The sequence below is a fragment of the Phalacrocorax aristotelis genome, chromosome W (assembly GCF_949628215.1).
Source record: "Phalacrocorax aristotelis chromosome W, bGulAri2.1, whole genome shotgun sequence".
Taxonomy (NCBI): domain Eukaryota; kingdom Metazoa; phylum Chordata; class Aves; order Suliformes; family Phalacrocoracidae; genus Phalacrocorax; species Phalacrocorax aristotelis.
The window spans coordinates 11,535,385-11,679,563 of record NC_134310.1 but is presented as its reverse complement, the minus strand read 5'-3'; the positions used below and the strand labels follow the sequence as shown (position 1 = coordinate 11,679,563).

General features: G+C 45.2%; 1 protein-coding gene across 4 annotated transcripts; it reads right to left on the bottom strand.

Annotated features, from left to right (window-relative positions):
- Positions 1-84,522: 84,522 nt before the first annotated feature.
- LOC142049498 (E3 ubiquitin-protein ligase KCMF1-like) lies at positions 84,523-140,170 on the bottom strand. 4 transcript variants are annotated; one of them, XM_075077265.1, is made up of 8 exons: positions 139,594-139,850; positions 128,796-128,905; positions 121,282-121,449; positions 108,927-109,066; positions 97,446-97,547; positions 93,998-94,172; positions 87,664-87,943; positions 84,523-86,305 (listed from the first exon to the last, which is right to left on the bottom strand). In XM_075077265.1, exons 3-8 carry the CDS (start codon positions 121,310-121,312, stop codon positions 86,059-86,061), a joined length of 975 nt encoding a protein of 324 aa, XP_074933366.1. In that variant the 5' UTR covers positions 121,313-121,449; positions 128,796-128,905; positions 139,594-139,850; the 3' UTR covers positions 84,523-86,058. The 4 variants fall into 4 exon arrangements, with proteins under 4 accessions (XP_074933366.1, XP_074933367.1, XP_074933364.1 ...); XM_075077266.1 differs by having other exon boundaries at positions 108,930-109,066; XM_075077263.1 differs by lacking the exon at positions 128,796-128,905 and having other exon boundaries at positions 139,594-140,170.
- Between the last annotated feature and the right edge of the window lie 4,009 nt (positions 140,171-144,179).

Below are 144,179 nucleotides of genomic sequence, written 5' to 3'. Positions count from 1 at the left end.
GCATTGCCCCGTCTGCAGGTACCACTCCAAATGCATATTTGGCATCAGTATATATATTAACTCCTTTCTCATGACTCAGTTCTAAGGCTTGAGCCAGTGCCATAAATTCTGTATTTTGAGGAGATGTATTACCAGGCAGTGCTCTGGTTTCCAATGTTTGGGTATTTGTTACCACCACGTATCCAGTTCTGCATTTTCCTTCCAACAGGTAGCTGTTGTCATTGGTAAAAAGCTCCACTTCCACATCGGGCAGAGGCTTGTCCCGTAAATCTGGTCTGCTGGAATACACTTGTTCAAAGGCTGTTAGACAATCATGCTGTAATTCATCAGACTCAGAAATTGGGAGTAAAGTGGTAGGATTTAAGGTGGAGGTTAGGGAAAGCGTGACATCAGCTTGTTCTCGTAGTACAGCTTGATATCTCGCTAATGTATTCAGGGAAGTCCAGTGGTGCCCCTTGTTTTCAATGAGATACGATACAGCATGAGGTACAAGCACAGTGATCGGTTGACCCAGTGCCAGTTTTCGAGATTCCTCAATTAAGGCTACAGTCACCGCTACTGCCCTCAAGCAGGCAGGCCAGCCTTTACTAACCTCATCTAATCGGTTGGAGAAGTTCCAGCTCCCCAGCTTTTGTGTCAGCACTCCCCATGCCACTTGTTGTCTTTCATGTACACATAATTGAAAGGGTTTTCTCAAATGCAGGAGTCCCAAGGCAGGGGCTTACATTAATTTTGTCTTATATTCTGACCGACATTCCCTTAATTGTCCATGATCTAAAAAGAAATTTATCACCAGTTCTAATCCCTTCTGGGCTTCCAGTTTAATAGGATATTGTTTCTTTCTTACCGGCTGGGGTCCCAGTTTTAGTTCCGTCTTTATCAGAGTCACGTTCTTGGCTCATCCCAGCGTTCCCGACGACCACACCATGGGTATGGTTGCATCTGATACCTTGTCTGGAATATTTCCTTCTGTAGGACCCTTCTCGGGTAGCAGGCATATCTGGGCTCTCCATGCATTCTCTGGGGGAATATGTAACTGGACAGAATCTTTGGAAAAGGTTAATTGTGCATTTAATTTACAGTGTAAATCCCGTCCAAGTAATGGTAAAGGGCGTTCTGGCATATAGAGGAGTTCAGGTGTTAATTTAGCATCCCCAATTGTAAGCTCCATAGGCTGTAAAAACGGCCTAAAGGGTTTTTTTTCCTGTAGCACCAACAATGCTTACTTTAGTCTTACTTAAAGGTCCCTTGCAACTAGTTATCACAGAATAGGTGGCCCCACTATCAGTCAAAAACTCAATTGTTTCATTCCCCAGCTTAACTGGAACCCGAGGATCGGCTGGGGAAGCTTTAATAGATTCCTCCGGTCCCCTTCGGTCTAAGGCAATTTCTGCCATTACCCCAAACCTTCCTCTGCTTCTCTCTCCTGGTCATTAAAAAGACGTGGGCATTTTTCCTTGCAGTGACCCTGCTGCTTGCAATTTAATAAGTCAGAAGTAGTAACTGGTTTATGTACGCACACCAGTCCTCCTTCGGGTCCCATAGCCTGCCTAAGAGGAGCCTGGATCACGGGTCTCTGTTCCCTAGTCCTACTGGCTATAGGACTAGTAATCTCCTCACTGAAGGAGTTTGATCCTGATTGTTTGGGGGGGGCTACCAATAGCTGAGCATCTTCCTCTGTATCCTCCGACTTGCTTGTTTTCTTACAGTTAGTACAGCGCAAACTCTCTTTTTCCTTTTTTCCCTTTTCTTGGTTAAAGAATATATTCCATTCTGGTATTTCAAATCCACCAAACCACATTTCTTTCTATTATCCCAGTTACCTCTTAACATAAAAAACAAATCAACATATAGCATTTCATCCCATTTCTCATTTTTCTGACAAAACAACATTAATTGCAGTATAGCATTATATTTCAAAGACCCATTTTCAGGCCATTTCTCAGCCTCTTCTAATTGATATTGTGGCCACAATTGAATGCAATACCATTTTAATTTATCCTTAGTCAGGGGGTCCCCACCAAATTTACTCCAATTCGTTAGGATGCATCCTAAGGGAGAGCAAGGAGGAGTGTTCCTGGAAGCAGTGGAACCCATTTCAGTAGTGAAAACCAAACCAATGTTTAATATGCAACAAATTCCAAAATTCCCCGTGCAAAGCGAGGAATCTTCTCCCTACATTAGGAATTCCAAATGCAAGTACAATGTGTAGAAACAAAACAACACTGCAATGCATTTTACGCAGAGCAAATACCAAAACAATTCCAGCTGCTTCCTTAAGGTCTTGTTCTTCCCCCCTTTTCCCCTTAAAATACTTCTTTTGAATAGCATTGCACCGTTATGTCGCTCACTGCCTGACTGCAGGAGAGAGGAGCCAATGGAGTCCCTGATCAACAGGACAGTGCACGCTGGAGTCCAGTCGGTCCGCTTCTCCTTGTTGGGTACGGTGAGGCGATCCGGGCAAGACTGTCAGCGCAGTCCCATCTGGGTCACCAAAACTGTTATCCCAAAAAGTGGGTTTGTTCGCCCGGTGTGCAAAATGCCAAACTACACACAGAGTGGAGATATTTTATTCAAGTCATTTTTGTGCAAAGATTGGTGCTAGGTGGTAACCCACAAAGCTAGCACAGCGCACCGAGAAACTACAAGGCATTTATACAGTTAAATGTGTCGGTAACAGCTAATATTTACGTGCCTCAGCTAATCATTGGTTAATTTCTTTCTCGCTTGGATGTAACGGTACAACTCACTTGTAATTTATCACGCATGCTCATAGATTAAGGGACTTACCAAAGGGGGGGTGGTTCCTGGCCTATGGGCCTGATTTTTAGTATTATAATGAGGATAGTTCCCCTACTGGGCACTTTGCTTTAGTTCTTATCTACATCCCAATTAGTTGTTCTCCTTGACTATACACTTTATCACCCCGTTCTCAGCGGCTTCTGAGATGGGATGTTGGCTTTGATCAGTTTCTCAGCTCTCCTCAAGGATATAGTCATAAAACAAGTGCTTCCCTATCTCTCAGTTTCCGTCTCTGGCCCTCAACTTCTGTTTTGCCAAGCTCGCATAGTTCATTGTTATGTCTTTAGCGGACAGTTACAAAAATTCCATTTTCTTAAGGATATCAAAGATGAAGGCAGTTTTATAAAAGCAAAAGCAAAGGCCACATGTGGAAGCAAAAGGAAAACAAAAATTTTATTCGCTACTTCCCATCAGCAGGCAATGTCCAGCCAGTTCCCGGGAAGCAGGGCTTCAGTATGCGTAGCAGTTGTCCCAGAAGACAAATGTCATAAATAATGAATGCCCCGCCTTCCTCCTCCTTTCTCTTAGCTTTTATTGCTGACCGGACATCATATGGTATAGAATATCCCTTTGGCCAGTTTGGATCAGCTGTCTTGGCTGTGCCCCCTCCCCTCCCAGCTTCTTGTGCACCTGGCAGAGCATGGGAAGCTAGAAAAGTCCTTGACTAGTGCAAGCACTACTTAGCAACAACTAAAACATCAGTGTGTAATCAACATTATTCTCATACTAAATCCAAAACATAGCACTATACCAGCTACTAGAAAGAAAATTAACTCTATCCCAGGAAAACCAGGACAGTCAGTTTGGGTCAGCTGTCCTGGCTATGTCCCCTCCCAGGATCTTGCCCATCCCCAGCCTACTGGTGAGGGGGGAGAAGTGTTGGAGAGACAGCCTTGATGCTGTGGAGCACTGCTCAGCAGTAGCCAAAACACTGGTGTGTTACCCACACCTTTCTAGATACCAATACAAAGCACAGCACTATGAGGGCTGCTATGGGGGCAGCCCTCTGACTCCATCTCAGTCAGATCCAATACAGTATCTTTACCTGAACTTTACATATTCTATTAGTCTAAACATTAAAAACATATGAGATACAGGCATCTAAACAGTCTCATTATATGTAGTTTGATTATATGCTGTCGTGCCTCTTCTAAATTACTTTTAGGTGGCTGATTCTGAACATCTTCCTCTGATACAAATCATAACAATGATATGCATTGCATTTGGGAAAAAAAAAAGGTCATGATACCTGGCTGGAATGCATATGATATTGGACAAGTCACAAACTCTGACTCAGTCTAAACATCTGAATTTGACATTCTAACCACTCAGTCCTCTTACAGCATGCTTCCTATACAGGTCACATCAATATATAGAAAAGGAAGAGAAAATGTGGAGAGGATTTATTCTATTCTTAGTTCTGTCCTTTCTCAAGACCTCATATGGAAATTCTGTGAAATGAGGGTGCTGTAGAAAGGCAGGACAAGGAGTAAAAGTCATGGAAAAAGACAACCCATCCTTGCATCCTGTTCTTATGTTACCTGAATAATTGAGGAACAATGGGAGAAAAGCACTTGGATAGTAGACAGTTCATTTGGGGAAATAAAAATTGGCCATAATAGGCAAAATAACCCCAAACATTGCAGTGTCCCAGTGAGTCTTGATTTACGTCTGAATAGACCTTTTTTTCTGTAATGTGTTCATGATTTTGCTGTCCTGAAACTTGAAAGATAATTAAAAATTTCTGTCTCATCTGTAGCACCTTGTCAGCTTGTAGGAAAGATACTACTACTAATCTCATGTTCTGTGTGATTTTCTTGAGTTTAAATAATAAGACACCTGAATGCTCTTATTTTCAGAGTACATACAGACCATAATGATGATGGAAGAATCAGTTCAACATGTTGCCATGACAGCCATTCAAGAGGTATGTTAGTGTGTCCATAGTGTGTAGAAATTAAGCCTTTCAATATTGCAAAAAACCCATACTTTTTGCCACTGTGATTAAAAAGGGGCACAGAGTTTGCAAAGTCAGAAGAAACATTTTCCTGTTTTGAGTTAGAAAAACAAATCAAGCAAGCCTTCATCATGTCAAAGAACTTTGGTTGCATGCCCCACTTCTCTAGAAGTGTAAATCTTCTCACCTGTGGTGGGTTGACTTGGCTAGCCTCCAGGTGCCCACCAAGCTGCTCTATCACTCCCTCTCCTCAACAGGACAGGGAGAGAAAATACAATGGAAAAACTCGTGGGTCACGATAAGGACAGGAATATCACTTACCAATTACTGTCACGGGCAAAACAGACTTTACTTGGGGACGACTGATTTAATTTATTGCCAGTTAAAAAGAGAGTAGAGTAATAAGAAATAAGGACAAATCTAAAAACACCCTCCCCCCACCCCTCCCTTCTTCCTAGGCTCAACTTCACTCCTGATTTTCTATACCTCCTCCCCCTGAGCAGCGCAGGGAGATAGGAAATAGATGGTTGCAGTCAGGTCATAACACTTCATCTCTGCTGCTACTTCCTCCTCGTGCTCTTCCCCTGCTCCAGCATGGGGTCCCTCCCATGGGATACAGTCCTACATAAACTTCTGCAACGTGGGTCCTTCCCACAGGATGCAGTTCTTCAAGAGCTCCTCTAGCATGGGTCTGTTCCACAGGGTGCAGTCCTTCAGGAATGGATTGCTCCAGCATGGGTCCCCTGTGGGGTCACAGGTCCTGCCAAAATGTTTTGATAATGGGCTCCCCTTCCTTTACCTTTCCTACTATGTAGCTCCTGAATTGTATTATACTGCTTTTATATAAGCGACCAAATACTGCATAATTTTTTCATAGAATCATAGAATATCTTGAGTTGGAAGGGATCCATAAGGATCACTGAGTCCAACTCCCTGCTCCTCGCAGGACTACCTAAAACTAAACCATATGACTAAGAGCATCATCCAGATGCTCCTTGAATTCTGACAGGCTTGGTGCTGTGACAACTTCCCTGGGGACCCTGTTCCAGTGACCGACCACACTCTCAGTGAAGAACCTTTTCCTAATGTCCAATCTTAACTTCCCCTGATGCAGCTTCATTCCATCTCCTCGTGTCCTATCACTGGTCACCAGAGAGAGGAGCTCAGCACCTCCCCCTCCACTGCCACTCTTGAGGAAGTTGTAGACTGTGATGAGGTCACTCTTCAGCCTTTTCTTCTCCAAGCTGAACAAACCAAGTGACCTCAGCTACTCCTCATAAGTCTTGCCCTCGAGGCCTTTCACCATCTTGGTCGCCCTCCTCTGGACACACTCTAATAGTTTGATGTCCTTCTTATATTGAGGTGCCCAAAACTGCACACAGTACTCGAGGTGAGGTCACACCAGTGCAGAGTAGAGTGGGACAATCACCTCCCTTGACTGGCTAGCTATGATGTGCTTGATGCACCCCAGGACACGGTTGGTCCTTTTGACTGCCAGGTCACACTGTTGACTCACATTCAACTTGCCATCAACCCACACCCCCAGATCTCTTTCTGTGGGGCTGCTCTCCAGCCTCTTGTCCCCCAATTTGTATGTATAAGCAGGATTACCCCATCCCAGGTGGAGAATACGGCACTTGCTCTTGTTAAATTTCATATGGTGGGTGATTGCCCAGCTCTCTAGTCTATCCAGAGCTCTCTGTAAGGCCTCGAGGGAGTCCACAGCTCCTCCTAATTTAGTATCATTGGCAAACTTACTTAATGTACATTCGACTCCTGCATCGAGATCATTGATAAAAACATTAAAGAGCACTGGCCCTAAGATTGAGCCCTGGGGAACTGCACTGGTGACTGGCCACCAGCCTGATGTAACCCCATTTGCTAGAACTCTTTGAGCCCAACCCATCAGCCAATTGCTCACCTGATGTATTATGGCCTTGTCTAGCTGTATGCTGGACATTTTGTCCAGAAGGATGCTGTGAGAGACAGTATCAAAAGCTTTCAAAAATTTCTATCTAATAATTGGAAAAAAAAAATCTGAACAGCTAAATGTTGTAACTGGACAAATGAAAAGAAATAGAGAAACATGTAGCAAAATATTATTTTGGCAATTATTTGCAAGTTTAATGGACTAATTAAGGCTTTCCTGATAATACTTTGTAGCATGTTAATAAATGCACTGCAATGTATTTTGTAAAAATGTTGTTTTAAGGATAGCAATAGGAAACCTGATTTATTTTTAAGACTAGGCTGATGAGAAAGATCATTCTTCTGCCATACTTAGCAGTCATTAGCCTGGAGAGTTGCTGTATGCAGTAAAGGTTTTCTTGATCTTCTTTAACTGATAAATTACACTAACAATGCAGATGGAAGCATAAAAGAAGAAAACTACAGAATAATGTTAGTGACCACTCTGTTGCAATGAGTAACTTCTCATGTGCTCAGTCAAGCTTCATGATGGAGGTTTACTTCAGGGGAATAGTTAAAAAGAATAGCTTACTTTCTGACAAGAAAGTGTGTCAAGCATTCAGAAGAAAATAACAGTTCTTAAATCTTTGTCAATATGCCTTTCCTTCCTAGGCATTCACTGGTAATCAAATTGCTTCTGAATGTGAACAAGAAATTATGAATTCCATGTTGTACACTAAAGCAATTTCACTATTTCTGTTACAGCTCTAAAAAGATGTTGCTAAAGAGATGTCACTTGAGCCTGAGGGCTCTCCTACTTGTTATTTCTTTGACTCGTGTTACATTCTAACACTCTTGGACCCTATTGGATGACTATGCAATCATTTCAAGGACTAAAATTGCAGATCAGGAGTTCTTAAAATTAGGATTAAAAAAAAATCCCCAAGCTTCCTACTAGATCAGTTTCTTTTTTCTGTCTCTTTACGTTAGTGCTATCAGGAACAGGCAAGTGCCAGATTTCCTGCCTAAGTTTTGGAATATTTTACTTTTGTTTTGTGGGATATTTTTTTTTTCAGGGAGTGAAAACATTTATTTTTGAGTTATTTGCAACATATCAGCAATATATATATATATATTTAAAATTTCTTAGGGTACTGCTTTCAACCTGAACTTCACCTTAACTGGTATCAGGGTTACTTGGCTATCCATTTCAAGGAGATGATGTTTTATAAATATTGTGTCTACAACTGCCCTTGGTGTGTTATCAGGGGAGTTAATAAAACTGGCTAGCAGTTAGAGCTCACCCTCTTTGAGCTATTGCTTGCTAGAACCTTCAAATTTTATGTCTTTGTCTTTTGTTTTGAGCCTGCCCTGACAATTTGTTTGCTGGGGGTAGGGGGTTCTTTGGTCTTAAAATATTTGTAATATTTAAATTTATTTCTAGCCATTTATCTGTTGTCGTTGATCAGTGGGTGAGGTTCCTGAAAGAAAACTATTTTCCCCCAATAAGTGTGTCAGTCAATCTGAGGCTTTCTAAGAAAGTAATGACCTGACAATTATTTTTCCTCACTAAAACCATTACAAACCATTCTTCTAGTCAGATAGATTAGTCAGATTACAAAGAATTGTAATGCTTTTTTCAAAAATACTCATTCTAGAGTATAAATTTTTAATCTGCAAATTCCAGACAAATCGGGAGCAGTAAGCTTCGTCCTCTTTCATTTCTTTATAATTAGTTGAGATACAGATGTTTCAAAACCAAAAATAAGAATGTGGGCTCTCAAAATAGGAAAAGAGGAAAGCAACTGCCAGAGAACAATTTGAGACCTATCTTGCTTGCCACATAATAGCTGCCACCAGTCTAATGCTGCTTTAGTACAGTGCTCTGCAAAGGATAGTGTAGCTTTCATGAAAGATAGTGAATGTGCTTTTTCAGAAGAGAGAATGATTATGTAAGGTAATGTTTTTCATACTTTAGATATTAGAAGTCCTGAATATGTCTTTCTGTAATTCTTTTTTAATATACCTCATATAAAAAATGAAGTAAAAAATGTTATAGTTGTCAGAAAAAAGAGCTTTCCTAAAGGTTAAGATGAACCTAATTTTTCATTGAAACTTACCTTTAATATGCAAATAAATCTTATGTTTTTTCTAATCCAATGTAATCTATTTGCAGTTGATGAGTAAAGAGTCTCCAGTCTCTTTTGGAAATGATGCTTACATTGACCTTGAATGTCAGGTATCTAAGATGAAATGTTTCTTTTCCTTTAATCACAATAAATCAGTGCCTAATTGTTATGGTTCATTGTTAAGCAGTCTACCTTTTCTAATGCAGGATAGTTTTGTGGAAAATTTGAATAATGGATACAAAAATAAAACTGTTTTTTACAGTTTTCTGTGTAGAAATACATAAATTCTGGTAGATGGTATTAATTTTTATGTCAGCTTTCCCTTGCAAACTAAAAAAATGAAACATTATGATTCCATCTGTGAAAAGTAGAAGGCCCATATAAAATTTATACATATGCATTAACTATGTGTATATTTTATCAGACCAATTTTCTTGTAGCTATTTCTTTGTTTCCCTGACTACATTCATACAGAAACATGGATGATATGTTTTAATTATTATATAGTCCCTTAAAGACATTTAACGGCATGTTTCCACACTGCTTATAATATTCAGTGTCTTTCTTCAGATGGGTAGGTTTCTCCATCACAATGTTGATTGTTTCCCCTGTTGTACAGTAAGAGTAGTTCCCAGTGACTAGACAGGTTTTACCTTAACTGTTTACTCCTTGTATTCTACCTCCCAATTTTTTGTGTATTTGAAAAGTAGATTAAAAACTGAAATCATGTATTCTTTGCATCCATAAAGAAAAGTGGTATTGATGCTTTTTTTCCAGTGTACAGAGGCAATAGATTCTTCAGAGCTAAGCTGTTTGGTTTGGGGGGGGCCTCAGTTTACAGAATAAATGTGATAACTTCAATGTTTTGTTTCAAGACCAAATATCACCTTCAGCTATATTTAACTTTGGTACACAAATTAAACAATGATTACAGTTGCCACTTTGTTTCATTGTAGAAGCAGAATTACTTGTCTTTTTTCCCCAAACTTCAATATTACATAAATGTAAAAAAATACTTCACAATCATAAAATTCATAACTTTTCTATATTATTTTTTATATAATTATGAAACTAAAAATGCTTGTTGTTTATGATAGCTGAAGAAAACTACAGAAGAGTTAAATTAAGCCCTAGCAACAAAAGAAGAAATTGCCCAGAGATGTCATGAGTTAGATATGCAGGTAGGACATCTTCAAATCGAGAAGAAAGTATGTTAATTCTTGGACAGCTGAAGAAAGGGATTATTGTAGAAATTTACCTTTTATATTAAAAAAAAATTCCTCAATTGCTGCATTTCTTTAACCATGTTAGCAGAGCAAAAAGTGCATGCTCACTTGTACTGATTCAATAATGACAGCATTAAGGTGACCGGTACTGACAAAGCTTTTTTGCATTCAAGCAGGAAATGAGCTTCATTGCTCAACTTGTGAGTTACAGAAACCCTAGTGTCACCAAAATCGGCAATGAACCTCATAACACCAATGTAGTGTTAAAAGGCAGGCATTATTTATTTGCGGCGCCAGATGCACGGGGGATTGGTCCTCCTAACATGCATACCATCAGATCTCATTGTGCCAGTTAAGTACATGCTTCATATACATATTCATTAACTTTCTGATAAAAGATATACATATTCATTATATGCAGACTTCATTTTGCGCATGGCTATTGGTGTCTCTGGGTGGTCGTCAGGGGTCTGTGGACAAAGGACATACTCTTCCTCACTGTGTCCGCTAGTTAACCCTTGTGTTTGCACAAACTCAGTTCTGAGATTACGTATGTACTGTCCTTGAGGGGTGGTCTGTTCTGGTTTAGTGTCTGCTCTGCAGTTCCTTATCTTTATGGCTATGTACATCTGCTTTTCTTAAGGCCAAATGTCACAGTGACTTTGTTTAGGTACTTCAAATCTTGAGGCCTCTCTGACTCCCCTAAAGCAACAAGGTTTAGTCATTGTGCAGGCTGTTCTTGTTTCAGCTACCTCATTATCTTGGCTAAGTTTTGGCTCTGGGTCCCAGCCTTAGTTGAGCTACACTAGATTGTATTAGTAACTCCCAACCATTTATACCCTGAATCACTGCTACCTAAAAGTGAGGCTTTAATTTAAAATTTAAAATAGAGGTTTGGACCCTAAGCACTAAGAGTGAGGGTTTAGGACCTAAAAATTAGGCTTTGAGTATGAAAGGAGGGGTTCTGACAGAAACACATTATCTATTGCATTATTAACTACTGATTAAAATACAGATTAACTAATACATTGATTGTCCCCAGACTTAATGTTCAGTTGATGGTATAGCAGCATCCATGTTTGGTTAACTTCATCACCCTGGTTACACTAGGAGTTCTGCTGGTGTAATGATTTCAGTTAAAAGTTACAACCAAATTAAAGTTACTCTAGACTCTCACCTATGCATAAACTAAGTTTTACTGTTAACTGAGGATATCTGATCTGGAAAGCATCAACAGAATAAACCTGAAACCCAGAAGACCCATTTTAATCAATTCCTATTTTGGTGTATAATTTGGCTTTTAGCCAAGCAGTAATGACCAGAATTAATGAAGCCTTGTGCCTTATTGATTTGTTTGACAGTTGGTCGGTTTTGTTGTGTCAGACGCAAGTTCCGATCAAAATTTTCCTTTCTCTTGGGATATTTATATTCTTTCTTTTCCCCTCCTACCTGCATTTTGATTGTATAGCATCTAATAATATGAACTTATGCTTCAGACATTCTTTGAATCACAGCACTTTGGCTTCTCTGCCCCACTGCCCGTTTTCACAAAGCTGGCAGAAATTTAATCATCTTTGGGACCTGTGTTTCAAGTCTGTTTGCAATTGGCCATTGGATTAAAAATTTCTTGGAGAGGCATAGCCATGAGAGATTTGAATATTCTGTGTGATTGTATAAATATCGTTTCATTTGGAAACCATGTAAAAAACCTTACTATGGGGTGCTAGGGTGTGTGCATGGGGTGGTAGTGATTGAAAAGTAGGCAGACTTTAATACAGTGACATAATCTTCTTTGATAACTAAGATATTTTTCTTTAGTTATTTCTGAGATATAAAGGTAAGAACACTGTTTTCTTTATGGTAAATCCTGTCCCTAATGCTATAGTACATTGGTTACATCACATATCAACTGAAAAAGTATTAAAGTTACAATGTGTACCTGTGAAATACAGTTTTGTGAACATCAATGTTTTCAGTTATGAATTGTATTAATGCTTTGCTGTGTGCACCAAAAAATTGCTCTTTATAGCTGACAGCTCCATTATTCCAGTCTGTTCTATTATTACAACAGGTTGCAGCACTTCAAGAGGAGAAGAGCATTTTACTTGCTGAGAACCAGATTCTGATGGAACGTTTGAATCAGTCTGATTCCACAGAAGATCCCAACAGCCCTGCAGGTCATAGGCACTTGCAGCTGCAGGCCCAAATAGAGCACCTCCAAGAGGAAATATTCAGGTAAAAAAGCCACAAGTGGATAAACTGTAGCTGGCAGCCAGTGTGTCTTGTATGCTTTTGGTTCTACTGGCATTTATGCTAAATTATTATAATGGGTAGCATAATAACCATAGTAGTGAAGTTTCTGTTATGATCTACCCGTTTATAAGCTCAGACTTTGAAAAATGTGGATTTAAAAAAAAATACTGAAATGCATCCACTCCCCTTCCCCTACCCTGGAAGTTGTATCAATTCCTAGCTGAAAGTTTGATATGGAGTATACTACAGACAGGATTTTTAATAGCAAAGTATTTCCTTTTATAAGTTTGAAAAGAAATTACTTGCTATCTGAAAGATAAAAAGAGTCCATAATGTAAGGGCATGTGGAAGGAGAGCGTCTGCTCCTTTAAGTTATCTGGTCAAGGACCTTATCACTGCAAAAAAAGGGATAATAAAAAAAGGAGGAAACCATAAACAAGAACAATCAGGGACACAAACCTAATTGAGAAATTACAAGGGAGGTGGTGATGAGAACTAAACCTGATCAGTCACACCAAACGATAAGAGTATGTGAGAGTGTGAGAATGCTTATTCCAGCAAAGCTATCTGATTGAGGAACTCCTAAATTGGGATGATAAGAAAAGGAGAAGACAAAAAACCAAACATACATTGACACAGAGCTGACAGAACAAACATGGAGACAGACAAGAAGCAAAGCACGCCAGTCATACTAATTGATGGGCTATCAAGAAACTACAGGCGCCACTTCCAGGAAAACCAACCAGGACTTTGCAATTGATAAGACTAAACCAGGGGAGATCCTGGACACTGGACTGGGAGGGATGAAGGAATCAATAGAACTATACAAATCAATGAAGGAACATGCAGGGGGAAGGAACAAAGAGGGGGTTAGATAGAAAGGGGTATAAAATGGGGCTGGTCAGTATGCCCTGTACCTGATCATTGCAGTCTGTTCTATCTTCTTAGTAAATCTTTTCTTAGCTATCTCTGTGTAATCTCACTCTCTGTCCCGTGTGAATATGTGCTGCAAGGACTAACTGCCAGATATTGGTGAGACTGGTGTGAGTGGATTTGGGGCCAGCAACTGGAGTCAGACTGGGGCTGTAGGCACCCCACAGACTGTGGTGTCAGCTACTGGAGAGAGTTAGGGTCCTAAAGTAGTTGGAGGGGCCATAGCTCTCTGGATTTAGGGAGGGTTCTACAGCTACTGGGGAAACCAGCACGCATGGATTTGGTGCCAGCTACTCGAGTCAGACTGAGGGTGTAGGCACCCCTGGTCAGTGGTGTTAGCAACAGGAGCCAGTGGGAGTCTCAGTGCCAGCTACTGTACTGGATGGGGGTCTCACCCATCAGCCACTGGGGTGGGAACAATGTGTGTCCCAAAAACCAGCTACTGGGAGGGACCAGCGCAATTGCGGGTATGTATGTGCACATGTGTGAGGACTGCAAGAACTAGGTGCCAGCTACTGGGGAGACAAGCATGGGTGGATTTGTGGTCAGCTACTGGAGTCAGACCAGGGGTGTAGGTGCCCCAGGCCTGTGGTGTCAGCAACTGGAGCAAGCGGTAGTCTCAGTGCCAGCTACTGGAGCAGGTGGGGGTCTTGGCCACCAGCCACTGGGGCTGGAACAATGTGTGTCCCAAAAACCAGCTACCAGGAGGGACCATTGTGAGTGAGGCAAGTGAGGGGTTTGGTGCTGGCAGCTGGAATGGGGCTGCGGGTCATAGCCCACGTGCTTGGTGCTGGCTGCTGGGGAGGGGCTAAGTGTCTGTATCTTCCCTAAACCTGGTGTGTGTATGTGAGTATGCATGTGTATTCACTAGCAAATTTCAAGGTAGACTAGCTGGTGAATAGGAGACTCTGGGTCTTGGCAGGGGTATTGGATGGGTGGAGGGACCATGAATGTGCATGTGCTTGTGTGCCTTCACTAGTGACCTTCTATCTCTACCAGCCAAAGAGGAGGAAGGAGACTTGTCTACCTATAGTTAGGTTTTATGAGAGTCCTATATGTAGGTGCTGTTGAAGGCAATGCCTTGTCTGTGGCAGTCTGAGTAGCTGGCTGTGTCAGTGTTTGTGTTGGTGTGTGTCTCTGGGATACATACTCAGCTTCATTACTAGTTAATCCTGCAAATGGGAAAGAAGCAGCTGCGTCCCTCAGCCTGCACAGAGGCCCCAGGTCCCCCAGTGTACCTGACTGGGCTACAGTGGCCAGGCAGGAGGAAATCCTGGGCCGGAGCTGCTGGAGGCGGTGGTCACTCTTTACATCACTTAATACTCAAGTGACCTCTACTCCCCCTTTATTTCCTCTAACACATGGAAATAAGAGATAGCAAAAAAAATTTTTACAAATACATTAACAACAAAAAGAGAACAAAGGATAATCTCCACCCTCTATTGGATGCAGGGGTGGGGGAACATTGCCACCAAGGATGAGAAAAAGGCTGAGATACGCAATGCCGCCTTTGCCTCAGTCTTTAACCATCAGACCAGTTATCCCCAGGGTATTCAGCCCCCTGAGCTGGAAGACAGGGATGGGTCACAGAAAAAAAAACAACCATAATCCAGGAGAAAGCAGTTTATGACCTGCTGCTCCACCTGGACACTCACAAGTCTATGGGGCCGGATGGGATCCACCTGAGAGTACTGAGGGAGCTGGTGGGGGAGCTTGCCAAGCCACTCTCCATCATTTATCAGCAGTCCTGGTTAACAGGGGAGGTCCCAGATGACTGGAGGCTTGCCAACGTGATGCCCGTCTACAAGAAGGGCCGGAAGGAGGATCCGGGGAACTCCAGGCCAGTCAGCCTGACTTCGGTACCAGGGAAGATTATGGAGTGGTTCATCTTGAGTGCGCTCACCAGGCACGTGCAGGATAATCAGGGGATCAGGCCCAGTGAGCATGGCTTCATGAAAGGCGGGTCCTGCCTGACCAACCTGATCTCCTTCTACGGCCAGGTGACCCATCCAGAGGACACATTGGGATAGTGATAGCTACCTCATCACTGCCGCCCTGAACAACCACTAGCGGATAATAATCAGATCCTTTTACTAGCCTAGGGAGCTTCCCGGTAATGTCTCTTACCCTTGCCCCAGGGAGGCAGCAGACTTCCCTATGGGATGGGTCCAGTCGGCATATTCAGCCCTCTGTTCCCCTCAGAAGGGAGTCACCTACAATTACCCTTCTGTTTTTTCTTACCAGTGGCCGTTGTAATGCATGGGGCTGACTGGTTCCCTCTAGTCAACCCCTTGGGTGGATCACTGTCTGTATCTTCATCCTCCTGGCCCTCAGGTTCCAGAGCCTCATACCTATTGTGTAAGGGCACCTGGGGGGGTGAAATCAGCCGGGAGAGGAATCACCTACTGCGCCGAGTAGGGATCTGCATCCATCTTCCGACTCTTGGGTCCCCTCCCTCTGCCTGGCAGCACGAGGGCAGGGGAGCCACTCCTTCTCTTGATGCTTCTATCTGGTGCGCTTGTCTCAGGGATGGTAGGGAGTGGCTCCTCCAGTCTATCTCCCTCTTGCATTCCCTGATACTCCTCAGTCTTGCAACTTCTTCTTTCAGCTCTGCCATCATGCTGAGCAGATCCTCCGCCTGCTCACACCTCACGCAGGTCCTGTCTCAGGAGTCCTCCATGACTGAAGCAAGGCTCTGGCACTCCCTGCAGCCAGAGACCTGGGTGGCTGCATGTTTTAGTGGGAGTTCTGTCTGTGTTGCCACATGCCTCCTGACGATAGCACTTGTCTGAGCGGAGACCATGGCTAAGTCTTTTCCGGGAGAGCATAGACCATGAGGAGATCTCGCCAGCTGCCTGCTCGCCCTGCCTGCACAAACTGCCATGCCACGCCACGCCACGCCACGCCACGCCACGCCACGCCACGCCCTTCCTGATGCGCCACGCCCTTCCTGATGCGCCACGCCCTGTTTGCCCGTCCTGGTCACTCGCACTCCCTAGGGGCCCATTTAAATCTCCCGCCGTTGCCCCAGCAACACCCAAGCCCCGTCTGCCTCGCTTGCGAGAGCAGCCGGTTGTTTTTGACGCGAGGGCCCCACCGGGCTCTTTATCAGGTTCCCTGGCATAGGAAACCCCCTTTTCTAGCCCAGTCGCAGGACTTACCGTCGCTGCCGCCACATGCCTCGCCAACTGAGAAAGAAAACTGATAATGAGCCTGCAGCTGAATTTTCATGTTTGTGTATTAATAAGCAATAACAAATGTCTAAGCAGAAGAAAAATTACCTAGTTGCATGAACTGGTACTTGACTTCTGAGTGAGGTCTGTAGAAAAAGAGACGACAAAAGGTTTCTTGAGAGTTTTTTCCTTTCCTTGGCTTCTCTGAAAGCAGGAGGATTATTCCTAAGGTCTGTGGTTCATAGGATTGTACAGCTTGTATGTAAATTTTTAAAGATACTTTATATCTTTTTGTTGTTTCTTTTATTTCTGCTAAGGCCTAGTATTTGAATTTTTTTTTTTGTTATACTGAAACATATAACAACTGATGGAAAAGAATTTTAGACTGTCCTGTAGGTAAATATTTCACTTATTTGCCTCGTGGCTCATGGTCATTAACTACTTTCTTTCATATGTTTTCTTTTAATGTTAATAATTGCAGACATATTACTGCTTCTTGCTCTCACAGGCAGTAGAATTACAAAACAGATTATCTGAAGAGTCCAAGAAAGCTGATAAACTAGATTATGAATGCAAATGGTTGAAAGAAAAATTAGACAGCCTCCAAAAAGAAAAATATGTAAGTTTCATTATATAATTTTTCTAGTAGTAGTGAAAACAACCATTTTTCCTTTCTTACACAGAGCTATGGTTATCAAAAAAAGCTTTACGTTAAGATTTTTGAATTCTTAAGTTTTATTTTCCACTTAAAATTTTCTAATGTTTGTGTACAAATATTTTTTTAAACTTAATGTTTATATTGCATGGGATAAAGTGACTGTATTAAAATATATGCAACAGATTTTCAAGAGGAAAAGCACTCACATATAGTGTCTGAAGTTGTTTCTTGACCATTCTCCATGAAAAGGAGAATAAATGCCAAAGATAATTGTAATGTATTCTGAAAAACTATTTAAAGTAGGTTTATTGCGGTATCTCCCTAGAACTAAACTCAGAAGTTGCTGGGTTTTTTTTTCCCAAAGTAATGTTCCTTGAGGTAGCATCTCCATGTTTCTCTGTAAAATCAAGGCCTCTGTACCAAGATGTTTAAGAATCTTGTAGACGAATTTGTCCTCTATTGTGATTTCCGCTTTCGCTTGTGATCACTAATCACTGATTTAGTTTCTGATGTCATCATGGATATGCAGTATATATAACAGAATCACAGAATGGTAAGGGTTGGAAGGCACCTCTGGAGATCATCGCGTCCAACACCCCTGCTTGAGCAGGGACACCCAGAGCAGGGGGCACAGGACTGCGTCCAGGTGGGTTTTGAATATTTCCAGAGAAGGACACTCCACAGCCTCTCTGGGTGGCCTGTTCCAGTGCTCTGTCACCCTCACAGGAAAGAATTTTCCCTCATATTCAGGTGAAACTTCATGAGTATCAGTTTGTGCCCAGTGCTCCTTGTCCTGTTGTTGGGCACCACTGAAAAGAGTCTGGCCCCATCCTCCTGACACTCACCCTTCAGATATTTCCAAACATTGATAAGATCCCCCCTCAGTCTTCTCCAGGCTAAACAAACCCAGGTCTCTCAGCCTTTCCTCATAAGGGAGGTGCTCCAGTCCCCTGATCATATTGGTAGCTATCTGCTGGACTCTCTCCAGTAGTTCCCTGTCTTCCTTGAACTGGGGAGCCCAGAAATGGACACAACACTCCAGAGGTGGCCTCACTAGGGCAGAGTACAGGGGGAGGATAATCCCCCTCGACCTGCTGGCCACACTCCTTTTAATGCAGCCCAGGATACCATTGGCCTTCTTGGCCACAAGGGCACATTGCCGGCTCAGGGTCAACTTGCAGTCCACCAACACTCCCAGGTCCTTCTCAGCAGAGCTGCTTTCCAATAGGTCAGCCCCCAACCTGTACTGGTGCATGGGGTTGTTCCTCCCCAGGTGCAGGACCTTACACTTGCGCTTGCTGAATTTCATCAGGTTCCCCTAGGCCCAGCTCTCCAGCCTGTCCAGGTCTCGCTGAATGGCAGCGCAGCCTTCTGGTATATCAGCCACTCCTCCCAGCTTGGTATTGTCAGCAAACTTGCTGAGGTTACACTCTATCCCATCATCCAGGTTGCTGATGCGGAAGTCACGGACACAGCACACGATCAATATGATCAAGCAGATGTCACTTTATTGCAGACACATCACAGTTAATATAGCTCTTTAACCACCTTATCACGCACAAGTCTATTGTTAATTGGTCAGCTGTGTTTGGCCACGCGCTGTTAGTTATATTCTGATTAATCTATACTCTTAATCCACGCGTAAAGCCTGATCTGCCCATATCCTACTTTTACTTCCGCTAGTCGGTGGTTACTTCCCCTTTTTCCTGCTTGCTTCATGCCTTTAAAACCACAGTCGACCTTTGCGACATCCTTGAGGCCTTCTTGTTTACAGGCAGATTAAGTCCACACAGTCTGAGTCTCGATTGTTCACTACATGTCCTTGGCTTTCCAGATATCCCACACCAGGTCACTGATGAATACATTGAACAGGGCTGGACACAGCACAGACCCCTTGGGAACATCGCTACTTACAGGCCTCCAACTAGACTCTGCCTTGTTGATCATGACCGTCTGAGCTCTTTCATTCAGCCAGTTCTCAATCCACCTCACTGTCCACTCATCCAACCCACACTTCCTAAGATTACCTATGAGGATGCTATGGGAGACAATGTCGAATGCCTTGCTAAAGTCAAGATAAACAGCATCCACTGCTCTCCCTTCATCTACCCAGCCAGTCATGTCATCATAGAAGGCTATTAGGTTGGTCAAGCATGATCTCTCCTTGGTGAATCCATTTTGACTACTGCTGATAACCTTCTTTTCACCTGCATGCCTGGAGATAGCCTCGAGGATGAACTGTTCCATCGCCATTCCCCAGGGATGGAGGTGTGGCTGACTGGCCTAGAGTTTCCCAGGTCCTCCTTCATGCCCTTTCTGAAGATTGGAGTGACGTTGGTGTCAGGGTTTAGCCGGCAGCTCAGCCCCACACAGTTGCTCGCTCACTCCCCCACCGGTAGATGGGGGAGAGAATCAGAAGGGTAATGCTCGTGGGTTGGGATAAGAACAGTTTAATAATTAAAATTAAAAGAAACAACAACAGAAATGCAATGTAAAGGAGAACAACGAGAGGCGCAAAAACCCGGGGGACGGGAACGAAACACTGAAACAAATTGCACGCGACGCAGCCGCTCACTGCCCGCCGACCTGACGCCGCGCCGCTCCCGAGCCGCAAATTGCCCCCCCCTTCATATACTGGTCATGGTGTCACATGGTATGGAATGAACATGCCATTGGCCAGTCGGGGTCAGCCGCCCCCACCATGGCCCTGCCCCTCCCAGGCCCCCGCCACGCGGCAGAACACGGGAAGCTGGAAATGTAGCCGACCCCCACAGTGAGGAGAATTAACCCCTTCTCAGCCAAAACCAGCACATTCTCCACCCCTTATTCCATACCATTTACACCATGCCCAGGTCCCATACCATCCGATACAACCTTACCAACCACCACCCCTCCCCTTCCCATCCTTTAACATAATACACAGACATCATTCCCTTAGTTCATGGACCTTCCCTGTTAAATGTCCATTAAAATGTCCATTGAGTTCACCCAGTCCATGACTCTGGGCTCCATCTGTCATATCAGTCTTTCCGGGTGGGAGAGATGGTGTGTGTGGCGTTGGGTTGCTGCATACCGAGTCAGTCATCGTTCCATCACTGCTGCACGGCTTGTTTCACTGTTTATCTTCCGTGGATTGGGAGGCTCGAAAGCTGATATCACTGATACAACACAGAGGTGACACACAATATTATATAGCAGTTCGCATTGTGCCATTCAGTTCATTGACTGTTTTCGCCCAAAATCAAGTCCCCTTGAGGCACACATCGGATTTCTCCATCTTCCCGCATCACCCACCAAGTGCACCCAGGTCCTCGAGCAAAAGCAATCCCATGAATGGGTTTGCCTTTGCCTGAGGCAGGAAGAACCCAGAATGTTTTGCCCAGCATACTTTTTGCGTGCACTACAGGAACTCTATCCCCTTCCACAGTATGTAGGATTTCTGACTGGGCAGGGCCAGCTCGCCTGGCAGATCCCCTCGTGTTGACTAACCACATGACTTTTGCTAAATGTGTATCCCAGTGCTTGAATGTTGCACCCCCCCATTGCTCTCAGTGTCATCTTTAATAGTCCATTGTATCTTTCGATTTTCCCAGAGGCTGGTGCGTGATAGGGGATGTGATACACCCACTCAATGCCGTGCTCTTTGGCCCAGGTGTCTATGAGATTATTTCGGAAATGAGTCCCATTGTCTGACTCAATTCTCTCTGGGGTGCCATGTCACCACAGGACTTGTTTTATGAGACTCAGGATAGTGTTCCGGGCAGTGGCGTGGGGGACAGGATATGTTTCCAGCCAGCCAGTCATTGTTTCTACCATTGTAAGCACATGGCGCTTGCCTTGACGGGTTTTTAGGAGTGTGATATAGTCAATTTGCCAGGCCTCCCCATATTTATATTTCAGCCATCGTCCCCCATACCACAGAGGCTTTACCCGCTTCGCTTGCTTGATTGCAGCACATGTTTCACATTCGTGGATAACCTGTGCAATAGCGTCCATGGTCAAGTCCACCCCTTGGTCACGAGCCCATCCCTATGTTGCATCTCTCCCTTCATGGCCTGAGGTGTCATGGGCCCACCGAGCTAGAAATAGTTCACGCTACGTTACCACTCCAGATGCACCTCAGCCACTTCAATCTTGGCAGCCTGATCTACCTTGCTGGTTGTTCTGATGTTCTTCAGTGGCCCGACTCTTGGGGACGTGAGCATCCACATGACATACTTTCACAACCAGGTTCTCTACCCGGGCAGCAATATCTTGCCACAATGTGGCAGCCCAGATGGGTTTGCCTCTGCGCTGTCAGTTACTTTGCTTCCACTGCTGCAGCCAGCCCCACAGGGCATTTGCCACCATCCAGGAGTCAGTATAGAGAGACCAGTGGCCACTTTTCCCATTCAGCAATGCCTAAGGCCAGCTGGATGGCCTTTACCTCTGCAAACTGGCTCCATTCACCTTCTCCTTCAGCAATTTCTGCCACTTGTCGTATAGGACTCCATACAGCAGCCTTCCATCTCCGGTGCTTTCCCACAAGGCGACAGGACTCATCAGTGAACGGGGCATACTGCTTCTCATCTTCTGGAAGTTTGTTATATAGTGGGGCTTCTTCAGCACGTGTCACCTCCTCCTCTGGTGATATTCCAAAGTCTTTGCCTTCTGGCCAGTCCATGATCACTTCCAAGATTCCTAGGTGAATGGGGTTTCCTACTCGAGCCCGCTGGGTGATCAGTGCAACCCATTTGCTCCATGTAGCATCAGTTGCATGGTGTGTAGAGGGGATGTTTCCTTTGAACATCCAGCCCAGCACTGGCAGTCGGGGTGCCAGGAGCAACTGTGCTTCAGTACCAACCAATTCTGAAGCAGCTCGAACCCCTTCATACGCTGCCAATATCTCTTTTTCAGTTGGAGTATAGCGGGCTTCAGACCCTCTGTATCACCGACTCCAAAACCCTAGGGGTCGACCCCGGGTCTCCCCATGCGCTTTCTGCCAGAGGCTCCAGGTAGTACCGTTCTCCCCAGCTGCAGTGTAGAGCACATTTTTTACATCTTGTCCTGCCCGGACTGGCCCAAGAGCTACTGCATGGACTATTTCTCATTTAATCTGTTCAAAGGCTTGTCGTTGCTCAGAGCCCCATTTGAAATCATTCTTTTTCCGGGTCACTTGATAGAGAGGGCTTACGATCAGACTGTAATTTGGAATATGCATTCTCCAAAAACCCACAACGCCCAAGAAAGCTTGTGTTTCCTTTTTGCTAGTTGGTGGAGACATGGCTGCTATTTTGTTGATCACATCCATTGGAATCTGACGACGTCCATCTTGCCATTTGATTCCTAACAACTGGATTTCTCGTGCGGGTCCCTTCACCTTAGTTTGTTTTATGGCAAAACCAGCTTTCAGAAGGATTTGGACTATTTTCTCTCCTTTCTCAAAAACTTCTTCCGCTGTGTTGCCCCACACAATGATGTCATCAATGTATTGAAGGTGTTCTGGAGCTTCTCCATGTTCCAGTACAGTCTGAATCAGTCCATGGCAAATGGTAGGTCTGTGTTTCCACCCCCAGGGCAGTCAATTCCAGGTGTATTGGATGCCCCTCCATGTGAAAGCAAACTGTGGCCTGCACTCTGCTGCCAGAGGGATTGAGAAGAATGCATTAGCAATATCAATTGTGGCATACCCCTTGTCGGCCTTTGACTCCAGTTTGTATTGAAGTTCCAGCATGTCTGGCACAGCAGCACTCAACGGTGGAGTGACTTCATTCAGGCCACAATAGTCTACTGTTAGTCTCCACTCTCCATTAGACTTCCGCACTGTCCATACGGGACTGTTAAAGGTTGAATGGCTCTTATGATGACTCCTTGGCTCTTCAGTTGGTGAATGAGTTCATGGATGGGAATCAGATAGTCTCTGTTGGTGCAATATTGCCGCCGGTGCACTGTTGTGGTGGCGATCGGCACCTGTTGTTCTTTGACCTTCAGCAGCCCCACAACAGAAGGGTCCTTCGAGAGGCCAGGCAAGGTGGATAGCTGTTTAATTTCCTCCGTCTCCAAGGCAGCTACAGCAAAAGCCCACCTGTACCCTTTTGGGTCCTTGAAATACCCTCTCCTGAGGTAGTCTATGCCAAGGATGCTGGGAGCCTCTGGGCCAGTCACAATGGGTTGCTTTTGCCACTCATTCCTGGTTAGGCTCACTTCAGCCTCCAATACAGTTAGCTCTTGGGATCCCCCTGTCACTCCAGCAATACGGATGGGTTCTGCCCCTATATAGTTTGATGGCATTAAGGTGCACTGTGTGCCGGTGTCCACTAAAGCTTTATACTCCTGTGGGTCGGATGTGCCAGGCCATCGTATCCACACAGTCCAGTAAGTCTGATTATCCCTTTCCTCCACCTGGCTGGAGGCAGGGCCCCTCTAGTCTTGATCATGGCATTCACAACTCACTTCCTGTAAATGTCAATCAGGAGTCCCTCTATTACGCTTAGAAATAAAATCAGCACTTGTACTCCTCTGTCTGGGGACTTGCTCACTGGAAACTGGAGCAGCAGCTTTCCTGGAAGAGCCTCCCTGAGTGACTGTTCTTCCTTGCAGCTCACGCACTCGTGCCCGTAGGGTCGAGGTAGGCTTGCCATCTCACCTCCTCATGTCCTCTCCGTGGTCATGCAGGTAGAACCATAGGGTGCCCCCTTTGGTCACCGCCCCCTTCCCCAGAAAGGGATCCCAGTTGTTTGGCTTCTTTTCCTTCTAGTTCCAGGCTACTGGCCCCATTATCCCAGCATCAGAGCAGCCAGGTGACAATGTGCTCACCTGAATGACCGGCTGAAATCTTTTCGCATATCTCGCAACTCGCTCAAGGACAGGGATCGGGTGGTCTCTATTTCATTTATGACTTCTTCCTCCTCCCCCCATGATGGCCCTGCTTTTTCATCATCTCGTTCTAAACGAGTTGACGTCCGCTTCCAATATTTCATCTTGCGTATGGGGGCAACTGATACTGGTACAGGTTGATTCTCTGAGCCAGCACCAGTACTTGTCGTGGGGGTTTGAGTGGCCACCGTGCCTGTCACTTTGCCTTTCAATCCAGAGACCTTCTCTTCCCCTTGGGGGCACTGAATACTTTTGAGCAGGGCTCGGTACGCATGGGCCAGGCCCCAGCACATTGCAGTTATCTGTGTCTCTCTGGAGTTCTCAGCGTAACAACATACTTTCTCCAAATATTCTACTAGTTTTTTAGGATTCTGCACTTGTTCGGGGGTGAAACTCCAAAACACTGGGGGGGCCCACTGCCCTAGGTATTTGCCCATGCTATCCCAAATGCCCTGCCACTCATAACTATCAAGCCTTGGGGCAGATTTCTGGGTGATATTCTTAAGTTGCTTAGTCAAAACCGAAACAACATGCCCAAAAACTAACAATAAGTGCACCTTAACCACCCAAGGATGTTCAAAATACAAAAAGGTTGTTGTAATAAAGGCAGAGACATCATAGAAGAAAGCAGCAAAGATAAAATTCTGTATTTCCTCCATATAAAATCTCTCCAAGGAGGAGGTATAATTGCTAATTGCCTCAACAAGGTGGTATCCAAAGTACAGTAACGGTTTCAGCAAAAACCCCAAATACCAGATAAAACTGAAAACGAGTGTTTGTATACCAAATCTTGTAGGCAAAACACAGCAGACTAAACAAACCAACACCAATCTTTAACACCAACTGCAAAAAGGACAACATGGTGCTGTGACCAGCAGCTGTTATTATTTCCAACCCTTGAGCCCCACATTGGGCGCCAAAAAGACTGTCGTGGTTTAGCCAGCAACTCAGCTCCACACAGTCGCTCGCTCACTCCCCCACCGGTAGATGGGGGAGAGAATCAGAAGGTTAACGCTCATGGGTTGAGATAAGAACAGTTTAATAATTAAAAAATTTAAAAAACCAGCAACAAAAATGCAATGGACAGTAAAAAACCGAGAGGTAGGAAACCCAGGGTGGGGGGATGAAGGGGGTTTAACCGCCGAAACAAACCGCACGCAATGCAGCCACTCACCGCCCGCCGACCCACCACTGCACGTCCCTGAGCCGCAACTGCCCCCCTTAATATACTGGTCATGGTGTCACATGATATGGAATGAACATCTGTTGTGGTTCAGCCTCAGCTGGCAACTGAACACCACGCAGCCGCTCGCTCACTCCCCCCCCACCCCTGTGGGATGGGGAAGAGAATCGGACGAGCAAAAGAACTTGTGGGTTGAGATAAGCACAGTTTAATAATTACAATAAAATAATAATTATAATAATGATTATTATAATAATGACAATAATGTTAATATAATAAAATGGAAAAGGAAGGGAAAGGAATAAAAGGAAAAAAACCCACAGAAACACGAATGGTACAACTGCTCACCACCCACTGACCGACACTGCCCGTCCCCGAGCCGCGATTGCTTCCACCCTCCCCCGGCCAGCTCCTCCCAGTTAACATGCTGAGCATGACGTTACATGATATGGAATATCCCTTTGGTCAGTTTGAATCCGCTATCTTAGCTGTGCCCCCTCCCCTCCTGGCTTCTTGTGCACCCGGCAGAGCATGGGAAGCTAGAAATGTCCTTGACTAGTACAAGCGCTACCCAGCAACAGCCCAAAACATCTGTGTGTTATCTCAACATTTTTTTTCCATGCTAAGTTCAAAGCACAGCACTATACCAGCTAGAGTAAAGAAAACTAACTCTAGCCCAGCTAAAACCTTGACAACATCCCATTGGCCAGTCTGGGTCAGCCGCCCTGGCTGTGGGCCAGCCCCTCCCACCCTCCCACCTACACGGCAGAGCCCGGGAAGCTGGAAAGGTACCCGACCACCACAGTGAATAAAATTAACCCCTTCTCAGCCAAAACCAGAACACATTGTGAGGCCGCTCTCAGTAACTTTTGATTGATCATAGTGATTGGGAGAGGTGCCTGAGGACTAGAGGAAATCAAATGTCACTGTTGTGTGTTAAACCTGGTAGGCAGCTAAGCACCACATAGCTGCTCACTTAGTCCCCCTGCAGTGGGATGAGGAAGAGAATCAGAAGGGTAAAAGTGAGAAAGTGCATGGGTTGAGATGAAGACAGTTTAACAGGGAAAGAAAAAGCTGCGCACACAAGCAAAGCAAAATAAATAATTAATTCACTCTTTCCCGTCAGCAACCAGATGTTCATCTGTTCCCAGGAAAGCAGGGCTTCATCATGTGTAATGGTTACTTGGGAAGACAGAAGCCATCACTCTGAACATCTCCCCTTCCTCCTCCCTTCCCTACAGTTTTTATTGCTGAGCATCACATCATATGGAAGGTAATATCTCTTTGGTCAGTTGGGGTCAGCTGTCCTAGCTGTGTTGCCTCCCAACATCTTGTGCACCCTCAGGGTACTTGCTGGTGGAGCAGTGTAAGAAACATAAAATATCTTGACACTGTGTAAGCATTGTTCAATAATATCTAAAACAGGGGGGATTTATCAAAACTGTTTTGGTCATAAATTGAAAACACAGCACCATACAAGCTACTTTGAAGAAAACTAACTATAGCCCAGCCAAAACCAGTACACCTATCTTCAAGTAGCGCAAGAGGACTGAGTGGTTAGAATGTCAAATTCAGATGTTTAGACTGAGTCAGAGTTTGTGACTTGTCCAATATCATATGCATTCCAGCCAGGTATCATGACCTTTTTTTTTTCCCAAATGCAATGCATATCATTGTTATGATTTGTATCAGAGGAAGATGTTCAGAATCAGCCACCTAAAAGTAATTTAGAAGAGGCACGACAGCATATAATCAAACTACATATAATGAGACTGTTTAGATGCCTGTATCTCATATGTTTTTAATGTTTAGACTAATAGAATATGTAAAGTTCAGGTAAAGATACTGTATTGGATCTGACTGAGATGGAGTCAGAGGGCTGCCCCCATAGCAGCCCTCATAGTGCTGTGCTTTGTATTGGTATCTAGAAAGGTGTGGGTAACACACCAGTGTTTTGGCTACTGCTGAGCAGTGCTCCACAGCATCAAGGCTGTCTCTCCAACACTTCTCCCCCCTCACCAGTAGGCTGGGGATGGGCAAGATCCTGGGAGGGGACATAGCCAGGACAGCTGACCCAAACTGACTGTCCTGGTTTTCCTGGGATAGAGTTAATTTTCTTTCTAGTAGCTGGTATAGTGCTATGTTTTGGATTTAGTATGAGAATAATGTTGATTACACACTGATGTTTTAGTTGTTGCTAAGTAGTGCTTGCACTAGTCAAGGACTTTTCTAGCTTCCCATGCTCTGCCAGGTGCACAAGAAGCTGGGAGGGGAGGGGGCACAGCCAAGACAGCTGATCCAAACTGGCCAAAGGGATATTCTATACCATATGATGTCCGGTCAGCAATAAAAGCTAAGAGAAAGGAGGAGGAAGGCGGGGCATTCATTATTTATGACATTTGTCTTCTGGGACAACTGCTACGCATACTGAAGCCCTGCTTCCCGGGAACTGGCTGGACATTGCCTGCTGATGGGAAGTAGCGAATAAAATTTTTGTTTTCCTTTTGCTTCCACATGTGGCCTTTGCTTTTGCTTTTATAAAACTGCCTTCATCTTTGATATCCTTAAGAAAATGGAATTTTTGTAACTGTCCGCTAAAGACATAACAATGAACTATGCGAGCTTGGCAAAACAGAAGTTGAGGGCCAGAGACGGAAACTGAGAGATAGGGAAGCACTTGTTTTATGACTATATCCTTGAGGAGAGCTGAGAAACTGATCAAAGCCAACATCCCATCTCAGAAGCCGCTGAGAACGGGGTGATAAAGTGTATAGTCAAGGAGAACAACTAATTGGGATGTAGATAAGAACTAAAGCAAAGTGCCCAGTAGGGGAACTATCCTCATTATAATACTAAAAATCAGGCCCATAGGCCAGGAACCACCCCCCCTTTGGTAAGTCCCTTAATCTATGAGCATGCGTGATAAATTACAAGTGAGTTGTACCGTTACATCCAAGCGAGAAAGAAATTAACCAATGATTAGCTGAGGCACGTAAATATTAGCTGTTACCGACACATTTAACTGTATAAATGCCTTGTAGTTTCTCGGTGCGCTGTGCTAGCTTTGTGGGTTACCACCTAGCACCAATCTTTGCACAAAAATGACTTGAATAAAATATCTCCACTCTGTGTGTAGTTTGGCATTTTGCACACCGGGCGAACAAACCCACTTTTTGGGATAACAGTTTTGGTGACCCAGATGGGACTGCGCTGACAGTCTTGCCCGGATCGCCTCACCGTACCCAACAAGGAGAAGCGGACCGACTGGACTCCAGCGTGCACTGTCCTGTTGATCAGGGACTCCATTGGCTCCTCTCTCCTGCAGTCAGGCAGTGAGCGACATAACGGTGCAATGCTATTCAAAAGAAGTATTTTAAGGGGAAAAGGGGGGAAGAACAAGACCTTAAGGAAGCAGCTGGAATTGTTTTGGTATTTGCTCTGCGTAAAATGCATTGCAGTGTTGTTTTGTTTCTACACATTGTACTTGCATTTGGAATTCCTAATGTAGGGAGAAGATTCCTCGCTTTGCACGGGGAATTTTGGAATTTGTTGCATATTAAACATTGGTTTGGTTTTCACTACTGAAATGGGTTCCACTGCTTCCAGGAACACTCCTCCTTGCTCTCCCTTAGGATGCATCCTAACGAATTGGAGTAAATTTGGTGGGGACCCCCTGACTAAGGATAAATTAAAATGGTATTGCATTCAATTGTGGCCACAATATCAATTAGAAGAGGCTGAGAAATGGCCTGAAAATGGGTCTTTGAAATATAATGCTATACTGCAATTAATGTTGTTTTGTCAGAAAAATGAGAAATGGGATGAAATGCTATATGTTGATTTGTTTTTTATGTTAAGAGGTAACTGGGATAATAGAAAGAAATGTGGTTTGGTGGATTTGAAATACCAGAATGGAATATATTCTTTAACCAAGAAAAGGGAAAAAAGGAAAAAGAGAGTTTGCGCTGTACTAACTGTAAGAAAACAAGCAAGTCGGAGGATACAGAGGAAGATGCTCAGCTATTGGTAGCCCCCCCCAAACAATCAGGATCAAACTCCTTCAGTGAGGAGATTACTAGTCCTATAGCCAGTAGGACTAGGGAACAGAGACCCGTGATCCAGGCTCCTCTTAGGCAGGCTATGGGACCCGAAGGAGGACTGGTGTGCGTACATAAACCAGTTACTACTTCTGACTTATTAAATTGCAAGCAGCAGGGTCACTGCAAGGAAAAATGCCCACGTCTTTTTAATGACCAGGAGAGAGAAGCAGAGGAAGGTTTGGGGTAATGGCAGAAATTGCCTTAGACCGAAGGGGACCGGAGGAATCTATTAAAGCTTCCCCAGCCGATCCTCGGGTTCCAGTTAAGCTGGGGAATGAAACAATTGAGTTTTTGACTGATAGTGGGGCCACCTATTCTGTGATAACTAGTTGCAAGGGACCTTTAAGTAAGACTAAAGTAAGCATTGTTGGTGCTACAGGAAAAAAAACCCTTTAGGCCGTTTTTACAGCCTATGGAGCTTACAATTGGGGATGCTAAATTAACACCTGAACTCCTCTATATGCCAGAACGCCCTTTACCATTACTTGGACGGGATTTACACTGTAAATTAAATGCACAATTAACCTTTTCCAAAGATTCTGTCCAGTTACATATTCCCCCAGAGAATGCATGGAGAGCCCAGATATGCCTGCTACCCGAGAAGGGTCCTACAGAAGGAAATATTCCAGACAAGGTATCAGATGCAACCATACCCATGGTGTGGTCGTCGGGAACGCTGGGATGAGCCAAGAACGTGACTCTGATAAAGACGGAACTAAAACTGGGACCCCAGCCGGTAAGAAAGAAACAATATCCTATTAAACTGGAAGCCCAGAAGGGATTAGAACTGGTGATAAATTTCTTTTTAGATCATGGACAATTAAGGGAATGTCGGTCAGAATATAAGACAAAATTAATGTAAGCCCCTGCCTTGGGACTCCTGCATTTGAGAAAACCCTTTCAATTATGTGTACATGAAAGACAACAAGTGGCATGGGGAGTGCTGACACAAAAGCTGGGGAGCTGGAACTTCTCCAACCGATTAGATGAGGTTAGTAAAGGCTGGCCTGCCTGCTTGAGGGCAGTAGCGGTGACTGTAGCCTTAATTGAGGAATCTCGAAAACTGGCACTGGGTCAACCGATCACTGTGCTTGTACCTCATGCTGTATCGTATCTCATTGAAAACAAGGGGCACCACTGGACTTCCCTGAATACATTAGCGAGATATCAAGCTGTACTACGAGAACAAGCTGATGTCACGCTTTCCCTAACCTCCACCTTAAATCCTACCACTTTACTCCCAATTTCTGAGTCTGATGAATTACAGCATGATTGTCTAACAGCCTTTGAACAAGTGTATTCCAGCAGACCAGATTTACGGGACAAGCCTCTGCCCGATGTGGAAGTGGAGCTTTTTACCAATGACAACAGCTACCTGTTGGAAGGAAAATGCAGAACTGGATACGTGGTGGTAACAAATACCCAAACATTGGAAACCAGAGCACTGCCTGGTAATACATCTCCTCAAAATACAGAATTTATGGCACTGGCTCAAGCCTTAGAACTGAGTCATGAGAAAGGAGTTAATATATATACTGATGCCAAATATGCATTTGGAGTGGTACCTGCAGACGGGGCAATGCAGAAAGAAAGAGGATTATTAAACTCACAAGGAGCTCCAATAAAATATGGAACAGACATTATGAGACTTCTGCAAGCAGTTCTCCAACCAAATGAGGTCACAGAATTACCTAAATGTAATCAGTATAAATATTTACTGATATTAATCGATACTTTCTCTGGTTGGCCAGAGGCTTTTTGGGATAACATCTTGACCCATGAGGTTTTTTTTCCATCTCATCCCACCCCCCGTCCTGCTGAGGAGGGGAGTAATAGAGCAGCTTTGGTGGCATCTGGCATCCAGCCAAGGTCAACCCACCACAGATACATTCCTCACTAATAAATGCCAAGCAGCTACCAAAATAAATAATGATAAATTTACACTTCTGTGACCAACCAACGCACCCCCACGGTGGAAGAAGGATCAGAGGAATCATAGAATCAGAATCATTTAGGTTGGAAAAGACCTTTAAGCTCATAGAGTCCAACCGTAAACCATTGCAAGAAAGCTGAGCTCAGGGAAGAATATAAGGAATGATTGTCAATTACTGTAAAGAAAGCTGAACTTATCTCAACACAAAGGGGACTGGAGGGTAGCCTTTGTTTTAGCTATAGGGCTGTACCAGTGGGTCATCAGGTTGTAGAAACAGCCTTCCCTGAGATAATTAGTAGAGAGTAATGGCTTCCTGAGCTAGCCTCAGCCCAACATAAAGTAGAAAAACTGGACAACTAATAAAATGAACTTTGAGGAGAGCAACGGGCTTGAGCTAACGTCAACACACGTATTCCTTCCATGCAACTGGGGACACCCAGTGTTGTGACGGTGAGCATAGAGAGATCAGTAATGGGAATCACACTTGTACTGTGATTCAACTGTATGTTGCAATTGCTATATTATGCATGCATTGTGATTTCAGTATATTGTTGTATCACTCTGCTAACTCAAAATCCCATGTAACATCAAATATCTTCAAATAAGTAAATTTTATATTAAGCATTAAACCCTCCTTGTGTGGAATATCTAAAAGAACTTGGTCAGACAGTATTTGACTCTGACAACTTCAGAGATGTTAACTAAGCAGCCAAGTGGAAGAGAGGTGGCTTAAATAAGTGGTTATTTATGCACTTACGTAAGGGAAAAAAACCACCTGTATTCTAAATAAGAGGATGGCCAGACTTTCTCCTGCTTAAGGGAAGTATAAAAGTAGTTTCAGGATGAGACATTAAAGCAATTTAGAACCCTGAGAAAGCTGGAAAGGGGAAATTAGCTTAAAAGCTAAGATACACAATAGAAGAGGAAGACAACAGGCTTGAAAACCGAGCTGCCATTTTGCCAGAAAGGAAACAGAAGTGAGGTGTATTAGAGAGAGACAGCCTTTGATAGAACCTTAGCGTAAATACAGTAAGCATATATTTTTCTTTCACTTATCCATCTACATCTTTTATGAAGAGCGTCACAACTTACCCTGATATCTACTGGAGGGACAACACAACTGGTTCCTGGAGCGCATCAATGAAACTTCCTGACTCCAATGATAGAGGAAGTAACGAGGAGAAGTGGTCTGCTATACCTCATACTCAAATACAAAGAGGGACTCATATGGGATGTGAAGGTCAAAGGCAGCCTTAGCTGCAATGAACATAAGATGGTGGAGTTCAGGACACTGAGAGTGTAACCAGGGGGATGGAATTAACCAACCATGGATGTTGCTATACTCCTTGTACAGCCCTATCCAACCGGACATTAAGTCTGGGGACATGGAGTATACAAATCAGTGTATTCCTTGAGCTGTATTTTAGTCCCTAGGTAATCATTAACACAAGTGAAACAATAGACAATGTGTTTCTGTCAGAAGAGGATGACAAAATGTGGTTTCGTGTAGTGGACTGAGAAAACTGGCCAGGACTGCCAAGATTAAGAACCAAGTAGGTAAAAGGTAATTCTGGCAGGGGGAGATTGTGACCACCGACTCATGGACCACCTACCCAAGTAATACCACCTACTCAAAAGAGAACAATGGGAAAGGACAACTGAGCCTGTGCAATAATTTACATGTGAAGCGAGCAAGTTTGTGGCAATCACCAAAGAGAATAATATTGAATAAGTATGGATAAAATGAATATGTATATTTTTGGTCTATATAAATCACATGGGAAAAGTGTGTAAGGTATGCACGGTAGGTGGAGCGATCCCCCGTGCATCCGGCGCCATGATTAAAGAATGCCTGTCTTTTAACGCTACATTGGTGTTACGAGGTTTAGTCCCGATTTCGGTGACAAGAGGACGGTAAAAAAACAAGATCACAAGACTGGACTTCAGGAGAGCAGACTTTGGCCTCTTCAGGAATCTGCCTGGTAGAGTCCCATGGCATTATCCCAGAATCTGGAGGGAAACAGGGGCTAAGAAAGTTGGTTGATACTGAAGGATCACTTCCTACAAGCTCAGGAGATCTTCATCCCAACGAATATTAAGTCAGGCAAAAATTCCAGGAGGCCTGCGTGGATGAAAAAGGAGCTCCTGACAAAACACAAATGATGCTGTGTAAAGCCAAAATCAGGGCTCAATAGTCTGAACGACTATTAAGCAGGTATTCTTTATTGCAGCGCTGGACGCAGCAGGGATCGTTCCTCCTAATGTGCATACCGCAAGTCGTGATGGACAAAGCTTATATTGCTCAGTTATATACATATGCATTAGATTTCCTGGCACTAATTATACTACTTGCATCTTAATTACCCATGCCTTTTAAGTCCCTTAGGAACATCTGAAGAGGTACCAGGTGGTCCCTAGTGGTTTGTTGAAGGGGTGATTTTTTCATGTCCTTTCCATGAATGCTGAGTCCTTCTTCCACATATGGTCATGAGTTGGCCATGAGTAATCTTTTCACAGTGTATTTCAAGGTGTGTTGGTTTCAACTAGTGTTCTGACTCTTCTCTAGATGGAGATGTCCTTAGTTCCTTTTGTCTTGGTTTTGACTGGCTCCTGCTGCTAGGTTATTTACATCCCTCCAGGATGTTCCCCATCAGGTTTGCAAAGATTATGTCCCTGAGTGCATTCTTGCCCGAGGGCCCTTATAACAGTGGCAGTCCTGAGGCCGTTGAGTGTTTGTCCTGGGTGCTTCTGAGTGGAACCTCAGGGATCATGAGGTGGTTTCCAGACAGGAGTTTGGTGACATTGCAGTACTCCAGAGGAGGTCTTCTGGTAGGAGTTTGGTAGTTCTGCAGTGTCCTTATCTTTATGGTTCTGTACATCTGCATCATAAATTTCGTTTAGGCGTTTCTTGTCTTGAAGCCTTTCTGACTCCCCCAAAGCAACAAGTTTTAGTCACAACAGCTCTAACTCTATCAGAAACAAAAACCCAAATTATACAGAAGGTGGAAGCAGAGACAGGTATCTTGGGAAGAATAGAGACATTGTCTGAGCATTCAGGGATGAGGTTAGGAAAGCCAAAGTCAAAATGGAACTGAATCTGGCAAGGGGTGTCAAAGGCAACAAGAAGGGCTTCTCGAAGAACCTAAGTGGCAAAAGGAAGAATAGGGAAAATATGGGCCCACTGCTGAATGGGGCGGAGAGCCTAGTGACAAAGGATGTGGGATAGGCGGAGATACCGCATGCCTTCTTTCCCTCAGTCTTTCCTGGCAAGACCAGCCTTCAGGAATCCCATTTCCCAGAGACCAGAGGGAAAATCTGGAGCAAGGAAGACGTACGCTTGGTGGAAGAGGATCAGGTCAGGGACTACTTAAGCAACCTGGACATACATAAATCCATGGGCACCTATGGGATGCACCCACAAGGGCCGAGGGACCTTGCTGATGTCATTAAGAGACCACTCTCAATAATCTTTGATCAGTCATGGTGACTGGGAGAAGTGCCTGAGGACTGGAGGAAAACAAATGTCACTGCTGTCTTCAATAAGGGCAAGAAGGAGGACCCAGGGAACTACAGGCTGGTCAGCCTCACCACCATCCCTGTGAAAGTGATGATGGAGCAGCTAATCCTGGAACCCACTTCCAGTCACATGAAGGGCAAAAAAAAATCATCAGGATTAGTCAGCATGGCTTCACCAAGGGGAAGATCATGCTTGACCAACTTGATAAACTTCTGTGATGAAATGACTGGCCTGGTGGATGAGGGGAGAGCAGTGGATATTGTCTACCTTGACTTCAGGAAGACCTTTGACACTGCCTCCCATAAGATCCTCTTAGAGAAGCTGTATGGGCTGGATGAGCGGAATTGCGTCTCAACCCCACCACAGAAGGATCCTCTGAGAGACCAGGCAAGGTAGACTCCAACACAGGCAGTTCTTGGGTTCCTCCTGTCACCCCAGAAATACAGATGGATTCTGCCCCTTTGTAATCTGATGACATTAGGGTGCACTGTGCACCGGTGTCCAATGGAGCCTTATACTCCCGTGGGCCTGATGTGCCAGACTACTGAACCCACACAGTCTGGTAAACCCATTTGTCCCTTTCTTTCACCTGGCCAAAGGCAGGGCCCCTCTGTTCCTCATCGGAGTCTTCATTACTTGATTTTTGTAAGTGCAAAACAGAAGTCCCTTCATCAGGGTCAAAAGTACGATCAGCCCTTCTACTCTTCCCAACAGACACTGGAGCAATAATTTTCCTGGATGGATGCTTTTTAGCTGTTGTTTTTCCTTGCAGTTCCTGTACCCAAGCTTCTAGCCTCCAGGCAGGTTCACCATCTCCCTTCCTCATGTCCTCCCCCTGCTCAAGCAGGAAGAACCACAGGGTTGCACGTGGTGTGCCACCAGTACCCTATCCTTTGAACAGAAAAAGGCTGACTCTTAATAGCTGAGTCCTTGGTTGGAGTGCGTGAGGAAGACCTATCCTTCTCGGCTTGCTTGGTCAATTTTTGGGTCAGACTGTCCACAGCCGAGACGCAGGCCCGCATGGAGGAAGTGAGATTTTCTTTGTATTCTCAGAGTTGCCTGGCTAGTCCATCTATAGTTGGTGCCTCCGTGTCTGTCCAGCTCATTATCGCCAGGGTGTTGGTGTATGGTGTTGGTGCATTTCATATAAACTTTCACCGCATGGACCGCGTGCACCGGATTTCATCCAGGTCTTTGGATGTCTGGGCGTCATCCAGGTTGTTATAGATCACCTCCAGCACGGCTAATTCCCTCAGATACTGGATACCTCCCTCAGTGGTGGTCCATTTGCTCTGGGAATTTGCAAGTTCTTCCTTGAAGGGATACCTGTCCTTCACACTTGACAGGAGTTGCCGCCAAAGACCGAGGACTCCTGCCTTTTTTCCAATCCCTTTGTCAATGGCCTTATCCTTAGCAAGGGATCCTAGCTGCCGTGCTTCCTTACCCTCTAATTCCTGACTACTGGCCCCAATATCACAGCACTGGAGTAACCAGCTGAGAATTAGCTCACCTGGTTGATGGCTAAAATGTTTTCACATATCTCACAGCTCACTTAAGGATAGGGATCGGGTGGTTCCTGTCTCGTTTATGATTTCAGTCTCTTCCTCCTCCTGTTCTTGTGACTGCTCTGCTGCAGAACAGGCTGCCTCTGCTGATTCTTTCTCCTGTTCCCTCCTAGGAGAAGCTTCTTCATACCTTACCAAATAAGCCGACTTCCACTTCCATTGTTTCTTTTTAGTTAGAGGGGCAACTGATATAGTATCTGCAACAACTTCATTCTCTTCTAGAACATGTCCTGTTGGTCAGAGCTGAAGGTTTAAGTATTACAAATATTAAATGAAAAAATGGAAATATTATAATCCTTCCTACTGATAATGTATTTACTGATTTTTAATTATTTATGTATGAACCATATGAATGTAGTGCTCAAAATATTGTGAAAGAGTCAGTCCAGAATTTTTTTCATTACATTGAGAAACAGTACTTGTATGAATTTGTACTGGGTTTACATGGCAAGGTTTTGGTAGTAGGGAGGCTGCATGGGTGGCCTCTGTGAGAAGAGACCAGGGGCTGCCCCAGTGTCAAACATCCAGTTCCAGACAGCTCCAAAATGGACCTGCTGCTGGCCAAAGCTGAGCCAATCAGCAAAGCTGTTGGTGCCTTTGTGAAAGTATATTTAAGAAAGGGCAAAACTCTGTGCAGCAGAGCATGTATTTCCCTAGAGCCTGTGGAGAGGACCAAGCCAAAGCAGATCTCCACACTGCAGCCCATGCAGGACTCCACGCTGGAGCAGGCAGAAATGCCCTGAAGGACGATGCAGGCCTTGGAGACCCCACACTGGAGCAGATTTTCTGGCAGAAACTGTGGCCCATGGAAAGTGCACTGGGGTAGGGAAAGAGTGTGAGGGAGAAGGAGCAGCAGAGAAAGTGTTATGAACTGACCACAAACCCCCTATTCCCCCTGCACCACTCGTAGTGTGGGTGTCATGGTTTCAGCTGGGACAGAGTTAATTTTCTTCACTCTAGCTGGTATAGTGCTGTGCTTTGAAATTAGCAGGGAAAAAAAAATCCTGTTGAGATAACACACAGATGTTCAGGCTGTTGCTGGGTAGCGCTTATACTAGTCAAGGACATGTCCAGCCTCCCATGCTCTGCTGGGTGCACAAGAAGCTGGGAGGGGAGGGGGCACAGCTAAGAGAGCGGATTCAAACTGACCAAAGGGATATTCCATATCATGTAACGTCATGCCCAGTATGCTACCTGGGAGGGGCTGGCCGGGGGAGGGAGGGAGCAATCGCGGCTCGGGGACGGGCAGCGTCGGTCGGCGGGTGGTGAGCGGCTGTATCGTTCGTGTTTCTGCGTTTTTTTCCTGTTTTCCCTTTCCTTCCTTTTCCCTTTTATTATATTAACATTATTGTCATTATTATCATAATCATTTATCATCATCATTTTATTGTAATCATTAAACTGTGCTTATCTCAACCCACAAGTTCTTTTGCTCGTCCGATTCTCTTCCCCATCCCACAGGGGTGGGGGGGGGGGATGTGAGCGAGTGGCTGCGTGGTGTTCAGTTGCCAGCTGAGGCTGAACCACGACAATCTATTTTTTGGTGCCCAACGTGGGGCACGAAGGGTTTGAGATAATAACAGTTGCTGGTCACAGCATTGATTCATCTGCTCGCAGTATTAGTTTGTCCAGTCTTTACCATGCTGATTGTAAAGTACATGTTAAAACTTGCTGTTGGTTTTGTCAGTTTGCTGTGCTCTGCAGTGATTAGAGATATTTTGCCTAGGAGACTTGTTATTAAAACACTGGCCTTGACTGTTATCGGTTATTTAGGTTTTGCATGGAAGCCATTACTGTACTACAGCTACCACCTCATGGAGGCAATTAGCAATTATACCTCCTCCTCTGAGGAGTTTTTTATGGAGGAAATACAGAATGGCACCGTAGCTACTATCTTATGTAATGCCTCCTCCTTCATTACAACAACTTTTCAGTATCTTGAACATCCTTGTGTAGTTAAGATACATCTGTTGATATTGCTTTGGCAGGTGGTATCAGATCTGTCTAAGGTTAGTAAGCAAGTTAAGAATATAATCCAGAGATCGGTCCCAAGGCTCGATAGCTATGCGTGGCAGGGTATGTGGGAAAGTATGGGCAAATGCCTAAGACGGTGGGCACCCCCCGTGGTGTGGGACTTCACCCCTGAACAAGTGCAGAATCCTGAAAAATTAGTAGAACATTTGGAGGAAGTATGTTGTCACCCTGGCAATTCCAGAGAGATACAAATCACTGCCATGTGCTGGGGTCTGGCTTATGCCTATCGGGCCCTATTTAACACTATTCAGTACCCCCAAGGGAAAGAGAAGGGAGCTACTCCAACCCCTGTGACAAGCACTGCGGCCACCCAACCCGCCACGACAGATACTGCAGCTACTCCAACCCCAGTGACAAGCAGTGCGGCCACCCAACCCGCCACGACAGATACTGCAGCTGCTCCAACCCCGGTGATGAGCACGGCGGCCACTCAAACCCCCACGACAGATACTGCAGCTACTCAAACCCCAGTGCCAAGCGTTGCAGCTAAACCAGAGGACCAACCTGTGCCAGTATCAGTCGCCCCTATACGCAAGAAGAAATCATGGAAGAGAAGGTCAACTCGTTTAGAAAGAGATTTTGAGGAACCAGGGCCATCACGAGAAGAGGAGGAGGAGGAGGAACCATGTGTACAAGAAACGGAAACTACCCGATCTCTATCCTTGAGTGAGTTGCGGGATATACGGAAAGATTTCGGGCGTCATTCAGGTGAACACGTTATCACCTGGCTGCTCCGATGCTGGGATAATGGGGCCAGTAGTTTGGAATTAGAGGGGAAGGAAGCCAAACAACTGGGATCCCTCTCTAGGGAAGGGGGCATTGATAAAGCAATTGGAAAAGGAACGCAAGCCCTCAGCCTCTGGAGGCGGCTCCTGTCCGCGGTGAGAGAGAGGTATCCCTTCAAAGAAGATATTGTATTTTGCCTAGGAAAATGGATGACCATGGAGAAAGGCATTCAGCATCTAAGGGAATTAGCTGTGCTTGAGGTGGTTTATGGTGACCTGGACGATCAACGGTCCTCCAAAGATCCAGATGAAGCTGAGTGCACACGACCCATGTGGCGGAAGTTTGTATGGAGCGCACCATCCTCGTATGCAAACTCATTGGCAGTGATGTCCTGGAAAGATGACGAGACACCAACGGTGGCTGAGTTGATTGATAGACTCCGGGAATATGAAGCGAATCTCTCTTCCTCGCTCATCTCTGCTGTTGAGAAACTGTCCCGAGAGTTCCAGCAACTCAAAGAAGATATGTCCTACTCCCCACCAGTACGGACCAGTATCTCAGCCATTAGGAGTAATCGTCCCTTGGCTCAAGAGAAGGGATACACACGACGGGGCACCCTATGGTTTTATCTGCGTGATCACGGAGAGGACATGAAGAAGTGGGATGGAAAACCTACCTCAGCCTTAGAGGCACGGGTACATGAGCTGCAAGGGAGAACAATTACTCAGGGGAGTTTCTCCAGGAGAGCTGCTGCCCCAGTTTCCCGTAAGCAATTCTCCAGACAGAGGAGCAGAAGTGCTGATGTCCTGACTGATCTTAACAGAGACACCCGTGATTCATATTTACTGGAAGTGAGTGATGAATACTATGATCAGGACTAGGGGGGCCCTGCCTCCAGCCAGGTGGAGGAAAGGGATAACCGGGTTTACTGGACTGTGTGGATCCGATGGCCTGGCACATCTGACCCACAGGAGTATAAAGCTTTAGTGGACACCGGCGCACAGTGCACCTTAATGCCATCAAACTATATAGGGGCAGAACCCATCAGCATTGCTGGAGTGACAGGGGGATCCCAAGAGCTAACTGTATTGGAGGCCGAAGTGAGCCTAACCAGGAATGAGTGGCAAAAGCACCCTATTGTGACTGGCCCAGAGGCTCCGTGCATCCTTGGCATAGACTATCTCAGGAGAGGGTATTTCAAGGACCCAAAAGGTTACAAGTGGGCTTTTGGTGTAGCTGCCTTGGAGACAGCGGAAATTAAACAGCTGTCTACCTTGCCCGGTCTCTCGAAGGACCCTTCTGTTGTGGGGTTGCTGAAGGTCAAAGAACAACAGGTGCCGATCGCCACCACAACAGTGCACCGGCGGCAATATCGCACCAACAGAGACTCTCTGATCCCCATCCACGGGCTCATTCGTCGACTGGAGAGCCAAGGAGTCATCAGTAAAACCCACTCACCCTTTAACAGTCCCATATGGCCAGTCCGGAAGTCTAATGGAGAGTGGAGACTAACAGTAGAATACCGTGGCCTGAACGAAGTCACTCCACCGTTGAGTGCTGCTGTGCCAGACATGCTAGAACTTCAATATGAACTGGAGTCAAAGGCAGCCAAGTGGTATGCCACAATTGATATCGCTAATGCATTCTTCTCCATCCCTCTGGCAGCAGAGTGCAGGCCACAGTTTGCTTTTACTTGGAGGGGGGTCCAGTACACCTGGAATCGACTGCCCCAGGGGTGGAAACACAGCCCTACCATTTGCCATGGACTGATCCATAATGCTTTGGAACAAGGTGGAGCTCCCGAACACCTACAATACATTGATGACATAATTGTGTGGGGCAATACAGCAGAAGAAGTTTTTGAGAAAGGAAAGGAAATAGTTCAAATCCTCCTGAAAGCTGGTTTCGCCATAAAACAAAGTAAAGTTAAGGGACCTGCACGAGAAATCCAGTTCTTGGGAATAAAATGGCAAGATGGTCGTCGTCAGATCCCCATGGATGTGATCAACAAAATAACAGCCATGTCTCCACCAACTAGCAAAAAGGAAACACAAGCTTTCTTGGGCGTTGTGGGTTTTTGGAGAATGCATATTCCACACTACAGTCTGATCGTGAGCCCTCTCTATCAAGTGACCCGGAAAAAGAATGATTTCAAATGGGGCCCTGAACAACAACAAGCCTTTGAACAGATTAAACGAGAAATAGTCCATGCAGTAGCTCTTGGGCCAGTCCGGGCAGGACAAGATATAAAAAATGTGCTCTACACCTCAGCCGGGGAGAATGGCCCTACCTGGAGCCTCTGGCAGAAAGCGCATGGGGAGACCCGAGGTCGACCCCTAGGGTTTTGGAGTCGGTGATACAGAGGGTCTGAAGCCCGCTATACTCCAACTGAAAAAGAGATATTGGCAGCATATGAAGGGGTCCGAGCTGCTTCAGAAGTGGTTGGTACTGAGGCACAGTTGCTCCTGGCACCCCGACTGCCAGTGCTGGGCTGGATGTTCAAAGGAAACATCCCCTCTACACACCATGCAACTGATGCTACGTGGAGTAAATGGGTTGCACTGATCACCCAGCGGGCTCGAGTAGGAAACCCCAGTCACCCAGGAATCTTGGAAGTGATTATGGACTGGCCAGAAGGCAAAGACTTTGGATTATCACCAGAGGAGGAGGTGACACGTGCTGAAGAAGCCCCACTGTATAACACACTGCCAGAAAAGGAGAAGCAGTATGCCCTGTTTACTGATGGGTCCTGTCGCCTTGCAGGAAAGCACCGGAGATGGAAGGCTGCTGTATGGAGTCCTACACGACAAGTAGCAGAAACTGCTGGAGGAGAAGGTGAATCGAGCCAGTTTGCAGAGGTAAAGGCCATCCAGCTGGCCTTAGGCATTGCTGAACAGGAAAAGTGGCCAGTGCTCTATCTCTATACTGACTCCTGGATGGTGGCAAATGCCTTGTGGGGCTGGCTGCAGCAATGGAAGCAAAGCAACTGGCAGCGCAGAGGCAAACCCATCTGGGCTGCCACATTGTGGCAAGATATTGCTGCCCGGGTAGAGAACCTGGTTGTAAAGGTACGGCATGTGGATGCTCACGTCCCCAAGAGTCGAGCCACTGAAGAACATCGAAACAACCAGCAGGTAGATCAGGCTGCCAAGATTGAAGTGGCTGAGGTGGATCTGGACTGGCAACATAGGGGTGAACTATTTCTAGCTCGATGGGCCCATGACACCTCAGGCCATCAAGGGAGAGATGCAACATACAGGTGGGCTCGTGATCGAGGGGTGGACTTGACCATGGACGTTGTTGCGCAGGTTATCCACGAATGTGAAACATGTGCTGCAATCAAGCAAGCGAAGCGGGTAAAGCCTCTGTGGTATGGGGGACGATGGCTGAAATATAAATATGGGGAGGCCTGGCAAATTGACTATATCACACTCCCACAGACCCTCCAAGGCAAGCGCCATGTTCTCACCATGGTAGAAGCAACCACTGGCTGGCTGGAAACATATCCTGTCCCCCACGCCACTGCCCGGAACACTATCCTGGGTCTCGAAAAACAAGTGCTGTGGCGACATGGCACCCCAGAGAGAATTGAGTCAGACAACGGGACTCATTTGCAAAATAACCTCATAGACACCTGGGCCAAAGAGCATGGCACTGAGTGGGTGTATCACATCCCCTATCACGCACCAGCCTCTGGGAAAATCGAAAGATACAATGGACTATTAAAGATGACACTGAGAGCAATGGGGGGGTGGAACATTTAAACACTGGGATACACATTTAGCAAAAGCCACCTGGTTAGTCAACACGAGGGGATCTGCCAGGCGAGCTGGCCCTGCCCAATCAGAACCCTTACGTACTGTGGAATGGGATAGAGTCCCTGTAGTGCACATAAAAAATATGCTGGGCAAGACAGTCTGGGTTATTCCTGCTTCCAGCAGAGGCAAAACCACTCGTGGGATTGCGTTTGCTCGAGGACCTGGGTGCACTTGGTGGGTGATGCGGGAGGATGGAGGAGTCCGGTGTGTACCTCAGGGGGTTTTAATTTTGGGTGAAAACAGCCAATGAACTGAATAATATGCTGTTAATTGCTATATGATGTTGCATGTCATCACTACTATGGTTGCATCAATGGAATATTATCATGGTGGGAATCTCCCAATTAATAATAATAGCGAATGAACCTTCAATGGAACCAGGCAAAGTGCAGCAGTGAGAGAACAAGAACTACCAGTGCAGCGGTGATGGAACAAGGACTGACATGCAACAACCTGACCCCACGCACACCGCCTCTCTGAAGGACCCTTACAAGAGATGAAATCCAAAGTCATGGACTAAATGAACTCAATGGACATTCCACAGGCATTCTACAGGGGTGTTCCATAGACTAGTGGAATGATAAAAGAAAATCTGTATAGAGATAGATATATATATTGTTAAAGGATGAGAAGATGGATAGGGATTATTGAATTTGTACTGAATAGTATGGGACCTGAGCATGATGTCAATGATATGGAATAAGGGGTGGATACTGTCATGGTTTCAGCTGGGATAGAGTTAATTTTCTTCACTCTAGCTGGTATAGTGCTGTGCTTTGAAATTAGCAGGGAAAAAAAAATCCTGTTGAGATAACACACAGATGTTCAGGCTGTTGCTGGGTAGCGCTTATACTAGTCAAGGACATGTCCAGCCTCCCATGCTCTGCTGGGTGCACAAGAAGCTGGGAGGGGAGGGGGCACAGCTAAGAGAGCGGATTCAAACTGACCAAAGGGATATTCCATATCATGTAACGTCATGCCCAGTATGCTACCTGGGAGGGGCTGGCCGGGGGAGGGAGGGAGCAATCGCGGCTCGGGGACGGGCAGCGTCGGTCGGCGGGTGGTGAGCGGCTGTATCGTTCGTGTTTCTGCATTTTTTTCCTGTTTTCCCTTTCCTTCCTTTTCCCTTTTATTATATTAACATTATTGTCATTATTATCATAATCATTTATCATCATCATTTTATTGTAATCATTAAACTGTGCTTATCTCAACCCACAAGTTCTTTTGCTCGTCCGATTCTCTTCCTCATCCCACAGGGGTGGGGGGGGGGGGATGTGAGCGAGCGGCTGCGTGGTGTTCAGTTGCCAGCTGAGGCTGAACCACGACAGTGGGGAAGAGGTAGAAGAGTCAGGAATCAAGGAGTGAAGTTGAGCCTAGGAAAAAGGAGGGGTGCAGTGGGGGGAATTTTTTTGCTTTTTTCTTCATTTCTCACCATCCAAATCTAGTTTTAATTGGCAATAAATTAAATTACTTTTCCCCAAGTCAAGTCTGTTTTGCCTGTGATGGTAACTGTTAATTGATCTCCCTGCCTTTATCTTGAGTCATGTGCTTTTTCATGTTATTTTCTCCCCTTGTCCTGTTGAGGAGCAAGAGTGAGAAAGTGGCCTGGTGGGTGTCTGGCAGCTAGCCAAGGTCAACTCACCACACTTTTCTTAAACCAAGTAGGCCACAGATATAGAGCTCAAGTGAAAAGGTTTGCTCTAAGAAATTATGCATGCAGTATACAGATGCAATATACGTTTCCCTGAATTTTATAGGAATTTATTATGAACAAGATCACTGTTTATTATATATAATGTTTAAACAGAACTTGAACAAAAGACTGTCAGAAGTTCAAAAATAAATCAACTATATAACATTTAATGTATGTTGACAACACATATGCAGTAGCACTCACTAATTTTAATATTGCCATGACTACTGATCAGTCTCTGCAATTAATTAAATGAAAAATTTTTAATGGTTAAAAGTTCATCACTTTGTGGGGGAGAAAGGAATCCTCAGTTTTCTTTTTTGTATTTTCAGACCTTTAGTTATATTGTCTTCTAATACTCAAATTAATTCTATTCTTTGCCCCCTCTCCAGTCTTCTGCTTGTTTCTATTTCATTAGGCTGACAATGCAGGTAGTTCTGTGCACACCTGGTACTCTTCTTGTGGCATTTACCAAGCTATACATATTTGGTTCTTTCATTCTGTTCACTACATATGAAAATGGGTGAGCATAAGGGACTTCTATATCAAACACACAGTGTTGGACCTTTTTGCAGGGTATTGTTCACCTTCAGCAAATGTGTTCAAGACTTGCCCTTGATAGGGTGTGGATTTATGTTGGGTTTGCATGGCACGGTTTTGGTAGCGGTGGGGCTACAGGGGTGGCTTCTGTGAGAAGCTGCTAGAAGCTTCCCCTATGTCTGATAGAGCCAATGCAGCCAGCTCCAAAGTGGACCTGCCGCTGGCCAAGGCTGAGCCAATCAGCGACAGTGGTAGTGCCTCTGTGATAACATATTTAAGAAGGGGGAACAAAAAAAGCTGCACAACTGCAGCCAGACAGAGGAGTGAGCATATGTGAGAGAAACAACCCGGCAGACACCAGTGTCAGTGAAGAAGGAGGGGGAGGAGGTACTCCAGGCGCCGGAGCAGAGATTCCCCTGCAGCCCAAGGTGAAGACCATGGTGGAGCAGGCTGTCCCCCTGCAGCCCATGGAGGTTAACAGTGGAGCAGATATCCACCTGCAGCCCGTGGAGGACCGCACGCCAGAGCAGGCGGATGCCTGAAGGAGGCTGTGACCACGTGGAAAGCCTGTGCTGGAGCAGACTCCTGGCAGGACCTGTGGCCCCGTGGAGAGAGGAGACCATGGTGGAGCAGGTTTGCTGGCAGGACTTGTGACCCCACAGGAGGACACACACTGGAGAAGTTCATGAAGAACTGTAGCCCATGGGAGGGACCCCATGCTGGAGCAGGGGAAGAGTGTGAGGAGTCCTCCCCCTGAGGAGGAAGGAGTGGCAGAGGCAACATGTGATGAACTGACCACAACCCCCACTCCCCATCCCCCTGAGCCACTAGGCAGAAGGAGGTAGAGAATTCAGGAGTAAAGTTGAGCCCAGGAAGAAGGGAGGGGTGGGGGGAAGGTGTTTTAATATTTAGTTTTTGTTTCTCATTATCCTACTCTGATTTTGACTGGCAATAAATTAAATTAATTTTCCCCAAGTCGAGTCTGTTTTGCCCATGATGGTAATTGCTGAATGATCTCCCTGTCCTTATCTCGACCCATGAGCCTTTCTTTATATTTTCTCTCCCCTGTCCAGCTTAGGAGGAGAAGTGACAGAGTGGCTTGGTGAGCAGCTGGCATTCAGCCAGAGTCAACCCACCACAGGCTGCTTTGAAACTGCTCTCCTGATAGGAGTCCCTGACCCGCCTGTAACATGTATCAGGGAATGCGAGAGATAGACTGACTGGTGGAGCCACTCCCTACCATCCCTGAGACGAGCACACCAGATGGAAGCATCAGGAGAAGGAGTGGCTCCCCTGCTCTCGTGCCACCAGGCAGAGGGAGGGGACCCAAGAGACAGAGGAGGATAGATGCAGATCCCTGCTTGGCGCAGCAGGCGAATCCTCTCCTGGCTGACTTCACCCCCCCAGGTGCCCTTACACAATAGGTATGAGGTTCTGGAACCCGAGGGCCAGAAGCATGAAGATACGGACAGTGATCGGCACTGGTGAGGCTGCACCTTGAATACTGTGTTCGGTTTTGGGCCCCTCACTACAAGAAGGACATTGAGGTGCTGGAGCATGTCCAGAGAAGGGCAACAAAGCTGGTGAAGGGTTTGGAGAGCAGGTCTTATGAGGAGAGGTTGAGGGAACTGGGGTTGTTTAGTCTGGAGAAGAGGAGGCTGAGGGGGGACCTTATTGCTCTCTACAACTACTTGAAAGGGGGTTGTAGTGAGGTGGGGGTCGGACTCTTCTCCCTAGTAACAAGCAATAGGATGAGAGGAAATGGCCTCAAGCTGCACCAGGGGAAGTTTACGTTGAACATTAGAAAAAACTTCTTCACCGAAAGGGTTGTCAAGCATTGGAACAGGCTGCCCAGGAGAAGTGGTTGAGTGTCCATCCGTGGAGGTATTTAAAAGAAGGGTAGATGTGGTGCTTGAGGATATGGTTTAGTGGTAGACTTGGCAGTGATAGGTTAGTGGTTGGACTCGATGATCTTATGGGTCTTTTCCAACCTTAACGATTCTATGATTCTATGATTCTATGCATCTGTTTCATCATAGAGGTTAAAACATTTCACTCTTTCTTCCCTTGGAAGAGTTTCCTTCTTGCTGTTTTATGTTCCTGCTATGTTCATGAGTAGGAGAGTAAAATGGTGCTTAAATAGAGCATTTGAATCTTTTTGTTATTGAAGGTACTTTCGGGTGACCTGGTGCCCTTGTCCAACTACGTAACATTGGACCCACTGGTAAGCAGAAGACAAGGCTGAGCTGAGAGTTATAGCTCAGTAGCCTGACTCTCACGTGGACGAAGACGATTAGTGACAGATTCACCTGATTCTTCCTTTTAGTTAGTCTCTGATTTTATCCACAGCCCACCATAGCTTCTATCATCTCATACTGGTCAGGGGCTTCCAGTCAGTATGGGATTTTCTTCTTTTCCTTGCCATTCAACAGTGGGAGTATTTTATAGCTCCTAGCTTCTGCCAAAGACAGATTCTCTCAAAAACAGAGAATCACAAAATGGCTAAGGTTGGAAAGGCCTTTGGAGATCATCTGGTCCAACCCCCCACCCCCCCCCGCCCCCTTGCTCAAGCAGGGCCACATAGAGATGGTTGCCTAGGGCTATGTCCAGATGGCTTTTGCATCTCTTCAAGGATGGAGGCTCCACAACCTCTCTGGGCAACCTGTTCCAGTCTTCAACCACCCTCACAGTCAAGAAGAGTGTTTTTATGTTCAGAAGGAACCACCTTTGTTTCTGTTTGTGCCCATTGCCTCTTGTCCTGTCACTGGACACCACTGAAAAGAGCCTGGCTCTCTCTTCTTTGTGACCTCTCTTCAGATATTTGTACACATTTATGAGATCCCCCCTGGGCCTTCTCGTCTCCAGGCTAAACAATCCCAGCTCTCTTAGCCTCTCCTTGTATGAAAGATGCTCTGATCATCTTTGTGGCTCCTTTCTGGACTGTCTCCAGTATGTCCATGTCTCTCTTGTACTGTGGAGCCCATAACTGGACTAAGGACTCCAGATGTGGACTCACCAGTGGTGAGTAGAGGGGAAGGATCACGTCCCTCCACCTGCTGGCAACACTCTTCCTTATGCAACCCAGGATGGTGTTGACATCCTTTAGCACAAGGATGCATTGCTTGCTCATGTTCAACTTGGTATCCACCAGCACCAAAATATGCTCCCACCACTTCTACTAAGTTAGCATTTTCACAGAGGGTGAATATAATTAAGAAGTACTCTTCTAGCTCAACTTCCTGGGGCGGGGGGTAGCGGGGGTGGCTTTCCAAAGGGTTTGTCATAGCACCATGTGTTCGTGTTTGGAAATACACATTCAAAACCTGGCACACTGGGAGTCCTTTTTCTCAAGAATTACTTCAAACTTGTACGATGATAAAAAGTGAACTCTGAAAAGGTGCAGGAGGAATGTCTTAAACCCATTCTTGAAAATATAATGCTTGAAATTTAAACAAGGTTAGCTCATATTTGTGAAGAAGAAATAATAAATTGTAAATGAGCTGTTCATCGTTGTTTATTGGTATTCACTGTTAAGTTTCTCTTTACAGGGAATGACTCTGCATAAAAAAGCAGCAGAAGACAGACTGGCTAGTACAGGCTCAGGACAGTCCTTCCTGGCTAGACAAAGGCAAGCCACAAGCACAAGGAGATCTTACCCTGGTTATGTCCAGCCAGCAACAGCAAGGTAAAGAAGCCTTGCCTTTAGAAAGAAAATTGCCCTGTGATCCAGGCCACTTCTGTTGCACATGACATTTCTGGAAACGCAACCAGTATCCTAGCTTTTTGTCCCTTGTAACCACTGTTTTCTCAGTTCAAAAAGGGGTTTTATCATGGTTTCTCATTGTTCTAATGTATTTTGCTCATGTTTTTTGGAGTCTCTGTCACTTACTCTCTCTGCCTTTTTGAATGTGCAAAAGTTTTGAAAAAAAATCTAGAAAAATGTATAATAATGGAGTCTTTAAAATTTCTGTGAAGCCTTATCTCATATGAAAAGCCTGACATAGGCTGTATAGCAAACAAATTTGTTACGTATGATATATTTGTGCCTACATGTATTATTATCCGATAATGTTACTGTGAAATGTATTTGCAGCCAAAAACCTCAATATTGGTAATGAGACTAGCCTAGCCACATCCTTTGCTATCTCATTTAGGATGTTTATGAGTTAAAAAAAGCAGAAGGCAAACAACTTCTCCCCAAAAAAACTTAAAACAAACAAACAAACAAACCCTAACACCCCCCCCTCCATCTTCTACATACAGAGGTTGCTCCTATTCTTGATGCTTGGCATTTAGTAGGGAAGTGGAATTTTTGCAAGCTTTCTTTTATTCTTCTCTAAAAATGGTTCCTATCTGCTTTTGTTTATCAGCTGCTGTTATGTTTGCTGACAGGTGAATGTTTTCAAATGGTTTGTTCCACTCATGTTGATGTTTGTGTGTGTATGCGTGTATGCATGTATAAATAAATATAAAATAAAGTTTAAAAATATTCAAAATGCTTTAATATGCTACAGCATCATTCGCTTAAAAGAAGGCATTTATTTTAAACTTTTGTCATTATGGACTGACAATGCATAATGTATCAATCCATTGAGGTCCAAATGTGTAGTGTGGTGGTTAATGTAGTCAGATTGTTATCCCCTACTAAAAGATCTATTTTAAACATATTAATTCAGAGGATGATTATATCAGTTGCTTTACTAATGGTGCTAGCTTCTTGATGCAACTTTCTTTGTTGCTAACTGTTGAAAATTGACTGTTTATTGTACTAACTTTTAAACATTTTAACTGTCTAATAATGTGTCACCCTTGTGGCACCTCTTTGTTGGTCAGTGGAATGGATGAGGGTGCCTATTATTGACTTAGGCCCTGGTCCTACAAAGTTCTGAGCACCCCCTTAGTAATTCTTAACTCTCCCTATCATTTATTTCAAGTAATTGATGGTGCTGGACACAAAGCACATCTGATCATTGGTTGTAATACATTTGCTCAGGGAAGAGTTTCATACGCATGCATTTTGGGGCAATTTTGTCTTAAAGAACTTTTTATTCAATCTGTTTTGTTCCTAATATGCATAGCCTAGTTTATAAATTTATCTTTTTTACATTATTTTAATACTTTCTCCAGTGAAAGCTTTTACTATTGATATAGCCCTTCAGATAAAACACACAATAGCTTTTACTTTAACCATCCCAAGATATATTTTAATCTACATATACCATGGAAAAGGCAAAGGATCATTTAAAACCAGCATGCTTGAATTAAAGGATAGGTATAGATGAGTGGCATTTATAGAAACTGTTTTAGAGCATCAGCTGTTCATATCAAATCCAGGCTAAAAACCTGCATTCAATATGTGTTTGAAGAACTTTTGCCCTTTTTCATTTACATTTTTTTCCCAGCAATGCAAACAATGTCTTCTGAAGTCTTATCACTGATGTATATGTTTGTCTCTAACAATTGCTCTATGTGCAAAGGAGCACTAATTTTTCTGAATTTCTTGATTGACAACACAGCATTTATATATCATCGAAAGGAAAAAAAACCAAGAATATTTAAAATTGTCTGTTTACTTTTGGCTGGTTGGCTCTTCTTGTCTGTTACCAAACCGCCAAAATCAATTTGTGAAAGAAAGGGATACCAAGACTTTAATAGGAGGTTTTATCTCCTTGATTTGTCTACTAATTCAGTTTACTATTGCCATTAATTTGATGTGTGTCTAAAAGAAACTCAAATACAGTCTCCACACTAGAATAAAACCACTTGCTCTTATTATTTTATCATTTGTGTTACCATTTTGCTAAGGCTTCTAGTCACAAAAGCTCTTAAAGGTTATACATTGAACAAACATTCATTAGAAACCTTCCTTCTGGCTTTTACTTTTCTGTCTCTTGGGTGTCTGTTCTTTTGTCTTGTTTTGAGGAGTTTTCCTCTCTTCCTTTTCCCACAAGATTAGATACTATAGTGTTTTCCTGTGTTCTTTCCAAGAAAAAACATCCTATTCAGCTTTGCGATATTGTATATGTAGGAGAAGAAAAAAAAAAAAGTAATATTGAATCTATGCTTCACTGCTGTTCATAATAATTGCCAGGTAAGACAATATTTTGTTCTCTTACAAATTTGTAGAAATTCTGTATTCCCCAGAATTTGTGTTACATTTAAACCTCTAAAAGTATGCTAGGACCTTGTAGAAAATTCTCTAAATACAGACTGGTTACTTCCAGGAGGTAATTTATTCTATGTTTTAATGGTAACCTATAGGATTTCGTTCTTTGTTCATAAGCATTCACTCTTAATATTTGTTGCACACATGAGTTACTCTGTGTGGATGGCTCTCTTCAGTGCAGGTGGTGAGCATCAGTTAACCTTCCTTGTAACATTTCTTTATCGGAAGGATTTAACTTCATTACTTTTCTGTTAAGGAATCTTGCTAGATATGTAGCTTTAAAATAATTTTGGTATTAAAAACAGAGTTCAGAGTGTGACTTCAAGGAGTAAGCAGCTGTATGGATGAACTACCAGTGAGTACTGTCTCTTTTTCATATCTTCAGTAATAAAAGAATATAAGCAAAAAACATGAAAAACAGATTTTCCTAATACAATAACTAATAAATTTTTGGGAGAGTTTCTTATGGGGCACCAAAGACTAATTACATCAAAACTGTAATGATTAGTTATTAAATCAACATTATGAGCTGTCCTGACAAACTTAGAAAAAGAGAGGAAAAAAAAAAAGAAAGAAAAAGAAAAAATACCCTGGAGGGAGATGTTAGAGAGAAATGGTGAATAGTTCATAAGAGCACATACTGCCATTCCTAAGTACTGTTCCTGGGATCTGGCTGGCTGAATCTTCCCCAGAGATTGGAATTAAATACCAGTTAAGGCTAACAGTTAAACACACAAATGTGTTTACTGTCCAGCAACTGGAGCTTAGTTTCTGATCTTCAGGAATGTATGCAGTCACAGAATCACAGAATCACAGAACAGTAGGGGTTGGAAGGGACCTTGGAGATCATCGTGTCCAACACGCCTGCTTGAGAAGGTACACCTAGAGCAGGGGACACAGGAACGCGTCCGGGTGGGTTTTGAATGTCTCCAGGGAAGGAGACTCCACCGCCTCTCTGGGCAGCCTGTTCCAGTGCTCTGTCACCCTCACAGTAAAGAACTTTTTTCTCATATTTAAGTGGAACCTCCTGTGTTTCAATTTGTGCCCATTGCCCCTTGTCCTGTCATTGGGCACTATTGAAAAGAGCCCAGTCCCATTCTCTTGACACCCGCCCTTCAGATATTTATAGGTATTGATGAAATCCCCCTTCAGTCTTCTCTTCTCCAGGCTGAACAAACCCAGGTCTCTCAGCCTTTCCTCATAAGGGAGATGCTCCAGTCCCCTGATCATCTTCGTAGCTCTCCGCTGGACTTGCTCGAGCAGTTCCCTGTCCTTCTTGAACTGGGGGGCCCAAACCTGGACACAGTACTCCAAATGTGGTCTCACTAGGGTGGAGTACAGGGGAAGGATAACCTCCCTCGACCTGCTGGCTACACTCCTTTCAATGCAGCCCAGAATATTGTTGGTATTCTTGTCCACAAGGGCACATTGCTGGCTCAGGGCAACTTGCAGTCCACCAGCACTCCCAGGTCCTTCTCAGCAGAGCTGCCTTCCAATAGGTCAGCCCCCAACCTGTACTGGTGCATGGGGTTGTTCCTCCCCAGGTGCAGGACCTTACACTTGCGCTTGTTGAATTTCATCAGGTTCCCCTAGGCCCAGCTCTCCAGCCTGTCCAGGTCTCGCTGAATGGCAGCGCAGCCTTCTGGTGTATCAGCCACTCCTCCCAGTTTTGTATCATCAGCAAACTTGCTGAGGTTACACTCTGTCCCTTCATCCAGGTCACTGATGAATATATTGAACAGGACTGGACCCAGCACAGACCCCTGGGGAACACCACTAGTGACAGGCCTCCAACCAGACTCTGCCCTGTTGATCACGACCCTCTGAGATCTGTTGTTGAGCCAGTTCTCTATCCACCTCGCTGCCCTCTCATCCAACCCACACTTCCTTAGCTTGCCTGTGAGGATGCTATGGGAGACAGCGTCGAATGCCTTACTGAAGTTGAGATAAGCAACATCCACTGCTCTCCCTTCGTTGACCCAGCCAGTCACACCATCATAGAAGGCTATCACATTGGTCAAGCATGATCTTCCCTTGGTGAATCCATGTTGACTACTGCTGATAACCACCTTTTCCTCTACATGCCTGGAGATGACCTCCAGAACAAACTGTTCCATCACCTTTCCCCGGGGATGGAGGTGAGGCTGACTGGCCTATAGTTTCCCAGGTCCTCCTTCTTGCCCTGTTTGAAGATTGGCGTGACAGTCCAGTTTGTATACTTCCATGAGGAATTGAGGTATATTTATGATCCCTGTTTTCCTCATAGCAAGACTTGCCACTTGCATCATGCCATATATTTTCCAAGTGCTTGTGCTGGTTTTGGCTGAGAAGGGGTTAATTCTCCTCACTGTGGGGGTCGGCTACATTTCCAGCTTCCTGCACTCTGCCGCGTGGCGGGAGGGGGGCTGGGAGGGGCAGGGCCATGGTGGGAGCGGCTGACCCCGACTGGCCAATGGCAGGTTCATTCCATACCATGTGACACCATGACCAGTACATTAAGGGGGGGCAGTTTTGCGGCTCGGGAGTGGCGCGGCGTCGGGTCGGCGGGCGGTGAGGGGCTGCGTCGCGTGCGGTTTGTTTCGGCGGTTCGTTCCCCTTCCCCCCTCCTTTCCCCCCTCCCCCGGGGTTTTGCGCCTCTCGTTGTTCTCCTTTACATTGCATTTCTGTTGTTGTTTCTTTTAATTTTAATTATTAAACTGTTCTTATCCCGACCCACGAGCGTTACCCTTCTGATTCTTTACCGGTAGATTCTGATTCATCTACCGGTGGGGGAGTGAGCGAGCGACTGTGTGGGGCTGAGCTGCCGGCTAAACCACGACAGTCTTTTTGGTGCCCAACGTGGGGCTCAAGGGTTGGAGATAATAACAGCTGCTGGTCACAGCCCCATGTTGTCCTTTTTGCAGTTGGTGTTAAAGATTGGTGTTGGTTTGTTTAGTCTGCTGTGTTCTCCTGTGATTAGTAACGTTTTGCCTATGAGATTTGTTATACAAACATTCGTTTTCAGCTTTATCTGGTATTTGGGGTTTTTGCTGAAACCGTTACTGTACTTCGGATACCACCTTGTTGAGGCAATTAGCAATTATACCTCCTCCTCTGAGAGATTTTATATGGAGGAAATACAGGATGGTATCTTTGCAACTTTATTCTATGATGTCTCTGCCTCTATTACAACAACATTGTTGTATCTTGAACATCCTTGGGTGGTTAAGCTGCACTTATTGTTAGTTTTTGGGCATGCTGTTTTGTTTTTGACTAAGCAACTTCAGAATATCACCCAGAAATCTGCCCCAAGGCTTGATAGTTATGAGTGGCAGGGCATTTGGCATAGCATGGGCAAATACCTAGGGGAGTGGGCACCCCCAGTGTTTTGGAGTTTCACCCCCGAACAAGTGCAGAATCCTGAAAAACTAGTAGAATATTTGGAGAAAGTATGTTGTTACGCTGGGAACTCCAGAGAGACACAGGTAACTGCAACGTGCTGGGGCCTGGCCCATGCATACCGAGCCCTGCTCAACAGTATTCAGTGCCCCCAAGGGGAAGAGAAGGTCTCTGGATTGAAAGGCAAAGTGACTGGCACTGTAGACACTCCAGCCCTGAGGACAGGCACTGCAGACACTCAAGCCCCCACAACAAGTACTGGAGCTGGCTCAGAGAATCAACCTGTACCAGTATCAGTTGCCCCCATACGCAAGACGAAATATTGGAAACGGATGTCAACTCGTTTAGAACGAGATGATGAAAAAGCAGGGCCGTCACGGGGAGAGGAGGAGGAAGTCATAAATGAAATAGAGACCACCCGATCCCTGTCCTTGAATGAGTTGTGAGATATGCAAAAAGATTTCAGCCGGTCGTTCAGGTGAGCACATTATCCCAGCATCAGAGCAGCCAGGTGACAATGGGGCCAGTAGCCTGGAACTAGAGGGAAAAGAAGCCAAACAACTGGGATCCCTTTCTGGGGAAGGGGGTGTTGACAAAGCAATTGGGAAAGGGACCCAAGCCCTCAGCCTCTGGAGGTGACTCCTGTCTGGAGTGAAAGAAAGGTATCCCTTGAAAGAAGATGTTACATATCGCCCAGGAAAATAGACAACCATGGAGAAAGGCATCCAGTATCTAAGGGAATTAGCTGTGCTTGAGGTGATTTATGGTGACCTGGACGATCAACGGTCATCCAAAGATCCAGATGAAGCCGAGTGCACACGACCCATGTGGCAGAAGTTTGTACGGAGCGCACCATCTTCGCATGCAAACTCGTTGGAAGTAATGTCCTGGAAAGATGACGAGACGCCAATGGTGGCAGAGGTGATTGATAGACTCTGGGATTATGAAACAAATATCTCTTCCTCGCTCGTCTCTTCTGTGGAGAAACTATCCCAAGAGGTCCAGCAACTCAAAGAAGATCTGTCCTACTCCCCGCCTCGACAGAGCAGTGTCTCAGCTGTTAGGAATAAGCGTCCTTTGGCTCAAAGGAGGGGATACACACCACGGGCCACCCTATGGTTCTACCTGCGTGACCACAGAGAGGACATGAGGAGGTGGGATGGCAAGCCTACCTCGACCCTACGGGCACGAGTGCGTGAACTGCAAGGAAAAACAGTCACTCAGAGAGGCTCTTCCAGGAAAGCTGCTGCTCCAGTTCCTATCTATCCAGTTCCCACTATCCTGGGCCTGGAAAAACAAGTGTTATGGAGGCATGGTACCCCAGAAAAAATTGAGTCAGACAACAGGACTCACTTCCGAAACAACCTCATAGACACCTGGACTAAAGAGCACGGCATTGAGTGGGTGTATCAGATCCCCTATTATGCACCAGCCTCCTGGAAAATTGAATGATATAGTAGACTGTTTAAGACTACACTGAGAGTAATGGAGGTGGAACATTCAAGCACTGGGATTCACATTTAGCACATCATCTACTAACCTTTTTTCAAGATTGGGGGGTGAAACACAGGTATTCCTCACTTCCCCACAGGGCAAGCCATCGTTGAACGAGCACATAACAGCTTAAAACGCATGATGTTACAACAAAGCGGGGGAGCTGGAACCTTAACTCCACAAGAGCGTTTAGCAAAAGCACTGTATGTCCTTAACTTTTTGAAATTTTCCGATACAAGTCCCCCCATTAGCCGACACTATCTCCCTCTGCAAACAGACCAGCAGAGCACTGAAGGAAAGGCGCAGGTCCTCGTACAAAATTTAGAATCCAGGATAATGGAGGGTCCCTTCCCCCTAATAACATGGGGAAGAGGTTATGCTTGTGTCTCCAAAGGGCCAGGACCTCGCTGGATCCCAGCCCGTTGTGTCCGGCCGTATCGGTATCAACCCTCAACAGAAAATTCCGCATCGGAAGAACCAAACCCTACTGAAGGAAACTGAAGATGCTCTGTTGATTGTATGTATAATCTGTTCATGTAACGGGGTATGTTCTTGGCCAGGGTTACCCAAGCTGCCATCGTCTAACAATGTTTGGGTAACACTGGCGAAAGCCATAAACCAAGACTCTCTCATTCTGAATCTACTCACAAAAGTATTCCGCAGCTAGAGAAAAAAAAAAACAACTGCAGAAACTGCAAATGGATAATGATTGGACTTGGCTTGATCAGCTCGTTAGTAGGCTAGGCCTGGGCAGATGAGTAAAAATCCTTGTGAAGTATGTAATCTTTTGCATTGGAATGTTGTTGTGTATTGTTATCTGTATCCCATGCTTATTACAGTGCTTACAGTGTTTAATAGATAAATCTCTGAAAACCATATTGATAGTTGAAAAAGAAGTGGGAATTGTGGAATAAGTGAATGTGGCCTCCTGTGACAGCACCGGAGCTCTGTCTGGGTGGCTGCCTCCACTCATCCCAGGTTAGCATGGCTAGTTAGCAGATTCTTGTCTGCTGCAGAGTGCAGCCCTTGCCTGGTCTCTACCACCATGCTTCTGACAACCTCAAAGCACTGCCTAATAGGCCATTTTAATTTCCTGGAGATCTCAAGTTGCTGGGTAGGCTTGCACAGCTACCAGTTAGTTGGGGTGTGGTGGGTTGACCTTGGCTGGACACCAGGTGCCACCAAACCACTCTATCATTCCCCTCCTCAGCTGGATTAGGGGTGGTGTAGAAAATAAGATGGGGAAAAAAAAACCCCTCGTGGGTCAAGATAAAGGCAGTTTAATAAAAGCAAAAGCAAAGGTCACATGTGGAAGCAAAAGGAAAACAAGTTTTTATTCTCTACTTCCTATCAGCAGGTGATGTCCAGCCAATTCCCAGGAAGCAGGGCTTCAATATGCATAGTGGTTGCTCTGGAAGACAAACATTGTAAATAACGAATGCCTCCCCTTCCTCCTCCTTTCTCTTAGCTTTTATTGCTGAGCAGGCATCATATGGTATGGAATATCCCTTTGGTCAGTTTGGGTCAGCTGTCCTGGCTATGTTCCCTCCCAAGATCTTGCCCACCCCCAGCCTACTGGCCTTTGTGGGGGGAGTTTGGAGAGACAGCCTTGATGCTGTGGGAGCACTGCTCAGCAGTAGCCAAAACACTGTTATCAACACCTTTCTAACTACCGATACAAAGCACAGCACTGTGAGAGCTGCTATGGGGAAAATTAACTCCATCTCAGCCAGTCTCAATACATGGAGTGACCATTGGGGCTGCAGCCTAAGCCTGTGAGTGAGCAGAGCAGGCAACAGCCCAACAGCTGGTAGAGTGCTCTACCTTTCTTGCGCAAATTGCAAACTACCACGCTGCTCCCTGTTTGCATGCTGGTTATATGCAGCTTCCCACAGCTTGAACTAGCTGCAAGGACAGCCAGCACTGCTCAACTCTCACCCATCCTTCTTGTGAGACCTGTCACCTGCCAGCCAGTCCCTTCCCTACACAGCCCAATGGTGCCAGGGGCCCAGAACCCCCCTCAGACACCCCCTGGGGACCTCACAAGCCTCACAGTCTTCTCAGCATGCAGCAACAACTGCTGCTGCCACTGGTGTTGGCTTCCCATGGTTTGAACATTGTTTCTCTGAAATAGTTCTCTCTATTAGTTAGCCATGATAGCAAATCAATAAATTCCTTTGCTGCCATTTACTGTGTATATGCAAAATTATTTGGGAAACTGATAGCATAGCCTTCAGTCTCCTTAGCACTATTGTGTTGATCCCAGACTGAAAGTGGGTTCTGACAGTCACAGAAAAATCTCTTGGTGCTGTTCTGTTGCCTCTGATCTCAGAGCATGATCCAGACAAAATGAAAAGTGTGGCTAATAAAGGGGAAATGCAGGGCAGTCAGGATACCTTTCCTGTTTGGTGGCAGCATTATTCAGTGTTTGGCCTTGGAGTGGTTCTTGACTGCCAGATAAAGGTAGACTATCGTATTTCAGAGAAAGCAACATGGTTACTTTAATCTTTACACAAGTGGAATTTCCAACTTCTGATTTCAGCTGTGAGCTCTCCAGTTGTGTCCAGGTCTATTTTTGTTGTGTCATTTCTGTTTGTTCTTGACAACTTTCTTACAGATTGCATCTGTTTCAAAATTCATACCAAGAACTTTTCTAGGTGAGAAAATGTGCTGCCCCCAGTTCAGAAACAACATTGGCTACCTGTTATTCAACCACTGTGCACACTCAGCACATCATGCTAATTTATTGTCACTGTGAAGAGCTGTTAACTATTTTAGCATGTCACAGAGTTGAACTATGGCAACAGGTAGGGAGTAATGTATGAGATGGGCAAACTAGAAATGGCTTTCCTGTTACAAAAAGAAAGAGCTTTTCTGGCAGTGGTTATTCTGCAAGTGGAAATTGAAACCCTAATAATGAAGTCAACTTTTTAAAGAAAAAATTAACATGAAGACTGATTGTTAGTATGATCATTAAATGAGCAGAATTTTCATTATCAATGCCAGTCAAAATATTGGAATATTAATGAACATGTCATAGTGTCATGGTTTAACCCAGCAGGCAGCTAAACACCACACTGTGGAGTAAGTGAATGTGGCCTCCCGTGACAGCACCGGAGAGCTCATCGCCCTTATTGGATGCAAGCCGTGGGATAGAAAAACAACCCACAGAAACACAGAACTGAGGCCTTGATATGTGGGACAGAAGGTCAGGGGCACAGCTGGAGCACCAAAGCAGGAGAGTGCACTTACCTATGTTTATACCATATGTGGCGCTAGCATGATAGAACACATTCAGAGGCAGAGAGAAGGGAAAACTACTAGCTCAGAAGGCAGACTATAGTAAGGCTGCTCTTTTGTGAATAAATGGCCTTTGGCTTTGCTTGTGCATGGATATGGAGTCCATGTTGTGAATCGCCACACCACACAGCCATTCGCTCATTCCCCCCCCCAGTGGGATGGGGGAGAGAATTGGAAGAAAAAGGTAAAACTCGTGAGTTGAGATAAAGACAATTTAATAGGACAGAAAAGGAAGGGAGAATAAAGATAAAAGACTATACAAAACAAGTGATGCACAATGCAATTGCTCACCACCTACTGACTGATGTGCCCAGCCAGTTCTGGAGCAGCGGCCCCACCCACCCATCCAACCTCCCGTTTTTTTTCAGCATGACATCATATGGTATGGAATATCCCTTTAGCCAGTTGGGGTCAGCTGTCCTGGCTGTGCCCCCTCCCAGCTTGTTGTGCACCTCCAGCCTCCTTGCTGGCAGGGCAGTATGAGAAGGTGAAAAGTCCTTGACTTAGTGTAAGCACTGCTCAGCAACAACCAAAACATCAGTGTGTTATCAACATTATTCTCATACTAAATGCAAACCACAGCACTATACCAGCTACTAGGATGACAATTAACTCTATCCCAGCCAAAACCAGGATGCATAGGAAAGCCAGTTTTTTTAATTTATAATTTGTGCTCTCAGATTGAAAAAGCTATAAAAATGCAAGATGGTATTAATAGAGCTATAGAGGCTATTATGTTGTGAGACTTTTTTTAAAAGTCAAAATAAAATACCATGGTAGATGGAGGGGAGCTTTATTAGCCACACTTTTCATTTTGTCTGGATCATGCTCTGAGATCAGAGGCAACAGAACAGCACCAAGAGATTTTTCTGTGACTGTCAGAACCCACTTTCAGTCTGGGATCAACACAATAGTGCTAAGGAGACTGAAGGCTATGCTTGAAAAAAGGTTAGTAGACGATGTGAGATATAGGCTGGGCCATTATCGGTCTTAATTATACGCGGGATACCTAAGGATGCAAAGGCACAGGTAAAGTGTTTGATTACGTCTCGGGCTCTTTCTCCAGCATGACAAGAAGCAAAAATTGCTCCTGAGGAGGTATCAACAGAAACGTGAATATATTTCAAGCAACCAAATGTTGGAAAATGGGTAACATCTGTTTGCCATAATTCTAAGGCAGTCAGTCCCCAAGGATTAATGCCTGCGCGTGATGTTGTGCTAAAGAAGCGTTGGCAGTCTGGACAAGCACTAATAATGTCACGGGCTTGTACAGACGTCAAAGAAAACATTTTTTGTAACGCTTTCGCATTTTGGTGAAAAGACGCGTGGGAAATCTGGGCTTGTTCCATCATATTGGGAAGTACTCGAACAGGCATGGTCAGAGCATCTGCTCGCCGGTTACCTTCAGCCAAAGGGCTGGGGAGAGTCGTATGCGCTCTAATATGCATAACAAAATAAGGTTCTTTTCTGTCATTCAAAAGACAGGACAGCTGGAATAGATAGTGGAATAATAGCGGATGAGAAACATCCCGCAAACATGCATTTTCTAAACGAGATACTAGCCCGGCTACATAAGCTGAGTCTGTTACAATATTGAGGGGTTCTTGCCAAAGTTGAAAAGCTTGGACTACTGCAGCGAGTTCCACAATTTGTGGAGAACCATCAGCATGGCTGATATCTGACAACCAAGTTTGAGTACATGGATCTTTCCACACAATAACTGCCTGGCCGGTTTGACCTGATCCATCAGTAAATATGGTGAGGGCTGATAGAGGTATATGGCTTCTGTTTGGGGTTTCATATAATATAAAGTCATGTTGGATCAACTTGTGGCTTGGGTTATGATTATCTAGCTGACCAGGAAAGTCTACTAAAGCTGTTTGAAAGCCTAGAGAAGTTTGCATCAAATACTGTAACATATGTGACGACACTGGTACAGTGATTCTGGCAATATCTTGTCCTGCTAATACTCTGAGTCGTTGTCATCCTTTCATAATTAGCAGGGCAAAGCTTTCAGGATGCGTCACGACGGTCTTATGTAACTGATTAGCAAGAAATATCCATTCGATTATCACTAAGGGGTCATTGCGTGTTACATCCCACTGATAAAGCAGCGCTTATGGCTGGGTAGATGGATTCAAGATGACTAGTTGAAAGGGTAGTTCAGGACAGACGTGATCTGCTTGACGCGAAGCGATAGCGTCAGAAACCTTTGGCAGTGCCACCGTCGCTTCAGGGGTTAAAACGCGAGGTGATAAAAGCTCAGGGTTGCCTTTCAATAGAGAAAATAAAGGGCTTGCTTAATTCATGATTCATAATACCTAACAGAGGTCAAACCCAATTAATAGTACCTAAGAGTTTTTGTAAATCATGAAGTGTCTTGACATTAGTTTGGATTTTTACATGTTGTGGCCTGATTTTTTGTTCTGTTATTCTCCACCCTAAATACTGCCACGGGCTCGCCTGTTGAATCTTCTCTGGTGCAATTTGCAGACCGGCCTGCTTTATTTGGTGGGATGCAAACGCTAAGGCCATTTGCATATATTCATCAGATTCTGCGGCTATAAGGCTATCATCCATATAGTGATAGATAAGTGCTCCAGCAAATTGTTCACGTACTGGTATAGGGCTTTCGCTACAAACCATTGACACATCGTAGGGCTATTTTTCATGCCTTGTGGCAACACTACCCAATGATAGCGTTTGTGGGTCTCACTAACATTAATGGAAGGGACTGAAAACGCAAATTTAGGGGCATCGTTAGGATGCAAAAGAATTGTAAAGAAACAGTCTTTTAAATCAATAATAGTAAGATGCCAATTGCGGGGGATCATGGCAGGTGATGGCATGCCTGGTTGTAGCACACCCATATCCTCCATTACAGCATTAACTTTCCTTAGGTCATGTAAGAGACGCCATTTACCACTCTTCTTCTGAATTACAAACACAGGTGAATTCCATGGACTAGTGGCAGGTACTATGTGTCCTGCACATAATTGTTCGTCAACTAATTCGTGTAAATGGCACAATTTGACAACAGGCAGGGGCCACTGTTCCACCCATACTGGAGTTTGTGTTGGCCATGTCAATTCTAAGGTGGCTTGCGCTGCAGTGGCCCTCAGGATAAATTTGACCCAATTTGCACTCCCCACTGACTCATACAGTCCTGTCCCCATAATGTAATTGGTGTTGCTAATACAAACGGGCGCACCGACGCTACATGTTTGTCAGGCCCTTCGATTAATATCATGTTTTTACTCTGCAAAGGTAAAGCATTCCTGCCAATTCCAGTTACAGCTTCCCCAAGTTGCACCAGAGGCCAGTCTTTGGGCCACAGTTCTTTAGAGATGACGGTGACATCAGCACCAGTGTCAATAATACTGGCTAATCGGATAGATTTCTTGTCTTTCGTCGTCAGGGTACAGTGCAGCATGGGGTGCGTAGCACTCGCTGTTTGGGCCCACAAAATACATGGGGCTCCTGTTGATCCAAAGCCTTGACACCCTCGTACTGTGTCAGTGGTTTGTGGGGGATGGGCATTAAAGTAGACTAACTGGGCTATTCGCGAGCCTTGCACAATAATGCAGGGTGGGGTGGGAGTCCAGGCCATAATTTTGATTTCACCAGAGTAATCTGAATCAATAATGCCAGGTAAAACAAATAGCCCTTGCAGGGTTGTAGACAATCATGGGGCACCAGAGTAAAAGATTTCATGATTGACCCCAACATGTTCCTTGAATATGGGGATCCCAGTCCATATTCTATCACTCCTCGTCGCATTTCCTTAATAATGGAAAAGTTGTGCTTCCCATCTCGGTTGTTGACTGGGATCATAGATGACAGGGGCTACGCTCTTCGTGGCCAGCTCATGATCCCCAGCAGCTAATGCCTCTCTACGATCGCTTGCCATTGATCATGTGAGTCGGGGGGTTACAAATCAGGTTCTTTCTCTGGGTCAATGGGTCCAGGATCAAATGGGTGATCAGGGTCATCATCACTGTTCGAAAACCCTAGGTAAACTTGAGTCTTACATTGGGTGCCTTTCCTTTTTTCTGGGACCTCAGATTTAGCTGGCATTGGGGGGGGCAGTGGGTAGGGCGGTGTCATGGCAAGCGGCAGACTCACACTCTCTGGCATCTCGGTAACTAGCTTCCTGCTTGCGCATAAGCTCTAATATTTGTCTCCAGGGAGTTAAGAGCTCTGCTGCAATTTTAGCTGACCTTGTTGCTCTATCCCACAATTTAACTCCTGCTTTGTCCCAAGTTTCAGAGTTAAAAATGTTAACTGCGTCGACCCCCTCACAGTTTATTGATACCCACTTCAAAAGTCTCTTTAATGACTGTGGGTTGATATCAACCTTGTGCTTTCGTAGGCGTCCCTCCATTAGGCTCAGTACTGACTTCTCCTCAGATGATATATTACTCCCCATAGCTGCCCACAGCTCACCTCAGTCGATGAGGGATTGCAGGCGGCTCCTGCTTCCTTTCAGCAGCACTTCAGTCCTGTAGGGCTTGCCACCAGTTCACCTTCTTCGGTCGATTTGTCGCTCCTCACACGGGGCACCATTTGTGGCAATTCACAACACGGACTCCGTATCCATGCACAAGCAAAGCCAAAGATGTTTATTAACAAAAGAGCAGCCTTAATATAGTCTGCCTTCTGAGCTAGTAGTTTTCCCTTCTTTCAGCCTCTGAATGTGTTCTATCACACTAGCTCCACATATGGTATAAACATAGGTAAGCACGCTCTCCTCCTTCGGTGCTCCAGCTGTGCCCCTGACCTTCTGTCCCGCATATCAAGGCCTCAGTTCTGTGTTTCTGTGAGTTGTTTTTCTATCCCACGGCTTGCATCCAATAAGGGCAATGAGCTCTCCGGTGCTGTCACGGGAGGCCACATTCACTTATTCCACAGTAAAGCATTTAACCTGGCCAATTTCATGTGCTGAGAAAGAGGTTATAATAGCCAGGATGGAGTAATATACTAGCATCTTCTATGCTGTTCTGTACCTAGACTGGCTTAAGTATTGCTATATAGCACCGTGATGTGATGTGCAGACTATTCAGTGGCTCCTATCCTGCATATTTTATTAGGAGTACCTATAACTTACATATGCTGAAAAAAGATTTATTTGTATGAAATGAACAGAGCTTTCCAGTGTAATATGACACTGCATTTTTAACATCAAACACAGGGTTGACTTTGATCAAAGATGATAAGCCCTTAATCTTTAAGAGCTTTCTCTTGTGCTCAAAGCTTGAAGCATCATATAGGGGTGTTACAACCCCTATTGTCTTTCTGTAGCTAGCCATGTATTGGACCTTTCACTTCATATTGTGTCTTGGTTTGGATTTTTGTTTTTTTAACTGATTGCACTCAGCAAGAAAGCATGAGGTGTTTTCATAGCTGTGTGGACTAATTTCATAGCTGTGTTAGTTGAGTGGTGCCCTTTAGGCTCTTAGCAGAAAAATATTTAAATTTATCTGAGTTTAGCCATTGTTAAAGGTTCACTTTTGTCGCTTCTCTTTTTGGCATGCAATCTTCCTGTTAATCGGAAGAATTACCCTAACAAAGAAGTTTTCTCTGTGAATTTGCACAACGCTAACTAGTGACAGCCTTACTAAACTGCTTTGAAAATATCTGTTCTAACAGGAATATGTTGATTTTTTGCTTTCTTGATTTTTTAAAAAAATTATTTGCAGTCATGTGGTTGCATGACCTGCATCATTATTATAACAGGGACTGTTCAGCACAACTTGCTTTTCTGTCCAGACTGCATAACCAAAACATAACCAGTTCTACAATTAAGACTCATGGGCATATGATTTCAAACAGGTCTACTTGCAGAGAAGCATCTTGGGGAGTTGCTTTCCTGTTTCCCTCTTCCATTTTTTTTGCCTTCACAAAAAGTATCCTATAAGGCTAGAATGATAGGAAACCCACTATTCAGAAGTTCAGAGAAGGCATTCTGCAAACTGACAGAGCACAGTCAGCTCTCCATTTTACTTCTTTCTGTCAATTTCTAATTAACAGCAATAACACACAGGCTTCCTGCAAGATTTTATTAAAAATATAAAAATATAGTCTTAATGGGTTCATAAAAAAAGCATATTTGGTTACTGTTACAGTTTTTGAAGCACCTGCACCCTTAAAGGCTTCACTTGGAGTCTTTAAATAATTAAAAGTAAAGCCAAGAAGGTGTGTTCTCCCAGGAGAAATGAGTTAGGTTCATCTAATAAGTGCTGAGCCAGGCAAACTGTCATGGCTTATTTTGTTTACAGACACTGTTTGCTTCCTTATTATGTATATACCCTGTAGTTTGTGGCTGTTGTCAGTTTCTTTCAAAAACTTTTTTTTAAAAAATCTGTGCACAATTGTTAAACAGTCTGAGGAAAGAACATGGATATTAATAATGAGAATGAAAGCAGTATTATGCAGGGCGTCCTTGCTAGTTTATAATTTGGATTCTCTTTTACCAGTACTATTTTTCTCTCTTCCCCCCTTATTTTAGATATTTAATTTTCAATTGCACAAACATGGCTGTTTCTTTGTCTTATGAAGTTTTACTATAAGATTTTGCTGTATTTAAGCAGTATAACTCAATTTTTTGTGCTGCCTGTATTAATTTTATAAAATAACCCTACTTATTTAATATTCTTAAATATCTGCACATTTGTACTACTGTATATTCATTTTGTACTTGAGCAACCTGTTTAACTAATTTGATATCATTCTTTGATAAGGTCACCCACCTAGTACATGAAGGGAAGGCGGTGGATGTAGTTTTTCTGGATGTCAGTAAGGCTTTTGATGCTGCCCCTCACAGTATCCTTCTGGACAAATTGTCCAGCTGTGAGATGAGCAAGTTCACGTTGTGCTGGGTGAAGAACTGGCTGAAGGGCAGGGCTCAGAGGGTTGTAGTGAATGGGGCTACATCTGGCTGGAGACTGGTCACCAGTGGTGTTCCTCAGGGTTCAATCCTAGGGTCAGTTCTGTTCAATATATTTATCAGCAATCTGGATGCAGGAGTTGAATGTGCCCTTAGCAAGTTTGCTGGTGATACCAAACTGGGAGGTGCTGTTGACCCTCTTGAGGGACAAGATGCCTTGCAGAGGGATCTAGATAGATTGGAGCATTGGGCTGTCATTAATGGGATGAAATCTAACAAGTCCAAATGCCAGATTCTGCACCTGGGACAGAGTAACGCCAGACACAAGTATAAATTGGGAGAGGAGTGGCTGGAGAACAGCCCTGCAGAAAGGGATCTGGGGGTGCTGGTTGACAGCAGGCTCCATATGAATCAGCAGTGTGCCCTGGCAGCCAAGAGGGCAAACCGCATCCTGGGATGCATTAAACACAGTATAACCAGCCAGTCAAAAGAAGTGATTATCCTGCCACGTTTAGCATTTGTGGGGCCACACCTTGAATACTGTGTGCAGTTCTGGGTCTGTCATGGTTTCAGCTGGGATAGAGTTAATTTTCTTCACTCTAGCTGGTATAGTGCTGTGCTTTGAAATTAGCAGGGAAAAAAAAAACCTGTTGAGATAACACACAGATGTTTAGGCTGTTGCTGGGTAGCGCTTATACTAGTCAAGGACATGTCTAGCCTCCCATGCTCTGCTGGGTGCACAAGAAGCTGGGAGGGGAGGGGGCACAGCTAAGAGAGCGGATTCAAACTGACCAAAGGGATATTCCATATCATGTAACGTCATGCCCAGTATGCTACCTGGGAGGGGCTGGCCGGGGGAGGGAGGGAGCAATTGCGGCTCGGGGACGGGCAGCGTCGGTCGGCGGGTGGTGAGCGGCTGTATCGTTCGTGTTTCTGTGGTTTTTTTTCCTGTTTTCCCTTTCCTTCCTTTTCCCTTTTATTATATTAACATTATTGTCATTATTATCATAATCATTTATCATCATCATTTTATTGTAATCATTAAACTGTGCTTATCTCAACCCACAAGTTCTTTTGCTCGTCCGATTCTCTTCCCCATCCCACGGGGGTGGGGGGGGGGATGTGAGCAAGCGGCTGTGTGGTGTTCAGTTGCCAGCTGAGGCTGAACCACGACAGGGTCCCACAATTTAAGAAGGATGTGAAGGTCCTTAAATGCCTACAGAGGAGGGCAACAAAGCTGGTGAAAGGGCTAGAAGGCATGTCCTTTGAGGAGCAGCTAAAGGCTTTGGGTTTGTCTAGTTTGGAGAAAATGAGGCTGAGGGGCAACCTCATTGCTCTCTACAGCTTCCTGAGGAGGAGAAGTGGAGAGGGAGGTGCTGAGCTCTTCTCCCTGATATCCAGTGATAGGACGCATGGGAATGGTTCAAAGCTGTGCTGGGGAGGTTTAGACTGGACATTAGGAAGCATTTCTTTACCAAGAGAGTGGTCAAACACTGAAACAGTCTTCCTAGAGAGGTGGTCAATGCCCCATGCCTGTCGGTGTTTAAGAGGCATTTGAACGATGCCCTTAATAACATGCTTTAAATTGGTCAGCCCTGAACTGGTCAGGCATATGGACTAGATCATTTTATGTCCCTTCCAACTATCCTATCATCCGTCATGTTTTTAGCTGGGACAGAGTTAATTTTCTTCACTGTAGCTGGTGACAGCATGAGCCTAGTCCCTATCCCATCAAATGGGGCTCTAGGCAACCTCATGCTGTGATACCTGCATTTGTTTAGTCTTCAGGGACCTTAATACCTGTATAGGTAGGGCTATGCAGAGTGATTTGGAAGTACAGCTTGTCCTTACTTCCTTTTGCATGGGAAGGTCTCTGCCATACTATGAGGGGAAGTGCAGGTAAGGACTGAATTCCAGGCAGACTGTAAGAGAAGAGAAGGCTCAGGCTAAGTTACCAGACCATTCTTTCTCCCTAACACTGCCTTGGAAGAAAGAGAATATACGGTCTGGGCCTGCGTTCTGTCTTCTGAATTTGGGAGATCTGAGAGTTCCATGGCTGCCAGATGCTCTCTGGCTGACAGCAGTCTGGGATGGCTCCTCACTGTTTAGGAATCAGAGACATGTCCTTCCTGATCCCCTGGACAGTAACATGTCACTTATTCACCCAGCAGAGATAGGGGGGTATTCTGATCAGCCTGAATCCTGAGGCAAGTGGGTCTCTGAAACTGTATGCCAAGCCTGGGATTTGGTTCAAGTCCTAGATCTCTCATTAAGTATGAGAGCAAGCTATATGAAAATGAGTTCTCTTCCTTCTTGGGAGTTTGGTGTGTGATGCATTTACCGTTTGCAAACACTGCTGCCATTAGAATCTCACCCTTTCCCCAAGCCACATTGGATGTGGAAATCCTGATGCTGATAGTTGTGTGTTGGGTGGCAGGGGTTGGCTGTGCTGTGTTTATAGCTATCTTGATGGGCATTCCAAGACATAGTAGAGCTGTACCTCATTTTTCCAAGTGGTCTCTGGCATTAGTGACCAACTAGCAGTTGTTTTTGACCCTGAAGGCATTTATATGGAAGCAAGTTTAGCTTGACAAAAGCTGTTTGAGTCCACTTAATGCAGGGGGCGCGACAAGACAGAGACACAGAGAGGCTGAGACTTGCTGAGAGACTAAGTGAGAGGCAAGACCAGAAGAAAGAGGCCAAGACTGAAAGATGCAGGGGATGGGGGTGAGAGAGAGGTTGAGGTCAGAGGAAGGGGGAGAGAACAAGACAGGGAGAAGGAGAGGGGTTGCTTGTGGAGTTGAGTTACAGTGGCCAACACCACGAGAGCCAGGGGCAGGGCAGATTGGTGGAGGATGCATGAGCAAGAGAGGCCAGAGGCCATGGCTGAAAGAACCAAGACTGGGGGGGGGGGGATGGGGGACAAGAGAGAGGGGAGAGGCCAAGGACAAGAGCACAAAACCAAGAGAGCACAAGACTGATCCATGCCAAAAGAGACTTGGCAAGAGAGGGCATGGGTGTGCCGGGAGGGGGGAGTGAGGGAAGGAGAGACACCAGGCAAGACAGAATGATACATGCCACAAGAGACTTAGAGAGAATGAGAGAGGGCAAGAGACAGAGGGTAGATGGAGAGAGGGTGGGGGAGAGGGGCTGAGGCCAAGGGGGGGGGGGCAGGGTCCGTAGGCTGAGACAGAGGTGGAAGGGGGAAGCTGAGAGGGAGAGGGTGGAACAAAGCTGAGAGAGAAAGACACTGGCACATGCCAAGAGGGATGGGGGGAGGGGAAAGGGAGGGCCCAAGTCAGATTGAGAGAGAAGCTAAGACTAGGGGGGAGAGGGGGAGAGAAAGGCAGAGGGAAAGGGGGGTATTGAAATCAGCGACACAGAGAGAGAGATCCAAAGGACAAGATGGGGAGGTGGGGCAGCCGAGAGAGAGAAATTGCCACATCCAAAGAGAGAGTGTGAGAGCTTGAGTGGGGAGCTGAGACTGAGGGGGGGCATATGGGGGGGTAAGAAAGAGAGGGACAGAGGGAGGCCAAAGGCAAGACAGGGAGTGGGGGAAGCCAAGACAGAGACAGATGTAGAACGAGCAAGAGAGATGCAAAAGGCTGACAGGGGGTGGAAGTCCAAATACTGTGTGAGATACTGGCCATAACCAAGGCAGAGGGGAGGGGGTGAGCCTTGGGGAGAGGGGCAGAGGGCAAGGAAAAGAGAGAAAGAGAGAGACAGAGTTACTGAAACAAGGCAAGAGAGACTTAAAGAGAGAGAGGCAGGGACCCGGGGAGGGGTGACACACACAGAGGCTAGGCATGAGAGAGAGAGGGGGGCCAGGGGTAGGACAAATTGATACATGCCAACAGAGACTTAGAGTGAGAGAGACAGAGGGTAAGGTGGCTAGAGGAAGAGAAGGAGGAAAGAGGGAGGCTGAGGTAGAGAGAGGGGCCAGGACGGGGGTGTGTGTGATATTGAGGGAACGAGTGAGACCGGGGGGGGGTGCTGCAAATGTCGGAGGGAAGGCCAAGAGAGGGAGAGGCTGAGAGGGAGAGACCTGAGAGAGCGACAGAAAGGGAGAGGAGAGATCTAATAGCGGGGGGAGATCAAGACAGAGAGAAAGCAAGAGGCTGAGCCACAGAGAGAGGGATAGTGAGGGGGAAAGACAGGCAGAAGCACAGAAAGAGAGAGAGGTCCAAAGGCTGATGGAGCTAGAGAGAAGCTGATACAGGGAGAAAGGTGAGAGAGGGGCCAGGACCGAGGGGTGGGGGGGCGAGAGAGAGGGTGAGACAGAGCAGTAAGAAGATACTGGTCCAAGTGCCGAGAGACATGAAGGACAGAGAGAGGTGAGACTGAGAAACACCTGAGACCAGGGAGGGTAGGTGGAGAGGAATGGGGAGAGAAGGAGAGTCACTAAGACAGAGAGAGGGGAAGGCTGATACCAGGAGACAGAGAGGTTGAGACTGAGGCCAAAAGAGGGAGAGAGGGGTTGAGAAACACGTATATATATAGAGAGGGAGACAGAGAGACAAACAGAGGTGGGGGGGGGGAGAGAGAGTGCACTATATCCAAAGGGGGGGGGCAGACCTAAAAAAAAAGGGGGGGAGAGAACAAGAAGGGGGTGGCGAGTGTCGTGGTTTAGCCCCAGTCAGCAACCTAGCACCACACAGCTGCTCACTCACTTCCCCTCCAGTGGGATGGGGGAGAGAATCAGAAGAGTAAAAGTAAGAAAACTCATGGGTTGAGATAAAGACAGTTTAATAGGTAAAGCAAAAGATGTGTGCACAAGCAAAGCAAAACAAGGAATTTATTCGCTACTTCCCATAGGCAGGCAGGTGTTAGGCCATTTCCAGGAAAGCAGGACTCCATCACACATAATGGTTACTTGGGAAAACAGATGCCATCACTCTGAATGTCCCCCCATTCCTTTGTCTTCCCCCAGCTTTATATACTGAGCATGATGTCATATGGTATGGAATATCCCTTTCGTCAGTTGACGACAGCTGTCCCAGCTGTGTCCCCTCCCAGCTTCTTGTTCACCTGGCAGAGCATGGGAAGCTGGAAAAGTCCTTGACTAGTGTAAGCACTACTTAGCATCAACTGAAACATCTCCACATTATGAACACTGGTTTTAGCACAAATTCAAAACATAGCCTCATACTAGATACTATGAAGAGCATTAATTCTATCCCAGCTGAAACCAGGACAGTGAGACTGAGGTTGGGGGTGAGAATGAGAAAGAGGGATACAGGGGACGAAATCAACAAAAAAGAGATGGTAAGACCACGTGCACAAGAGAGACCACCAGAGGGAGGCTAAGACTGAGAGATTGAGACTCTAGCGAGGGAGGAGTGAAGAAGAGGAGAGAGGGTGGGGTGCTAAGACCAGATGAGAAAAAGAGCTTGAGACATGCCAACAGCAAGAGAGTGGGGGGGTGGGGGTGGGGGGGTATAGAGAGAGACAGCAAAGGCGTGGATGAGAGAGGAAAAGGAAAGGGAGGATGGGGGAGATCTTGCAAGAGACCAAGACTGGAAATATGAGAGACTAAGAGCTGGGGTGTGGGTGTGTGTGGGGGGGGTGTGTGTGCACATGAGAGAGGGCGAGAGAGAGAGTGAGGCCAAGGGTAGGGGAGAAAGCAGCAGGGGGGTGGGGATCCAAATTCCAGGGGTGGGAGAGAGGCTGAGAGAGACTAAGTCATGCCGAGAGAGAGCAAGAGGAGTTGGGGAGCTGAGAGGGGCTAGAACTGCATGATGGACAAAGAGCCAGCGATTGAACAACAGTGAGAGACCAAGAACGAGCAAGAGCTTGAGACCTGATGAGAGAGGCCCCGGGGGCGGAGAGAGGCCCCGGGGGCGGAGAGAGGCCCCGGGGGCGGAGAGAGGCCCCGGGGGCGGAGAGAGGCCCCGGGGGCGGAGAGAGGCCCCGGGGGCGGAGAGAGGCCCCGGGGGCGGAGAGAGGCCCCGGGGGCGGAGAGAGGCCCCGGGGGCGGAGAGAGGCCCCGGGGGCGGAGAGAGGCCCCGGGGGCGGAGAGAGGCCCCGGGGGCGGAGAGAGGCCCCGGGGGCGGAGAGAGGCCCCGGGGGCGGAGAGAGGCCCCGGGGGCGGAGAGAGGCCCCGGGGGCGGAGAGAGGCCCCGGGGGCGGAGAGAGGCCCCGGGGGCGGAGAGAGGCCCCGGGGGCGGAGAGAGGCCCCGGGGGCGGAGAGAGGCCCCGGGGGCGGAGAGAGGCCCCGGGGGCGGAGAGAGGCCCCGGGGGCGGAGAGAGGCCCCGGGGGCGGAGAGAGGCCCCGGGGGCGGAGAGAGGCCCCGGGGGCGGAGAGAGGCCCCGGGGGCGGAGAGAGGCCCCGGGGGCGGAGAGAGGCCCCGGGGGCGGAGAGAGGCCCCGGGGGCGGAGAGAGGCCCCGGGGGCGGAGAGAGGCCCCGGGGGCGGAGAGAGGCCCCGGGGGCGGAGAGAGGCCCCGGGGGCGGAGAGAGGCCCCGGGGGCGGAGAGAGGCCCCGGGGGCGGAGAGAGGCCCCGGGGGCGGAGAGAGGCCCCGGGGGCGGAGAGAGGCCCCGGGGGCGGAGAGAGGCCCCGGGGGCGGAGAGAGGCCCCGGGGGCGGAGAGAGGCCCCGGGGGCGGAGAGAGGCCCCGGGGGCGGAGAGAGGCCCCGGGGGCGGAGAGAGGCCCCGGGGGCGGAGAGAGGCCCCGGGGGCGGAGAGAGGCCCCGGGGGCGGAGAGAGGCCCCGGGGGCGGAGAGAGGCCCCGGGGGCGGAGAGAGGCCCCGGGGGCGGAGAGAGGCCCCGGGGGCGGAGAGAGGCCCCGGGGGCGGAGAGAGGCCCCGGGGGCGGAGAGAGGCCCCGGGGGCGGAGAGAGGCCCCGGGGGCGGAGAGAGGCCCCGGGGGCGGAGAGAGGCCCCGGGGGCGGAGAGAGGCCCCGGGGGCGGAGAGAGGCCCCGGGGGCGGAGAGAGGCCCCGGGGGCGGAGAGAGGCCCCGGGGGCGGAGAGAGGCCCCGGGGGCGGAGAGAGGCCCCGGGGGCGGAGAGAGGCCCCGGGGGCGGAGAGAGGCCCCGGGGGCGGAGAGAGGCCCCGGGGGCGGAGAGAGGCCCCGGGGGCGGAGAGAGGCCCCGGGGGCGGAGAGAGGCCCCGGGGGCGGAGAGAGGCCCCGGGGGCGGAGAGAGGCCCCGGGGGCGGAGAGAGGCCCCGGGGGCGGAGAGAGGCCCCGGGGGCGGAGAGAGGCCCCGGGGGCGGAGAGAGGCCCCGGGGGCGGAGAGAGGCCCCGGGGGCGGAGAGAGGCCCCGGGGGCGGAGAGAGGCCCCGGGGGCGGAGAGAGGCCCCGGGGGCGGAGAGAGGCCCCGGGGGCGGAGAGAGGCCCCGGGGGCGGAGAGAGGCCCCGGGGGCGGAGAGAGGCCCCGGGGGCGGAGAGAGGCCCCGGGGGCGGAGAGAGGCCCCGGGGGCGGAGAGAGGCCCCGGGGGCGGAGAGAGGCCCCGGGGGCGGAGAGAGGCCCCGGGGGCGGAGAGAGGCCCCGGGGGCGGAGAGAGGCCCCGGGGGCGGAGAGAGGCCCCGGGGGCGGAGAGAGGCCCCGGGGGCGGAGAGAGGCCCCGGGGGCGGAGAGAGGCCCCGGGGGCGGAGAGAGGCCCCGGGGGCGGAGAGAGGCCCCGGGGGCGGAGAGAGGCCCCGGGGGCGGAGAGAGGCCCCGGGGGCGGAGAGAGGCCCCGGGGGCGGAGAGAGGCCCCGGGGGCGGAGAATGACAGAGAAAGAGAGGTAGAGCTCTGCAGGGGGCTGCAGTAACTGGGAAGTCCTATAACCTCTCTGGACAACCTGTTCCAGTGCTCAGTCACCCTCACAGTAAAAACGTGTTTTCTTAGGTTCAGATGGAACCTCCTGTGTTTCAGCTTGTGCCCATTGCCTCTTGTCTTGTCACTGCGCACCACTGAAGAGAGCTTGGCTACATTTTGGTTTTACCCTCCCTTCAGGTATTTATATGCATTGATGAGATCCCTCCTGAGCCTTCTATTCTCTAGGCTAAACAGTCCCAGCTCTCTCAGCCTTTCCTCACAGGAGATGCTCCAAACCCTTAATCATCTTCATGGCCCTTCACTGAACTCTCCAGGTGTGGCCTTACCAGTGCTGAAAAAAGAGGAGGGCTCATCTCCCTCAACCTGCTGGTAACAGTTCTCCTAAGGCAGCCCAGGATACCAGTAGCCACCTTTCCAGCAATGGCATGTTGCTGGCTCACGTTCAACTTGGTGTACATGGCAAGATTATGGTAGTGGGAGGGGCTGCCAGGGTGACTTCTGTGAGATGGCACCAGGAACTGCCCCCATTTCACACAGAGCCAGTTCAAGCTGGCTACAAGATGGACCAAGTGCTGGCCAAAGCTGAGCCAAACAGTGACTTCGGTAGTGCCTCTGTGATAACATGTTTAAGAAAGGGTAAAAAATGGTCTGCAGCAGCTGTGAGAGAAAACCCTGCAGACACCAAGGACAGTGAAGGAGGAGGTGCCACAGTCAGCAGAGCAGAGATTCCCCTACAGCCTGTGGAGAAGACCATGGTGATGCAGGTTGTCTCCCTGCAGCCCATGGAGCACCACGTCAGAGCAGATATCCACACAGTAGCCTGTGGAGGACCCCACAGAAGAGCAGGTGGATGTGCCCTGAAGGAAGCTGCGGCCCATGGAGAGAAGCCCATGCAGGAGTAGGTTTTCTGGCAGAACTTGTGACCCTGTGGAAAGGACCCACGCTGGCACAGTCCATTCTTGAAGGACTGTATCCCATAGAAAGGACCCATGCTGGAGCAGGGGAAGAGCATGAAGAGGAAGGAGCAGCAGAGATGCAGCATTATGACCTGACCACAACCCCCATTCCCCATCCCCCTGTGCTGCTCAGTGAGGGAAAAGGAGGTAAAAGAGTTGGGAGTGAAGTTGAGTCTTGGAAGAAGGGAGGGGTGGGGGGAAGGTGTTTTTAGATTTGTTCTTTTATCTCATTATCCTACTCTGTTTAATTGGGAATAAATTAAACTACTTTCCATAAGTCAAGTCTGTTTTCCCTGTGACAGTAATTGGTACATCATGTCCCTGTCCTTACCTTGACCCATGAGCTTTTTGACGTACTTCCTCCCCATCCTGTAAATGGAGGAGGAGTGATAGAGTAGCTTAGTGGGCACCTGGCAGCTAGCCCAGATCGACCACCGCAGATGGGCAATCTGGGAGGAATACAGAGACATTGTCTGAGCATGCAGGGATGATAATAATTAAAATTAAAAGAAACAACAACAAAAATTCAATGGAAGGGAAAACAATGAGAGGCACAAAGCCCCGGGGTGGGGAGGTGGGGGAACAAACCATATGTGATGCAGCCGCTCACCGCCCTGCCCCCCCCCCCCCGTCACGCAGCAGAGCACAGGAAGCTGGAAAAGGCAGCCGACCCCCACAGTGAGGAGAATTAACCCCTTCTCAGCCAAAACCAGCACATTCTCCACCCCTTATTCCATACCATTTACACCATGCCCAAGTCCCATACCATCCAATACAACCTTACCAACCACCACCCCTCCCCTTCCCATCCTTTAACATAATCATTACCTTAGTTCATGGACCTTCCCTGTAAAGTGTCCATTAAAATGTCCATTGAGCTCACCCAGTCCATGACTCTGGGCTCCATCTGCCGTATCAGTCTTTCAGGATGGGAGAGATGGTGTGTGTGGTGTTGGGTTGCTGCATACCGAGTCAGTCATCGTTCCATCACTGCTGCACTTTGCTTGTTTCAAAGTTTATCTTCCATGGATTGGGAGGCTTGTACTCTGATATCATTGATACAACACAGAGGTGACACACAATATTATAGAGCAGTTCACATTGTGCCATTCAGTTCATTGACTGTTTTCGCCCAAAATCAAGTCCCCTTGAGGCACACATCGGATTTCTCCATCTTCCCACATCACCCACCAAGTGCACCCAGGTCCTCGAGCAAAAGCAATCCCACAAATGGGTTTGCCTTTGCCTGAGGCAGGAAGAACCCAGACTGTTTTGCCCAGCATACTTTTTGCGTGCACTACAGGGACTCTGTCCCCTTCCACAGTATGCAGGATTTCTGACTGGGCAGGGCCAGCTCGATTGGCAGATCCCCTCGTATTGACTAACCACGTGGCTTTTGCTAAATGTGTATCCCAGTGCTTGAATGTTCCACCCCCATTGCTCTCAGTGTAGTTTTTAATAGTCCATTGTATCTTTCGATTTTCCCAGAGGCTGGTGCGTGATAGGGGATGTGATACACCCACTCAATGCCGTGCTCTTTGGCCCAGGTGTCTATGAGATTATTTCGGAAATGAGTCCCATTGTCTGACTCAATTCTCTCTGGGGTGCCATGTCGCCACAGCACTTGTTTTTCCGAGACCCAGGATAGTGTTCCCGGCAGTGGCGTGGGGGACAGGATATGTTTCCAGCCAGCCGGTGGTTGCCTCTACCATGGTGAGCACATGGCGCTTGCCTTGACGGGTTTGTGGGAGTGTGATATAGTCAATTTGCCAGGCCTCCCCATATTTATATTTCAGCCATCGTCCCCCATACCACAGAGGCTTTACCCACTTCGCTTGATTGATTGCAGGGCGCATGTGTCACATTCGTGGATAACCTGTGCAATAACATCCATGGTCAAGTCCACCCCTCGATCACGAGCCCACCTGTATGTTGCATCTCTCCCTTGATGGCCCGAGGTATCATGGGCCCATCGAGCTAGAAATAATTCATCCTCAGATTGCCAGTCCAGATCCACCTCAGCCACTTCAATCTTGGCAGCCTGATCTACCTGCTGGTTGTTCCGATGTTCTTCAGTGGCCCGACTCTTGGGGACGTGAGCATCCACATGACGTACCTTTACAACCAGGTTCTCTACCCGGGCAGCAATAGCTTGCCACAATGTGATGGCCCAGATGGGTTTCCCTCTGCGCTGCCAGTTGCTTTGCTTCCACTGCTGCAGCCAGCCCCACAAGGCATTTGGCACCATCCAGGAGTCAGTATAGAGATAGAGCACTGGCCACTTTTCCCGTTCAGCAATGTCTAAGGCCAGCTGGATGGCCTTTACCTCTGCAAACTGGCTCGATTCACCTTCTCCTTCAGCAGTTTCTGCTACTTGTCGTGTAGGACTCCATATAGCAGCCTTCTACCTCCAATGGTTTCCCACAAGACAACAGGACCCATCAGTGAACGGGGAATATTGCTTCTCATTTTCTGGGAGTTTGTTATACAGTGGGGCTTCTTCAGCACGTGTCACCTCCTCCTCTGGTGATAATCAAAAGTCTTAGTTTTCTGGCCAGTCCATGATCACGTCCAAGATGCCTGGGCGACTGGGGTTTCCTACTCGAGCCCGCTGGGTGATCAGTGCAACCCATTTACTCCACGTAGCATCAGTTGCATGGTGTGTAGAGGGGACGTTTCCTTTGAACATCCAGCCCAGCACTGGCAGTCAGCATGCCAGGAGCAACTGTGCCTCAGTACCAACCACTTCTGAAGCAGCTCGAACCCCTTCATATGCTGCCAATATCTCTTTTTCAGTTGGAGTATAGCGGGCTTCGGACCCTCTGTATCCCCGACTCCAAAACCCTAGGGGTCGACCTTGGGTCTCCCCATGTGCTTTCTGCCAGAGGCTCCAGGTAGGACCATTCTCCCCAGCTGTGGTGTAGAGCACTTTTTTTACATCTTGTCCTGCCCGGACTGGCCCAAGGTCTACTGCATTAACTATTTCTCATTTAATCTGGTCAAAGGCTTGTTGTTGCTCTGGGCCCCATTTGAAATCATTCTTTTTCCGGGTCACTTGATAGAGAGGGCTTACGATCAGACTGTAATTTGGAATATGCATTCTCCAAAAACCTACAACACCCAAGAACGCTTTCTTTCCTTTTTGCTAGTTGGTGGAGACATGGCTGCTATTTTGTTGATCACATCCATTGGAATCTGACGATGTCCATCTTGCCATTTGATTCCTAACAACTAGATCTCTTGTGCGGGTCCCTTCACCTTACTTTGTTTTATGGCAAAACCTGCTTTCAGAAGGATTCGGAGAATTGTCTCTCCTTTCTCAAAAACTTCTTCCACTGTGTTGCCCCACACGATGATGTCATCAATGTATTGAAGGTGTTCTGGAGCTTCTCCTTGTTCCAGTACAGTCTGAATCAGTCCATGGCAAATGGTAGGACTGCGTTTCCACCCCTGGGGCAGTCGAGTCCAGGTGTACTGGACGCCCCTCCATGTGAAAGCAAACTGTGGCCTGCACTCTGCTGCCAGAGGGATTGAGAAGAATGCATTAGCAATATCAATTGTTGCATACCACTTGGCTGCCTTGGACTCCAGTTCGTATTGAAGTTCTAGCATGTCTGGCACAGCAGCACTCAACGGTGGAGTGACTTCGTTCAGGCCACGATAGTCTACTGTTACCCTCCACTCTCCATTAGGCTTCCGCACTGGCCATATGGAACTGTTAAAGGGTGAGTGGGTCTTACTGATCACTCCTTGGCTCCTCAGTTGGTGAATGAATTCATGGATGGGGATCAGATAGTCTCTGTTGGTGCGATATTGCTGCCGGTGCACTGTTGTGGTGGCGCTTGGCACCTGTTGTTCTTCGACCTTCAGCAACCCCACAACAGAAGGGTCCTTCGAGAGGCCAGGCAAGGTAGACAGCTGTTTAGTTTCCTCCATCTCCAAGGCAGCTACACCAAAAGCCCACCTGTACCCTTTTGGGTCCTTGAAATACCCTCTCCTGAGGTAGTCTATGCCAAGGATGCACGGAGCCTCCGGGCCAGTCACAATGGGGTGCTTTTGCCACTCATTCCTGGTCGGGCTCACCTCGGCCTCCAATACAGTTAGCTCTTGGGATCCCCCTGTCACTCCAGCAGTGCTAATGGGTTCTGCCCCATATAGTTTCATGGGATTAAGGTGCACTGTGCACCAGTGTCCACTAAAGCTTTATATTCCTGTGGGTCGGACATGCCAGACCATTGGATCCACACAGTCCAGTAAACCTGGTTATCCCTTTCTTCCACCTGGCTGGAGGCAGGGCCCCTCTAGTCCTGATCATGGCATTCACAACTCACTTCCTGTAAATGTGAATCAGGGGTCCCTCTATTACACTTAGAAATAAAATCAGCACTTGTACTCCTCTGTCTGGGGACTTGCTCACTGGAAACTGGAGCAGCAGCTTTCCTGGAAGAGCCTCCCTGAGTGACTGTTCTTCCTTGCGGTTCACGCACTTGTGCCTCTAGGGTCGAGGTAGGCTTGCCATCCCACCTCCTCATGTCCTCTCCGTGGTCACGCAGGTAGAACCATAGGGTGGCCCGTGGTGTGTATCCCCTTCTTTGAGCCAAAGGATGCTTATTCCTAACAGCTGAGACACTGCTCTGTCGAGGTGGGGAGGAGGACATATCTTCTTTGAGTTGCTGGACCTCTTGGGATAGTTTCTCCACAGCAGAGACGAGCGAGGAAGAGATATTTGTTTCATAATCCCAGAGTCTATCAATCACCTCTGCCACCGTTGGTGTCTCGTCATCTTTCCAGGACATTACTGCCAATGAGTTTGCATGCAAAGATGGTGCGCTCCGTACAAACTTCCGCCACATGGGTCGTGTGCACTTGGCTTCATCTGGATCTTTGGATGACCGTTGATCGTCCAGGTCACCATAAGTCACCTCAAGCACAGCTAATTCCCTTAGATACTGGATGCCTTTCTCCATGGTTGTCTGTTTTCCTGGGCGATGTTACATATCTTCTTTAAAGGGATACCTTTCCTTCACTCCAGACAGGAGTCACCTCCAGAGGCTGAGGGCTTGGGTCCCTTTCCCAATTGCTTTGTCAACACCCCCTTCCCCAGAAAGGGATCCCAGTTGTTTGGCTTCCTTCTCCTCTAATTCCAGGCTACTGGCCCCATTATCCCAGCATCAGAGCAGCCAGGTGACAATGTGCTCACCTGAACGATGGCTGAAATCTTTTTGCATATCTCACAACTCACTCAAGGACAGGGATCAGGTGGTCTCTATTTCATTTATTACTTCTTCCTCCTCTCCCCATGATGGCCCTGCTTTTTCATCATCTTGTTCTAAACGAGTTGACATCCGCTTCCAGTATTTCATCTTGTGTATGGGAGCCACTGATACTGGTACAGGTTGATTCTCTGAGCCAGCTCCACTATTTGTCGTGGGGGCTTGAGTGTCTGCAGTGCCTGTCTCAGGGCTGGAGTGTCTACAGTGCCAGTCACTTTGCATTTCAATCCAGAGACATTCTCTTCCCCTTGGGGGCACTGAATACTGTTGAGCAGGGCTCGGTATGCATGGGCCAGGCCCCAGCACGTTGCAGTTACCTGTGTCTCTCTGGAGTTCCCAGCGTAACAACATACTTACTCCAAATATTCTACTAGTTTTTCAGGATTCTGCACTTGTTCGGGGGTGAAACTCCAAAACACTGGGGGTGCCCACTCCCCTAGGTATTTGCCCATGCTATCCCAAATGCCCTGCCACTCATAACTATCAAGCCTTGGGGCAGATTTCTGGGTGATATTCTTAAGTTGCTTAGTCAAAAACAAAACAGCATGCCCAAAAACTAACAATAAGTGCACCTTAACCACCCAAGGATGTTCAATATTATTACAACAGCATTGTTGTAATAGAGGCACAGACATCATAGAACAAAGTTGCAAAGATACCATTCTGTATTTCCTCCATATAAAGTCTCTCAGAGGAGGAGGTATAATTGCTAATTGCCTCAACAAGGTGGTATCCAAAGTACAGTAACGGTTTCAGCAAAAACCCCAAATACCAGATAAAGCTGAAAAACAGTGTTTGTATAACAAATCTCTTAGGCAAAATGTTACTAATCACAGGAGAACACAGCAGACTAAACAAACCAACACCAATCTTTAACACCAACTGCAAAAAGGACAACATGGTGCTGTGACCAGCAGCTGTTGTTATCTCCAACCCTTGAGCCCCACGTTGGGCACCAAAAAGACTGTCGTGGTTTAGCCGGCAGCTCAGCCCCACACAGTCGCTCGCTCACTCCCCCACTGGTAGATGGGGGAGAGAATCAGAAGGGTAACGCTCGTGGGTTGGGATAAGAACAGTTTAATAATTAAAATTAAAAGAAACAACAGTAGAAATGCAATGTAAAGGAGAACAACGAGAGGCGCAAAACCCCGGGGAAGGGAGGGGAGGGGAGAACGAACCGCCAAAACAAACCGCACGCACCACAACCACCCACCGCCCCGCTGCCGCGCCACTCCCGAGCCGCAAAACTGCCCCCCCTTAATATACTGGTCATGGTGTCACATGGTATGGAATGAACCTGCCATTGGCCAGTCGGGGTCAGCCGCCCCCACCATGGCCCTGCCCCTCCCAGGCCCCCCCCCCGCCACGAGGCAGAGCTCGGGAAGCTGGAAATGTAGCCGACCCCCACAGTGAGGAGAATTAACCCCTTCTCAGCCAAAACCAGCACAACTAATCAAGGACTTTTCCAGCTTCCCATGCTCTGCCAGGTACACAAGACGTCATGCTCAGTATATAAAGCTGGGGGAAGAATAAAGGGGGGGGCCATTTGTAATTATGGCATTTGTCTTCCCAAGTAACTGTTACGCTTGATGGAGCCCTGCCTTCCTATGCAAAGTAGTGAATACATTCCTTGGCCTGCTTTGCTTGCATGTGCAGCTTTTGCTTTACCTGTTAAACTGGCTTTCTCTCAGCTCACGCGTTTTCTTACTTTTACTATTCTAATTCTTTCCCCCATCCCACTGGAGGGGGTGGGGTGAGCAAGCAGCTATGTGGGGCTGGGTCGCTGGCTGGGGATAAACCATGACAGGGATTGTTGATCTGCTTGAGGGTAGAAAGGCACTAAAGAGGGATCTGGACAGGCTGGATCAATGGGCTGAGGCCAACTGTATTGGGTTCAACATGGCTAAGTGCCAGGTCCTGCACTTGGGTCACAACAACCCCATTCAATGCTATAGGATTGGGGACAAATGGCTGGAAAGATGCCTGGCAGAAAAGGACCTGGGGGTGTTGGCTGACAGCCAGATGAACATGAGCCAGCAGTGTGCCCAGGTGGCCAAGAAGGCCAACAGCATCCTGGCTTTTATCAGGAATAGTGTGGCCAGCAGGACTAAGGAAGTGATCATCCCTCTGTATTGAACACTGGTGAGGCTACACCTTGAATAGTGTGTTCAGTTTTGGGCCCCTCAGTACAAGAAAGACATTGAGCTGCTGGAGCCTGTGCAAAGAAGAGCAATGAAGCTGGTGAAGGTTCTGGAGAATGTCTTATGAGGAGAGGTTGATGGAACTGGTGTTGTTTAGTCTGGAGTAGAGGAGGCTGAGGGGATACTTTATCACTCTCTACAGCTACCTGTGAGGAGGTTGTAGTGAGGTGGGGGTCAGTCTCTTCTCCCAAGTAGCAAGTGATAGGATGAGAGGAAATGGTCTCAAGTTGTGCCAAAGTAGGTTTAGAATGGATATTAGGAAATATTACTTGACTGAAAGGGTTGTCAGGGATTAGAACAGGCTGCCCAGGGAAGTGGTTGAGTCACCATCCCTGGAGATATTTAGAAGACGTTTGGATGTGGTGCTTAGGGAGATGGTTTAGTGGTGAACTGGCAATGTTAGGTTTATAGTTGGACTTGATGATCTTAAAGGTCTTTTCCAACCTATTTAGTAGGTCTGACAGTCTCCAGAACCAGTTATAATACTTGTAAAATGTAGTTAACCACTTCACCTCCTGGCCATCTCTTTGACTGATTACCTCCAAGTCCCCAGCGATGTTTAAGTTCAAATGCAATTTCATTCTGTTCCATGTTCCAACCACCTCATGCAAATGTCTGGTTCTGGCACAGTACCAAACAGATGAAAAACCTGGTTAAATCAGATCAGAAGAGTTGCAAATAGTCTGAATTGCACCATACATACTAAACATAAGTACCCACAGGCACCTAAAGCAGGACTTATTCCCCAATATCTTCAAAAAAAGTTCACATCTCTTCCCATTTCTATATATGTATATGCCCTTAGCTCCCCAAAAGGGATCATTTTTGCAGCACTTGTAAACTCAATATCAGCATCACACTAAGGACAGCTACAGTGCTTTCAGTCAGCACATAATGCAGGTAAGAGACCAAGTCTCACACACACAAAGGTCAGCATCCTCACACAGGTAGTCTCATTTGCCATTTTGCAAGACTCAGTCTAAGGGCACATGGGCACCCTATCCTCTCCTGCAAAACTCAACACAATTTCCATACTCGATAAAGCAACATACAGATTCTTGGCTGATTGAAAAGAGGAAGCAGAAACAAGCCACATCTGAACTCTGAGGTGCAAATTCATAGTAGAGCACACCAAATTCCAGATGTGCTCTGTATTCATAGATGTAGCCTTTCTGCAAAGATTGTCACAGGCTGTGCCACATTTCTGGGAAAAGAAACTTCTCTCATGGAAATGCACAGTATTCAACAGACTTCTTGTGAATGTCAGGTATGCCAAATGCTAGGGTCCTCTTTTCTGAAGTGGTGGTCTTAAGGTAGGAAATTATGCAATATCCCCTCCAGGTTCCCCTTGAAAAGTTCTCAAAGGCTATTTTCACTATAGCCCACAGCATTATGAATTAAACATCAGTATTTTGAAAGTTACAAAAATATAATTCTGGGAAACATTTTTTCAGTGAAGAAAACTTCCCTGCAAATCAGCAGAGTGCTAGAACAACACTCTCCCAGTCACTGATTGGCATTATTTCTAAGCTAACAAATTCTAACACACTTAATGATTCTTAGAGGAGTTAATGCAGTAACTAAATTTAATTTTAAGTGTAAGCCAACAGATACTCAGATTCTAATAATAAATATGGACAATAATAATTCACAGGCTTTCCAAGTGCTTTATGTAAAAGCAGAATGGAGTTTACAAACCCTGCAATGTAAACACCCTCAATAGACCAGCTATATATAGATTTAAAAATCATTAAGATACTGTTTTTAAACAAGTCTTTTCTAGAAAGTCAATGCATGTACCTATGAAGCTATAAGATTACATGCTTAATCACTGCTACATGCACTGCACAGAATACGCACTTCTAAAAAAGTGTTTATGTAAATCACCCAGGGTTTTGCCATGAAATGCCTTTGCATGCAAATGCGAAGGATAGTTTAATTCCAGAATTTCTTCTATAGCTATCTGGATAATACATCATCACCAAAGAATCGACTGAACAACAGCCCTTAAAATGCTTTATTGAACTGAGTCTTTTTGTGATGTGCAGATGTGTCTGAAAAGACTGCAGTTTGATTTATTTTTTTTTTAACATCCTCAACAATCAATTAAAAATGAATCTTTATTGAGGGTAACTCCTGAGATAACCAGAAGATTAGTGTAAAATGTTCCCTTAAAACATTTTCTGTTGCAGAGATAAAAAGAAAAACAATGCTAATACAGTAATAAATGGAAACAATCAACATTTGGGAACTGAGAAAATGACGAATGGAACTCAAATGTCAACCTATGGGGTAGCTTCTTTTGTTGCTGTTATCTTAGATTAACATACATATCACAGTTCTCTTAGGAACATCACCAGGTTTTCAAGTCTAATTTTCAGAAGTTGTGTGCATTTTTATCTTTATAAGCTAACTTTACATTCCAAATAACTAAAGCCTTGCTGTCCCTTGCTTTGGGGTTATTATAATAAACCATACAAAAACCCTTATAGGATTAACAGTATAGGCAAATAGATAGCATGACTCAATTAAAAAGGCTTTATTTTTTATGTCAGAAATATAACCCAAAAACCCAATAAATAAAGGTTGATAGGAAGTTAGCATTAATAATTAAATTGTAACAAATTGAGATATCTGGGAAGTCAAATCCTCAAGCTCTCCTGATACTGAGGAGTCTCTGCAAACTATGAAGCAAATACATAAATAACTCAAAATGATAAGGACTGTGAAGGCTTAGAACTAAGACAACATAATCCAGGTTAACTCCCCCCCAGTGAATATATGAATCATTTACACCTAAATAAAGTATATTTAACACAAATAGGAAAACTTTAAAGAAAGGTGAACAAAATTTGGTTTTAGGGCACACAGAAGCCCTTTGTGGTAGATTCCAGTAGTGGCCCTTGTTTTTTGTCTCCTACAGATGAATACAAAGTTCACTTCCACATGGATATGATGTCTAACAGAGCAACACAGTGGACACAATATAGGAAAACATCACACTCTGGAAGCAAAAATATAGCCCACTGCAGAGTTTGCATTAATAGGCAAGGAGAGCACATAAAAAGGTCATTGGTCATGTGTTACTCAAAGGCTACTTCATAGCCACAAACTGCTAGTGAGCATGAATCTTTTTTTGTTGCATTACCTTTGAACAATGGGAAAGCTTTGGGGTTTTATAGTTTTACTCCTTGTACTTACATTTTTTAAATGACAAGGTCACTAAAATTCATGCACGCTGTACAAAAAAAAAATAATCATGCAGTAGTTAAGGTAAACCATCCAAGCAATTTTTATTCATTAATATTCATAAATACACACAGCAGCTTTATTAGAGATTTTTCATTTTTTCCTCTTCAGTTTGAATGTGGAGTATTAGGAAAGCTTTTGCACGTCAAGCTACAGGACGCAGAGCTTTTTTCTCTGCGCTGCAACCTATATTTACCTGCTAAAAGTAAAAATTGGTTAAGTGGAAGTGATTATCGTATATATCTTTTCTCTCTTCCTTTGAATGTACACAATGTAACAAGAGTGACAGACCTGAAATTACAATCACCAAAACAAACCCAAGATAGTTGTCGTCCACTTTCATTGGCAAATACAGCACAGAGGACACTGTCTGCAAAGTGGGATGCCATCAAAAAGGAGGCTCATTTCCTTTCTCTTTTAAATTTAGGTTTTCTAAAGCAACATCTAGAGGCATAATATCTACACAGCCCATAGCACCAAAATCAGCAATCTCTCCCCGTTCATCCTCATCTGAGGAGGAACTTTCTTCCCGCATCAAAGTAGACAGTAGAAGCTCTTGAACAAACAAGCTGCGGTCTGCTCGTTCGCTTTCCTTTGACTGACGCTCTGCTTCTGACATCTTAGGATCATTCAACCTGCAGAGTGTCACAGAAAGAGAGAACACAGGCTTAGTAGTATCATCAACAAAATGGGCTTTCACTAACTGCCTAAACAGCTAGACTGATGCATGCTGAATAACATCTGAAAGCCATTCCTTTGAGAAACAACCTAGGTACTGCTGCACTTCTTTTGACATGTACAGATCTGACAACATGTGGCACTCCTGATGCAAGAATATAGACATTTAACAAACTTGCTCCTAGATGCTTAAAAAAAACTTCATAGAAGTGGATTGTAAGGCTGAAGGAAAATAATAGCTATTTCTGAAGTTTCTTTCCCTTCAGAGGAGTTTTAAGGGGTGTTAAAATTCTCTAGTCATCCCTTAAGTGCTCGTTTTGTCCCTAGGACAACTTCTAAATGCAAGCAGGACACAAAATACATTACTAAACACATAATGCCCAGAGACTCTGAAAGCACAGTACATCATTCACTTCACTTATTGGTGCATGCACCATCACCTAACAGAAGCAAGGAAATTGCTTGCTCCAGTTCTATCCTAGCTCACAAGATCAGTGACTGACATTTGCAGGTACTTTCATTAGTTATTATTTTCAAAAAGTTTTGGATTGAGATATTATCACAAGTTCTGATAAAAATCAGCATGACAGCAATAACTTGTCTCAACCTAAGTTTCTAGACACAGAAACTGTTTAAATGCCTGTGCTCTTTCTCATCTAATTGAAAAACACCACCCACCCCCCCTTGAATCCAGAAAATCAATATTCTAAACCTCCTAAAAGAGATGGAATGAGAGTGGGCAACTCTTCCATAGCAGAATGGACTAGATGGTTGTTGTAGGTCCCTTCCAACTGAACTATTCTATTCTATAGGACTCTAGGATCTAATTATCCTTTCTGAAACAGATATGTATTCTGCTTATTAATAGCACATTCCTTATTTGCTTTTTTAATCCAAAATACTTTATATGTAAACCTCTATTCAACCTTCAGCCTTCATTAAAGATTAATTTCCTATTAAATAAAACTACCTTTTAAGTTCTCTCCCCTCACATTATCAGCATAAAAGTTTGAAACATATTATTGTGAAGGCTCTTGTTTTATCAGAAGTAGTAGGGTAAACAAGCACAGTTTACCAAAGTAATATCCCTTATGTTTCTCTTCAAATTGAGAAACAGCAAGTAATATTTATTCATTGCCTAGGAACAAACACACAGCAGGGTTGAAAAGGAGTGGCTACAAATGCAAACAAAAGCATAGTATCTCAACTACAAACTTCATTAGGGATCTGGCAGTAGTTTCACTGAACTCTATGTCCATAACAGGACCAAGGAAAACAGCAGTGGCAGAAGAGTTAAACCTACAGAACAAGTTACCTTGTAAGAAGAAACTGGGAGTTCTGTATAGTCTGCTGATTGATTTCTGTGTTAGATGTATTGGTTGCTGCTATAGATTGTGTAAGAGTGGTGGGGGTGCTGCTTGTGTTAGTACGCCTAGTTGCATTGCGTGCAGTCTCCAGTTGTTGTCTTGCTGCCTGTGCATGCTGTCGCTCCAACTGCAGTTGCATCTGCAGCTGCTGTAACTGAGAAGCAGAAGGGCCAGAAGAATTGAGCTGCCCTGCAGAACGCCTCACGCCTGATAACTGAGATAAAAGCTCTGCCAGAAAAGAGAGAAGTTTCTACAGTGAAATCTGCTTAAATACATATCACACAACAGCATAAATATATCCTGAATACCAGTATATCAATTCCTTTGCTTTCTAAAACCTTTCATCAATGAAATTAATGAACAAATCGTATTGTTTTGAAAAGCTTCATGGGCTATCCATTACAAGCATCCCATGTCTCAAAGCCCATAGGATAAGGAAGATTAAGAATCATCTAGAGTGAAGAATTGTGCATAAACAGGAAAGTCAAAGCTTAAAGCGTTTTAAACCAATAAGAGTCAACCTATGAGGAATACCGTATAAGCAAAATCCTGTGCAACAATTTTCTAAAATTTTATCTTCAAGTCAAAATAGTTATTGACTAAGAAACAACTTCAGTTCTGACTTCAGTTGGTGGCTTTATATCCCCCCATACACCTTCAATGCATATTCCAGAGGGAAGCTGTTGATTTTCATGGGATCACTGTGCTGCAGAAAATACAAATATTACAGCATCATTTTAGACATTTTTAGAAAATATTCAGAAAGGTTTTTCAAATGTTGTATTACATGAAAAATATTTGACCACGGCATGGCTTTTTTGTGAGACTTTCGATCCATGCTGGAAAAAGAGAAATTCTAATGTAAAAAAAAAAAAAAAGTCTAGCCTAGATTCCCTTCCTCCAAAGTTCAAGACTGTGACAAATTCTGTCCATGCTAAGCATTTCCCAAAATAAACATTAATAATATGTTATTGCTCAGTGATTTACTACATATTATATTCCACACACAGTTGTGAGTACTACTTTGATGTGTTTGATGCAAGGAGGACAGAAATAGTAGATTATTTTGTTCCCCTATCCATCCAACCCTCATTAGAGCTGCAATTTTTTATTACAGGTCATAAAAATTTTCCTTCCATCTTACTTTCAAGATATAATCCTTTGAAACTAAGCTTTTCTTAGGGGAATAAAGCACAGTGCAGTAGCTCTTTGCATCAGGAACACTTGGAATGCCAACAGTAAATGCTCAAGTCACTTTTAATCAGCACAGCTAATCTTATCAAGATTAACTACCAATAATATTTTATTTTACTAATTCCTGATAACCACCACAAGGAGAAAAATAAATAATGTTTACAGGTCTGTTACAAGCACAAGTTCTAACTTCTGGTAGTATGTACTAATTATTACCCCAATACAAAGAAATTCTTATAACACTGCCAGGTAAGACAGATTTATTTATCCTCACTGCCTGTAAGATCAGTTTGAATACAGCTTAACAGAACCCTGGTAGCAGATGTGAATTTGAGACACAGGCTTGGCATGACACAGACACCCAGCCAGGCTGCACTACATTCTCTGAATACAAAAAACCTATTACTTCCACCAAAAAAACCCCAACACAAACCCAAAAAAGACACACACCCCCACCGACTCAAAGGAATATAATTTTATTACACATGCTCCTAAATGGGAAGGCCTTGTGAGGCTGAAACAAACCAAGGCAGCCACTTCACATTTAACTCTGCTGAACTAACACCCTAAGAGGAAGTCTTGTACTCCAGGACACACAAACATCCTCCCTTCTTGCACCAACTTTAGTGCTTTACAGACCCATGACCTAACTTAACTCACTAAGATGACTGAAAATTTTTCATCCTTTTGCTGGGATATTTTTAGTAGTAGGAGTACAGCCAGCAGGTCCCAGGAAGTAATTCTTCCCCTCTATTTGGCACTGATGAGGCCACATCCAGTGTGCTGTATCCAGTTTTAGGCTCCCCAGGACAAGAGACACATGGACATAATGGAGCAAGTCCAATGGAGGGCCACCAAGATGATCAGGAGGCTGGAACACAGTACATGAGGAAAGAGCAGGAGAACTGGGTTTGTTCAGCCTGGAAAAGAGTACTTTGGAAGCTATCTTACTGCTGTCTGAATCTACCCAATTGGAAGATACAGAGAAAACTAAGCTAGACTCTTCTCAGAGGCATACAGCAATAGGACAAGAGCCAGACAAGGGAACATGGGAAATTCCAATTACATCCAAAGGGTTTTATTTTTTGTAACTCCCCCTTTTAAAACATGAAGATTTTTAAATACTAGAACAGGTTGCAGGATCTCTGTCCTTGGAGGCATTCAAAACTCAACTGCATGAGGCCTTGAGCAACCTGATCAACCTGACCCAAATAGACCTCCTTTAAGAAAGGGGTTGGAAATAGACAACCTGCAGAAGTCAAATTCAAACTAAATTTTTCTATTATTTTCTGACATTTCAATGAGTTAAATCAGCTCACAGAGAGCCTACTTCCTGTAGTCGAAGTAAGAACGCTTTGTCAAGAGGCTCCCCTTGATTGGGTGGCCTGTAGTAGACACCAACCACAAGGTTTCCTTGGTTGTCTTGGCCCCTATTTATTACCCATAAGCTCTTAACCTGTTCATTTCTGGTTTTCAAAGGCAGTTCCGTGCAGTCAGGTTTTCTGAGTTTGTTTTGTTTCGTGTGTGTGCTTTTTTTACATAGCGGTCAACCCCCCCACCCCTCCTTCCTTCTGAACAGTTTACAGTCATCAATTGCAGCACTCCAGTTGTGCAATTCATCCCACCATGTTTCAGTGACAGTGAGTAGATCATACCTTTCTAGCTGCACAGTGGTTTCCAGCTCTTCCTCTTTGTTACCCATGCTGCATGCATTGGTATAGAGGCAATTCAGCTGGGCTACCTACTTTGTCACATTTTTAGAGGAACATGCCCCAGTTCCTTTGAGGCTTTTCACAGGTTTCTATGTTGGTTCCTAATACATCAGCAGCCCCTGGCTCCTGTCTGGTGCTCAAAACTGTATCCCCTTCCCCTGCTAAATCTAGTTTAAAGCTCTCCTTGTAAGTCTGGCAAGCTCGTTGGTAAAGACCCTCTTGCCCCACTTGGTCAGGTGAATCCCATCAGCTCCCAAGAGACCCAGCTTCTCAAAAGCAGATCCATGATCATAGAAGCCAAAACCTTGAGTATGGCACCAGCCAAACAGCCAGGCATTCACCTGTTCAATTTGGCTCCTCCTTCCTGAACCCCCTTTCTCTGCCTGGGAGAACAGAGAACATCACTGGTGCTCCAGATCCTTTAAACATTGCTCCGAGGGACATATAGTCTCTCTTGATGGTTCTACAGTTGCCTCATTGCAGTATCATTGGACCCTACATGGAATAGTAGTAGCGGATGATAATCTGTAGGGTTCACCAGGCTCAGCAGCCTCTCAGTGACATCACAAATGCGAGCTCCTGGTAGGCAGCAAACTTCTCTAGAGAAATTGTCTGGACGGCAAATGGGTGCTTTGGTGCCTCTCAGTAAGGAGTCTCCATTTACTAATACTTTATGTGCTTTTCTGGTGGCACTGGTTCTAATGCAGGGTGGATGGTTGGATCAACTTTGCATGGTTAGTTTTTCCTGGATCCTCTATGTTACTCATGTGCTCTTCACTCTCCAACCCCAGAGCACTGCATCTGTTACATAGGGGCACTTTAGGGGAAGGTTTTTCCTTCTGCCCCAAGCAGAGACAAGGGTCCAGTCTCCTTCATCTCGTGAGTTACCTGTGTCAGTCAGCTCAAGGTTGAATTCAGGCTTAACTTCCTCTTGCACAGCCTTAAGGCAGGGCTGTTGCTCAGCTCTATATGAAATGCTTATTAAAGTACGGTTATTTAAGAATTTTAAGAGTTAAAAGACCTCCTAAAAATCAGCAAGCCTGTCATCCAAACTGTAATCTGAAATTAAACTGAGCACGTTTTAAATGTCTATCAATAATATTGGTTCCAACTGAACCAATTTCACATCTTGCTGAACTCAAGTACAGCACTTGGTTTGTGCTAAAAAAATTAAGATTCATCTGTAACATCTCTATACACATGGCAAATTAAAGCTAGATGCACTGAAGTAGGTAATGGTGGTTAGAATCATAAAATTATTAAGGTTGGAAAAGACCTCTAGGATCATCAAGTGCAACCGTCAACCCAACGCTACCATGTCACCTAAACCATGCCCTCAAGTGCCACATCTACACGCTTTTTTGAACACCTCCAGGAATGGTGACTCCACCACCTCTCTGGGCAGCCTGTTCCAATGCCTGACCACTCTTTCAGTAAAGAAATTTTCCCTAACATCCAATCTAAACCTCCTCTGATGCAGCTTGAGGCCATTTCCTCTCGTCCTATCGCTAGTTACTTGGGAGAAGAGACCAACACCCACCTCGCTACAACCTCCTCACAGGTAGTTGTAGAGAGCGATAAGGTCTCCCCTCAGCCTCCTCTACTCCAGACTAAACAATCCCAGCTCCCTCAGATGCTCCTCATAAGACCTGCTCTCCAAACCCTTCACCAGCTTCGTTGCCCTTCTCTGGAGACTCTCCAGCAACTCTATGTCCCTCTTGTACTGAGGGGCCCAAAACTGAACACACTATTCAAGGTGTAGCCTCACCAGTGCCGAGTACAGGGGCACGGTTGCTTCCCTACTCCTGCTGGCCACACTATTCCTGATACAAGCCAGGATGCTGTTGGCCTTCTTGGCCACCTGGGCACACACCTGGTTCATATTCAGCCAGCTGTCAACCAGCACCCCCAGGTCCTTCTCCGCCTGGCAGCTTTCCAGCCACTCTTCCCCAAGCCTGTAGCCTTGCATGGGGTTGTTGTGACCCAAGTGCAAGATCTGGCACTTGGCCTTGTTGAAACTCATACAATTGTCCTCAGCCCATCGATCCAGCCTGTCCAGGTCCCTCTGCAGAGCCTTCCTACCCTCAGGTAGATCAACACTCCCGCCCAACTTGGTGTCATCTGCAAAGTAACTTACTGAGGGTGCACTTGATCCCCTCATCCAGATCACTGATTAAGATATTATCTTTAGTTGTTAGAAATAGTTACATTTAAAAATACATACATACATATCATATGAGGAGAGGCTAAGAGACCTGGGACTCTTCAGCCTGGAAAAGAGAAGGCTCAAGGGGGAGGAATCTTATCAGTGTATATAAATATCTGATGGAAGGGAATGAAGGAATAGCATCATAGAATGGTTTAGGCTGGAAGGGGCCTTTAGAGGTCATCTAGTCCAACCCCCCTGCAGTGAGCAGGGACATCTTCAACTAGATCAGGTTGCTCAGAGCTGCCTCCAACCTGACCTTGAATGTTTCCAGGGATGGGGCATCTATCACCTCTCTGGGCAACCTGTTCCAGTGTTTCACCACCCTCATAGTAAAAACATTTTTCCTTATATCCAGTCTAAATCTACCCTCCTTTAGTTTAAAACCATTACCCCTTGTCCTGTCACAACAGGCCTTGCTAAAGAGGTTGCCCCCATCTTTCCTATGGTCCCTCTTTAAGTACTGGAAGGCCACAATAAGGTCTCCCCACCGCCTTCCCTTCTCCAGGCTGAACACCACCAACTCTCTCAGCCTTTCTTCATAGGAGAGGTGCTCCAGTCCTCAGATAATTTTTGTGGCCCTCCTCTGGACCTGCCTGGAAAGGGAGCCAGACTCTTCTCTGTACTGTCCACTGACAGGACAAGAGGCAATGGGCACAAATTAAAATAAATGAAATCCATCTGAACAAAAAAAACCCACTTTTGACCATGAAGGTGGTCAAACACTGTAAGAGGTTGCCCAGAGAGGTTATGAAGTCCATCCGTGAAGATATTCAGAACCTGACTGGACATGGTTCTGGGGAACCTGCTCTAGGTGGCCCTGCTTGGGGGGGTTGGGGGGTGGACTAGATGATCTTGAAAGGTCCCTTCCAACCTCAACCATTCTTTGATACCACCTGTGGACAGGCCAGTCATGGGAAAGTCTCTAAATTTAAAAGTACAAGCTAAAGGGGCAGTGTTTTTCATTTCAGAAGTCCCAGGTTCAATCCCTGTAGACAATCCAAGGATACCTTTCATCAGTAAACATCCATCAATTATGACATTGGGAAGCATTTTTTTTTTTACTTTTTTTTCAAAACACAGAAAAACAAGGCAACTATTATCATCTTGGATTTTGTTTCAAAGTCTATTTAAGGACTCTCAGCTAAAATCAGTGGTTACAGCTCTTACCAGCTATAGGATCCATGGTTTCTCTATTGCTTGGAGAATATGAACTCTGAGAAGATGAAAGCCCACCAGTGGAACTGCTAGTAAAGTGCATGTTTGATCTACGTGCACGGGGGCCTCCCAAACCCCGGCCTGGGTGAAACATTCTACGTACATGCCGAACGCCACTAGATTCATCGTAACCAAGCAGTTAAGAAAAGTCTTTTGCTATCAAGTATTAAACAGCAAGAACATTTACTAGGTGGAATAATCAGGCAACACGCTATTCCTCATTCATAAAACAATGATTCAACTTTATAAGCATAATGCATTCACAGCTATGGTGCCAGCCAGACCTATAGATCTGAACCCAAGACACCCAGGGCTGCTTGCATCAAATTCATCTTTCCCATGCTTTTTATCATGTCTAAAAAATGTCAGGATGGACTTCCTGCCTCTTGGATCAAAGCTTTCTACTAGGTAATTTAAACTGATGATGCATATTCAGCAGAACACACTACTCAACAGACAAGGATTTTAACATCAAAATTGGGAAAGAAGGGTATTTAAATACTGAAAATAATTTACAAAGTTTTATTGTCATTCTTACCAAGAGCACACAGTAATTATTGCATTTGACACTTTTACCCAAGGAATTTCACCCACTCCAGTCTTCAAGGAATTGCAGGTCAACAGAGGATTCAGCACTTCTGTCATACCCCTTTACTTCATCTTCCCTCTCTTTCTCTACACAAATTCCATTTGCTCCAATTATGAAAACAAGCCCTTTAACTTTATTTCCCACATTTCTTAGATGTCTATAAAAGCTATGACTTGAAATATAAGCTTTTTCATACATACTAAGAGACTATCATCAAATCATTTAAAGATGATCTTTCCCAGAACAGTGTTAACATATGAGTGCTCCCAAGATGGTCTAGCTAAAGCTTCCTTTTATCTTAAGAAGCACTAGTGCAATTAGCTACTAGGCTAGGAAATAACGTACTTAGACATATCTTATTTTTCCAATTTCTAAATTAGTACCTTTAGCTCACCTTATCTCCAATTTTCTTATTTTCAAAAACAGCATGTTTATCACTTGTATAAAATCTATTACTTGTATCAGACTGGTGCCCAACGCACTTAGCACGCAACGTACGATTATGGTGTAGAATTCATTTCTTCATGATATCACTGAGTTGAGAAATTTAAGACTGAAAAATTATTAGACTTCTTTTGGCAAGTAAGAATATCCAGTTACTATAATAAATACTTTCAGGAAGAATTGACTCTTTCAAATCTCTTATGCTATAGAGCATAAAACATTTCAATTGCAGAGTTCAGGAGGGGGGAAAAAATCTCCTTTGGGACAGAATATAGTTGTCTAGCACAGATTGGTTTGTTCCTCCTTTGAATCTGTTGATACTGGATACTGGTAGTGACAGAACATTGTCACTAATATTTTACTGATTGACTACTGCTCTCATGTTACATCTGACAGAAAAAGTCCCCATTCCGGGATTTTTTTAAAGTAAACTTGGGAAATAAGATAACTAGAACATTTTTAATATAAATCCTTTGAAAAATTCCAACTGTGGTCTCATTTAGAAAAAGGATCCTAGTAGCTTCCTAACTGCACCTTTCAAAGTGTTTTTAAGATAAACAACATTATTTAAATATTAGTTAAGCGTATATTGATGTCTCACCCAACTATGCTGGGGTTAGAAAAGCATTTGGAGCTCTTAACTCATTGCAAACATATACTGAAAACAATCAAGCTAGAACCGTTTACATGGTCAAGACTGAAGTTGTGTTTTAAACAACAAAAAAGTTGAAAATTGTTTAAGAAAGAAACTGGAATTTAAAGAGCTGTCCAGAGTCTCCAAGGATAAAGGTGATATCTTGCAGTGGCTGCACAGGATTCTTCACAAGAAATATGTGCAGCCATTTAAAACAGCTTAAAAAACCCTTCTAACTGCTACACAGACGATAATAGCCTTTCCTAAACCGCTAGCAACTGGGCAGAGGGAAATCTCTCCCCATTTTTCTTCCTTTTAGTCTTAGCTGTCAGAAGACATATAATAGCACCAAACATAGAACAGCTTATCCAGAAAAATTTTCCCTATCAAGTTTTGTGGACTTGCCAACACTGATTGCTAAAGCAATGTTGTACTGAAACTTCCATGTGCATTTTCTATAATTATAACATTGTCCAATTTATAAAGCTCCCCCCCATCAGTTTTGTGATGGCTGACACTGTGGCCTTATTCAGTAACTGAAAATATTATTCTGATTTCTCTAGCTCTTATGTAGCTAGGAATAAACATATATTTCCCAATTAAAAGTTATGTGACATCACTGATATGGGAGGGGGAGGAAAAGTTCCAGAAGTGTGAATTCTAATCCAACACCTCATCTACTTCAATAGGAAGTTAATTTCACTGTGTAATTGGGACTGACAATTGAAATGTTAACAAATTTAAACATAAGTACAGATCACAACCAAAGTGAAACCATTTCCTCTAATGTTGGTAGTAGTAGATATAATGAACTTGAGTTGTTAGGCCTTTTTTTTTTCTTTTAAGAAGCCCCGAACAAAAAGGGCACTATCAAATTACACTAGGAGTATATTTTTTTTAACGAGATACAGAAAGATAAATAATTTCTAGGGGATCACTTAACGAGAGCTTTTCATGACGGCCTGTACTTCCATGAAGTAAGAGTATCATCTGAAATTGTTGTAGATATTTGTACAGCAAAAACCAAGCCACATTACTATTCCTAAGACCAAGTAATGCAAAAGAAAATTGTACTTAAAGTGCAAAGAAACTGACAGTTTGAGCTCTTCAGTCATCAAGGGTAGTTATATCATTACAATCTGCAGATAACAGCCCTAATCCCTAGGAAGTCTCCTGATAGCTCTTCTAGTTATATCTTTAAAAAAGGTCAATAAATAACAGGCTGAAACTACCCTATTGAAATATAGTGATAAAACTAATCAAACACTTAAAATCACTCAATTTCAAAGTTCAAAGCATTCTCTAACACGTTTGCTTTTGGTGAAATTTACTGCTTTTGGTCTTGTAATTATCTATAACACACTATTGCACCTGGATTGCTGCTTTCCCATATGCAAAATTGCATCAGAACTAATGACCAAGAAGGGTAAAAACTGCAGTGCAGAAAGAAGAGCTGGGTGTCAAAAGCATCTTTAAAAGGTTTTGCTATCAGGAATAAGACAAAAACACACACCCACATTGTCAAGCTACACCTAAAGCCCATTCACAGTCTGATAGATATAAATATATATTATATATAAAAAATCCAGACATACAAGTCCCCTATAACTAAACACCAATTCTAAAAAATAAGCAAAAGCGATGAAGCCACTTGACTACAGAAGTCAAAACAAGTAGTTACAGCTATCATAAGGAATAGACTATCCCTTTTCCCTCAACTTAAGAAAGGATATTAAATCTCTAGGAGCTCTGTGTTCCAGTGTAAGATGAGCTGCAAAGTCATCTGTGACATGATTAGGATCCCCTCCAGGTAATGCTGCACATATTGGACAAATCTGAAACAACAAAGTGAGAAAAAAACCAAACACAACCAACTTTACACAAATCACAAAACACATAATTCAGAGTTGATCACTTGACATGGATTCTTATACTTTAAATATCACATTCTAATCCTATATCTACACAGCCACAGGTATAAAACAGTAAACATGTTCAAATGCAGCTGTTAATTTTAATATCTTTTTAAGACTCACTTTTCCTTGTAGTTATGCTTTTAATAATACCATGGAAACCCAAAAGTAAAATTTTCAAATCTTATCTGCAATGTTTTGGCTTTCAAACTTGTCTTTATGTGTCAATTCCAGCACAGACAGTAGGTCTGGTTACACAGGATTACTGCTTGTATGTACCTGCATATGACATTATCAAGTTTGTTTACTGCTCTTTGAATTCCCCAAGAAACTTCTCATTCATCTCACCATAGAAGTGTGGGAAAGAGAATGAAACCAGATGTGACTATTCATTAAAGTATCACCACTGAGACAACATGCAAGTAGAGATTTAGCAGAGAAGAGAAACTCCTTATTCCTACCAAGTATTTTGGGAGATGGTATTAGTTTTGTTTTTTCCTTAAGCCTAAACACAGATTTTAAAAAAATCTAGGGACACTTACTGCCATAGCAATCTTCATTTATTATTTTTATGTTTCCTCCCAATGACTTTGCATCCACCTGAGAGAAGCGTGCCTTAAAAGTCCTTTACAACAGTTTTGCAGGCCAGCCTTAAAGTTTGACAGATCACAGGTTAATAAGCCAGAAAGGAGAAACTTCCACACAGTATGTTAGTTCTTAACTACTCTTCCAGGAAGATCAACCTGGATTTTGCAACTGATAAGACTGTAAACTAAGAGGGAGACCCCAAGACACCAGACTGGGAGGGGTGAGGGAATCAATAGAGCCATACAAACCGATGAAGAGACATGCAGGGGGAAGAGAAAGCAGGGAGGAACAAAGGGGAGGGTAGATAGAAAGGGGTATAAAGTGGGCCAGTCACATGTAAAACAGAGATGGTCAGTATGTTTGTCTGGCTGAGCCCTGAGCCTGACCCATCGCAGTCTGTCCTGTCTTATATCTTCTCATTAAATCTTTTCTTAACAATCTCTGTACATAATCTCACTCTCTACCCCATGCATATGTATGCTGAAAGGACCTAGTGCCATCTACTGGTGAGACCTGTGTATGTGTGAATGAAATTCACTGCCAGCTACTGGTCAGACTGGAGCTGCAGGTGCCCCTGTGGTGTCAAGCTACTGGAACAAGCATCAGTAGTTGGAGGGGCCATAGCTCTCTAGACCTAGGGCAGGTACTACAAACTTTGTGCCTGGAGCGCTAGCTACTAGGGGGGGCTTTCATGAGTGGATTTGGTGCCAGCTACTCCAGTTAGACCAGGGGTACAGGCACCGCTGTCCTGTGGTGTCAGCTACTGAACGGAGTGGGGTCTTAACATCAGCTAGCTACTGGAGCTGCCTCCAGCCACTGGGGCTGGAATGGTGTGTCACCCAAAAAAGCTAAGGGGGGGAACCAGCATGAGCAAATGGCCTAGCACTGGTGGCTGGAGCAGGACCACCAGTCACAGCCCATGTGGTGCCAGCTGCTGGGGGAAAGGGAGGATGAGTGTCTGCATCTTCCCCAAACCTGGTGTACATGTGTATTGGCTAGCAAACTTCAGGCTGGACTAGCTAATGAGTACAGAGGAGCCTCGAGTCTAGGCAGGAGTAAGAAGCAGGCAAGGGTCTGTGCTGGTATGCCCAGGGGGACTTGCAAACGTGGAGTGCCTGTGGGATGAGTGCGTGTTTGCTAGTGAGCATCAAGCTGGACTAGTTGGCAAGTAGGAGACCTCTGAAGCAGGTAAGTGCCTGGGATCTAGGCAGGGGTACTGGACAGACAAAGGGGGCCATGCCAGTACTCAAGGGATCACAGTGAATCTGTGTGCACTTGTGAATCTAGAGAGTATTGTGTGTGTGTGCCTTCACTAGTGACCTATCTCTACCAGCTGAAGAGGAAGGGGACTTGGCTGCCTATACTTATGTTTTATGCAAGTCCTACATGTAGGTGCCGTTGAAGGCAGAACTGTGTCTGTGGTCATCTGTGTGACGGGCCATGTCAGCATCCTCTGTGTGCGTACAGGTCTCTAGAATACATGCTCAGCTTCACTACTGGTTGAACCTGCAAATGGGAAAGTGACAGATGCACCCCTCAGCCTAGGTAGAGGCCCCAGGTCCATGGGCTGGGCTTCAGTAGCTGAGCACAAGGGAGTCCTGAACTGGAGAAGGCAGCCGTGCTCTTAACATCCCTTAAAATTAACAGACCACCATATTACTTTGAATGAATTCCAGGAAATTATTAAAAAGCCTTAAGGCAGTTAAGCTTTAGACATCACAGTTGACAATTTCTAGATCTGTTCTCTTATTACCACCACCTCCCTATTTATACAAGTATACTGGTTTTGGCTGGGACAGAGTTAAATTTCTTCATAGCATAGTATAGGGCTATGCTTTAGCTTTGTGACCAAAAATGTTGATAACACACCAATGTTTTCGCTATTACTGAACAGCTCTCACACAGCATCAAGACCTTTTCTCTCTCTCACACTGTCCCAAGAGCAGATAGACTGGGGATGTACAAGAAGTTGGGAGGGGATGCAGCTGGGACAGCTGATCCCAACTCAGCAAAGGGATACCATATGCCATACAATATGGCATCATGGTCAGCAATAAAAACCATGGGGAAGAAAGAAGGGGGGATGTTCAGAATTATCGTGTTTGTTTTCCTAAGTATCCATTATGCATGACGGAGTCCTGCTTTCCTGGAGGTGGCTAGAGACCTGCCTGCAGATGGGAGGTAGTGAATAAATTCCTTGTTTTGCTTTGCTTGTGCACACAGCTTTTGCTTTACCTATTAAACTGTCTTTATCTCAATCCAAGATTTTTCTCACTTTTACACTTCCAATTCTCCCTCCCCATCCCACTAGGGGCAGGGAGGAAGTGAGCAAGCAGCTCGCCCCCATGGCTAATAGAGACAGTTCCCATCAGCTCCAAGACAGACCCACCCCTGGCCAAAGCTGAGCCAATCAGCGACCGTAGTAGCACCTCTGTGATAACATGTTTAAGAAAGGGTAAAATAAAGCTGCAGTCCATGGAAGACCATGGTAGAGCAGATATCCACCCTGCAGCCTGTGGAGGACCCCACAGCAGAGCAGGTGGATGTGCCCTGAAGGAAGCTGTAGCCCATGGAGAGGAGACCACACAAGAGCAGGTTTTCTGGCAGAACTTGTGACCCCGTGGAAAGGACCCACGCTGGCACAGTCCGTTCCTGAAGGACTGTATCCCATAGAAAGGACCCATGCTGGAGCAGGGGAAGAGCATGAAGAGGAAGGAGCAGCAGAGACACAGCATTATGACCTGACCACAACCCCCATTCCCCATCCCCCTGTGCCGCTCAGTGAAGGAAAAGGGGGTAGAAGAGTTGGGAGTGAAGTTGAGTCTTGGAAGAAGGGAGGGGTGGGGGGAAGGTGTTTTTAGATTTGTTCTTTTTTCTCATTATCCTACTCTGTTTAATTGGCAATAAATTAAACAAATTTCCCCAAGTTGACTCTGTTTTGCCCATGATGGTAATTGGCAAGTAATGTCCCAGTCCTTATCTTGACCCATGAGCTTTTTTTTCCATATTTTCTACCCATCCTGTTTCTGGGGAGGGAGGTGAGAGAGAGTAGCTTTGTGGGCATATGACAGCCAGCTAAGGTCAACCCACCCCTACCTGGTCCTTTCACTTCAGTCTAGTTTCTGCCTTTCTAAATACACAATGAATCTGCTAAGTGAGATTGGGTAGCAGAAAACTACTGTCTTCATTCTGAAACTTGATTGAAAAATTATATCTGATGGCATTTCTTACAATTTTCAGAGCTGCAACCCTAAAAAAACTCTACCTGAATGCTGTGTTTTATTTATTAATCATTCCACTCTACTGAAACCCAATAGCAAGAGTAAAAATCATCATAATGCCAGCACATCCATCTGCATTTGCCCTGTATTGCTGACCATTATTCGTGATCATTTAATGGAGAAATATTAATTAGTGAGGCTTTAATTCTGAAAATAAAGAAATATACACCATTATTCCATATGTTCTTCAGAAAGTCCAGAACACCTTTGAGTCTCAGAACAGGTTGACCAATTTTACCTCCTCTACTACTCCTTCTCATAATGCCCTTAGCAGGCTCTAAGGAGAGAGATTCTCCTTCACCCACATAATTTCTAAAGAAGTGAAGAGAGCTTAGAGGTCAGAACAAAGAAGTCCAAAATCACAAGTCATTTCTCCACAACTTAAGATTTTAACAGTTTTCTTCAAGCATGCACATTTTTTACAGGAATCTACAGCAAAAATATCTAGACAACAATTCCCTGAATGTCCTTCTATAATCACATATTCCTCAGGTATAAACAGTATTCACACACAAACATGAATATATCCCCCACTGCTGGGAAGACACCCAAACTTCTTGGTCAAGAATTAAACCTAGGATTGTTAACACACATAACTGTTGAATTATTGAACTGGGCATTAAAAATAAATACAAAACATACCCCTGTACCATAAAGAGAAATCTAAATGCAGGGCTACAGACTTTTCTAAAAAGAAAGCAGTCTGAACACTAAGCAGTACATGTAGTTTCTCAACATTATAATGAATGTTGAGAACAAACCATTTCTACTAGTATCAAAATCCAAGTTACTTATTATTTTATTGTTCAAACAGCAAAGACATCACCTCACATTTCAGAAAAAGTTCAGACCTTCTGGCACAAGGAACAGTAACATCTAGATATAAAAACTTCAGAAGATAATGGTTTTGGCTGGGATAGAGTTAATTTTCTTCACCATACCTAGTATAGCACTGTATTTTGGACACAGTATGAAAATAATATTGATCACACACTGATGTTTTAGTTGTTGCTAAGTAGTCAAAGACTTTTTCAGCTTCCCATGCACTTTGTTTTGGTTTTTTCCCCCCCTGTTCCCACCCCCCCCCCATTTCATTTCTCTCTCTCATTATTTTCCTTTTCATAATATTATCATCATCATTACCATTATTACTATTACCATTTTAATTATTAAACTGTTCTTATCTCAACACACGAGTTTCCTTGCTTCTGCTCTTCCGATCCTCTACCCCATCCCACAGGGGTGGGGGGAGCGAGCGAGTGGCTGCGTGGTGCTTAGTTGTTAACGGGGGCTAAACCACGACATTCCTTTTTGGCACCCAACACAGGGCAAGAAGGGTTTGAGATAATAACAGTTGCTGGTCATAGCATCGACTGTGTTCTCAATATTAGTTTATCCAATCTGCACCATGCTCTTGTTTTTGCTGCACATGTTAAAGACTGGTGTTGGTTTTTGTAGTCTGCTGTGCTTTGCAGTGATTAGAGATGTTTTGCCTAGGAGATTTGTTATTAAAACACTGGCCTTGAGCTTAACTTGCTATTTGGGTTTTGTATTAAAGCTGTTACTGTACTTCGGGTGCTACCTCATGGAGAAAACGAGCAATTATACCTCCTCCTCCTCTGACAGGATTTTTATGGAGGAAATACAGAATGGCACCTCAGATACCTTCTTCTATGATGTCTCCTCCTTCATTACAACAACTTTTCAGCATATTGAACATCCTTGGGTAGTGAAGATACTTCTATTGGTACTGCTTGGGAATATTGTTTTGGTTTTGTCCAAGGTTAATAAGCAGATTAAGAACATCAAATAGCAAACAGGAAGAGAAAGTTTCTGGATCTAAAGATACAAAGAAAAGGAATGCGACAAGCACTATGGCCACTCCAACCCCCATGACAGGTGCTGCAGTTGAACCAGAAAGTTAACTTGTGCCAGTATCAACCGGCCCTATACAGAAGAAGAAATCTCGGAACACAATTTGTTCAGAACAAAACTTGTTTCAGAACACAACTTGTTCAGAAAGAGATGATGGAAGACAAGGGTCATCACGAAGAGAGGAAGAGGAGGAACCTGTACAAGAGATGGAAACTACCTGATGCCTATCCTTGAGTGAGCTGTGCTATATGCAAAAAGATTTCAGCCGTGGTCTAGGCGAGCACATTGTCACCTGACTGCTCTGATGCTGGGATAATGGGGCCAGTAGCCTGGAACTAGAGGGGAAGGAAGCCAAACAACTGGGATCCCTTTCTAGGGAAGGGGGCATTAACAAAGCCATTGGAAAAGGGACACAAGCCCTCAGCCTTTGGAGGCGACTCCTGTCTGGAGTGAAGGAAAGGTATCCCTTCAAAGATGATGTTACATATCGCCCAGGAAAATGGACAACCAAGGAGAAAGGCATCCAGTATCTAAGGGAATTAGCTGTGCTTGAGGGGATTTATGGTGACCTGGACGATCAACAGTCATCCAAAGATCCAGATGAAGGCCAGTGCACATGACCCATGCGGCGGAAGTTTGGACGGTGTGCACCATCATGGTATGCAAACTCATTGGCAGCAATGGCCTGGGAAGATGACGAAGCACCAACGGTAGGGGATATGACTGACAGACTCCAGGATTATGAAACAAATATTTCTTCCTCCCTTGTCTCGGCTGTGGAGAAATTGTCCTGGAAGGTCCAGCAACTTAAAGAAGATATGTCCTACTCCTCACCTGTACAGACCAGTATCTCAGCAATTAGGAGTAAGCGTCCTTCTGCACAAGAGAGAAGATACACAACACGGGACACCCTATGGTTTTACCCACGCGACCGCGGAAGGGACATGAGGAAGTAGAATGGAAAATCTACTTCAACCTTAGAATCACGGGTACATGAGTTATAAGGAAAAAAAAAAAAAAAATCACTCGGGAGATCTTCCAAGAAAGGTGCTGCTCCAATTACCAGTGGGCAGTTCCGCAGACAGAGGAGTAGAAGCGCTGATTTTATTTCCAACCTTAATAAAGAGACTTCTGATTTGCATTTAGAAGAGCAGACTTGCGAACGCTACGATCAGGACTAGAAGGGCCCTGCCTCCAGGCAAATGGAGGAAAGGGACAACCAGGTTTACTGGACTGTGTGGATCTGACGGCCTGGCACGTCAGACCCACAGGAGTACAAGGCTCTATTGGACACCGGTGCACAGTGCAACCTAATGCCATCAAAATAAATAGGGGCAGAACCCATCAGTATTGCTGGAGTGACAGGGGGATCCCAAGAGCTAACTGTATTGGAGGCCGAGGTGAGCCTAACCAGGAATGAGTGGCAAAAGCACCCCATTGTGACTGGCCCAGAGGCTCCCAGCATCCTTGGCATAGACTATCTCAGGAGAGGGTATTTCAAGGACCCAAAAGGGTACAGGTGAGCTTTTGGTGTAGCTGCCTTGGAGACGGAGGAAACTAAACAGCTGTCTACCTTGCCTGGCCTCTCGAAGGACCCTTCTGTTGTGGGGTTGCTGAAGGTCAAAGAACAACAGGTGCCAATTGCCACCGCAACCGTTCACCGGCAGCAATATCACACCAATCGAGACTCTCTGATCCCCATCCATGAGCTTATTCGTTGACTGGAGAGCCAAGGGATGATCAGTAAGACCCACTCACCCTTTAACAGTCCCATACGGCCAGTGTGGAAGCCTAATGGAGAGTGGAGGGTAACAGTAGACTATTGTGGCCTGAACGAAGTCACTCCACTGTTGAGTGCTGCTGTGCCAGACATGCTGGAACTTCAATACAAACTGGAGTCAAAGGCAGCCAAGTCGTATGCCACAATTGATATTGCTAATGCATTCTTCTCCATCCCTCTGGCAGCAGAGTGCAGGCCACAGTTTGCTTTCACATGGAGGGGCGTCCAGTACACCTGGAATCAACTGCCCCAGGGGTGGAAACACAGTCCTACCATTTGCCATGGACTGATTCAGACTGTACTGGAACAGGGAGAAGCTCCAGAACACCTTCAGTACATTGATGACATCATTGTGTGGGGCAACACAGCGGAAGAAGTTTTTGAGAAAGGAGAGAAAATAGTCCAAATCCTTCTGAAAGCTGGTTTTGCCATAAAACAAAACTAAGGTGAAGGGACCCAGACAGGAGATCCAGTTCTTAGGAATCAAGTGGCAAGATGGACGTCGTCAGATTCCAATGGATGTGATCAACAAAATAGCAGCCATGTCTCCACCAACTAACAAAAAGTAAACACAAGCTTTCTTGGGCGTTGTGGGTTTTTGGAAAATGCATATTCCGTATTACAGTCTGATCGTAAGCCCCCTCTATCAAGTGACCTGGAAAAAGAATGATTTCAAATGGGGCCCTGAGCAACAACAAGACTTTGAATGGATTAAACGAGAAATAGTTCATGCAGTAGCCCTTGGGCCAGTCCAGGCAGGACAAGATGTAAAAAATGTGCTCTACACTGCAGCTGGGGAGAATGGCCCTACCTGGAGCCTCTGGCAGAAAGCACCAGGGGAGACCCGAGGTCGACCCCTAGGGTTTTGGAGTCGGGGATACAGAGGGTCCGAAGCCCGCTATACTCCAACTGAAAAAGAGATATTGGCAGCATATGAAGGGGTTCGAGCTGCTTCAGAAGTGGTTGGTACTGAGGCACAGCTCCTCCTGGCACCCTGACTGCCAGTGCTGGGCTGGATGTTCAAAGGAAATGTCCCCTCTACACACCATGCAACTGATGCTACGTGGAGTAAATGGGTTGCACTGATCACCCAGCGGGCTCGAGTAGGAAACCCCAGTTGCCCAGAAATCTTGGAAGTGATTATGGACTGACCAGAAGGCCAAGACTTTAGAGTACTGCCAAAGAAGGGGGTGATGTGCACCGAAGAGGCCCCACTGTATAATCAACTGCCAGAAGCAATATTCTCCATTCACTGATGGGTCCTGTCATCTTGTGGGAAATGATCAGAGATGGAAGGCTGCTGTATGGAGTCCTATACGACAAGTAGCAGAAGCTGCTGAAGGAGAAGGTGAATCGAGCCAGTTTGCAGAGGTAAAGGCCATCCAGCTGGCCTTAGACATTGCTGAATGGGAAAAGTGGCCAGTGCTCTATCTCTATACTGACTCCTGGATGGTGCCAAATGCCTTGTGGGGCTGGCTGCAGCAGCGGAAGCAAAGCAACTGGCAGCGCAGAGGCAAACCCATCTGGGCTGCTGCACTGTGGCAAGATATTGCTGCCCGGGTAGAGAAACCGGTTGTAAAGGTACGTCATGTGGATGCTCACGTCCCCAAGAGTCGGGCCACTGAAGAACATCGAAACAACCAGCAGGTAGATCAGGCTGCCAAGATTGAAGTGGCTGAGGTGGATCTGGACTGGCAACACAAGGGTCCATTGTTTCTAGCTCGGTGGGCCCATGACACCTCAGGCCATGAAGGGAGAGATGCAACATACAGGTGGGCTCGTGATCGAGGGGTGGACTTGACCATGGACGCTATTGCACAGGCTATCCTTGAATGTGACACATGCGCTGCAATCAAGCAAGCGAAGCGGGTAAAGCCTCTGTGGTATGGGGGACGATGGCTGAAATATAAATATTGGGAGGCCTGGCAAACTGACTATATCACACTCCCACAAACCCGTCAAGGCAAGCGCCATGTGCTCACCATGGTAGAGGCAACCACCGGCTGGCTGGAAACATATCCTGTCCCCCACGCCACTGCCGGGAACACTATCCTGGGTCTCATAAAACAAGTCCTGTGGCGACATGGCACCCCAGAGAGAATTGAGTCAGACAACAGGACTCATTTGCAAAATAATCTCATAGACACCTGGGCCAAAGAGCACAGTATTGAGTGGGTGTATCACATCCCCTGTCACACACCAGCCTCTGGGAAAATTGAACGGTACAATGGACTGTTAAAAACTACACTGAGAGCAATGGGGGGTGGAACATTCAAGTACTGGGATACACATTTAGCAAAACCCTTGTGTTGACTTAACATGTGGCTATCTGCCAATCGAGCCGGCCCTGCCCAGTCAGAAATCCTACATACTGTGGAAGGGGATAAAGTTCCTGTAGTGCACGTAAAAAATGTGCTGGGGAAAACAGTCTGGCTTATTCCTGTCTCAGGGAAAGGCAAACCCATTCATGCTTTTGCTTGAGGACCTGGGTGCTCTTGGTGGGTGCTGCAGGAGGATGGAGGAGTCCGGTATATACCTCAAGGGGATTTGATCTTGGGTGAGAATAGCCAATGAACTGAATGGTATGCTGTTAATTGCTATATTATGTTGTATGTCATCACTCCTATGGTTGCTGTGTGTCATATCAATGGTATTGTAGTAGGAATCTCCCAAATTCATGAAGAAGGAACTGGTATAGCTGGTATAGTGCTGCGTTTTGGACTTAGGATGAGATTATATTGATAACACACTGATGTTTTAGTTGTTGCTAAGTAGTGCTTACACCAATTAAAGACTTTTTTAGCTTCCCATGCTCTTCTGGGTACACAAGAAGCCGGGAGGGAAGGGGGCACAGCCAGGACAGCTGACCCAAACTGACCAAAGGGATATTCTATACCATATGACATCACGCCCAGTACATTAACTGGGGGGAGTTGGCCAGGGGAAGCAGGGATCACGGCTCAGGCACTGCCAGTATCATCATGAGTTGTTGTTTCCCCCCCCCCCGGTTTCATTTCTCTCTCATTATTTTCCTCTTCATTATATCATCATCATCATCATCATTACCATTATTACTATTTTATTTTCATCATTAAACTGTTCTTATCTCAACCCATGAGTTTTCTTGCTTTTGCTCTTCTGATTCTCTCCCCATCCCACTGGGGTGGGTGGAGTCAGTGAGAAGCTGTGTGGTGCTTAGTTGCTGACTCAGGCTAAACCACATCAAATGCTTACTGACAAAGACAGAAGCAAAAATAATTGTTCCAGTAGTCTATTGTACAGTGTATAATTACTCTACACCAATTACTGTTGTTGAATTCATCAGGAAAATCAAGTGGTAGTGGGTCAAGGGAAACAGCAAGGTCTGCTTTATTAAAAAGTTAATATATTTAAAAGCTATTTATTTTTAAAAGGGTTTAACCCTCTCTGTATACTAGGATTTAGTGGCCTGCGTACCAAGCATCCAAGGACTCAGCTCCATAACCCTGACTCAAGAACGCTGAGAAAAAGCTGTGAGAAAGTGTGTAGAGAGGTAAAGGTTATGTTGTAGGCAAATGTAGGATCTTTGAGTTGGTGGCTGTTAGTAGCTCAAGGACTCAAGAGCAAAAACACCAGCATGGTTTGTATGTATGGTACATGCCTTCCTAGTCAGCATTTAAATGAACACATACTTCAAGAAAAAAAGAGAAGGAAAAAACCAAAACAAACCCAAACTAATTTCCTGGAAATTTTCATAGACTTTCATTGTAATTGAAAAACAATGCTGAAGCAGCTTACCACCTCTGTTGATGTTTCTGCGTGCTCAGAAGCAACATGTTCTTGAAGAGATGTTTCCATATAACCCATCTTTCCACAATAAGGACAAGTAAAAGATTGTGGCTGCTCTACAGAGAAAGCTTCTCCACCATAATACAAATCTGGAAAAAGACGATGTTTTAGGAGGAGTTATTTTCAAGCAGCATAGCTCATTATTTTATAACCTCTTTATATATACACACCTATGTGCATGTAATTACTGTCAAATTCATTATTTAATAAAAATAAACATTTCAATTCTGCACAAAGTGCACGTGCCAACATTATAAAGTTGTTCAGTAACTCAACTTCCAAAAGAACTGACTACACAATTTTCACTAACAATATAACTTTCTAATATGCAGGAAGAACAAAGTCTAATGGTGCTGCCAAACCATCACTTTTCACCCATCCTTGTTTTTACTATAGGTGAGCTTGTACTACAGATAATACCACCATAGATACACTGTGCTCTCACAGCCTTACTCACAATAAATCTATGTTAAATATTGTAATTTAAAATGCCTCAACAACCCCAGCACTCCATATGTTGATATTGGTGCCATAGCTGAACCAGTGTTTAACAATGAGGGGAAATTTTAGTGAAGCAAAAGGAGCGAGATGTTATGTACCAGTTTCAATACTTCAGCACTTCTTGACTACCGGAGCAGCAGCCTCTCTTAAGCTGCTAATTTAGAAATTAACATGAGCCAAACTGATCATCAAAATTTAACAAACCATGCTAAATTCATACTGAATTGCCTCACTCCAGGAAAAGTTTCCTTCACTGCTTATAGAGGAAGAGCACTAAGATGATGCTTAGGCTCAGAACACTCTCTAAAGGAGACTTGATGGCATGCTAATGTAGATTTCAAGCCTAAGGGTATTTGGAAACTATAGTGTTTCCTAAAGGAAGTGGTTTTAGGACATCTGACAATCTCAATGGGGAAGAACAATTTTGCTTCATTAAGCACAGAGCTAGCATGTTCTTCTCTTCGGTTGCAAATCTAGCACTCATTCAGAAATACATTAGCATTCCTCAGACAAAACCAATACTTCAAGGAGCCGATTCAGAAGTAAACGTAATGGTTTGTCCTTGTAGACCAAGGAGACATATTACTTTAAGAAGGTACACAGAAGACAGAGGAATTTTAATAACACTTATTTTCATACAAGTGCAACTTAATTTCAATATATGTAAACTAAAAATATTGACATCATACAAGTGATATGCTGACTTCAACTTTTTAGTTCAAATATTAGTGTGAAGAAACTGAATGCTGACAAGCTTTTTGCCCCCCCCTTCCCCCCCCCTTTTTTTTTTTTAAGGTGGTACTTTAACACTGATCAATAAGCTTTGTTAATCAGAATAGTATTACCCTTAAAGATACTGCATCTTCCATTTTGCTTCACATTTTCTAGCTAAAAAGTTTCCCAAGCCCACTGGCTACGTACCCTGCCAAAAGCATAAAGAAACAATGCATACCTCTTTTTATCTCCCCACACACACTCCTTGTAAACATTCAGATTAAGACATATAATAACATAGCTACATCTTTCATATAGACTCTAACACTTTGTCAATCACCATTTTTTGTCCTGCTTTACTGAATAGAGTGAACTAATCCCAACAAGTAGAATTTCTATTCACCTTATTTAGAACTTTCTCACAGAAACCTCCCTTTTCGATAAAAATGCAGCATAAGAGCCACATCTGCTATAGTAAAACATAAGCTTAGCAGAATATGGAAAAAGTTGCTAATTGCTTCCATATAGCGCATCAATACTTCAACCTTTTTGAAATATCTCAGAGTATAGCCATGTCCAGTAGCAAGAAACAGCACATTACCTGTTTTTCTTCATACAAATTCATCGGTTTCTCAGTGTTCAGCTACAGAGCTAAATAGTGCTTGCTGTGCTAGCTCCTTGACAAACAGAAACACTCTGCTGGGTCTGACAGAGATCCCATGGCAGAAATTCAGTTAATTCATCCAGCAGTAGCTGGACATTCTGTTGGTGATACCACATACCAAAGCCATGAACGCACACAGGTGATGATGCAGATTACAAAGGATTTGATGCCCAGTTGTCAACACCTAATACTGTGTGCTGGTTTTGGCTGAGAAGGGGTTAATTCTCCTCACTGTGGAGGAATCGGGTACCTTTCCAGCTTCCCGCCCTCTGCCGCGTGGTGGGGGACTGGGAGGGGCAGGGCCATGGTGGGGGCAGCTGACCCCGACTGGCCAATGGCATGTTCATTCCATACCATGTGACACCATGACCAGTATATTAAGGGGGGGCAGTTTGCGGCTCGGAGCAGCTCGGCATCGGGTCAGTGGGCGGCTGCGTCACGTGCGGTTTGTTCCGGCAGTTCGTTCCCCTCCCCCCTCCCCCGGGGTTTTGCGCCTCTCGTTGTTCTCCTTTACATTGCATTTCTGTTGTTGTTTCTTTTAATTTTAATTATTAAACTTTTCTTATCCCAACCCACGAGCGTTACCCTTCTGATTCTCTCCCCCATCTACCGGTGGGGGAGTAAGCGAGCGACTGTGTGGGGCTGAGCTGCCGGCTAAACCACGACACACTGCCAACACAGCTATCACTACTTGACTTTGCAAGACATGCAAGACTAAATGGATCATCTTCTAACAGTTTAAGACTGGTAAAGCCTCAAGCTGAACTCTAGTCAATCTATCCAGATGTCAGACTTTGTATTCTTTAGCTTAACTTCATGTAAGCAGCTCATGTTTTTGTAAAAGGTAGCGGAAGGATTTTGATCTTGTACCCTATAAGCACCTGAGCTGAACTTATACTGGGGACTTAAACAGAAGTAACACAATCTAAGTTCTCTAATACAGTTTTTCAGGAAAATCGTATTACTTTCTTTGCCTAGTCTAACTCCTTGAAAAATGGCAGGGATAGTGAGGAAACAACATGCTGCCACGTAATACAAATCATAAAGCATCCCAACAGCTTAGAACATAGACTTTGTGGCTCATTGCCAGTAATTCTTTTTCAGGGACACCATAACTGGGAAGTCTGCTCTGAACTTCTATGCTGTTCTAGCAAAAAGTATAATTTCTACAGTGACTACTAGATATGCACATCCCTATTCTTGAAGTACACCTACTGCAATGCTGTTCTATCCTTTGCTATGATAGCATACCAACGTTTGCGCCCATTCAGCATTTCATCTAACAAGCATCTTTTCCCAGCATCACTCTAGGAACTGAAGATACAACTGTCACCATTCAGAATTCCACCTTCCTCATTCAGAAAAGATACTAGATTGTGCATTGACTTACAGAAGTAGTAAGTCAACTAGGCTCATAAACACAAACATGGGTGTAGCTGGAAGTCACCAGTGCTTCTTATTAATTTCCAAGAGTCTTGCATGAGTTCCTATAGTAGTCCAAGTTCTGGAAATGCAAGGCCATGACTAGAGCTTCTCCAGGAACCTCTCATTAGTATATATTTCACAGCATTTTAAGGCTCCTAAGCACTATAATAATTGACTGGGTGTGGCAAGTTGACCTTGGCTGGCTGCTGAGTACCCACCAAGCCACTCTCGCTCTCCCCCTCCTAAACAGGGCATTTACTCTGCTGCATAAATCAACAAGGTGACTTGTACTTTGGTGTTCTCTGCCATTAGCTCTTCTTGTGGTTCAGAACACAGTGACATGCTTTCCCCTCCTCTCATGCTGTTCCATGTTTAATAGAAAGACTTGTTGAAGGACCGACCTTCAGCATTTTTTTCTCTTCTTACTAACACTGGTTCTAAGGGAACAATGTTCAAGTATTAAGCCACATGTAAAAGCAAGAACATATTTTTAATTCTTCTTACTTAAAGAAGGTATAGAAACAGAAATGTCTCCTATACTCCAAAGAAACCAAACAACTTGGAAGTAGTGCCAAAAATCTTTCAGATCAGCCCCCCTCCCTAGTTCACTGCAAAGTTTCTTCCACCTTCCTGCCTTGATTCTTCATGAAGAATTAGAACAGAATAGAATAAACTATTTCAGTTGGAAGGAACCTACAACGATCTAATCCAACTGCCTGACTGGTTCAGGGCTGATCAAAAGTTAAAACATGTTATTAACGGCATTGTTCAAATGCCTCTTAAACGCTGACAGGCACGGGGCATCGACCACCTCTCTAGGAAGCCTGTTTGAGTGTTTGACCAGCCTCTCGGTAAGGAAGTGCTTCCTAATCACAGAATAGTTAGGGTTGGAAGGGACCTCTGGATATCATCTTGTCCAACCCCCCTGCTTGAGCAGGTACACCTAGAGCAGGGGGCACAGGACCACATCCAGGCAGGTTCTGAATGCCTCCAGGGAAGGAGACTCCACAACCTCTCTGGGCAGCCTGTTCCACTGCTCTGTCACCCTCACAGGAAAGAAGTTTTTCCTCATGTTCAGGTGGAACTTCCTGTGTTCCAACTCATGCCCACTACCCCTTGTCCTGCCCAACACCACTGAAAAGAGTCCGGCCCCATCCTCCTGACACTCACCCTTCAGATATTTCCAAACATTGATAAGATCCCCCCTCAGTCTTCTCTTGTCCAGGCTGATCAAACCCAGGTCTCTCAGCCTTTCCTCATAAGGGAGATGCTCCAGTCCCCTGATCATCTCGGTAGCTCTCCGCTGGACTCTCTCCAGTAGATCCCTATCCTTATTGAACTAGGGGGCCCAGAACTGGACACAGTACTCCAAATGTGGCCTCACTAGGGCAGAGTAGAGGGGGAGGATAACCTCCCTCTACCTACTGGCCACATTCCTTTTAATGCAGCCCAGAATACCGTTGGCCGCCTTGGCCACAAGGGCACATTGCTGGCTCAGGGTCAACTTGCTGTCCACCAGCACTCCCAGGTCCTTCTCAGCAGAGTCGCTTTCCAGCAGGTCAACCCCCAACCTGTACTGTCGCATAGCGTTGTTCCTCCCCAGGTGCGGGATTCTACACTTGCTCTTGTCAAATTTCATCAGGTTCCCCTCAGCCCAGCTCTCCAGCCTGTCCAGGTCTCGCTGAATGGCAGCACAGCCTTCTGGTGTATCAGCCACTCCTCCCAGTTTTGTATCATCAGCAAACTTGCTGAGGTTACACTCTATCCCATCATCCAGGTCATTGATGAATATATTGAACAGGACTGGACCCAGCACAGACCCCTGGGGAACACCACTAGTTACGGGCCTCTAACCAGACTCTGCCCTGTTGATCACAACCCTATGAGCTCTGTTGTTCAGCCAGTTCTCAATCCACCTCACTGTCCTCTCATCTAACCCACACTTCCTAAGCTTACCTATGAGGATGCTATGGGAGACAGCGTCAAAAGCCTTACTGAAGTCAAGGTAAACAACATCCACTGCTCTCCCTTCATCAAGTCTAAATCTCCCCTGGCACAGCTTTGAACCATTCCCATGCATGCTGTCACTGGATATCAGGGAGAAGAAATCAGCATCTCCCTCTCCACTTCCCTTCCTTAGGAAGCTGTAGAGCAATAAGGTCTCCCCTCAGCCTCCTTTTCTCCAAACTAGACTGTCATGGTTTTAGCTGGGATAGAGTTAATTTTTTTCACTGCAGCTGGCATAGTGCTGTGCTTTGGATTTAGTATGAAAATAGTGTTGATAATACACTGATGTTTTAGTTGTTGCTAAGTAGTGCTTATACTAGCCATGGACTTTTTTAGCTTTCCCATGCTCTGCCAGGTGCACAAGCAGCCAGGAGGGGATGTCTGTAATTCCCTGGGTCTTCCCTCATACCCTTCTTGTAAAGTGGAATACCATTGGCTACCTTCCAGTCAGCAGGGACCTCCCCATCTACAAAAGGTCTTGGGAGTCTGACTGAGAAGGATCCTGCCATAACATCCACTAGCTCCTTCAGTACTCTGGGATGAAACCCATCAGGTCCCATGGACTTATGAACATTCAGCTGATACAGTTGGCCCCTTACAATTTCAGCATCCACAAATGGAAAGTCACTGTTCCTGCACTGGTGGTCCTCTGACTCAGGGGACTGGGCAGCCCAAGCCCTATCAGTATTATTAAACACTGAGGCAAAAAATGCATTGAATGCCTCCACTTTTTCATAATCCCTATTAGTCAGGTGACCATCTTCAACAAGTATCGGTCCAATGTTTTCTTTAGACCTCTTCTTGCTATTAGCATACTTTAAAAAGCCCTTCCTGTTATCTGAAACAACACTGACCTGTTTCAAGTCTAATTGAGCTTTGGCCTTCTGTGCCTTCTCCCTGCATATAAGAACCACAGCTTTGCAATCTTCCTGCAAAGCCTGACCTTGCTTCCAGAGATTGTACAATTTCTTTTTCCTCTTGAGCTCCACGAGGGGTTCCCTGTTCAGCCAAGCTGGTCTTCTGCCCCACTTGCTTGACTTTTGGCACACTGGAATTGCCTGCTCCTATGCTTCTAAAAGGTGGAACACCTATAGTGCAACACCTCCACCTCGCCTGCCCTGCCTATCCCTCCTGAACAGCCTGTAGCCCTCCATCCAGCACTCCAGTCATGGGACTCATTCCACCAAGTCTAACTAATACCAATGATATCGTAGCTCTGGGAGCTGATCAGCGCTTCCAGTTTATCTTGTTTGTTTCTCCTACTGCATGCATTGGTGTACAAGCATTTCAGATACACTCCTGAGCACTCCGTGCTCCCAGGAGCAGTGTAAATGTTCCTACTAGGATTGCCACCCTCAGGCAATGCCATGCCAACCCTTGGCTTACCTACTGCAATCCTGTTGGTACCCCCTTCCCCCATCAATTCTAGTTTAAAGCTCTCTTGATCAGCCCCACCATCTTACACCCAAAGACCTGTTTTCCCCATCAGGACAGGTGGATCCTGTCAGGCCCCAACATACCTTGTACCTCAAAGGCTCTTCCTATGGTTTAAAATCCCAAAGTTTTGGCAGAGGCACCAGTCCTGGAGCCAGGTGTTGATATCCTGGGCTCACCTGTTTCTTCCGAGGTCTCCCCCCAATACTGAGAGGATTGAGGAAAATACTACCTGTGCTCCCAAATTTTTTAGCATTCTTCCCAGGGCCCTGAAGTCTCTCTTGATTGACCTCAGACTTTTTGTTGCGACATCATTTGTACCCGCATGAAAGAGCGGGAATGGATAGTAGTCTGAAGGTTGTACTAAGCTCTTAAGTCTTGTAGTGACATCACTAATTTGGGCCCCAGGGAGGCAACTTTCCTGAAAAGAGGGTCTGGTCTGCAAACTGATGCTTCCATTCTGCACAGGAGGGAATCACCAATAACCATAACTTGCTGTTGTTTCTTCTTGGTGCTGGTCTTAATGCAGGTTTTGTTGCAAGGGGTTTGTCTCTCTGATCTTGGCAAGACTGCTTGCACAGGTTCCTGCTCTTTCTCATTATGTGCTTCATCTACCTTACCCAGGGCCTCATAACTGTTCTGTAAGGGTATCTTAGAGAGTAAGGAGAGGTTTCTCTTACAGCTCTGTGCTATAACCTTCTTCCACTCCTCCTTATCCCTTGTAACACTGCCTTCCTCCTGGCACAAAGCAGATCCTGGACCTGTCTCTGTAGTGGCCACACTGAGTTGGCCTCTATGCATCATAGATGGCAGAGTACAGCTCCACTGATTGATCTCCCCCTCTAACTCTCAAATACTCCTCAGTCTGCTCACCTCCTCCTGCAGCTCAGCCACAAAGCAGAGCAGTTCATCAATCTGGTCACACCTCCCACACTCTTGCTTGCAATCACTTCCTACCTCCAGGAATATCCCTTCACACATCCCACAGCCAGAAACCTGGGTGGTTGCATGCTTGAACAGTAGCTTTGTCTGTACGGCTGCACTGGTTCTACTAGGTGCTAGAAGCTCAGGAAAAGCAGGGGGCACTGCTTTTTTGCCAGGTGGTCACCATGCTGCCACACACTATGTGCATGTCCTGCTGGGAATATATATACTGGTCTGCTGCAATCATCTGGGCTGATTGTTTTCACCTGCTTAAATCTATACTGCCAGGTACAGATTCTGCCCCTTGCTGTCTCTTCCAATCAGTAGGTCCAGGGTCAGTTGCTTGGGGAATGCCCCCTGTTTATATGAGCCTCTACTTAGAATCATAGAATCATTAAGGTTGGAAAAGACCCATAAGATCATCAAGTCCAACCGCTAACCTATCACTGCCAAGTCCACCACTAAACCATATCCTCAATCACCACGTCTACCCTTCTTTTCAATACCTCCAGGGATGGAGACTCCACCACCTCCCTGGGCAGCCTGTTCCAATGTTTGACAACCACTCTTTTCAGTGAAGAAGTTTTTCCCTAATATCCAACCTAAACTTCCCCTGGCACAGCTTGAGGCCATTTCCTCTCGTCCTATTGCTTGTTACTAGGGAGAAGAGACCGACCCCCGCCTCGCTACAACCTCCTCTCAGGTAGTTGTAGAGAGTGATAAGGTCCCCCCCTCAGCCTCCTCTACTCCAGACTAAACAACACCAGCTCCCTCAGCCACTCCTCATAAGACTTGTTCTCTAGACCCTTCACCAGCTTCGTTGCCCTTCTCTGGAGACTCTCCAGCAACTCTATGTCCCTCTTGTACTGAGGGGCCCAAAACTGAACACACTATTCAAGGTGTAGCCTCACCAGTGCCGAGTACAGGGGCACGGTTGCTTCCCTACTCCTGCTGGCCACACTATTCCTGATACAAGCCAGGATGCTGTTGGCCTTCTTGGCCACCTGGGCACACTGCTGGTTCATATTCAGCCAGCTGTCAACCAACACCCCCAGGTCCTTTTCCTCCAGGCAGCTCTCCAGCCACTCTTCCCCAAGCCTGTAGCGTTGCATGGGGTTGTTATGACCCAAGTGCAGGACCCGGCACTTAGCCTTGTTGAATCTCATACCGCTGGCCCCGGCCCATCAATCCAGCCTGTCCAGGTCCCTCTGTAGGGCCTTCCTGCCCTCCAGCAGATTGACACTTCCACCCAGCTGGGTGTCATCTGCAAACTTACTCAGGGTGCACTCAATCCCCTCATCCAGAGCATCAATGAAGATATTGAACAGGGCCGGCCCCAACACTGAGCCTTGGGGAACACCACTCGTGACCGGCCGCCAACTGGATTTGACTCCATTCACTACCACTCTCTGGGCTTGGCCGTCCAGCCAGATTTTAACCCAGCACAGAGTGCACTTGTCCAAGCCGTGAGCAGCCAGCTTCTCCAGGAGAATGCTGTGGGAGACAGTGTCAAAGGCCTTACTAAAGTCCAAGTAGACAATGTTCACAGCCTTCCCCTCATCCACTAAGCAGGTCACCTTATCATAGAAGGAGACCAGGTTAGTGAAGCAGGACCTCCCTTTCATAAACCCATGCTGGCTGAGCCCCATCCCCTGGTTGTCAAACACATGCCGCGTAATGGCATTCAAGATGATCTGCTCCATGACCTTTCCCGGCACAGAGGTCAGGCTGACAGGCCTGTAGTTCCCCAGATCCTCTTTCCGACCCTTCTTGTAGAGGGGCATCACATTCGCTAGTTTCCAGTCACCTGGGACCTCCCTGGTTGACCAGGACTGCTGATAAATGATGGAGAGTGGCTTGGCGAGCTCCTCTGCCAGCTCCCTCAGTATCCTCGGGTGGATCCCATCTGGCCCCATGGACTTGTGAACATCTAGGTGAAGGAGCAGGTCAGTGACTGCCACCTCTTCAACAACTGGGACATCATCCTGCATACCATCTCCATCTCCCAGCACATGTCCACATGTATCCTTCGTGGGGTTTTTAAATTATGAACCACACACCTTAATCCAAAGGTGTGTTGACTTAGAGGCTTTCAAAGAAAAATAGTGAGGTTTCTAAGAAACAAAATGTTTTCTAGATGCACAGAACATTCACAAGACTGGTTAGAAGGAATTTATAAAAGATAAATGACTTGCAATAAATTTTCCCATTTTATGACATTCAAACTTTTAGCACTGCACATTAACTTCTGGCTCCACAGCAAGCATACATCAGTCCTCTCTTCCCTATGAATCATGTAACACTTAGTGTTTATGACCATGCTGCCATTTAACCCTATTCCTCAGTACCAGGGAAGATTATGGAGCAATACATCTTGAGTGAGCTCACCAGGCAAGTGCAGGACAACCAGGGCATCAGGTGCAGTCAGCATGGCTTTCATGAAAGGCAGGTCCTGCCTGACCAACCTGATCTCCTTCTATGACAGGGTGACCCGCCTAGCGGATGAGGAAAAGGCTGTGGATGTTGTCTACCTATAATTCAGCAAAGCCTTTGACACTGTTTCCCACAGTATCCTCTCCTAGAGAAACTGGCGGCTCATGGCTTAGACAGGTGTACTCTTCGCTGGGTAAAAACTGTCTGGATGGCTGAGCCCAGAGAGTTGTGGTGAATGGAGCTAAATCCAGTTGGTGGACAGTCACGAGCAGGGTTCCCAACGGCTCAGTGTTGGGGTCAGTCCTGTTTAATATCTTTATCAACGATCTGGATGAGGGGATTGAGTGCACCCTCAATAAGTTTACAGATGACACCAATTTGGGCAGGAGTGTCGATCTGCTCAAGGATAGGAAGGCTCTGCAGAGGGACCTGGACAGGCTGGATTGATGGGCCGAGGACAATTATATGAGGTTTAACAAGGCCAAGTGCCGGGTCCTGCACTTTGGTCACAACAACCCCATGCAACGCTACAGGCTTGGGGAAGAGTGGCTGGAAAGCTGCCTGGAGGAAAAGGACCTGGGGGCGTTGGTTGACAGCTGGCTGAATATGAACCAGCAGTGTGCCCAGGTGGCCAAGAAGGCCAACAGCATCCTGGCTTGTATCAGGAATAGTGTGGCCAGCAGGAGTAGGGAAGCAACCGTGCCCCTGTACTCAGCACTGGTGAGGCTACACCTTGAATAGTGTGTTCAGTTTTGGGCCCCTCAGTACAAGAGGGACATAGAGTTGCTGGAGAGTCTCCAGAGAAGGGCAACAAAGCTGGTGAAGGGTTTGGAGAGCAGGTCTTATGAGGAGAGGTTGATGGAACTGGTGTTGTTTAGTCTGGAGTAGAGGAGGCTGAGGGGGATACTTTATCACTCTCTACAACTACCCGTGAGGAGGTTGTAGCGAGGTGGGTGTTGGTCTCTTCTCCCAAGTAACTAGCGATAGGACGAGAGGAAATGGCCTCAAGCTGCATCAGGGGAGGTTTAGATTGGATGTTAGGAAAAAATTCTTCACTGAAAGAGTGGTCAGGCACTGGAGCAGGCTGCCCAGGGAGGTGGTAGAGTCACCATCCCTGGAAGTGTTCAAAAAACGTGTAGATGTGGCACTTGAGGGCATGGTTTAGGAGACATGGTAGTTTTGGATTGATGGTTTGACTTGATGATCCTAGAGGTCTTTTCCAACCTTAATGATTCTATGGTTCTATGTAATATACAAGAATAACTTTCATCAGGGGACAAATCAGTTTCAACCATATATCTTAAATAGTGACTAGAACATTTAATTAATATATACTGTTACACAAATATTTTCACCTCATGAACAAGGAAAAGTAAAAAATTGAAGCCCAAGAAGAAATATCTAGAGACTTAAGTGATATATACATTTTCAAAAATATATTTATATATTTAAAATTGGCTATCCAAACTCTGGATTCTCAGAGCATAGATTTCAAAGTCATTACAAGGCAGGCTTAGGGCAAACATCTACTTGAGAATTACACATGAATGAGATATTTCTCTGCTCAAAGAGAGCTCTGAGAAGGAAAGCTGTATATTGGTATACGCAGCTGTTCTGAGCTTTAAATGCATATAGGAAGTAGCATAATGTGTATATAAGCATCCAATGTCGACAACATCTTAATGCAAAGATTTGCTATGGAAGTATCTCCAGAATTATAACACTGATGTTTAAATACGATATGATAGAAATGACTCAGGGAAAAGAAAACAGCAACTAAGAGAATTACTCCCTAGCCCTTGCCACCAGTCTTCCACATTCAGTACAGCCTACCACCCCTGCTGCATTAACATCCCCAACATCACTAGAAAACAACATTTTCCCCAAACTCTCACTGCTACAACTCTCACTACAACATATTGGGGGAAGGGGGTGTGTGTGCATGTAGTTTTGTTACACCTTTTGAATTGGAAGTTAATTTAGGAGTAACCCTTTTATCAGACTACTAGATATATATCTGATAAGTTTACTGTGTGCCAAAACACTTAACACAAAGAGAAAACAAACTTTTTATCACAGAGATAGGAACTTGCTATAATTTTTAGCATGCTATTTGGGGAAAAAAGCTCCGAAGTAGTGAAACAAAAATACAAGTTTTTAACTACTGCAAACAGCTCTAATATGAATTAAATTATTACTTACCAAAATCTACTCTTGTTAGTATGCACTGCATTGGATGGTCAGTTGTATGCCTTGTTGTTGTTGCACCACTTTCATAACAAGTTGCACACAAATCGTAGTCGTAACAAATTAAACACTTATATCTGCGACCTCGAAAATTTCCTTTTAAACATGCATCACAGCTGACACCTGTGAACAAAGAAAACTGGTTGAAAACGACAACCAAAACACAACATTGTTTTAATGATATAGATTTGTTGCTATTGCCCCCAACGACAAAAGGAATTCAGCTGAGAAGCTTTTATGTAGCTGATGCACAATAAGACTCAATTTTAAACATATTTATATCTTTAAGAAGGCAATAATCATCCAAAGTGAAAGTCAAACTCAAAGTAAAATAAAAACCAGTCAAGAACTCAAAATGATAATTGGTTAGGCTATAAATTCTTTTTAATCACTTTTTTCCCCTGTTCGTAAGCTTGGTTCAAAACATTCTTGAGGTTAAATAGTACAGTGGTTGATGTGGAAGTTGTGTGAAAACAAGCAAACAAAGAAAAAGCCCACAGCAGACCAGAAGCCACACAAAACCACACACCACCACCACGTAACACCATCCCTCCCTGGGTTTTGTGTTTATTTTTACACTTTCTAATAGTTCAATTCTGAAGAATGCCACAACCATTTTTCACAATGTATACATATCTGGGAGCAGAAGTTTTGGTCTTCTATTTTGAAGTACAGAAGAAATTTGAATACATCTTAATTATGTTGCATCAGCTCTTCAGCTTCTTCCTTTTATAAGTTCAATCTTTGCACTGTAAATCAGTCACACTGCCTGTATCAGGAAAAGGCTTAATTATCTTCTAAAGGTTTTTGCAATTTTCTGTGTCATTTCAGCTCTCTACTGTTAATTTAGATAATGACAAAAGGAATCATCATCATCTTTTCATCTATCAAGGCCCACGAAAACTTCTTTCACTTGCAGTAGTAAATTAAGGACCTTCATGAAAATAACTAGCGTGTACAACACACAATGTTTTGATCAAAGTCCTCTTTCAGGATCAATTTAAACAAGCTTTTCCTACTTCAGTGCAAATGCAGAAAATGTTATAGAAAATGTTATTGGAACACTGACATTGACTCCAAGAGGATTAGTAGAGGAAGATCAAGGAGGTCTCAAAACTGCAAGTATCCCAATGATAATCTCCTAACCATAAACTCTATGATCAGATAAAAATCTAGTATTAACACAAGTCACCACTACTATTTGCAATGTCATGTCCAGAGGACAAAATTAAATTACATCGAGAGAATTCTCTCAACACCTCTCCAAGCTAGCATTTCTTCATATCACTCTAAATTACCATGTTTTCATTTTAATAACCTGACAGCAGGTGGCATAACACACTACTTTCATATCCTTTAATGTAACAGAAAAGGAAAGTATCAGGAAAAAAAAAAGCCTCATAAGTTCAGCTCCGTTCTTTTTAACCCATACACTTTGTTAATTAAAACTTTAGAAGTTTGCTTCTCTGGCCCTTAAAAACATAACTCACACTGAAAGATAACAAAAAGCCAAATTGAACTGGATGCATGCATATTAATCACAGGTTTTGAGGAAAGACACACTCAGGAAGGGTTCTGTTATAGGCAGGGAACAAAAAGAGCAAACGAATAAACAAATTGTGAAAAGAATTCAGATTCTTCATGAAGTTGTGATTTACATGGCGTGTTAGTGACATTTTAAGAGCATTTAAAATTAATTCCTATTAAATGGAAACTGTTCTCCTGCATCTTCTCCACAACAACCTTATGCAAATGACCACAGAAGATAAATAAGCCGATTTATTTTTAAATAAAGTTTTTGATGCATTTTACCTTAGAGAATAGCAAGGAGACTTTTTTTCAGGTTTTCTACTATCAATTATCAATACACAAATACAGATGAAGACTGATAAACAGGCCCAAATAATGACATTTATACTAACGTACCCTCTCCTCACAAACAGAATAACTGGGGCTACCAGGTCTAGTTAAAAAACTTGTTGCTCATGGACAAAAATGTGCTTGCTTTTTAATGCAACAAAACTAAAGATTTTTTAGTTATTATACCTTTTGATGATCAAGCCTCACTCCTAAAGGCATCTTCAATGGTATTCCCTTCTTGGTAATATCAATTTCAAAAGGTAAGAATTTTGAATTTATGGACGAATCAAGAGATGCATAACAGTCCCATGTATTTTTTTTTTTTTTTTTAAAAAAGGTTGTTTTCCTTTAACATATTGGAATTACTATTCTGGTATGTCACGGTAACCACATTTTTCACCTCTATCATGGCTGAAAATTTCAGAGAAGTTATCACACAAGCATTTTATATGCAACATGCTTAATATTAACATATTAAAAATATATATAGTTCCATATTTTTTCTCATCTTCCCAAACATAATTTATTCTTATGCTATAAAATTTGGTTAATTGCTAATAAAAATAAACAGAAAATAGGAACTAAATATTTATCAGATTAGATCAGATGTTCATCTTAACATCAAGAAAAAGAGAATAGTGCTGAATAACACTAGGGTTCAAATACCACCTCAGAGTAGGATTAATTTCTAAAACTACACACAAAACTCAGGTGTGAAATCTAATAAGATAACCTGAACATCCAAAACAAAAAAATGAATAGCCTTGAACAAGCAGAAATAATGACTTGTTTTCTCTCTGAACAGTAAAAGACTCTTCCATTTGACTTCCCCACATACTATTGACAATCAAGATAATATTAGGATCAAGTGAAAAAAAACATTGGAAATTTCACATTCAGCTCACACAGGATATGCAAGGCTTTAGACTTATAAAAAGACCTCAGGAATAGCACTTTGAGGACATCAGTCATATAAAATTTTAATTAAATTGCTTCCTTTGTCAGTCTTATCCAGGACTGGGTCTATCCTGTTTGTATTTCACAGGAAAAGCACAAAAATATTGAATTCCACTTAACTACTAGACAACAAAGGGAAAAACTTCAATATAAATACAGGTAAAGAGAACGTGTCCTTGGTAAATAAAGAAGCACTCTTTACTTGAAGACATTAAGCCACAATTACTTGTTACTCAGAACATATACCCAAGAAAGACTACAAATTTTAATTAAAATAAGCAACAGTTGCAAAATGGAGAATAACAACCCATCACTTTACAATCAAAAAACATGGTCTATTCTCACCGAGGCGAGGTGAGCAGCTACAGAGCCAGCACGATGCGTAGCAGAAAGCTCTAGAGGAGTGTACATGGGGCATTCTTGAACCTGGGAAGGCTCAGGGAGAAGAGGAACCCACCAGGAAAACACAGCTGACAAGACCTGGGCAGGGCCAGAAGTAACAGATGGCCAAGCCCCCACATATATAAAAGAAGCCCTTAGGGAGCACTAGCAACCAGGGCAGGCAAATGGTTTCCTTGGAAGGGCACTGTAACACTGTGGGCCCAACCAGGGAGCAATGGTATCTACCCAGCAGAAGGCCATGGCCTCTCTAAACTCTGCACCTGTTGTGACTGACACAGCTTCCCAGACAGAGCTCCAATGGGAACATGCTACTACCCAGGTGTCAGGCTGCAGAGTGTACCCTGATCTTATGCCAGTATTTTGACACACCAGAAGGATGGAATGTCATCCAGAGAGACCTAGACAAGCTGGAGAGGCTCAACAAGGGCAAGTGGTCCCATAGACTTGTGTATATCCAGGTTCCTCAGGTGGTCACAAACTTGATCTTCCCTTACAGTGGGAGGGGCTTTACCCCCCTTGGTCCCCATCCTGCAGTCCATTGACTTGGGAGGGGTGAGGAGAGAGGTTTCCAGTGAAGACTGAGGCAAAAAAGTTGAGTACCTCAGCCTTCTCCTCATCTGTTGATACTAGGTCACCATTCTTGTTCATCAGGGGGGTACACTTTCTTTAACTTCCCTTTTCTGGTTGACATACCTGTAGAAGCCCTTCTTGTTATTCTTTGCATCCCTTGCCAAATTCAGCTCCAGCTGCACCTTGGCCCTCCTGACCCCATCCCTACACAACTGGGCAGCATCCCTATACTTTTCCCAGGATACCTGTCCCTGCTTCTACTGCCTGTGCAGTTCTCTCTTGCCTTTTAGTTTGACCAGCAGGTCTTGACTCATTCATGCTGGTCTCTTCCCTTGCTTGCCTAATTTCTTACAACCAGGGACTGAGAGCTCTTGTGCTGTATGGAACACATCCTTAAAGATCTGCCAGCTCTCTTCTGTACCCTTGCCCCTGAGGACCGTTTCCCAGTGGGTCCTTCTGACTAACTCCTTGAAGAGCTAGAAGTCTGCGTTCCTAAAATTTAGGGTCCTGACTATATTCCCATGTCCCTCAGGAGTGTGAACTCCACCAATGCGTGATCACTGCAGCCTAGGCTGCCTCCAATCTTGACGTCACCAATGAGCTCACTTGCATTGGTGACCATCAGGTCTAGTATTGCATCCCCTCAGGTAGGGCTGTCTATTACTTGGCTCAAGAAGTTATCCTCAATGCGTTCTAGGAATCTCCTGGATTGCCTACAGCTTGCTGTGCTACTTCTCCAGCAGATGTCAGGGTGGTTGAAGTCCCCCAGTAGGACAAGAGCCTGCGAGTTTGAAGCCTTCTGGAGCTGGAGGAAGGTGGTTTTGTCAGTACGCTCCCCTTGATCAGCCAGCCTGTAGTAGACACCAACCATAAGGTTCCCTTTTTTGCCTCTGATTCTTACTCACAAGCTTTCCACCTGCTTGTGGTTATTCTTCAGGGACAGCTCTTCACACTCTATTTCTTCATGTAGAGGGCAACACCTCTACCTCTCCTTCCTCACCTGACCCTTCCGAACAGCCTGTAGCCATCAATAGCCACATTCCAGTCATGGTATTCATCCCACCAAGTTTCAATAATGGCAATCAGGTCATAGCTTTCTAGCAGCATGCTACTTTCCAACTCCTGTTTGTTTCCCATGCTGCGTGCATTTGTGTAGAGGCATTTCATCCAGGCTGTGGGCCGTGTTGCCTTCTTAGTGGCACATCCTTTTTTTCCCTTGAGGTGTTTCATGGAAGTTTCCTTATTGGCTTCTACTACCTCAGGAGCCCCAAGCTCATCTCTGCAAGGCTTCAGCTGTGCTGCAGTGTCCCCAGCACGCCTCTGGGCAACATATGAGCAGCCTGTCCCTCTAATTGTATATATGTATGTATTTTCCATTAATGGGCTTTCATCCTGATCAGCCAGAGGGAGGAATAGGAACAGGCCATTGGTGCTGTTTGTGAGAGTGCTGCTGTATTCTTCTGTCAGTGTTGATCTGTGTGGCTGGCTTTGCATATATGTATTGTGTGCATGTGTGCCTATTGGAAATATGTGCTTGCTCAGTCTCACTACTCTTTGGACCTTGGGGTATGGCACTGTGGTAGCCTTACCTTTATTGAGCTACCAGCTTCAGCACCTCCTAACAGCGTACCTTTTAAATAGAACAGCCAATTTCCACCTAGCCTTGTGTAAAGGTAAGAGTTTACAAGGAAAAATGAGTTGTACTGTTGCCAGATGCATTAAGTAATCAGTGGCTGAAAGAAAAAGCTTAGTTAAGTCTATAATAGTATGAGCTAAGGACAAGGCAATTTGTCTGCTCAACTGGGCCATACTACTTAGTCCTCTGAAGCCTAATCAGGTATATCACTTGTTCCCATTGTTTGCTTTCTCATTTTTTGTCACTCTTCTGTGTGTGTTTTGTTGTGCGTTAAGGCAAGTTCTTAAAAACCTTCAGAGCTTTTCTTCAAGATGACAACCCCTAAGCCTTGTAGGACTCAACAGAGAAATGTCAGTTCTTAATTTTTGTTTTGTCTACCCTTAGAAATTTCTGTGTTCCTTCTCTTCACACTTATTCTAACTATAAAATTAATTTTCAGGTGATTTCCCCACCCCTTCAGCCTGTGTTCTCCCAAGCTGAATCTTTATTGCCCTTTCCACAACTACAAAAACCTCAAGACCATGATCCCATGCTATTAAATGAGAAACTTCACTGTTGATTTTAAGGAGTGCAGGGTTAGGGTGCTACTATTAATATTTTCTTGCACTTGTTACTGTTTAGAGCTCTCCTCAGTTCAAGTATTCTCTGTTCATAAAATTCATCTGCTGTTTACCAATTTCCAAACTAACAGAAATGTTAAGTAAGACCACGTACAGTGACAATTCTTATGCTGCCACATAAGTCTTTCTGTGCTGATACAGTGCATTGCTGTTTACTTAAATTACTGTATTTATAGTAGTTAAGCAAGCTTTCATGTTGTGATGGTATTTGAAGAATAAATTATCTTAATTGAAAGATAAGGCTACTGAGAGACAACATCAGATAATTAAAACACAGTCTGCTTGATTACAAGTCCTTGCATTGTCCAAGTTTGTAATTCTATTTTATAAAGTTATTGGGTATGAAAAAAACTTTTATTGTAAATAAGTTTTGCTTACAGCTTATGACTTCTGTTATCCTCTAAATGTTTAGATGTGTTAAATGTAATATTTTAAGAAGACACCTCACTTTTTTCTTAAATGCAAAGGTCCACAGTGTTCTGAATACAGTCATATATATCTGTGTGCTGTAGGAGGAAGTGCTTTATTAATAGTTCTTTAAACTAACTCAGAGAAAAGTAGACTATAGTCTACTATAGAAAGTAGACTATACTATATACTATAGAACTATATACTATACACTATAGACTATACTATATAGTATATACTATATAGTATACATACTGTATAGTGTATATATAGTATACTATAGACTATATACTATAGAAAAGTAGACTATAATGATAAATAGACTGATTAGGGCATCAGGCATAAAAGAATAAATTTTGGATGGTCAGTATTACCAATGTAAAGTTCTTTGCTTATTTAACTGTGAAAAATATGGTTTGTATCTTTTGCAGCATCCTTCTCTCTAAACTGGAGAGATACAGATTTGATGGGTGGACTGTTCGGTGGATAAGGAACTGGCTGGATGGTCGCATCCAGAGGGTAGTGGTCAGTGGCTCAATGTCCAGATGGAGACCAGTGACAAGCGGTGTCCCTCAGGGGCCTGTACTGGGACCAGTGCTATTTAATATTTTTATCAATGGCTTAGCAGAATCGTGTCCACCCTCAGCAAGTTTGCAGATGACACCAAGCTGAGCGGTGCAGTTGACACACCTGAAGGACGGGATGTCATCCAAAGAGACCTGGACAAGCTGGAGAGGTGGGCCTGTGAGAACCTCATGAGGTTCAACAAGGCCAAGTGCAAGGTCCTGCACCTGGGTCAGGGCAACCCCAGATATCAATACAGGCTGGGGGATGAAGGGGTTGAGAGCAGCCCTGCAGAGAAGGACTTGGGGGTACTGGTGGATGAAAAACTGGGCATGTGCCAACAAATGCACTTGCAGCACAGAAGGCCAACCATATCCTGGGCTGTATCAAAAGCAGTGTGGCCAGCAGGTCAAGGGAGGTGATTCTGCTGCTCTGCTCTGGTGAGACCCCACCTGGAGTACTGTGTCCAGCTCTGGAGCCCTCAGCACAGGAAGAACGTGGACCTGTTGGAGCGGGTCCAGAGGAGGGCCGCAAAAATGATCCGAGGGCTGGAGCACCTCTCCTATGAAGAAAGGGTGAGAGAGTTGGGTTGTTCAGCCTGGAGAAGGCTTCAGGGAGACCTTATTCTGGCCTTTCAATACTTAAAGGGGAACTATAGGAAGGATGGGGGGAATCTCTTTAGTAAGGCCTATTGTGACAGGACAAGGGGCAGGTAACAGTTTTAAAGTAAAGGAGGATAGATTTAGAATGGATATAAGGAAGAAATTTTTTTACAAGGGTGGTGAAGCAATGGAATGGGTTGCCCAGAGAGGTTGTGGAGGCCCCACCCCTAGAAACATTCAAGGTCAGGTTGGACAGGGCTCTGAGCAACCTGATCCAGTTGAAGATGTCCCTGCTCACTGCAGTGGGGTTGGACTAGATGACCTCTAAAGGTCCCTTTCAAGCCAAACCATTCTATGATTCTACAATATGAATCCCTCCAAATAGCTGGCCCCTAGATCCCTAGTCTCCCCCCATCCCTAGCAACTGGGCACATGAACTCCCAAGGCCTGCAGCCCTACTCCAGCTGCTGATACTCACACCTCATGCATGCACACATACACATACTGTGGATTCCTCCAGTAACTGGCCTTAGACACTCAGTCTATCCAGTAGCTGGCCCCTGGATCCCCTGGTCTTCCAGTTGCCTCAACACAAAGACACATGCAGACACACAAATAGGTCTCTTCAGTAGCTCATCCAGACTTATGATCTTTCTAGTGGCTGTCTCTCAGACCCTCTGGTCTCTCCAGTAACTGGCCCAGACTTACAACCTCTCCGATACCTGGCTCCCAAGCCTCTCATCCTACTTTCCAGCTAGCCCAGCTTGAAGTTTACTAGCTATTACACATACCCACACAACTGGAAGGCACTCCAGTTTCTGGGACCTCAGGCTCATAAGCTCCTATAATTCCATGGCCCCTTCTCCAGTTACTAGCATCTAGACCTCTATACGTACACGCAAAAATAGAGAACCTCCTCACCTAGGAAAAACAGGGAATTTAAGAAGACAAGACAGACTACATTGATCAGCAACCTGTTTACATGTGGCTAGGCCTTTTATCCTTATCCCTCTATTTTCTTATGTTTATTCCTCTCCAATTCACCTTGATACCTCCCTTCCCTTGCCTTTCGGTCTTCCCCTAAATACCCCATACTAAGTCCTGCACAATCCGAAAATGCTCTTCCCCTGCATCCTATGAGACCTATATCCCTGAAAGCAGAACACACCCACCCCACCACCCGAGTCTGCACAGTAATATAAGGAGAGCCTCTTGTTGACTCCTCTCAGCAGGTCTCACACACAGACAATGGGCTGACTTGCAAAAATAAGGGTTTCTTTGAACCCAAAATAATACAAGTGTACTGAAAAAAATTATAGTAGAACATAGAAAAAAACAACCTACACTGGATCATTTAAATACTACCTGTGTTCTACCTTGAGAAATTCTCAGACATCTTCATACAATGGAAACATAACAAAGAGAATGGCTTTACAACCACTCCTACTCACCATCATGGAGAATCTCTCTTTTCAGTCAGATAATGCACCCACAGAAACTAAAATTGCTTACAAGGAAAAACAATACTAGGAAAGTACTGTCTTTAATATGGGAATTGTACAGTCTTTAAAATAAACCTCAAGAACTTTCATGCCTACTTCAGTAAAGCTTTAAACATGTTCCATTCCTCTCCCCACCTTCTTTCACTCACCACTGCACATGCTTCTTAGCTATTGGCTTGTACTTTCCCCAAATACACAACCCAAATATCTGCCTACCATACCACACATCCATCTTGCTTTCTCTTGGTCTCATAAGCAAGGGTCAACCCACTGGCATCGTCATTGAAAGTTTCTAATTTCTCTCCTGTTGGCATACACAGGAAGTAACCAAAATATGATCCCCTTACAGTCTTGCATCATTTTTACATGCCTCAGACCTATTTCTCATCATAGAGTGCCTAAACATTCCTCCCTGACAGTACATGAGGACAAGGAAAGCAGTAAAAACAAATGACAAAACAACTTTACATATACCAATAAAGACTTCAAGAGCTATCACTGACCTATGGATCACAGCTGATGCAACCACAGAATAACTTACGTGGGGAGGGACTTCTGAAGGTTTCTGGTCTAACCCCCTGCTCAAAGTAGGGCCAATGAAAGCAGATTGTGCAGGGCCTTGTCCAGTTGAGGTTTGAATACCTCCAAGGACAAAGATATCACCACCTCTCTGGGACCCTGTTCCAGCATTTAACCACCCTCATGAGGGAAAAAGGTTTTTCCTTATATCTAATCAGGATTTCCCATGTTCCAACTTGTTACTGATTTCCTCTTGTCCTATCCTTGCACAACTCTAAGAAGAAGCTGGCTCCATCTTCTCTACTTCCTCCCATTAGTTAGTTTTAGACAGCAATGAGATCTCCCTGAGCCTTCTCTTCAAGAGATCCAGGTTTGTTCAGCCTCTCCTCACATATCACATGCTCCAATCCCCAACTATCTTGGTAGCCCTTGCTGGACTCACTCCAATACATCACAGAATGGTTGGGGTTAGAAGGGACCTCTAAAGATGATCTAGTCCAACCCCCCTGCAATGAGCAGGAACATCTTCAACTAGATCGGGTTGCTCAGAGCCCTTTCCAACCTGACCTTGAATGTTTCCAGGGATGGGGCATCTATAACTTCTCTGGGATACATTTTCCAGTGTTTCACCACCCTCATCATAAAAAAAAAAAATCATCTTCCTTTTATCTAGTCTTAATCTACCCTCTTTTAGTTTAAAAGCATTACCTCTTGTCCTATTGCTACAGGCCTTGGTAAAAAGTATCTCTCCATCTTTCTTAGAAGCCTCCTTGAAGTATTGAGAGGCTGCAATAAGATCTCCCCACAGCCTCCCCTTCTCCAGGCTGAACCACCCCAACTCTCTCAGCCTGTCCTCATAGGAGAGATGTCCCATCCCTCTGATCAATTTTGCGGCCCTCCTATGGACCTGCTCCAACAGGTCCATGTCTTTCTTGTACTGAGGAATCTAGAACTGGATGCAGTACTCCAGGTGGGGTCTCATGACAAGTGGAGTAGAGGGGGAGAATCACCTCCTTCAACTTGCTGGCCACGCTTCTTTTGATGCGGCCCAGGATGCGGTTGGCTTTCCGAGCTGCAAGCACACATTGCCGGCTCATGTCCAGCTTTTCATCCACCAGTATCCCCAAGTTCTTCTCTGCAGGGCTGCTCTCAATCCCTTCATCCCCCAGCCTGTATTGATACCAGGGGTTGCCCTGACCCAGGTGCAGGAAAATCTTGGCTTTGTCGAACCTCATGAGATTCACATGGGCCCATTCCTCAAGCCTCTCCAGGTCCCTCTGGATGGCATCAGGATGTCAACTACACCACATGTCCATGTTAGTCTTGTACTATAGAACCCAGAACTGGGCACATGAGATCACACCTGGAGACATCACTGACTACAGTTGGGAAAAGAGCAAATTCATAATTCTGTCAATGTCAGATAGCAATGGATCAACATACTGTAGGGAACGATTAAGAAATACAAGTTTATCAGCGTCACTATTAGTGCCATACAGTCCAAATCATACTAGGAAATTTCATTACAAGAAGAGAGAATTTACTTTTGTTTCGACAAAACAGAAGAATTACATGCAATTTAAAAAAAAATCATCTATTTCTGCATGTCTAGAAACTGAGAACATGTTAAGGCCATTATTTTGAGCATTTATTTTTATTTGAGGACAATGACTCCAAAGTAGTTCCCTTAAAATAGTCACTGTGGTTTTATGTTCAACATAAACCCCTTTCAAAAGGCTTAATACAGAATCCCAAATTTAGTAATTGACTTACTGAACAAGACACATACACACCAAGTTTTAAAAATTAGAACATTAAACTTCAAGCCAAAAAGTTTTTTCCTAAATTTAAAGTGATTCTATGCTACAGAGATAATCTCCTTTATTTGCTGAAATAGCTTTTTGAAAACACAAACTTTATACTATTAGGTTGAAATATATGATGCAACATTGTATTTAATAATTCATTGCATCAACACACATATCCCACTCCATAGGTTGAGAAACAAGCAAAGAGAGCAACAAAATCCAGGTCTCACGATTCCTAATTATATACTCAGACCCCAAGGTGCAACTACAAAAAGAAAAGGCACAGAATAGTATAATATTATTTAATAGTATTTTAACAGGGGTGGGTGGGGGGCTGGGGGTGTGTGTCAACTATAGAAGTTTGACAAATCTTCACCAGGATTATTATTTCAGTGACCTATTAGAAAAGGAAAGCTTACAAAATGCTTGAGAATTAGGAGATTTTAAATAAACCTAGAAATCTAGAAATAGCTACTCTGTAAATTATACCTTTTATATGATAGAGTCACATTCAGAAAAATCACAGTTGGTTATCTAAGATTCCCCTTGATCTTTAAGGCAGTATATTTTAGTCTTGTTCACTTATTCAGAGAAACGAGTTATTTGATCTATATTTAGCTAAAGGAATTGGATAACAACTGAAATACAGTCAGCACTTCGGACTCAAAAAGTCTGCTAGGTGGCAAAATAAGACCCAGTAGATCTGAGAAATAACAGGAGAGAATATAGATTTGATTGAGGCTCACAACTGAACAATAAATAGTAGTATGGTAAAAACTGCCTATAGAAGCTAGGATATGAAAATATTGTGATCTCTGGACTATGTTAATGTCATGAAACAGGAAAAGCATGAGTCTCTGATCCACATATAAAAAGGTAAAAGGAAATAAAATGCTGTAAGTTAGTTCAAAAGAAAAGTCCAGTGCTCTCTTGTTGCAAGCATAGTATGCTTTTACATGTATTGACCGCTAGAAGTAGAAAGGCAATCAGATGCTCAGGAAGAAAACCTAGATAATAAAGGGAGGGGACACACTGAAAATACAGAAAAAAACATGAGGTAACAATATAGAAGTATCTCAGGGAAAGAGATATGACAGCTGAAACACCAAAGAACAAACAGCTCCGATTTTAAATTCCAAAGAATAGACTAAGTCCTATCTTGTTCTTTATTGAGCTTCACTCAAATGTCATTCAAAAGGGTCATTTTCACTCAGTATGTTTATGAGCAATCTGAAATCGTCAGATGCCTGTGAGGAAATGCTCACCCTCACATGAAATGCACCTCCAGTAGTTAGCACCTACTTTAAAAGCATAAGATGCACAGATGATTTCCACTTGGACATTGAGCCATTGACAAGTAACAAGAGTGGTGTTCCTCAAGGGTCCATAATGGAACTAATACCATTTAGTATCTTCATCAATGACAAACAGTAGGATGGCATGCACCCTCAGCAAGTTTGCAGACAACAACAAGCCAAGTGGTGCAGTTGATTCACTAGAGGAAAGGGGATGCCATCCAGAGGGACCTTGAGAGGCTTGAGGAGTGGACCCATGTGAACTTCATGAAGTTCAACATGGCCAAGTGCAAGGTCCTGCACCTGGGTCAGAGCAATCCCCAGCATTAATACAGACTGGGGGATGAAGGGGTTGAGAGCAGCCCTGCAGAGAAGGACTTGGGGATATACTGGTGGATGAGAAATTGGACATGAGCCAGCAGCATGCACTTGCAGCCCAGAAAGCCAACCATATCCTGGGCCGCATCAAAAGAAGCGTGGCCAGTAGGTCAAGGGAAGTGATTCTGCCCCTCTACTCTGTTCTCATGAGATCTCACCTGGAGTACTGTGTCCAGCTCTGGGGTCCCCAACAAAAAAAAAAAAAAAAAGAAATGGACCTGTTGGAGCAGGTCCATAGGAGGGCCATGAAAATGATCAGAGGGCTGGAACACCTCTCCTCTGAAAAAAGACTGAGAGAGTTGGGGTATACCTTATTGGGGCTTTTCAATACTTAAAATGGGCTTATAAGAAAGATGGAGAAACACTTTTTACCAAGACCTGTAGCAACAGGACAAGGGGCAATGGTTACAAACTGAAAGAGGGTAGATTTAGATTGGACATAAGATTATTTTTTTTTTTTTTTAAATGAGGGTGGTGAGACACTGGAAGAAGTTTCCCAGAGACAAAGTGGATGCCCCATCATTGGGGGTGTTCAAGGTCAGGATAGAGGGGGCTCTGGACAACCTGATCTAGTGGAAGATGTCCCTGCCCATGGCAGTGGGGTTGGACTAGACGATCTTTAAAAGGTCCCTTCCAACCCAAACCATTCTATGATTTGATGCTGCACATAAGATGATCTCATCCATGTGCTGTATTTTCAAGTTTCCTTTCAAGAATGCACATCACAGAAATGTACAACTCTTATCACCCTACTGTTTTACCACATCAAGATAGTTCTCTAGTCTAGGAAATTACATACAGGAGCTTGATATTCAGGCAGCAAGGGCAAGTCCTGTGGCTCAGCGCTAGATCAGGGCAGGCAAAGCAGTTCGTCAAACCCAAGAGGCCCAAGGGTGAGCAGAGGAACCCGTCAGGAGCCGGCAGCTCTCGCGAGTGAGGCTGACGGGCAGCTGATGCGGCATGGGGCGTTGCCAGAAGCAACGGCGGGAGATTTAAATGGCCCGTAGGGAGTGCAGCGCAGCGGTTTGCGCGGCAGTTCGAGCAGGAGGGACTCCGCAGCCTGCTTGTAGGTCTACAGTTCAGGCAAGTACTTTGGTCTCTGGCAAAATGGTGGGCACTTGCCTCAGAGCTAAAAACACTGTTCGTTCAGCAAAAGACAAGATGTCAGACTCATCCACCCAGACGGATCTGGTAAGAAAGGACACACCAGTACAGGCAGTGGGTTGCGGCAAATGCCCAAACCCCTCTCCTGATGAAAAGGTAAGTACCTGCACAAGGTGTGCACAGGTTGACGACCTGTTACATCAGGGGGCCAAACTGAAGGAAACGGTTAAGAGGCTGCATAGTATTAGAGGAGCTGAGGCAGAGATAGACAGGTGGCTTCAGAATCATGTTCCTGTGGCAGACACCACCGAGAATGAGGCACCGTGGACCCTGGTGACTCACAGGAGCAGGATTCCACATCAGCCTGCACCCTCTACCATCACAATCAGAAACAGATATGAAGCCTTAATGACTGAGGACACCCATGAGCAAGGTCTGCAAAGTCCCCCACAAGGGAAAACTGTACCAGCAACACACAGTGGACATCGTAAAAAGAAACGATGAGTGCTCGTGGTGGGTGACTCTCTGTTGAAGGGTACTGAGGCACCCATCTGCCGACCTGACAGGGAGTCACGAGAGGTATGCTGCCTCCCAGGAGCCAAGGTCTGAGACATTGCTGAGAGGGTGCCACAACTCATCAGGAAAACAGACTACTATACGCTATTACTATTTCATGTAGGCATGAACAACACTGAGAGCCGCAACCTGGGTAAAATCAAGGAATTCTTTTGAGCCCCAGGGGAGCAAGTGAAAAACATTGGCGCCCAAGTGATCTTCTCTTCCATTTTGCCAGTTCGAGGGAAGGGAGCAGCCAGAAACAGGCTTTAAAACATGCAACTTCAAAGAACATTGATGTACCTGTTTCCAATTCTTAACAAAACCATGCTTTGATTTCTGCCGATGAATAGAAAAACATTATCCCCTGTACTACAATCAAAACCTAACATCCACTAGAAAAACCTCAAAATATAACCTCTATCAATCAGGAATGCATTTTAAAAAAAAAAAAACAACCTGCTTTGATAATTCTCCTTTATTAAAACATTGTAACACTGAACAACACATCATATAATCTCTGGATGATATTGTGAAATTGCTTATTAACCTTAGACAAAACCAAAACAGTCTGCCAAAGAAATACCAATAGATGTATCTTAACTACCCAAGGATGTTCAAGATACTGAAAAGTTGTAGTAATGAAGGAGGAGACATTATGTAAGATGGTAGCTAAGGTGCCATTCTGTATTTCCTCCATAAAAAACTTCTCAGAGGAGGAGGTATAATTGCTAATTGCCTCCATGAGGTGGTAGCTGAAGTATAGTAACAGCTTCCATGCAAGACCTAAGTAACTGATAACGGTCAAGGCCAGTGTTTTAATAACAAATCTCCTAGGCAAAACATCTATAATCACTGCAGAGCACAGCAGGCTACAAAAACCAACAGCAATTTTTAACATGTACTTCAAAATCAGCATGGTGTAGATTGGACAAATTAATATTGAGAACAGGTGAATCAATGCTGTGACCAGCAACTGTTATTATCTCAAACCTTTCGTGCCCCACGTTGGACACCTAAAAGGACTGTTGTGGTTCAGCCTCAGTCAGCAACTAAACACCACGCAGCCGCTCGCTTGCTCACTCCACCCCTGTGGGATGGGAGAGAGAGAATCGGAAGAGCAAAAGAAAAAAAAAAAAACAAAACAAAAAAACTTGTGGGTTGAGATAAGAGATGATTGTTATAGTAATAATAATGATAATAAAAGGGAAAAGTGATTGCTGCTTCCCTCCCCCAGCCAGCTCCTCCCAGTTAACATACTGGGCATGATGTCACATGATATGGAATGTCCCTTTGGCCACTTTGAATCCACTCTCTTAGCTGTGCCCCCTCCCCTCCTGGCTTCTTGTGCACCTGGCAGAGCATGGGAAGCTAGAAAAGTCCTTGACTCGTACAAGCACTACCCAGCAACAATGAAAACATCTGTGTGTTATCAACCTTGTTTTCATACTAAGTCCAAAGCACAGCACTATGCCAGCTAGAGTGAAGAAAGTTAACTCTATCCCAGCTAAAACCATGTAGCTTTAACCAGTGCAATCGAACAAGTCCATATCCTACTACTGTGCTTTAAATTGCATACTACGTATATGTATCACAGCAGAAGTTTAGAGTACTTTCTCCAACAAAGCCACAAACAAAAGGTTTTTATTAAGCCTTATTTTACTCACTGTTCTTAGCATTTGCCTCATCATCTGCACAGGATGCAGATAATCCAACAACCCCACCACCCTCTTTTAACAAACACCAAACACACACACAAAAAAACACCACACCACAACAAAAAAATCCAAACACACCAAAAAAGCCACACACCACCAAAAAAAAACCCAAACAAACACAAACCTTTCTTAATCAGAAAAGAACCAAGAGGATTTGGTACCTTTACTAGAAAAAAAAGCATTAGATTCTGGCAAGACTGGTCTTGGATAGGCAAGCACACATACTAACAAAATGCTGTAGCTATACACTGAATAGCCATCATACTCTAGTTCAGCAACAAACTACCAGCCCTCCATCTAGAAGTCAGTATTATTAACTCACAAATATAGAAGTATTCTAGCACATTGCTTTCAAAACATTAAGATTAAATAAAGATATCTCCATTCCTTTTAAAAAAGATTATTCTCACAGTTCTAGAAGAATCAAAACTATGTATGGAGACAGGTGCTAAATTTAGTTCCTAACAGAGCAAAATATTATCCTTTCAAGATACAAAGCAGAACTCCTGCAGAATATTTTATACTAGTGCAACTACCAGTAAGAGGAGGTATAAAACCAAGCAAGTTTCTTTACAAATATCACACACCACTTCTCTCTACATGAATTCCCTTCTTTTTTCTCTCCATTCTTCTCATTTTTATTAATCCTTAACTATCCACTTCACTTACCCACAGAAAAAACACCACACAAAAACACACACAGAAGAACAAGGACAAACATGCAAAATAACTATACGATGACATCTCTAAAAAAACTGCTACTACATCAGCATGTTTTTAGTTTTGTATTTTAAAAGAGGAAAAGAATGTATTACTTCCCAACCTGCCAAAGCTACCAGAATACAAACTATACCTGAACAAGGCCACAAAGACTGCATAAACTCTTTCTTCCAATCCCAATACCACAGCCAATGACATGTATGAGTTCTTTCTACACCTGCCATGCAACCCCACCACCTTCATTATACCAAACCAGACCACACCCCAATCCACTTCCCCTAGATGCCAGGCCACCCTTCAAGCACTATTCTCCCTGTGCCTCATGCCCCACAGTCCCTTCTCCTCCTCCCTACTCTAAGAAACCTGGGGGTACTTCCCCTCACAGGGAGCATATCATACCAAGCCTGCCTCCCCTTCTGCACCCCTTCTCCCTTTCACATCATGCCATTCACAACTCCCAGGACACATCAGCAAGCCACCCTGATGCACACCTCTCATCCCCTTTACACCTTCCTCCTTTCCCCAAAAAGAGATTCCTCCAGGCCCATCCTTTAAACAGTGAAGTAAGAATGAAAATAAACAGCTCTCCTGTCTCCTCCCCTCTATTATCTGCCTCGGACACACTCCTTGTCCAGGGCAAGGCAAGGCCCGAGTCGCAGGCTAGTAAGGGATGATAGAGACTAGATCTACTTCAAGCTGCAACAGGCCCTTCAACCTCAGCGAACACGGGCCTGGTGTGCGTGCTTAGTGGCAACAAAAGGGACTCGAGGCCTACCCGTAATGGTCACGGCCGCCGCCGCCACCACCTCCCCTCCCGCGACACTACAAAGCGAGGCCTGGCCGCCACCTTCTTCCTCCCACCACGGCCACTTTCCGCGACAGACTCCCCAGGCCCCGCTCTCAGAGACGGCGCCGCCGCCATGTTGACCCACCTCACATGGCGGCATGCGAGGCCCTAACGCCGTACATGGCTCAAGGGCATCTCTTCCCCGCCACCTCCCCACCCCCCCCCCCCCACCCACCCCCCCCCACGGCCTTGGGTCTCTCACCTTCATGTCGGGACATCCTAATTTTGAGGCTGCAGCCCAGGCCTGTCCCTAGGCTCCCGCTGGGCTGCTCGGGCGTCGCCTTAGCCTAGGTCCCTCCCACCTTACGCACTGACCCCAAAGCGCGAAACAAATAAACAACGAATAGGGGAAAGAAATGGGAAGGTAAAGCAAAGAGGTAACTATTCCAACAGTCCCGGCTGGCTGGCTGGCCGGCCGGCCTGCCTGCCTAGCTCGCTCTTTCTCTCCCTCCCTCCCTCGAGGGGGGGGGGGGGGGGGGGGGGGCGGGCGGGCGGATCTACCAGCAGCGACTTCCTAGGCGTCGCGATACAGTGATTCTTAAGCCTCTCTTCCTTTTCCGCCGATTTAATCTACACCCCTCTTCCTAAATCCCCGCCTCTGTTCCCTATTTTGTTGTTACTGTAAGAACACTGTCTCCTTCTTGCACCCCTCAGCTCTTTCCCGGTCTAAGCTCAAAGACTCCCAGTGTCTGTCTTTCTCCACCTGTTTTGGGTTTTTTTTAATTCTTTCTCTCTTTTTTTTCTCCATTCCTTCTCTGTCCAATAGCCGCTGCTACTGCACACAGGAAGGAAGAGGAAATACACAACCAATGGAAAGGAGGATCGGCACTACCCAACGCAGGGAAAGCTGTGGTGTTGAGCGTAGCTTACATGTACTGGATGGGTCTCTCCCCTTCTTCCTCCAAACTAGGAGAGACTGTTGTCTCTAGGCATTCACCAGAGACACAGCCTTCTCCACCATTTCGGCCTCTGACAATTGCCCGCGTGCCGTGGGAGGCAGGGAGAAGAGTCCCCCCGGCTCGCCTCTGTTATAGAACACATTGCTGGAGCGGTGGGGTTGCGCATTTGCGGGTGCACGAAGATCTCCCCCCTCGTTGTAAGGACGCCAGAGAGCGAGGAATGGCAGCAACTCGACAGCAGCCTTGAGGAGGGGGACAAGTTCAGCGAGGTGGTTCATGGTACTTCCCATTCTGTCTCCTTTCCAGTGTGGCTTGCAAAACCCTCTCTAATTCGGGTAGGTATAGCGAGCAGTGATGAATCTGACACATGCCCTGATGCTTCCTGCTCTGTCCTGGCTGCCTGACTCCTGCAATGCAGAGGGTACTGGGGTAACGTCTTAATCAGCTGAGAAAGGTAAATGCCAGCCTGCCTGCAACAGGTGCCATATTGCACACGTGTGGGTTTTACCTAGTCGGTGTTTCTGCTTAGGCTGCGAAGTGCTGAGAGGTGAAGAGAGGGCGACCTTGTGGCCACAGTAGCATACTGATTTATCATAGGTGAACTAAGACATTTTAGTGAGGTGTTCCCATACTTTTTTGTGCATTTTTTTCATTCTGCCTCTTACTAGCGTTAGGCTCCAAAGGATAGGGATGTATATTTCAGAATGGGGAGGGGGAGCTCCAAACCTTGCACAGCTCCTGACTGCTGCAGGAGCTTTCCCATAAGAGGTTTAAGATAGCAGCAGCATGCCTGATTACTGACAGACATGTCCGGAGAAGTAAGAGCCACATAGTTGGGAAGCAGGGAGGCAGAACCTTATAAAGAATGATGAAAAGGCAAAAATTTTGACTAGCATAATTTTATTTGCTTTCCCTTCAACTTTTTGTCTTTTGCAAAAAGACATTAGTCTAGAGAAGAAATTGTAAAACAACTATCATGGGAGGGGGAAAAATGGATTGGATGGGGGGGTGGTAGGGGGAAGGAGGAGGTGAGAAGGGAGGAGGTGTAAGAGGGAGAGGAAGATGGGGAAAATAAGGAGGGGGAGTTAGGAGGGGGACAGGAAGTGAGAGGGAGGTATACAGAGGGAGTAAGAAGGAGGCACAGTGGTGTGGGGTTGAAGGGAAGGGGAAGAGGGGAAAGTAGGGGGAGGGGGGAAAGGAGAATGGGGTTGGGGGTAAGGGGGAGGGAATGTGGGGAGGTAGAAAGAGGGACGGGTGGGGGAGAGGGATTTGGAGTAGAGAGGGAGGAGGGTGTTTTGCACCAGGAGGTGCTGGTTCATGACGATCATGGTAAGAAAGGCACTTAGACCTTGTAACGTAGCATTTCACCAAGGCTTTTGACACTGTCTCCCATAACATCCTCATAGGTAAGCTTAGGAAGTGTGGGTTAGATGAGAGGACAGTGAGGTGGATTGAGAACTGGCTGAACAGCAGAGCTCATAGGGTTGTGATCAACAGGGCAGAGTCTGGTTAGAGGCCCGTAACTAGTGGTGTTCCCCAGGGGTCTGTGCTGGGTCCAGTCCTGTTCAATATATTCATCAGTGACCTGGATGAAGGGACAGAGTGTAACCTCAGCAAGTTTGCTGATGATACAAAACTGGGAGGAGTGGCTGATACACCAGAAGGCTGTGCTGCCATCCAACGAGACCTGGACAGGCTGGAGAGCTGGGCCTAGGGGAACCTGATGAAATTCAACAAGCGCAAGGGTAAGGTCCTGCACCTGGGGAGGAACAACCCCATGCACCAGTACAGGTTGGGGGCTGAACTACTGGAAAGCGGCTCTGTTGAGAAGGACCTGAGAGTGTTGGTGGACAGCAAGTTGACCCCAAGCCAGCAATGTGCCCTTGTGGCCAAGAAGGCCAATGGTATCCTGGGCTGCATTAAAAGGAATGTGGCCAGAAGGTAGAGGGAGGTTATCCTCCCCCTCTATTCTGCCCTAGTGAGGCCACATTTGGAGTACTGTGTCCAGTTCTGGGCTCCCCAGTTCAGGAAAGACAGGGAACTGCTTGAGCGAGTCCAGCGGAGAGCTACTGAGATGATCAGGGGGCTGGAGCATCTCCTTTATGAGGAAAGGCTGAGAGACCTGGGTTTGTTCAGCCTGGACAAGAGAAGACTGGGGGGGGGGGGGGATCTCATCAATACCTATAAATATCTGAAGGGTGAGTGTCAAGAGGATGGGGCCAGACTCTTTTCAGTGGTGCCCAACGATAGGACAAGGGGTAGTGGGCACGAGTTGGAACACAGGAAGTTCCACCTGAACATGAGGAAAAACTTTCCTGTGAGGGTGACAGAGCAGTGGAACAGGCTGCCCAGAGAGGTTGTGGAGTCTCCTTTTCTGGATATATTCAAAACCTGCCTGGGCGCAGTCCTGTGTCCCCAGCTCAAGCAGAGAAGTTGGACGAGATGATCTCCAGAGGTCCCTTCCAACCCCTACCATTCTGTGATTCAAAATGTTATTTATTAGAGCTAACACTGCAAAGAAGGAGAGGATAATATAATGTTACGTCCCTTCAGATGCTGGGAACCCCGAGTTGGGCAGCATTGAGTTGGGCACCCTCTGATGAGGGTGCAGAACACTGCGCAAACTCTGTCTGTAGAAAGGGTTACCCCATTTTGGTCATTTGAGCTCTTATAGGGTTTTCTTACAAGAAAACAACTCTGTTCATTTCTACTGTCAGTCAGAAAGGATGTTTACATGAGAACTCATTGCCTTACTTTTCGATCAAGGCAAGAAAATGCAGGGGGTGTAATCGCTTATACCAGATAGGAGCTGCCTGCGGGCTCCGCTGTTACAATGAGCTGGCGAAGTGTATCCTGTGGCTAAGGGATGCGTGCAGCATAATGCAGGCCTGGGCTTCCTTAGGTTAATCGTTGCGTGGATCACTAACTCCTCGATTTATAATTGTCTTCTAGTTAGGATCACTACATCACCATGTACACGTTCTTTTGAAGTTGGAATTTTGTTCTGGGTTTTCATTTTAGTGGACAGTGTTGTCTGTGTCTTCAGCACAGCACAAAGCCCAAAGGCTGTGCCAGTAATACTGCATGGCTGTCGTGGTTTAACCCCAACCGGCAACTAAGCACCACACAGCCACTCGCTCACTCCCCCCTCAGCAGGATGGGGTGACAGAATTGGAAGGGTAAAAATGAGAAAACTCGTGGGTTGAGATAAAAACATTTTAATAATTGAAATTAATAATAATAATAATAATGATTGTAATGAAAAGGAAAATAACAAAGAGAGAAATAAACCCCAAGAAAGACAAGTGATGCAAATGAAAAAAATTGCTCACCACCAATCAACTGACGCCCAGCCAGTCCCCAAGCAGTGGCCCCCCTGCCAACCTCCCCCCTAGTTTTTTTGTTCATCATGATGTCATATGGTATGGAATATCCCTTTGGTCAGTTGTGGTCAGCTGTCCCAGCTCTGTCCCCTCCCAACTTCTTGTGCACCCCCAGCCTACTCACTGGTGGGGCAGTGTGAGGGCACAAAAAGGCCTTGACTCTGTGTAAGCACTGCTCAGCAATAACTAAAACATCCCTGCTTTCAGCACAAATCCAAAATATAGACCCTTACCAGCTACTGTGAAGAAAATTAACTCTATCCCAGCCAAAACCAGCACATTCTCTGCCCCTTATTCCATACCATTTATGTCATGCTCAGGTCCCACGCTATCCAATATATCCTCATTAACCACCACCCTCCTTCCTGTCCTTTATTATAATATGCAGATACCATTACCTTAGTTTATGGACCACCCCTGTAAAATGTCCACAAATGTCCATTCAGTTCATTTAGTCCATGACTTTGGGCTCCATCTGTTATGGTGGTCACTCAGGACAGGAGAGG

Excerpts from the sequence above, each read along its gene's own strand:
- LOC142049498 (XM_075077263.1), bottom strand. Across the intron at positions 109,067-121,281 it reads ACTAACAAGAGTAGATTTTG|ATTTGTATTATGGTGGAGAA; the intron begins GTAAGTAATAAT and ends GTCTTTTTCCAG. Across the intron at positions 87,944-93,997 it reads AACCATGGATCCTATAGCTG|AGCTTTTATCTCAGTTATCA; the intron begins GTAAGAGCTGTA and ends CTTTTCTGGCAG.